Below are 144,179 nucleotides of genomic sequence, written 5' to 3'. Positions count from 1 at the left end.
ATGCACTCACCACAACTCCGGATATGGCAGCTGCGTTCAGCAGGGTGCAGGGTACAACACAGACCAGGCCCAAGCACCAGGAACAGGTGTTAGAAATACTGCAGCATCCGCCATTTCCTTCCAATTTTGTGGTTGTGGACCTGCCACCGACGTTTCTGGACCTCAGTGAGGATGATGAGACACAGTTGCCATCAGGGAAAGCTGTGGTCATGTGCGGTTTGCAGTAAGGGGACAGTGCGCAATTGGAAGAGGAGTTGGTGGATGACAAGGCCACCGACCCCACATGGACAGGGGTGATGTCTAGGGGCTAAAGCAGTGTAGATGTGGAGGGAGGCTAAATCAACAAAAAACCTGGGTAGAAGCAGAGGCATAAACTGGGGTGATGTTTAGGGGCGAAAGCAGTGTAGATGTGGAGGGAAGCTAAGCAGCAAAAACAGTGGGTAGAGGCAAAGGCATGCAAAACTCTACTCTGTTGGAAGACTTATTCCTAGGTCTGGGACAAGTTAATGCCCCCCCTGGACAAATTACTGCCACTCAGGGGCCTAGTGTCACCAGGAGGGACAAGTATAGGAGCATGTTGTGGGAGTACCTGGCCGACCCCAGCTCTGTCCTCTCCAATCCCTCTGTGCCCTACACTTATTTTCTCATAAGTTTTTCTGCAATACACATGTCCTGTGAGGTTCCCTTGGGATCTCAGAGGAGTTGGCCTCAGTGCTGTTCATCTGAGTTCCCTTGGCAATTAGCTGTAAGAGAACCCTGGACCAACCTACTCTAGGCAGCTAGCATAGCATCCAGCATGGCCTGCACCATCATGCACCTCTTCCCAGCCACTCCCCATCTCCCTGGCATTTCATTGCAGGCAGAAGTACAGCGCAAGCCACCCACATGCCCAAGCCTTTAGCGGCCTCATCTCAAAACTGCTGGCCCTGGAGATGTTGGCGTTTAGGCTTCTGGATACCCAGGTCTTCCATCACCAGATGGCAGCTAGGGCACCTCCCTATGCTGGGCCTAGCCCTTACTACTTCTCTTGGTGTGCTGTCCCTGCCTTGCACCTGCATGTGTCCCATAACATCAGTCGGGCCCAGAGCTCTGCGCTTTGCTGCAAGGTCCACTTGACCACCGACACATGGATAGGGGCCTGTGGTCAGGGATGCTGCTTATCTTGAATGACAGACAGGGTGAATGTAGTGGAGTCTGCTCCCGGGGTGCAAACTGGGGTGGCCTATCTCCTCTCCCAGACCAAAATTCATGGCAGGAGTTCACTGAAAGCCTACTATGCTGCAACCTCCACCTTAGCTACTAGCGGCAAACGCTGTAACACTGGCGTGGGGAGATGTCAGCAGGACGTGCTGAAGCTCATCAGCTTGGGGGACAGACAGCACACTGCCTCCGAGGTCAGGGATGCCATCCTGGCTGAGATGGCAATGTTTCTTTCCCTGCTACACTTGGGGCCTGGCATTTTTGCACATGTGATAATGGCCAGAACCTGGAAGCAGATCTGGAGCTTGCCAGACTCAAACACGGTCCACGCATGGCCCACGTTTTCAACTTGTTGGTGCAATGGTTCTTTGAAACCTACACCATTGTGCATGATATACAGGTCAAAGTGGGGCCATTTTCGTAAGTGAGAAGTAGCCTCTGCTAGGCAGAAAACATTCAGAGCACACTCCTCTCATCTTCGCACCTTTGGCTGGCGGAGGAAGACGAGGGGGATGGAGTGGCATCTGATGTACCTGTCCCACACGAGGCTAGAGGGTGCACTTCAGTGCATCCCATTGCTTCACCACAAATGGTGTGAAGGGGAGTGGAAAATAGAGGAAATGGAGAGTGACCCTTACAGTTGGGGCCAGCAAAGGCATGCCAAGTAAAACACTGGCACACATGGCTGACTTGTTGGGTTGCTTTTCAAGAGTCAAATGCATACTTCACATCATGGAGAGCAAATAATACTGGACTTTTGCAAGCCTCGAACCCCGGTATAGGTCTAATGTCTGTTCCTTTGTTATATTAGGGGAGAGGGAAAAAAAAATTGCTAAAATGATGGGTTTAGTGTACATAGACTGACTATTAATGTGTATCCCACTTAGTGTTGTTGGGGTTACACACCGTCACAACCTGGCTAAAGCTTCTATAGCTGTTAATAAAGTCAACATAACTTTACAGTATCCAAAAAGACAGCTGGTACCGACCGAGAGCAAGAAAAATGTCAACCAAAGCTGTGAGCTCTGAACACCCACAGTGACTTTGGCGTCATCATCATTATAAGGGAGCGGGTGGTAATAAATAACTTGGCAGTGCCTAAAACCCAAAAAGCTTATACAACTATATTTACATTAAGATACACAAATGACACTTTTTAGTAGCATGTCATGAGACAAGCTGATAAGATCTTCCTTTGTGCAGTGCTATTTGAAAGTTAATAGCTGCCTTCATTTTAGTTAAGAACAAGGTGCAGACAGATTAGAACTAGAGATGAGCGAACAGTGTTCTATCGAACTCATGTTCGATCGGATATTAGGCTGTTCGGCATGTTCGAATCGAATCGAACACCGCGTGGTAAAGTGCGCCATTACTCGATTCCCCTCCCACCTTCCCTGGCGCCTTTTTTGCTCCAATAACAGCGCAGGGTAGGTGGGACAGGAACTACGACACCGGTGACGTTGAAAAAAGTAGGCAAAACCCATTGGCTGCCGAAAACATGTGACCTCTAATTTAAAAGAACAGCGCCGCCCAGGTTCGCGTCATTCTGAGCTTGCAATTCACCGAGGACGGAGGTTTCCGTCCAGCTAGCTAGGGCTTAGATTCTGGGTAGGCAGGGACAGGCTAGGATAGGAAGGAGAAGACAACCAACAGCTCTTATAAGAGCTAAATTCCAGGGAGAAGCTTGTCAGTGTAACGTGGCACTGACGGGCTCAATCGCCGCAACCCAGCTTTCCCAGGATCCTGAATGGAATACACTGTCAGTGTATTCCCGTATACCCGATATATACCCCGATACCCGTTCCAACGGTGTGCCCCCCCACCTTCACCCCAGAAATACCCTGCAAGTCCCCTAGCAATAGAATTGGGGCTATATACACCCACAATTTTTACTACTGGTATACAGTGCCATTGTCTGACTGGGAATTCAAAGAGTATATTGGGAATACAAATACCCTCATTTCTTGCTACTGCCATATAGTGCCAGTTTCTGACTGGGAATTCAAAGAATATATTGGGGTTACGTGCACCCACAATTTTTACTACTGGTATACAGTGCCATTGTCTGACTGGGAATTCAAAGAATATATTGGGGTTATAAATACCCTCATTTCTTGCTACTGCCATATAGTGCCAGTTTCTGACTGGGAATTCAAAGAATATATTGGGGTTACGTGCACCCACAATTTTTACTACTGGTATACAGTGCCATTGTCTGACTGGGAATTCAAAGAGTATATTGGGAATACAAATACCCTCATTTCTTGCTACTGCCATATAGTGCCAGTTTCTGACTGGGAATTCAAAGAATATATTGGGGTTACGTGCACCCACAATTTTTACTACTGGTATACAGTGCCATTGTCTGACTGGGAATTCAAAGAGTATATTGGGAATACAAATACCCTCATTTCTTGCTACTGCCATATAGTGCCAGTTTCTGACTGGTAATTCAAAGAATATATTGGGGTTACGTGCACCCACAATTTTTACTACTGGTATACAGTGCCATTGTCTGACTGGGAATTCAAAGAATATATTGGGGTTATAAATACCCTCATTTCTTGCTACTGCCATATAGTGCCAGTTTCTGACTGGTAATTCAAAGAATATATTGGGGTTACGTGCACCCACAATTTTTACTACTGGTATACAGTGCCATTGTCTGACTGGGAATTCAAAGAGTATATTGGGAATACAAATACCCTCATTTCTTGCTACTGCCATATAGTGCCAGTTTCTGACTGGTAATTCAAAGAATATATTGGGGTTACGTGCACCCACAATTTTTACTACTGGTATACAGTGCCATTGTCTGACTGGGAATTCAAAGAATATATTGGGGTTATAAATACCCTCATTTCTTGCTACTGCCATATAGTGCCAGTGTCTGACTGGGAATTCAAAGAATATATTGGGGTTACGTGCACCCACAATTTTTACTACTGGTATACAGTGCCAATTTCTAACTAGGAATTCAAAATGCGCAAGGCTCCCGGAAAGGGACGTGGACGAGGCCGTGGGCGAGGTCGGGGGAATGGTTCTGGGGAGCAAGGTAGCAGTGAAGCCACAGGGCGTCCCGTGCCTACTCCTGTGGGGCAGCAAGCATTGCGCCACTCCACAGTGCCAGGGTTGCTTGCCACATTAACTAAACTGCAGGGTACAAACCTTAGTAGGCCCGAGAACCAGGAACAGGTCTTGCAATGGCTGTCAGAGAACGCTTACAGCACATTGTCCAGCAGCCAGTCAGACTCTGCCTCCTCTCCTCCTATTACCCAACAGTCTTGTCTTCCTTCCTCCCAAAATTCCGAAGCTTTACAGAACAATAACCCAAACTGTCCCTGCTCCCCAGAGCTGTTCTCCGCTCCTTTCATTGTCCCTCAACCTGCCTCTCCACGTCACGATTCCACGAACCTAACAGAGGAGCATCTGTGTCCAGATGCTCAAACACTAGAGTCTCCTCCATCTCCGTTCGATTTGGTGGTGGATGACCAGCAACCCACCCTCATCGACGATGATGTGACGCAGTTGCCGTCAGGGCATCCAGTTGACCGGCGCATTGTGCGGGAGGAGGAGATGAGACAGGAGTTGGAAGAGGAAGTGGTGGATGATGAGGACACTGACCCGACCTGGACAGGGGGGATGTCAAGCGGGGAAAGTAGTGTGGATGTTGAGGCAGGTGCAGCACCAAAAAGGGTAGCTAGAGGCAGAGGCAGAGGTCAGCAGCTTAGGCGAAGCCAGGCCACACCCGGAATCTCCCAAGATGTTCCAGTTCGTACCCAGCCCCGAAAAACTCCCACCTCGAGGGCACGTTTCTCGAAGGTGTGGAGTTTTTTCAAGGAATGCGCCGAGGACAGATATAGTGTTGTCTGCACAATTTGCCTCTCGAAATTGATTAGGGGCTCTGAGAAGAGCAACCTGTCCACCACTTCAATGCGCCGTCATTTGGAATCCAAGCACTGGAATCAGTGGCAGGCAGCAACGGCAGGACAAAGGCCGCCTGCCGTTCACGCCACTGCCACTGCCTCTGCCACTGCCTCTGCCTCTGCCACTGCCACTGCTGACTGTGCTGGCGATGCACTCCAGAGGACGAGCCAGGACACCACTTCATCTGCCTCCGCCACTTTGTTGACTTCTACCTCATCCTCCCCTGGTCCTGTCTTATCTCCTTCTCCTGCACCATCAAAGGCACCATCAGGCGTTTCTTTACAACAACCCACCATCTCTCAGACATTGGAGCGGCGGCAGAAATACACTGCTAACCACCCACACGCGCAAGCCTTGAACGCCAACATCGCTAAACTGCTGGCCCAGGAGATGTTGGCGTTCCGGCTTGTTGAAACTCCCGCCTTCCTGGACCTGATGGCAACTGCGGCACCTCGCTATGCCGTCCCTAGCCGTCACTACTTCTCCCGGTGTGCCGTCCCCGCCTTGCACCAGCACGTGTCACTCAACATCAGGCGGGCCCTTAGTTCCGCGCTTTGCACAAAGGTCCACTTGACCACCGACGCGTGGACAAGTGCATGCGGACAGGGACGCTACATTTCACTGACGGCACACTGGGTGAATGTAGTTGAGGCTGGGACTGCTTCCCAAACTGGCCCGGTGTACCTCGTCTCCCCGCCTAACATTCCTGGCAGGGACACGAGAAGAACACCCCCCTCCTCCTCCTCCTCTACCGCCTCCTCCTCCGCCACCGCCTCCTCCTCCGCCACCGCCTCCTCCTCCGCTGTTAGATTGACCCCAGCTACGAGTTGGAAACGTTGCAGCACTGGCGTTGGTAGACGTCAGCAGGCTGTGCTGAAGCTGATCAGCTTGGGGGACAGACAGCACACTGCCTCTGAGGTGAGGGATGCCCTCCTCGATGAGACGGCAATATGGTTTGAGCCGCTGCACCTGGGCCCAGGCATGGTCGTTTGTGATAACGGCCGGAACCTGGTAGCAGCTCTGGAGCTTGCCGGACTCCAACATGTTCCATGCCTGGCCCACGTCTTCAACCTAGTGGTGCAACGTTTCCTAAAGAGCTACCCCAATGTTCCAGAGCTACTGGTGAAAGTGCGGCGCATGTGCGCCCACTTTCGCAAGTCGACAGTAGCCGCTGCTAGCTTAAAATCTCTCCAGCAACGCCTGCATGTGCCACAACACCGGCTTTTGTGCGACGTCCCCACACGCTGGAACTCAACGTTTCAGATGTTGAATAGAGTGGTTGAGCAGCAGAGACCTTTGATGGAATACCAGCTACAAAACCCTAGGGTGCCACAAAGTCAGCTGCCTCAGTTTCACATCCATGAGTGGCCATGGATGAGAGACCTTTGTGACATCCTACGGGTCTTTGAGGAGTCCACAAGGAGGGTGAGCTCTGAGGATGCGATGGTGAGCCTTACAATCCCGCTCTTGTGTGTTCTGAGAGAATCCCTGATTGACATCAGGGATAACTCAGATCACACAGAGGAGTTAGGGATAGCATCCGATCCGTCACAGCTGGAGAGTAGGTCCACACATCTGTCCGCTTCACTGCGTTTAATGGAGGAGGAGGAGGAGGAGGAGGAGGAAGAAGAGTTGTCCGATGATGTGATGGTGATACAGGAGGCTTCCGGGCAACTTCGAATCGTCCCATTGTTGCAGCGCGGATGGGTAGACATGGAGGATGAGGAGGAAATGGAGATTGAACTTTCCGGTGGGGCCAGAGGAGTCATGCCAACTAACACTGTGGCAGACATGGCTGAGTTCATGTTGGGGTGCTTTACAACCGACAAGCGTATTGTCAAAATCATGGAGGACAACCAGTACTGGATCTTTGCTATCCTTGACCCCCGGTATAAAAACAACATCTCGTCTTTTATTCCGGTAGAGGGGAGGGCCAATCGCATCAATGCTTGCCACAGGCAATTGGTGCAGAATATGATGGAGATGTTTCCAGCATGTGACGTTGGCGGCAGGGAGGGCAGTTCCTCCAGTAGGCAACCAAGTTCTCACCGGTCCACACAAACGAGGGGCACACTGTCTAAGGTCTGGGACACCTTGATGGCACCCTCTCGCCAAAGTGCCGCCACGGAGGGTCCTAGTGTCACCAGGCGTGAGAAGTATAGGCGCATGTTGCGGGAATACCTTTCCGACCACAGCCCTGTCCTCTCCGACCCCTCTGCGCCCTACACGTATTGGGTGTCGAAGTTGGACCTGTGGCTTGAACTTGCCCTATATGCCTTGGAGGTGCTGTCCTGTCCTGCCGCCAGCGTCCTATCTGAGAGGGTGTTCAGTGCAGCCGGTGGCATCATCACTGACAAGCGCACCCGTCTGTCAGCTGAGAGTGCCGACCGGCTCACTTTGATAAAAATGAACCACTACTGGATAGAGCCTTCATTTTTGTGCCCACCTGTGTAAAGCACCCCAACATGAAACTCCATGTCTGTACTCAACCTCTCCAATTCCTCCGCATCCTCATACTCATCCACCATAAGCGTTGCACAATTCTGCTAATACTAGGCTCCCTCCAACATGATTTCCCCCAACTCTGCTGGTTAGAGGCTCCCTCCACCCTGATTTCCACCAACTCTGCTGGTTAGAGGCTCCCTCCACCCTGCTTTCCCACAACTCTGCTGGTTAGAGGCTCCTTCCACCATGAATTTGCCCAAACTGGGCTGTTTAGAGGCTCCCTCCACCATGAATTGGTCCAAACTGGGCTGGTTAGAGGCTCCCTCCACCATTAATTGGTCCAAACTGGGCTGGTTAGAGGCTCCCTCCACCATGAATTTGCCCAAACTGGGCTGTTTAGAGGCTCCCTCCACCATGAATTTGCCCAAACTGGGCTGCTTAGAGGCTCCCTCCACCATGAATTGGTCCAAACTGGGTTTTTTAGAGGCTCCCTCCACCATGAATTGGTCCAAACTGGGCTGGTTAGAGGCTCCCTCCACCATGAATTGGTCCAAACTGGGGTGGTTAGAGGCTCCCTCCACCATTAATTGGTCCAAACTGGGCTGGTTAGAGGCTCCCTCCACCATTAATTGGTCCAAACTGGGCTGGTTAGAGGCTCCCTCCACCATTAATTGGTCCAAACTGGGCTGGTTAGAGGCTCCCTCCACCATGAATTTGCCCAAACTGGGCTGTTTAGAGGCTCCCTCCACCATGAATTTGCCCAAACTGGGCTGGTTAGAGGCTCCCTCCACCATGAATTGGTCCAAACTGGGGTTTTTAGAGGCTCCCTCCACCATGAATTGGTCCAAACTTGGCTGTTTAGAGGCTCCCTCCACCATGAATTGGTCCAAACTGGGGTGGTTAGAGGCTCCCTCCACCATTAATTGGTCCAAACTGGGCTGGTTAGAGGCTCCCTCCACCATTAATTGGTCCAAACTGGGCTGGTTAGAGGCTCCCTCCACCATGAATTTGCCCAAACTGGGCTGTTTAGAGGCTCCCTCCACCATGAATTTGCACAAACTGGGCTGGTTAGAGGCTCCCTCCACCATGAATTGGTCCAAACGGGTTTTTAGAGGCTCCCTTCACCATGAATTGGTCCAAACTGGGCTGTTTAGAGGCTCCCTCCACCATGAATTGGTCCAAACTGGGGTGGTTAGAGGCTCCCTCCACCATTAATTGGTCCAAACTGGGCTGGTTAGAGGCTCCCTCCACCATTAATTGGTCCAAACTGGGCTGGTTAGAGGCTCCCTCCACCATGAATTGGTCCAAACTGGGGTTTTTAGAGGCTCCCTCCACCATGAATTGGTCCAAACTTGGCTGTTTAGAGGCTCCCTCCACCATTAATTGGTCCAAACTGGGCTGGTTAGAGGCTCCCTCCACCATGAATTGGTCCAAACTGGGCTGTTTAGAGGCTCCCTCCACCATGAATTGGTCCAAACTGGGTTTTTTAGAGGCTCCCTCCACCATGAATTGGTCCAAACTGGGCTGGTTAGAGGCTCCCTCCACCATGAATTGGTCCAAACTGGGGTGGTTAGAGGCTCCCTCCACCATTAATTGGTCCAAACTGGGCTGGTTAGAGGCTCCCTCCACCATTAATTGGTCCAAACTGGGCTGGTTAGAGGCTCCCTCCACCATTAATTGGTCCAAACTGGGCTGGTTAGAGGCTCCCTCCACCATTAATTGGTCCAAACTGGGCTGGTTAGAGGCTCCCTCCACCATTAATTGGTCCAAACTGGGCTGGTTAGAGGCTCCCTCCACCATGAATTTGCCCAAACTGGGCTGTTTAGAGGCTCCCTCCACCATGAATTTGCCCAAACTGGGCTGGTTAGAGGCTCCCTCCACCATGAATTGGTCCAAACTGGGGTTTTTAGAGGCTCCCTCCACCATGAATTGGTCCAAACTTGGCTGTTTAGAGGCTCCCTCCACCATTAATTGGTCCAAACTGGGCTGGTTAGAGGCTCCCTCCACCATTAATTGGTCCAAACTGGGCTGGTTAGAGGCTCCCTCCACCATGAATTGGTCCAAACTGGGGTGGTTAGAGGCTCCCTCCACCATTAATTGGTCCAAACTGGGCTGGTTAGAGGCTCCCTCCACCATTAATTGGTCCAAACTGGGCTGGTTAGAGGCTCCCTCCACCATGAATTGGTCCAAACTGGGGTTTTTAGAGGCTCCCTCCACCATGAATTGGTCCAAACTTGGCTGTTTAGAGGCTCCCTCCACCATTAATTGGTCCAAACTGGGCTGGTTAGAGGCTCCCTCCACCATGAATTGGTCCAAACTGGGTTTTTTAGAGGCTCCCTCCACCATGAATTTGCCCAAACTGGGCTGTTTAGAGGCTCCCTCCACCATGAATTGGTCCAAACTGGGTTTTTTAGAGGCTCCCTCCACCATGAATTGGTCCAAACTGGGCTGGTTAGAGGCTCCCTCCACCATGAATTGGTCCAAACTGGGGTGGTTAGAGGCTCCCTCCACCATTAATTGGTCCAAACTGGGCTGGTTAGAGGCTCCCTCCACCATTAATTGGTCCAAACTGGGCTGGTTAGAGGCTCCCTCCACCATTAATTGGTCCAAACTGGGCTGGTTAGAGGCTCCCTCCACCATGAATTGGTCCAAACTGGGGTGGTTAGAGGCTCCCTCCACCATTAATTGGTCCAAACTGGGCTGGTTAGAGGCTCCCTCCACCATTAATTGGTCCAAACTGGGCTGGTTAGAGGCTCCCTCCACCATTAATTGGTCCAAACTGGGCTGGTTAGAGGCTCCCTCCACCATGAATTTGCCCAAACTGGGCTGTTTAGAGGCTCCCTCCACCATGAATTTGCCCAAACTGGGCTGGTTAGAGGCTCCCTCCACCATGAATTGGTCCAAACTGGGGTTTTTAGAGGCTCCCTTCACCATGAATTGGTCCAAACTTGGCTGTTTAGAGGCTCCCTCCACCATGAATTGGTCCAAACTGGGGTGGTTAGAGGCTCCCTCCACCATTAATTGGTCCAAACTGGGCTGGTTAGAGGCTCCCTCCACCATTAATTGGTCCAAACTGGGCTGGTTAGAGGCTCCCTCCACCATGAATTGGTCCAAACTGGGTTTTTTAGAGGCTCCCTCCACCATGAATTTGCCCAAACTGGGCTGTTTAGAGGCTCCCTCCACCATGAATTGGTCCAAACTGGGCTGGTTAGAGGCTCCCTCCACCATGAATTTCCCAAAACTTGGCTGTTTAGAGGCTCCCTCCACCATTAATTGGTCCAAACTGGGCTGGTTAGAGGCTCCCTCCACCATGAATTGGTCCAAACTGGGGTTTTTAGAGGCTCCCTCCACCATGAATTGGTCCAAATTTGGCTGTTTAGAGGCTCCCTCCACCATGAATTGGTCCAAACTGGGGTGGTTAGAGGCTCCCTCCACCATTAATTGGTCCAAACTGGGCTGGTTAGAGGCTCCCTCCACCATTAATTGGTCCAAACTGGGCTGGTTAGAGGCTCCCTCCACCATGAATTTGCCCAAACTGGGCTGTTTAGAGGCTCCCTCCACCATGAATTTGCCCAAACTGGGCTGGTTAGAGGCTCCCTCCACCATGAATTGGTCCAAACGGGTTTTTAGAGGCTCCCTTCACCATGAATTGGTCCAAACTTGGCTGTTTAGAGGCTCCCTCCACCATGAATTGGTCCAAACTGGGTTTTTTAGAGGCTCCCTCCACCATGAATTTGCCCAAACTGGGCTGTTTAGAGGCTCCCTCCACCATGAATTTGCCCAAACTGGGCTGGTTAGAGGCTCCCTCCACCATGAATTGGTCCAAACTGGGGTTTTTAGAGGCTCCCTCCACCATGAATTGGTCCAAACTTGGCTGTTTAGAGGCTCCCTCCACCATGAATTGGTCCAAACTGGGGTGGTTAGAGGCTCCCTCCACCATTAATTGGTCCAAACTGGGCTGGTTAGAGGCTCCCTCCACCATTAATTGGTCCAAACTGGGCTGGTTAGAGGCTCCCTCCACCATGAATTGGTCCAAACTGGGTTTTTTAGAGGCTCCCTCCACCATGAATTTGCCCAAACTGGGCTGTTTAGAGGCTCCCTCCACCATGAATTGGTCCAAACTGGGCTGGTTAGAGGCTCCCTCCACCATGAATTTCCCAAAACTTGGCTGTTTAGAGGCTCCCTCCACCATTAATTAGTCCAAACTGGGCTGGTTAGAGGCTCCCTCCACCATGAATTGGTCCAAACTGGGGTTTTTAGAGGCTCCCTCCACCATGAATTGGTCCAAACTTGGCTGTTTAGAGGCTCCCTCCACCATGAATTGGTCCAAACTGGGGTGGTTAGAGGCTCCCTCCACCATTAATTGGTCCAAACTGGGCTGGTTAGAGGCTCCCTCCACCATTAATTGGTCCAAACTGGGCTGGTTAGAGGCTCCCTCCACCATGAATTTGCCCAAACTGGGCTGGTTAGAGGCTCCCTCCACCATGAATTGGTCCAAACTGGGTTTTTTAGAGGCTCCCTCCACCATGAATTTGCCCAAACTCTGCTGGTTAGAGGCTCAATCCACCCTGATTTTCAAAACAAATGTTGGTGCCAACCTCAACTTACTACAAGGGCCAAATTCACTGCTGGTGACAAGCTCTCCTCACTGCAAGTGCCAAATACACATGTTTCAAGGTGTTTTCCTACTGTCAGAGAGGTGGTATTGAGTGTGTGTAAAGTGTGTAGTTGTTAGGCTGTGATGTTGGGGTAATAGAGGGTCTTTGGTGTGTTAGATGCCCCCAGACATGCTTCCCCTGCTGTCCCAGTGTCATTCCAGAGGTGTTGGCATCATTTCCTGGGGTGTCATAGTGGACTTGGTGACCCTCCAGACACGGATTTGGGTTTCCCCCTTAACGAGTATCTGTTCCCCATAGACTATAATGGGGTTCGAAACCTGTTCGAACACACGAACATTGAGCGGCTGTTCGAATCGAATTTCGAACCTCGAACATTTTAGTGTTCGCTCATCTCTAATTAGAACATGTCATCTTCATTGTCAGAATCCTTTATATAGGTAATGGTTTTTTTATGCCCGAGCTGTCCGGGAACGAGCTGCTGCAGCACTGACAACCTGGGTGAATATGGCAAGAGCCTGAGATGTAGGGTGAATGTATCCCCAAATTATTTTAGGAATTAACACTCAGAACCTGGCACTATATGCCAATAGCAAGAATTGAGGGTGGTACGAAGGCCCCAAATAATTTGGGGATTTAAGACTGACAACCCAGGTGAATATTCCAGTGTATACAAGTTAGGTGCGGGGGGGGGGGGGGGCACACTGTCATACCCTATATACCCTTAATCCACATTCTATGGGCTGAGCATTTCACTGTATACCAGTTAGCTACGGGGGGTGGGGGGGGGGGCACACTGTTAGAACGTGGAATGAGGGTATATGGGATGAGCATTTCAGTTTATGCCAGTTAGTTCCGGGGGGTACACTATTAGGACGTGGAGTAAGGGTATATAGAGTATGTGGGAATACACTTTCAGTGTATCCCACTTAGTATTATCCCCACCACGGAGAGCTGTGTAGCGCTGATGCAGCCTGTGAATCCCACGTTAGCGTTAGTGGGTAGACACTGTGACATTCTTTTTTTGATTCTCCCTTCAATGTAGCTCTTAAAAGAGCTGTTGGTTTTCTTCTCCTCTCCCATCCTATCCTATCCCTGCCTAGCAGAATCTAATCCCTATCTAAATTGACAGAGACCTCCGTCCCTGACAAAGTGCAAGCTCTGACTGACTCGAAGTTGGCCGCCGCTGTTCTTAGGAATCAGAGGTCACATGTTTTCGGCAGCCAATGGGTTTTTAGTATTTTTTTCAATGTCCCTGTTGTCGTAGTTCCTGTCCCACCTCACCTGCGCTGTTATTGGTGCAAAAAAGGCGCCAGGGAAGGTGGGAGGGGAATCGAGTTTTTAGTCAGTTTACCACGTGATGTTCGATTCGATTCGAACATGGCGAATAGCGTGATATCCGATCGAACATGTGTTCGATAGAACACTGTTCGCTCATCTCTAATATAGACCACAAACCCGAGAATCATACATTGATCTATCATTCTGAGCAAAATCTACAAAAATGTCCTTTATTATACATACAGAGCTCTACATCTGCCGCATCTCCTACAATCTGAACACTACAATGTCTTCTTCCTTATGTGAGATGCCAGATGTTTTACAAGTTCTGGCCTCTGGGCATAGCATTTCCCACATATTGGACATGAATATGGCTTCTCTCCTGTGTGAGTTCTTACATGATCCATAAGAGTTCTCTTTTGGATAAAACATTTTCCGCAGTCTGTACATGAATATGGCTTCTCTCCTGTGTGAATTCTTACATGATTCATAAGAGCTCTCCTTTCGCTAAAACATTTTCCGCATTCTGTACATGAATATGGCTTCTCTCCTGTGTGAGTTCTTACATGATTCATAAGAGTTCTCCTTTGGATAAAAGATTTTCCACATTCTGCACATGAATGTGGCCTCTCTCCTGTGTGAGTTCTTACATGATTCCTAAGAATTCTCTTTTGGTTAAAAGATTTTCCGCATTCTGTACATGAATATGGCTTCTCTCCTGTGTGAGTTCTCATGTGATCCAAAAGAGTTGATCTCTGGGTAAAACATTTCCCACATACTGAACATAAATGTAGCTTCTCCCCTGTGTGAATTCTCTGATGAATCACAAGACGTGATTTTGCAATAAAAGATTTCTCACATTCTGAACAAGCAAATGGCCTCTCCCCTGTGTGAATTCTCTGATGAGTAACAAGACTAGATTTTTTACTATAACTTTTTTCACATTCTGAACATGAGTATGGCCCTTTATCAATGGGAATTCTCTTGGGCTCGTATTCTGGACAAGGAAAATCTCTACACAGTTGATGACCAGGACTGCTTTTACTAATTTGGGATTTATTATCGTCTACATCATAAGAGGCCGATGAGAGAAGGTGTCCGGGAGAGCCGCGCATCCGGTCTTTGCCTAGAAAAAGAAACATTTTGTGAAAAATTCGTACAATGAGAAAGACGTACCTCCAACCTCGAACATAATCTTCAGGGCAGAGACATGGTCACTAAAAACTAATGTAACTATTCTTTATTTTTTTATGTACCTCAATAAAGTGTGAGTTCTCCAGTTATAGCCCTTATTGTACATCTGGGTATGAATTATGGACTACACAAGTGTTCACACTGCAGCTTCTTTTGCCTGCTCTCATTCGGACAGTGGGAGGGGTATGAGGCAGGCTCCCTTTCCCGCCTTGTCTTGGCTACTAGGCCCCATTTGATGACTAGGCCTCAAGGCATATGTCAGGCTACACTACAATTTGTCGCTGGAGCAGTCACTACAGCAGGACCTGTCAGGTGCTCACTCCGAACAGGAAGAGAGAGGAGGAAGGGGATTAGTGAAACACTGCCTGAAGTGCTCAAGATGGCACCATCCAATTTTTATATGAACTACCCTCCGACATGAGCAGCCTCGTAGCTACAGTCCAGAATTTGCCAAGTTTGATAGGAGTCCTAGACATCGCACCCATTTTTACTGGGAATCTCCGGGTTTTCTTGCCATCTCACCGACTTTCACCGAGCACTTCATTAGTATTCACAGCATAATGAGGTCTGCGACCGAGCAATGAATACTAATACAGATGTGTTTTATTTATTTTTTTGGAGGGGGTATTTCTGGTCTATTAAAATCAATAGTATTTATGTTTTCATAAAACATAGGACCTTGTGCACAAGAGTTAGGCATCTAATAGTTCAGCCAGACACTTGGCTATTCTCATTGAGAGGACTTTCTTTGACCAAAAGCTTAAATCATACTCTTCTTTATATGCATAATGTATTGGTGTGTGTGTGTATATATATATATATATATATATATATATATATATATATATAAATAACACCCAATGAGCTGGTCTATAAAGCTCTCCCTATATCAGGGCATTATGCAGATAAAGCAGAAATATACCACTGATGTGGCTTCTCTCCCGTGTGAATTCTCTGATGGGTCACCAGACTTGATCTATAGATAAAGCATTTCCCACATTCTGGACATGAGTGTGGCTTCTCTCCTGAGTGAGTTCTCAGATGTTGCACAAAATTTGATTTATAGTTAAAATATTTCTCACATTCTAGACATAAATGTGGCTTCTCTCCTGTGTGAGTTCTCAGATGTTGCGTAAGATTTGATTTGAAGCTGAAACATTTCCCACATTCGGAGCATATAAATGGCTTCTCCCCCGTGTGACTTTTTTGATGTTTCACGTGATCTCTTTTATGGTAGAAACATTTCCCACATTCTAAACATGAATATGGCCGCTCTCCTGAGTGAACTCTCTGATGTTCCACAAAACTTGATATGTTGGTAAAACCTTTCCCACATTCTGAACAAGAAAATGGCTTCTCCCCTGTGTGATTCCTCTGATGTAGCACAAGACGGGATTTGTTAGTAAAACATTTTCCACATTCTGAACAGGAAAACCTCTTCTCTCCTGTGTGAGTTCTCAGATGAGTAACAAGATTCGATCTTTGATTAAAACATCTCCCACATTCTGAACATGAATATGGCTTCTCACCCATGTGGATTCTCTCGTGCGCAGAAAGGTGAGATTTACGTTTGAAACGTTTCCCACATTCTGAACATGAAAATTTTTTACCTTGCCGATGATCAGAACTTTTTGTGCCACTTCCTAACTGATCATTGTCTACTTCACAAGGGGCAGATGAAAGTAGATGTTCATGGGGGACGATCATCCCGCCTTCACCTGGAAAAAAGAACAAAAATATTGTATGGGAAAAATCCACACAATGATCAGGATATGTATCATAATATCAACATATAAAGTTCTCTACATACAAGAAGCTCAAGAGAACCAAACAGAGGAGTCAAAAATATCAGACTTGGTGGTAATTTCCTCTGTTTGTACACAATTTGTCTGACTGTGGATTGGTGGCATCCAAACTCTTTTGAGATAGTTTTGTAACTTTTTCCAGCATGATGAGCATCAACCCTTCTCCTGAGGTCCTCAGAAATCTCCTTTGTTAGTGCCATGATACACTTACACAAACAGATTGTGAAAATCCAGCATCGATAGATCTCTGTTCTTTAACTCATTCCAGGACACAGACATCAGGTCTCCACTGTATTGTACAGCAGAGATCCGACGCTAATGCCCGCGATCAGTGTCTGGGCATTAACCTCCAAAACAACTAGGTCATAACTGACTGAGGCTCGGTTCACATCTCTGTCCGATCTCCGTATAGGGATTCCGGTCCCCTTTCGACATGAAAAATGTGGAGAGAAAATCACTTTTTAATGCTGATTAGGTTTCCATTTGGATACTCCCCAAGTAGATTTGCTGAATGGGGTGGGGTTAAATAAGACAAGTCACCCCCTCACACCAGATTGTCATCCCATTGACTAAAAACTCTAATTTCACTTTTATATTATCTCCTAATCCTAAAGGTTCACATACTTTTGTGAAATTGGATCATTTTCTTTTAGATATAAATGACCAGGTCTGACATTTTTACTCCATTGTTCTCTTTGTATGAATATTGTATGTAGTTTTAGGTCAAGTCCATGCAGAAAATTCTGAAAAGTTCGCACATTAAAGGGATTCTACCATTAAAATACTTTTTTTTCTAGTTAACACGTCGAAATAGCCTTAAGAAAGGCCATTTTGTGAAGCTCCTGTAGTTCTATGGAGAACAGGAGTGGACTGCGCATGTGCGGGTAAGTGGCCTTCAGAAAATGGCCTCAGCTCTTGCCTGCGTCCCCATGGCATGGCCGACTGCGCAGGCACCGGAGTGTGACCCCAGCCGGAAGAAGACGGCAGAAGGGGCGGTTCCTGTTGAAGATGGAGGCGTCCCTGGAAAGAGTTCTTTGGCAGCATTGGGCCCGCCTCCAGTGCTGCGAGATAACTCATTTGCATACCAACAAAAAATGGATTTTTGACCAAACAGCGGGCTGGAGGCGACTTATAAAGGTAGGAGACGAATAGACTTTCTTAAGGCTATTCCGACGTGTTAACTAGAAAAAAAATAGAATTTTAATGGTAGAATCCCTGTAATGGGGTTGTCCAGGGAAAAATTATTTTCTTTGGAGGTCGGGGAAGATGAAAAAACAACCCCCCCCCTGTCCCCGCTGCTCCGGTGTCCCAGGCCACTGTTTGGTCCCATAGTACCCTGGGGCTCTCCTGATGGAAGTCCCTGCTACACGTGACCACTGAGGCCAGTCAGCGGCCCAAAGGAAGGGAATCGGGATGTCACATGTGATATACGAGGGGAGTCTGAAAAGTTTCCAACTTATCAAAGAAATAAGACATTTTTTCTTCAAATTTCTATTTTTTCTTCCCCATAATCTCCCTGTACTTGTACACACTTCTCCCATCTCTTTAACCCGTCCAAAAAAAAGTTGGTATCTTTCTCTTCAAAATAGTTGTTCATGAAAGTGATGGCTTCTTCATTTGATGAAAATGTCTGCCCTCCGAGCTCAACTTTTAGCCTTGGGGCTCGATCTGGTGAGTAAGGAGGGGGTCAAGCACTTCTTACTGCAGTTCATGGATTTTGGCCATGGCACCCGCTGAGGTGTGAGCTGGCGCATTGTCCTGGTGAAACAGAATTTTCTTCTTCTGCACATGGGGCGTTGTTCCTCCATTTCCACTTTCAGCAGTTTCATCCGCAGTCATTAATCAGCGCCAAAACTCTGATTTGTTTCTTCTAAACTGCGCCAACAGAACTTTGCAAATGTTCATCCAAACACATTTTTGGTCCAGAGTGACCAATCGCGGCGCGCCGTCAGCTTTCTCAGCCCTAAATTTTCAACCAATATGTGGCAAACACTTTCTTTTGATCTGCCCACAGCCTCTGCTATCTCCCGAACCTTCATTTGACGCTTCTCTAGCACCATTTTGTGAACTTGGGCAATGTTTTCTTTCGTGGTTGCAGTTTTTGGCCGTCCTGCACGTTCATCAGCAGCCAAGCTGATACGGCCATGTTTAAATTCAGCTGCCCAAAATGGTATGTAGAGTCCCCGTACACAGCGTCCAAATCGTCTGTAATTTGCGAAGGCGTATTGCCTTTCAAAAACAAATATCTAATGACATCCACTGTAACCCCTGCACTGTATTAGCAGACGGGCCCCGTGGACGAGGAATTCAGTAACAGATCAGTAGGTGTCTATGTGATCTCCATCTCCTCCACTGGAAAGCAGGTCCAAAGGGTTAAACAAAGGGCAGATATAAGCACAAGATGTAAGACATGTATGTATGTATGCATGTATGACAGGTTCTTACCGTCCACCGACACTGATGTGGGCGCTTCCAGTTCATACGTCGTGCCAATATTTTCCTGCAAAGATCCACATTAAGGAGGTGAGTATACAAGAAGAGGAGCCGCAGATTATCATATATCCAGGTGTACGCCAAGACAACCCTAAAAGGTGTACTGGTACTGGTGCACTGTAGTATATGGTGTTACTAGGGGGTATTATCTATGGTGCACTGTAGTATATGGTGTACTAGGGGGTATTATCAGTGGTGCACTGTAGTATATGGTGTTACTAGGGGTATTATCAGTGGTGCACTGTAGTATATGGTGTTACTAGGGGTATTATCTATACATAGCATTTAGGCAAATATGGAAAAGTCTCGTATATATAGAGAGGAGCGCAAAACATCAAAGAAGACCACCCTGTTTCCCCCTCTGTGGCTTTATCTGCACAAATACCGCCATGTTAGTCCATATATATTGTTATGTCAGTCCAGGTAGCTGCAACGGGGCTAAGGGATAGCAGTAGGGAATCTCGCCCTGCACTACTCCCACTAGCTATCCCGGTCCCTGCCTCACGGGTGTAGGTCGGCTGTACTCAGGCTAAGCCTGACCCCGACAGCTCCTCTCTCACTGACACCGTAGGCCTAGAGGGAAGTGGGAGAAGGAATGCCCTATAAGACCTCTAGGGACTGGAGACTAAAGGGGGTCACCCCTAACGAACAAGTGAAGCTGCTACTGACAGGGACTGACAAGGGTGTGCGCTGACTAACAACACAAGCAGCACACAGGAAACGTGGGAAAGAATTCCCCCAAACCAATATGGGAAGGAACCATACACTAGGAAACAAACACAGGGAAACTGAGTAGAAATCAAAGGATAAGGCAATTCACTCACACAGTCAATTATACACAGAGGGAGGATTGGTGAACACAGAAGGGAAAACACACAAACCAACTCGTTCACCCAAACCTCCCAAAAACCAACCACGGAACTTCCTCTATCCCAGAACACCACCTACTCCTCCTGCTAAGGCCTAGCTCTGTAAAAGCGACACTCAGCACAGAACCATGGGAGGCAAGGGTTTAAATACAGAGTAGAGACCACTCCTCCCAGGAGCAAATGGGAGGACAGACTAATCAACCAGGAGATAAAGCTGCCAACCAGCAGTGCGCGCGTGCAAGTCAGAAGGTGTGCACCAATACCCACGACAGGACAACCCCGCAGCGCCAGGATGCCACCCCAGACACCGCGCAGCCAAAAACTCCCCAGGTAAGAAAAATAGAAATTAAAGAACCTAAATACTCCTAACAACCCGTCACAGAGAAACCGTATTCAGTATCTCACAGCGCTGAGCACAGAAACCCCGTGACAACAATCTCAGAATGAAGACGTAAGAATCTCCAGAGTGCTGGTCAGACTACAAGAGGAGAAGGACTAAGAGGTCCAGGCAGGGCGGGAACCAAATGCAGCCGAAGCCCCAACCACCCCCAGACCCGATGGCCGCACTGAGAACCAGAACACCATTGCTTTGCCATTGGATTTTGCAGGTGAGCAGAGATTTAGTGGCAGGTGGTCGCCATGATGAGTGCGCCCAATAGGAACAGAGGTTTAAGGAAGAGCTCTCGGCCCCAGAAGGGCAAGTGACCCGGAGGAACTCATTAAAAGAATCTCTAATTATAGAAGAAGTTTCATTACATCAATGTAGGGAAGATCTGCAGAAAACTTGGCTTCATCTACCTGATGGTCAGCGGGGATACTTGGCTCTTCTTCTTTACACTCCTGGGGATATGGAGGACGGGGACATCTCTGTGGTGGCTCTGTGTGACTGGCTCCATCTATAGGGAATATACACAGTGACTGAATACATTGTCTATATGTGATGAGCAGGTGATGGGGGAATCTCGGGGACCTCATACCTGGTCTCCTCTATCAGGAAGGTCTCCTCTTACCCGGCGGTGATGTGAGGGGCTGCTGATCCTCCATCATGGCCTCCTTGTACAGATCCTTGTGTCCTTCTAAATACTCCCACTCCTCCATGGAGAAATAGACAGTGACGTCCTGACACCTTATAGGAACCTGACAACACAATGACACAGTCATCCCCAGAGCCCTCCTTGGTGTTCTTGTAGAAGGTCCCACCATTCCCAGCAGCGCTCACCTCTCCGCTCAGCAGCTCAGTGATCCTGCTGGTAAGTTCTAGGATCTTCTGCTCATGTCTCAGTGAATGTGGTGGAGACTCGGTGATGGGGCTCGGGGTCCTGCTCCATCCTCCTGATACACGGGGTGTCACACACTCACCAGACGACTTCTTCACTACTGTGTAATCCTGTGTATGGTGAGACACTACAGGTCACTACAGAGAGTCTAAGAATCCTTCACCTGTCCAGTCATTCACCTGCTTTATTCCTAGAGAGAAGAGCCATGTCCTGGGAGACTCTCACCTCTCCAGTGATCCAGTAGATCATCTCCAGGGTGAGGTCTAGTATCCTGGCCGCCATGTGGCTTCTCTCCATCTCCATCCTCGGTGGCTCATTGATGGAAAGGACCATGGTCTTCCAAAAGAATCTTTAGCTGTGAGAGTCCTGGACCTAAAGAACCTGAGGAACAAACAAGGAGGGCGGAGAGTGAAATCACATCTAGAAGAAGCGTCAGGGATTATAAAGGAGAGGACACTCACAGTATATATATATATATATACACTATGGAGGAGACGTCATGTTATTACTAGCTCTGATACACTCAATGATAAAAAACACTGTAACTGGCAGATCCCCTATAGGTATAATGGGAACAGCGTCCAAAGAGGAAACCTTGGCAGACTTTCTGTGGAATGAGCGGTGGGGAAATAACGGGAGGTGTTGTGGTATTTCCTGCAGCTCTTTGGGGCCTTAGTCTAAAAAGGTTTTTAGAGGCTTCTCTTGGGTAGTGTACATGATGGGATCTGACGACTGTTGGGTTGATGGAGGTCTCGTGGTGATTACTTCAATCCTGCCTTTGCTCTGGGGTGACATGCTGCCCCCTGCTGGTGTGGTGATGTGGGGGCCCTCACATAGGACAGTCGGTCACCCCTAGTAGTGATGTGAGGACACTGACAGCTCAGTAATATCTACAAGACAAGACGTGTTATCTCTCATAGCAGGGTGGAGAACGGGCACCAGCAGGATAATACTCACACAAATGGGTGTGTCCCATAGTGGCCCCTGCACACAGTATTATATCCCATAGTGACCCCTGCACACAGTATTATGTCCCATAGTGGCCCCTGCACACAGTATTATGTCCCATAGTGGCCCCTGCACACAGTATTATGTCCCATAGTGGCCCCTGCACACAGTATTATCCCCCGTAGTGACCCCTGCACACAGTATTATGTCCCATAGTGGCCCCTGTACACAGTATTATGTCCCATAGTGGCCCCTGCACACAGTATTATGTCCCATAGTGGCCCCTGCACACAGTATTATGTCCCATAGTGACCCCTGCACACAGTATTATGTCCCATAGTGGCCTCTGCACACAGTATTATGTCCCATAGTGGCCCCTGCACACAGTATTATGTCCCATAGTGGCCCCTGCACACAGTATTATGTCCCATAGTGACCCCTGCACAAAGTATTATGTCCCATAGTGACCCCTGCACAAAGTATTATGTCCCATAGTGACCCCTGCACAAAGTATTATGTCCCATAGTGACCCCTGCACAAAGTATTATGTCCCATAGTGGCCCCTGCACACAGTATTATGTCCCATAGTGGCCCCTGCACACAGTATTATGTCCCATAGTGGCCCCTGCACACAGTATTATGTCCCATAGTGGCCCCTGCACACAGTATTATGTCCCATAGTGGCCCCTGCACACAGTATTATCCCCCATAGAGGCCCCTGCACACAGTATTATGTCCCATAGTGGCCCCTGCACACAGTATTATGTCCCATAGTGGCCCCTGCACACAGTATTATGTCCCATAGTGGCCCCTGCACACAGTATTATGTCCCATAGTGGCCCCTGCACACAGTATTATGTCCCATAGTGGCCCCTGCACACAGTATTATGTCCCATAGTGACCCCTGCACACAGTATTATCCCCCATATTGACCCCTGCACACAGTATTATGCCCCATAGTGGCCCCTGCACACAGTATTATGTCCCATAGTGACCCCTGCACACAGTATTATCCTCCATAGTGACCCCTGCACACAGTATTATCCCCCATAGTGTTCCCTGCACACAGTATTATCCCCCATAGTGGCCCCTGCACACAGTATTATGTCCCATAGTGACCCCTGCACACAGTATTATGTCCCATAGTGGCCCCTGCACACAGTATTATGCCCATAGTGGCCCCTGCACACAGTATTATGTCCCATAGTGGCCCCTGCACACAGTATTATGTCCCATAGTGGCCCCTGCACGCAGTATTATGTCCCATAGTGGCCCCTGCACACAGTATTATGTCCCATAGTGGCCCCTACACACAGTATTATGTCCCATAGTGGCCCCTGCACACAGTATTATGTCCCATAGTGGCCCCTGCACACAGTATTATCCCCCATAGTGGCCCCTGCACACAGTATTATGTCCCATAGTGGCCCCTGCACACAGTATTATGCCCCATAGTGGCCCCTGCACACAGTATTATGCCCATAGTGGACACCCATGAACAATTATTATACTCTGGAGTCTTTTCAGATCCCAGAGTATAATAATCGGAGATCGAGGAAGGATACCAAGTGAAAAAACACTGTCACTTATCTATCCCCCGCTCCGCTGCAGTCCTCGGTGGTGTCGGCCATCTTCAGGGACGTCACACAACTAGGTCCGAAGCCTGTCTGGAGCACGGAGAGGTAAGTAACACTATTTTTTATGTTCCCTTACCTCTCCCGGGCCTCCGATCATTATACTCAGGGGTCTGTAAAGACCCTTGTGTATGTAGAGATGTAGCAGAGTTGTGTATGTAGAGATGTAGCAGAGCCGTGTATGTAGAGATGTAGCAGAGCCGTGTATGTAGAGATGTAGCAGAGCCGTGTATGTAGAGATGTAGCAGAGCCGTGTATGTAGAGATGTAGCAGAGCCGTGTATGTAGAGATGTAACAGAGCCGTGTATGTAGAGATGTAGCAGAGCCGTGTATGTAGAGATGTAGCAGAGCCTTGTATGTAGAGATGTAGCAGAGCCGTGTATGTAGACATGTAGCAGAGCCGTGTATGTAGACATGTAGCAGAGCCGTGTATGTAGAGATGTAGCAGAGCTGTGTATGCAGAGATGTAGCAGAGCCGTGTATGTAGAGATGTAGCAGAGCCGTGTATGTAGACATGTAGCAGAGCCGTGTATGTAGAGATGTAGCAGAGCCGTGTATGTAGAGATGTAGCAGAGCCGTGTATGTAGAGATGTAGCAGAGCTGTGTATGCAGAGATGTAACAGAGCCGTGTATGTAGAGATGTAGCAGGGCTTTTCTCCAGGTGATGGCAGGTTTCTCAATGATATCCATACTGAGATACACGTGATCACATGATGATTATGGAAACACATGAAATCTCCCTGTACACAGCCGGGTCCTCCTGCCTAGTAGGTTACACATCCTCCTCCTCCTCCTACCGTACAGTCAGTCATACTCTCATCCTCCCCCCTGGACATTAGGAGTAGTAGTTGTCCCTATCACTGCTCTGCCCGCAGGACGTCTCTCTCCTCTGTCTCCCATTATCCTCCACTTTCTCTCCTTCCAGTCCTGCAGCCTCTTACAATGGAGTGACCCAGAGACTGATGGAATAGCCGGCAGTGTGTGCTTACCTCTGCTCTCCAGCCCTGCTGCCGCCTGTCTCTGCTTCCTCCAGCTATTTACAATCCACAGAGATCCAGTGGGTGGGAATCATTGCAAGGATCTGCCCGCCCCTCTGTGCTGCTGTGAGCACTAATACACATCAGAATACAGGGGCCTTCACTGCACCAGCCACAATAGCAATCCCCAGGTCTGAGCCAACATACAAGTGTGTAATGCTGCAGAGCTGGATCCAGCAGACGGAGAGCCAGGAATAGAGGAAATACATCACACATAGCAGGGGGAGGAGAGAGCCACAATGACGTCACCCCAGGAAGAGGAAACCAAGCAGGCGGCCAACCAGGAAGAGAGCAAGAGGAATCTGAACTATAGGGAATGGACTGTAACCAGGAGGAGTGCAAGAGGAATCTGAACTATAGGGAATGGACTGTAACCAGGAGGAGTGCAAGAGGAATCTGAAGAGTAGGGAATGGACTGTAACCAGGAGGAGTGCAAGAGGAATCTGAAGAGTAGGGAATGGACTGTAACCAGGAGGAGTGCAAGAGGAATCTGAAGAGTAGGGAATGGACTGTAACCAGGAGGAGTGCAAGAGGAATCTGAACTACAGGGAATGGACTGTAACCAGGAGGAGTGCAAGAGGAATCTGAACTACAGGGAATGGACTGTAACCAGGAGGAGTGCAAGAGGAATCTGAACTATAGGGAATGGACTGTAACCAGGAGGAGTGCAAGAGGAATCTGAAGAGTAGGGAATGGACTGTAACCAGGAGGAGTGCAAGAGGAATCTGAAGAGTAGGGAATGGACTGTAACCAGGAGGAGTGCAAGAGGAATCTGAAGAGTAGGGAATGGACTGTAACCAGGAGGAGAGCAAGAGGAATCTGAAGAGTAGGGAACGGACTGTAACCAGGAGGAGTGCAAGAGGAATCTGAACTACAGGGAATGGACTGTAACCAGGAGGAGTGCAAGAGGAATCTGAACTACAGGGAATGGACTGTAACCAGGAGGAGTGCAAGAGGAATCCGAACTACAGGGAATGGACTGTAACCAGGAAGAGTGCAAGAGGAATCCGAACTACAGGGAATGGACTGTAACCAGGAGGAGTGCAAGAGGAATCCGAACTACAGGGAATGGACTGTAACCAGGAAGAGTGCAAGAGGAATCTGAACTATAGGGAATGGACTGTAACCAGGAGGAGTGCAAGAGGAATCTGAACTACAGGGAATGGACTGTAACCAGGAGGAGTGCAAGAGGAATCCGAACTACAGGGAATGGACTGTAACCAGGAAGAGTGCAAGAGGAATCCGAACTACAGGGAATGGACTGTAACCAGGAGGAGTGCAAGAGGAATCCGAACTACAGGGAATGGACTGTAACCAGGAAGAGTGCAAGAGGAATCTGAACTATAGGGAATGGACTGTAACCAGGAGGAGAGCAAGAGGAATCTGAAGAGTAGGGAATGGACTGTAACCAGGAAGAGAGCAAGAGGAATCTGAACTACAGGGAATGGACTGTAACCAGGAGGAGAGCAAGAGGAATCCGAAGAGTAGGGAATGGATTGTAACCAGGTGGAGAGCAAGAGGAATCTGAACTACAGGGAATGGACTGTAACCAGGAGGAGAGCAAGAGGAATCCGAAGAGTAGGGAATGGATTGTAACCAGGTGGAGAGCAAGAGGAATCCGAACTACAGGGAATGGACTGTAACCAGGAAGAGTGCAAGAGGAATCTGAACTATAGGGAATGGACTGTAACCAGGAGGAGAGCAAGAGGAATCTGAAGAGTAGGGAATGGACTGTAACCAGGAAGAGAGCAAGAGGAATCTGAACTACAGGGAATGGACTGTAACCAGGAGGAGTGCAAGAGGAATCCGAACTACAGGGAATGGACTGTAACCAGGAGGAGTGCAAGAGGAATCCAAACTACAGGGAATGGACTGTAACCAGGAGGAGTGCAAGAGGAATCCAAACTACAGGGAATGGACTGTAACCAGGAGGAGTGCAAGAGGAATCCAAACTACAGGGAATGGACTGTAACCAGGAAGAGTGCAAGAGGAATCCAAACTACAGGGAATGGACTGTAACCAGGAAGAGTGCAAGAGGAATCCAAACTATAGGGAATGGACTGTAACCAGGAGGAGTGCAAGAGGAATCCGAACTACAGGGAATGGACTGTAACCAGGAGGAGAGCAAGAGGAATCTGAACTACAGGGAATGGACTGTAACCAGGAGGAGTGCAAGAGGAATCTGAACTACAGGGAATGGAGTGTAACCAGGAGGAGTGCAAGAGGAATCTGAACTACAGGGAATGGACTGTAACCAGGAGGAGTGCAAGAGGAATCTGAACTACAGGGAATGGACTGTAACCAGGAGGAGTGCAAGAGGAATCTGAACTACAGGGAATGGACTGTAACCAGGAGGAGTGCAAGAGGAATCTGAAGAGTAGGGAATGGACTGTAACCAGGAAGAGAGCAAGAGGAATCCGAACTACAGGGAATGGACTGTAACCAGGAGGAGCGCAAGAGGAATCTGAACTACAGGGAATGGACTGTAACCAGGAGGAGTGCAAGAGGAATCTGTACTACAGGGAATGGAGTGTAACCAGGAGGAGTGCAAGAGGAATCCAAACTACAGGGAATGGACTGTAACCAGGAGGAGTGCAAGAGGAATCCGAACTACAGGGAATGGACTGTAACCAGGAGGAGTGCAAGAGGAATCTGTACTACAGGGAATGGAGTGTAACCAGGAGGAGTGCAAGAGGAATCTGTACTACAGGGAATGGACTGTAACCAGGAGGAGTGCAAGAGGAATCTGAACTACAGGGAATGGACTGTAACCAGGAGGAGTGCAAGAGGAATCTGTACTACAGGGAATGGAGTGTAACCAGGAGGAGTGCAAGAGGAATCTGAACTACAGGGAATGGACTGTAACCAGGAGGAGTGCAAGAGGAATCTGAACTACAGTGAATGGACTGTAACCAGGAGGAGTGCAAGAGGAATCTGAACTACAGGGAATGGAGTGTAACCAGGAGGAATGCAAGAGGAATCTGAACTACAGGGAATGGACTGTAACCAGGAGGAGTGCAAGAGGAATCTGTACTACAGGGAATGGAGTGTAACCAGGAGGAGTGCAAGAGGAATCTGAACTACAGTGAATGGACTGTAACCAGGAGGAGTGCAAGAGGAATCTGAACTACAGTGAATGGACTGTAACCAGGAAGAGAGCAAGAGGAATCTGAACTACAGGGAATGGACTGTAACCAGGAGGAGTGCAAGAGGAATCTGTACTACAGGGAATGGAGTGTAACCAGGAGGAGTGCAAGAGGAATCTGAACTACAGTGAATGGACTGTAACCAGGAGGAGTGCAAGAGGAATCTGTACTACAGGGAATGGACTGTAACCAGGAGGAGTGCAAGAGGAATCTGAACTACAGTGAATGGACTGTAACCAGGAGGAGTGCAAGAGGAATCTGAACTACAGTGAATGGACTGTAACCTGGAGGAGTGCAAGAGGAATCTGTACTACAGGGAATGGAGTGTAACCAGGAGGAGTGCAAGAGGAATCTGTACTACAGGGAATGGAGTGTAACCAGGAGGAGTGCAAGAGGAATCTGAACTACAGGGAATGGACTGTAACCAGGAGGAGTGCAAGAGGAATCCGAACTACAGGGCTATAAGCAGGGGACATACTAAAAAGAATGAAGAAAACGAATGAACATTATTACCAATGGGGAAAGATGTAAAATAAATATTTAATGAGCTTTCTAGGTTTAATAAACCAGGAATGAACAGGATATATCTGTGGTGTATAATGAGCGAATATTCCATAGAAACTGATGTACAATACTTCTCCTGTTCTATTCCAGGTCTATCTAGCACAGGAATAGTATTATACATCTGTTTCTATGGAATATTCGCTCATTATTCACTACAGATATATCCTGTTCATTGCTGGTCTATTACACTTAGAAAACTCATGAAATCTTTATTTTCCATCTGTCCCCATTGCTAATAATGTTCATTCTTTTTCTTCATTCTCTTTAGTATGTCCCTATAAGGAGCAGCAGGGGAAGGAACTACAAGTCCCATCAACCCTAGGGAACAGAAACAGGAAGTGGGCGGAGCTAGAGGTGGTGGGGTAAAAGAGGGAACAGGAAGTGGGCGGAGCTAGAGGTGGTGAGGTAAAAGAGGGAACAGAAACAGGAAGTGGGCGGAGCTAGAGGTGGTGAGGTAAAAGAGGGAACAGACCAGTGAGGATGTCAGTCCTGTCAGGAGGATTGTGAGGGAGAGAAGGGAATGTCTTATGGCCGGTCAGACCAGACCTCGTATCATGTGAGGTAACCCTGAGAGCCCAAGCCTGCTGTGTTATATCTGAGGAGGACGGAGAGACTCCGCCATTGTATCTGAGGTCCACTGAGTGACAGGAGATCCTTCACATAATCTGAGGGAGATTAAAACAAACGACAAGGAAAAAAATATTAGGAACAGCGACGAGAGGTAATAACAGTGCGATGTCAGTCATCTGGATTGTCCGTAGATGAATATACAGTCAGATCTGGTAACCAGAAGAATGTGTCACTGCCATCATTTACTGTGAGAAATACTTCACTTTCTGGAACAATATCAGGGGCCATGACTGTATACATAATGCTTATGTCCATATGTATAGACTAGTCAGGAGATGGCGGTGTATTCGCCCATAGGGAAATAAGATGAGGCGACTGTCCCCTAGTAATGTGGATATGGTGGAGCAGAAAAGGGTTAAACATGTTAAGGTCATGCTAAGCTTTGGCCAATATCTCACAGTGACTTCTCTCCACATGTAATTGAGTTCTCACCCCTGTGTCGGTCATCTAGTGCTCTTCATAGTGAGTCACAAAGCTTAGTATATGTCAGGGATATTCTATAGGTATATACATTATACCGTTATATACATTATACCGTTATATACCTGCCTGATATGGTATCACAATTCTGTCTGTACTGTATAGCCTGATACTATAGATAAACGGATACTGTGGGGTCAGGCTGGAGACTTCACGCATGCGCCACGCATACTGTATGCTACTTGTATAACATGCATACACCACACATACACCATGCATACCCCACTCGTATGCCACACATACACCACGCACACAACGTATACACCACGCATAACACATCATGAGTGCCTATCTTTCATTCGGATGATCTATACCTACCTCAGTGTATATAAGAATTCTCACGGACAATGAGTTGGGATCCTAATGAAATTCTACCGTAACAATGTCTACTCTATAAGAACAGCTTGTGCGGTGCCACATCCTCTTTTAGGCGTTTACCATGATTATACTGATATTCATAGTATGATAAATCGGTACCTACAAACTGCGATTTTCAATGTAATTCCTCCATTTGTAGAGCTGTGTGATTGTAGGAACCCAACTTAAGACCGGGGCCCCACTGGGCGGAATCGCCGCGATTTGGCCGCAGCGGAGACACTGCAGGAAAAATTGCGGCGTTTTACAGTGCAAGCAAAGGGGATGGGATTTATGCCCACTTTGTGGAAGAAATTGCAGCGTGTCCGTTGCGGTTTTGAAAATCACAGCATGTCAAAACTGCGGAGAAAAACTCTGTGACCTTTCTGTTGAAATCGCTGCGGAAAGAACTGCAATGCGTTCACGCCACAGTTCTTTCGCTTTAGCACTGCATTTCCGTCCAGTGGGGCCTTAGCCTAACTATCTTATATGGGCGAGTTCCGGATCTCTCCTGACAGATAATACAGAAATTTCCTTTGATTTCATAGGAGGTTTCTAGCGGTAGACAAGTCCCCTGAGTTCACTTTATATTCAGTGATACATACAGAGAAGTCAAAATACTTTAACCCTTTCCTGCCCGCCATACTACTACAGGCTCCGCCGTATCGCACACCATGTTTCTTCTCATCACTGACCCCAGAACCAGAGGCCGCACTGCATTTTTTTCCTGAAAAGTAAAGATTGTCCTTTTATCCTTCGTGAGGAGTATTTTAATACCTCGGCAAAAATTAAACATTTTGAAAAAGAAAAAAAATTCTTTGAGGCCCCATGTGGTAACTTTTATTTCAGTGTAAGGTGTTTTTCTTGAGAGACAAGATGTGGTTTTTATTAATACTATTTTGGGGAACATCCGATATTTTGTTCACTTTTTATTAAATTTTTTTTCTAATAAACCTATTAACCTGCAACAATTAAATTGCTTATCCCATAGCAGCGGAGTCCTGGCGGTTAAGGCGCCCCTCTGTGCTTGTGAGGGGGCTCTACATGTAACGTGCTGACATAATAATTCGGCGGATGTCAGTGAGCGATTTTAAGCTCGGGAAATGGGTGGAGCAGAATTTACATTTTTAAAATTTCCTCGAAAAGTCTTGTGCTTATTAATGGTCCTGAGACTTCTTTCAATGCGTAATAATGCGTCAGGGGTCTATGATGTGTGTACCGGCGTTATTCTAAGCAACATATATAAGAGAAAAAGAGACTTGGCCCACAAACCCCAGAATCATACATTGATCTATCATTCTGAGCAAAATCTACAAAAATGTTCTTTATTATACATACGGAGCTCCACATCTGCCGCATCTCCTACAATCTGAACATTACAATGTCTTCTTCCTTGTGTGAGATGTCAGATGTTTTACAAGTCCTGGCCTCTGGGCATAGCATTTCCCACACATGAATATAGCTTCTCTCCTGTGTGAATTCTTACATGATTCATAAGATTTTTCTTTTCGTTAAAAGATTTTCCGCATTCTGTACATAAATATGGCTTCTCTCCTGTGTGAATTCTTACATGATTCATAAGATTGCTCCTTTGGATAAAACATTTTCCGCATTCTGTACATGAATATGGCTTCTCTCCTGTGTGAGTTCTTACATGACTCATAAGATTTTTCTTTTGGTTAAAAGATTTTCCACATTCTGTACATGAATATGGCTTCTCTCCTGTGTGAGTTCTTACATGACTCATAAGATATTTCTTTTGGTTAAAAGATTTTCCGCATTCTGTACATGAATATGGCTTCTCTCCTGTGTGAGTTCTTACATGACTCATAAGATTTTTCTTTTGGTTAAAAGATTTTCCGCATTCTGTACATGAATATGGCTTGTCTCCTGTGTGAGTTCTCATATGACCCAAAAGAGTTGATCTCTGTGTAAAATATTTCCCACATACTGAACATAAATTTCGCTTCTCCCCTGTGTGAATTCTCTGATGATTCACAAGACGTGATTTTTTAATAAAAGATTTCCCACATTCTGAACAAGCGAATGGCTTCTCCCCCGTGTGAATTCTCTGATGATCTATAAAACTTGACTTCCTAGTAAAAGACTCCCCACATTCTGGACAGGAAAACGGCCTCTCCCCTGTGTGAATTCTCTGATGAGTAACAAGATTAGATTTTCGACTAAAACTTTTTGCACATTCTGAACATGAATACGGCCCTTTATCAGCGTGAATTCTCTTGGGATCGTAATGATTAGATTGATGGTTAAAATGTTTCCCAGATTCCAGACAAGGCAAATCTTTACCCAGTTGATGACCAGGACTGCTTTTACCAATTTGGGATTTCTTAACGTCTACATCATAAGAGGCCGATGAGAGAAGGTGTCCGGGAGAGCCGCGGATCCGGTCTTCGCCTAGAAAAAGAAAAAATTTTGAAACTCACATAATGAGAAAGACATATAGTACTGTGCAAAAAACTTTAGGTGGGTGTAGAACAGAAGTAAGAAGCTTTCAGATATAGAAGGGGTATTTGTAATTCTTTTTCTTTATAGAAATAAACTAATTAGCTAATTCTAAATCTCATCAATATTTGGTGTGACCTTTAACCTTTGCCTTCCATCACTTCATCTCAGAACTTGCAGACAGATCTTCTGAGGATGTAGGGTTGCTCCAATCCGTCTGTCGTTTCATTTAATCCCAGACAGACTGGGTGATTATTTTATTTTTTGACACCTGACAAACTTTTGCACAGTCCTGAGCACTACAGAAGTATTAGTGACATCCCATTCTAGATCCGGAGGCGTTAACATGGAGTTGATTGTTCCTTTGCAGGTATAATGGCTTCCACTCTTCTGAGAAGACTTTCTATAAGATTTCATAGCTCTTCTGTAGGATTTTTTGTTCATTCATTCACTGCAGTATTTGTAAGGTCAGGCACGGATGTTGGACATTGCAAGGGTCAAACTTGTTCATCCCTTGTTGGATGGGGTTGAGGTCGAGTTCTTTCACATCAGTACCCCCCGGCCATACCTTTATGCACCTTGCTTTGTGCATTGGGGCACCGTCATGCTTGGACAGAAAAGACGACTCCCCCAAACTGTTCCTACAAAGTTGGAAATGTCTCGGCCTGCTGAAGCATTAAGATTTCCCTTCACTAGAGCTAAGAGGCCTAGGTCTACCTGTAAGACAGACCAAATAGTATTATTACCAATATGTACCGCCTGGCAGGTCACATTCACCAATCCCAGACTGGCCCATCAGACTCCCAGATAGATGGCCATTTTCAGAGTCCAGTGGCCGCATTGTGCGTTACACCGCCCCATATCTCTGTGTGCCTATATTAGCACGCAGGGGCTGCGCCTTGGTGTAATGAAAAATCACAAGCAAGCGTGGGGAAGCCATTTTGTCTCAACATATGGGGTCAAGTCAGGCAGCTTCAAGTGGAGTAAACAAGTACTATATTATATCATCAGCAAATACTATCAAGCCACAGCTGTTATCGCCTCTATTCAGAGCAGTGGGCTCCTTCTTGGCAGTCTTCCCATGGGGATGGCCACTCTGTGGAGGGATTTCCAAGAAAGGTGATGAATAGCTCGCAACTAGCATATGCGAATTGCGTGCGGTCCAGGAATAATCCGCCCACAGGTTATAAAGTCGATGGCAAACATCAGCCTTGAGTGTTCACTCATTCGGTGGGGGGGGACGCCTGCATCATCAAAGTCCACCGATTGGAACTGTCACTGAAGGCTCGATGGGAACCGATCGGCATCGATGAGGTTGTGACAGTAAGTAATCCTAGCTAATCTACATAATAAATTATGTTAACCTGCTAGTATGTATCTGGCCTGTCTTTTTCTTTGTTCTATCACGGAATCTAAAAGAACCTCAGCAATCTTACAGGAATCCAGAGATCCCTGTCAATTTTGCAATACATTTTTGGCGTAGTCGGCAGGATTCCAAAAATAGAATAAGAAAAATTGTATGATTACAATGTGTAAGTGTAAGCCACAGGCCAGTTCTGAGACATCTGTTGATAAAACCCCCGGGTGGGAACAAACTTTGGCATTAGCACAGGAATGGGTTAAAATGACAGGATTAGGTGATAATTGGAAAGAACAATTAAAAGGAAATAGCCCATCAGAAGTAATTAATTGCTTAAGCGAAGGGTTAATAAGCAAAGGGAATGAGTATGTAGCGATATGTAAAAGGGAATGGGTAATATCAGTTTACAAACAGAAGTTATTCCCATTACAAGCCAAGGAAACTATGGAGAAGTGCCAGCAGCAGCTGCTCGCTGACAAAAATATAGTAGAGAATGCATTAGACAGGATCGTGCAATTCAAGTTTAAGAAAAAGGAGAAGAAAGTAGAAAGAAATGTGTTTATAGCCAGGGTGTCTTGTAAGGAACAGTATGATGACGCTATAGCCCCTCCTTCGTCCAGATACACAAATCTGTTCGAGGAAGAGAGATCACTGTTAGGTGATCACAAGGCAAGGGAGAGGGGGGGGGAACGCTCAGTGGAGATTCCCTCCGAGAGAAGAGTAATTGATAGATCAGCCAAGCCCGCTGTGTAGATGCCCGACCCCATGTAAATTTAGAAATTGAATGGAGATATAAAATGTACAAAATGTAATAGCATTAGTGGATACGGGGGCGGAGGCTACACTTATTTATGGCAACTTAAACAAGCATTGCGGGCAAAAAGTTACTATCACAGGACTTGGGGGTCAGCAAATTATGGGTACTTACTTATAGCAAAGTATATTATGGTGTATAGTGGTAATATTTGCATAAAGCTTCTCATAAAGATGATTTATGCAAATAAACAAAACTTTGGTTAAAAATAGGAAATCTCCCTGTCAGACAGTACAGTGTAATTGTTGTCCCAGTATCTGAATATATCATAGGTATAAATGTTTTAAAGGGAATGCAATTACATTTACCGGATGGTAAATACTCTTTTGGAGTCAAAGCTGTAAAAATTAACCCAGTTCTGATAGGGAAATTAAAAATGGAATCTGTCCAGATTCCTATAGCTACAAAAATAGTCCATGTAAAACAATACCGTATTCCAGGAGGAACTCGGGAAATAACAGACCATACAAGAGTATGTGGAGGCAGGGGTATTAACCCTTACTACCACTGAGGTAAATAACCCAATCTTCCCGATTTGCAAAAGTAATGGTACCTATAGAATAACCATGGACTATAGAGAGTTAAATAAATATACTTCCCCGCTGACCCTGCAGTACCTGATACTATCACAATCATTGAAAACATACCAGCCCATGAGGGAACATGGTATGCAACAATAGATCTCGCTAACTGCAATCTTTACAATCCTGATTGGTCCTGAGTCATGGAATCAATTTGCTTTCACCTGGAATGGGCGGCAGTATACATTTACGCGCCTACCTCAGGGATGGAAGCATTCACCTACTATCTGTCACAGGATAGTTGCAGAGCATCTAGATCAGTGGGAGCACCTGGAGGCCTACAGGTTTCCCATTATATAGATGACAGAATGATTCAGGGAACTGATCAAGGGATGGTGGAGGCGCAGATGCAGAGATTAATTACCCACATGGAGGATCAAGGGTGGGAAATTAACCCATATAAAATCCAGGGTTCAGCCCAGAGTGTTAAGTTTCTGGGTATTAATTGGAACAAGGGGCATAGAGAGATCACAGAGAAAGCTAGACAAAAGATTCTAGATTTTGCCCCACCTAAAACTAAGCAGCAGACACAACAATTCATAGGTCTGTTTGGATTTTGGAGGCAGCATATACCTCATTTGGGGCAAATCTTGGCCCCATTGTACAAAGTAACAAGGAAAAAACATGACTTCTCCTGGGACCAGGAGCAAAGTGATGCTTTTGAATTGGTAAAAGAGGCCATCCAGCAGGCCATTGAATTATGGCCTGTGAGGGATGGATTGTTTCAGCTAAATGTCTCATGTGAACAAAATTATGCAGTCTGGAGTTTGTGGCAGAAGCAGGACGGGAAAATGGTCCCGTTAGGTTTCTGGTCCAGAAAAAATGCCAGACGCTGTAGGGAATTAGATTCCCTTTGAAAAACAGCTTTTAGCTTGTTACTGGGCGCTGATAGACACCGAGAGTATTACACAGGATAGGGAAGTACAAATACGCCCTGAAATCCCTATCATGAATTGGGTACAAAGTACCCCTCGTAGTCATCGGATTGGTCATGCACAGGAAGCCTTAGTGATCAAGTGAAAATGGTACATTCAGGATAGGGTTAAAATCGGTCTAAAAGGGGTAGCAGTGTTGCATGAAAAAGTAGCAAAAGCCCCTAGTTGTGGAGTAACTATCCCTGAAAAGCCTGTACCCAAGAAATCTCCAGTAAAGTGGGGAGTTCCTTATGCCGACCTGACTGAGGAGCAAAAGCCATACGCTTGGTTTACTGATGGTTCAGCTCGGTATAAGGGAAATCTCCGAGTATGGAAAGCAGAGGGTTATAACCCATATCATGAAAGGTGGAGTATGATAAAAGGTGGGGGAAGGAGTAGTCAGTATACTGAACTGTATGCAGTCTATCAGATTCTCCGAACTCAGGAAGGAGAAGCCCCATCTATACTGATTACCGTTTTTCATGTTGATGCACATACTAATGTGGATTCTCTTGACAGATTGTACAACAGCATAGCCGACGAACAATCAAAAATTGCCGAGGTGCAAATCAGTGAAAAAGAGGCTGAGTATTCCCAGGAATTGGGATTGGCCAAATGGGCTCACCAAAAGTGTGGACATCTGGGAGAAAAAGACACCTTCGGGGGGGCCAAACGAGGTGTTCGCCTCAGGTTAGAGGTTGTAAAAACTGTAATCAAACAGTGTCCTGTGTGCCAACATTCACAGCACAGGGTGGTACCCAGGGTAGTGAAAGGACATATCTTGCGAGGCACTTTGCCAGGTCAGATCTGGCAAATGGACTTTGTTGGACCCTTAACCGAGTCAATGGGATGTCGGTATGCCTGCACTGCAGTAGATACCTATTCAAGTGTGCTGATGGTGCATCCATGTAAATTTGCTAATGCTAATTCAACCATCCGCATGTTGGAAAACATAGTCTTATACTATGGCATACCCTTGCAGGTCCAATCAGACAATGGCAGTCATTTCAAAAACAATAGAGTTCAGCAATTTGCCCAGGAGCACAACATTGAGTGGATATTTCATATCCCTTATTACCCTCAAGCAGCAGGCTTGATTGAACGCATGAATGGGATGTTAAAGCAACAATTGAAAAGTTAACTGATGGGGCCTGGGGAAATTGGAGAAAGGTGTTAAATGAGGCTGTAATGATATTGAACAATAGGCCCGTAGTTGAGCAAGAAACTCCTTTGATGCGAATGATTACTCCCAACCTGTAGGTAATGTCCTTGAAAGCAGGACTAAATTAACGGACAGTAACTTACTGGAAAATGACTGAGGTAGCTAAACTTCCTCTGCAGGTTACACCACAATCAGTAGGATTAGATTTGTATTGTGTCCAAACTGAATCCATTATGCCCGGAAAAACCAAAACCCTTGGCACAGGCCTGGGTATAATGTTTCCTCCGGAACATTTTGGGTTGGTTCTGGGTCAATCCAAACTAAGTTTGCGTGGTGTACAGGTGAACAATCAGGTAATTGAACCTGATTATCAAGGTGAAATCCAGGTGATACTGCACAATGCTGGAACTGAAGCATTGCAAAGGCAGAAAGGGAGAAAAACTAGCACACTTGTTGGTTCTCTCGTACCCACTGATCACATTAGCCGGAAGGGAGGCTCTCAATCAGCTGACTGTGCAAGGCCTAAGTGCTTTTGGACATTCAGATGGAGCAAAGGTGTGGAATAAACAACCACAAGGTCCTCCCATACCGGCTGAGGTGATTGCAAAAGGTTCTGACAATGTGCTAATCACAATGACACCTGGAACAACTAAGTATCAGTATACACCTGCCACAAATGTGTATTTACGTGATTGATTTCTTGATTCTCCTCAGATTTGGGTCTTGATGATTCTCAGTGGATGTTATGAATCTGCTGCGAGCTTTATTTAACCCCCGAGTTATCCGAGACCAGACCAAATCGAGAAGCAAGAGAACTAGAGAAAGAACTGTGGAAGACCAAAGAGAATCTGTGGCTATTTCTAGCTCGAGTACTGAACATGACAACCTTTTGCCCAAGACATGCATTTTCGTATAATGTCCTGGAAATCTGTTTGGTCGCTGTACCAACTCCTGTTGCAACGCGGATTCAATTATCGAAAATTGAAATAAATGACACTTCTTTGGAGGAAGCTGATTTACTTTCACAAGGAGACTGGATAAGCCCCTATTATGCCTATTTGAACTGTCCTACCTGTGCAGAGTTACAAGATAATATGATTAGGATAGCAACTGGGGCTGTGACTGAGGCAGGGTTATGCTTAGAATTTACATGAAATAAAGATTTCATTCCTGGTCGTAACGAAAATTCAGGCATATACCTGCCCAGCCCCCGGTGCAACTACCAGAGCCTAATGAGGAGAAACAGGTAGCAGGGTATGAGCCAGCCGAACAAAATGTAACTATGCAAGAACAAACCAATGAACTTAATAGAAAATGGAGGGGACATCTGGAAAGTGTACAGAACAGAGCTGCTATAGATCATCTATTACTCAAACATGGTTTTGGGTAAGATAGCTTTGAAGGAATGTGTTGTTTCAATTTGTCTGACCACTCTCAGGATGTTCATGATAAATCGAAGCAATTACATGAAATGGTTAATCACAAGTTAAGCAACATGTGAACCAAGGGTGGTGGGATTGGCTGTTAGCATTCCTACCTAACATAAGATATCTTCAACAAATTGTGGGAATCATTATTTGTTTCGTATGGGTTTTTTTTAAATCACAAGTTGTTGTTTTATTCAATGTATTCCATCTTTATACATAATGTTCAAACCAAGTAGGCACCCAAAAATAAAGGTGGCTTATGGTGCTTACAAGGTTGCCTGACTTGCCCAGGGTGGAATGTAATGAAAATTCACAAGCAAGCGTGGGGAAGCCATTTTGTCTCAACATATGGGGTCAAGTCAGGCAGCTTCAAGTGGAGTAAACAAGTACTATATTATATCATCAGCAAATACTATCAAGCCACAGCTGTTATCGCCTCTATTCAGAGCAGTGGGCTCCTTCTTGGCAGTCTTCCCATGGGGATGGCCACTCTGTGGAGGGATTTCCAAGAAAGGTGATGAATAGCTCGCAACTAGCATATGCGAATTGCGTGCTGTCCAGGAATAATCCGCCCACAGGTTATAAAGTTGATGGCAAACATCAGCCTTGAGTGTTCACTCATTCTGTGTGGGGGGGGGGGGGGGGGGACGCCTGCATCATCAAAGTCCACCGATTGGATCTGTCACTGAAGGCTCGATGGGAACCGATCGGCATCGATGAGGTTGTGACAGTAAGTAATCCTAGATAATCTACATAATAAATTATGTTAACCTGCTAGTATGTGTCTGGCCTGTCTTTTTCTTTGTTCTATCACGGAATCCAAAAGAACCTCAGCAATCTTACAGGAATCCAGAGATCCCTGTCAATTTTGCAATACACTTGGGTATATCAAACCTATATCTGAAGTATTCCATATATAGAGACAATGGGCATCTATAGGGTATAAATGACCGACAAACATAGGAGGCCTACTAGAAGCACATGGCAGATGTGCACAGAGGGGTCGGGGACCTGTAACATAACCTTCAGGGCAGAGACATGGTGACTTAAAGCTAATGTAAGTATTCTGTATTTTATATTTACTACATGTTATAGCCCATATATTACATCTGGGTATGAATTATGGACTACACACTTGTTTACCCTGCAGCTTCTTTTGCCTGCTTTTATTCGGACAGTAGTAGGGGTAAGAGGCAGGCTCCCTTCTCTCCCGTGTCTTGGCTACCTTGCCCCACTCATTGACTAAGCCTCAATGCATGTCAGGCTACACACTATGCCGGATTGTGCCTGAAGTGCTCAAGATGGTACCATCCAATTTTTTTTATGAAATACCCTCCGACATGAGCAGCCTTGTAGCTAGAGTCCAGAATTTGCCAAGTTTGATAGGAGTCCTAGACATCGCACCCAGTCAGTATTGACTTTCACCGAGCGCTTCATTAGTATACACAGCATAATAATGTCCACAAAAGAGCAATGACTACTAATTCAGATATGTTTTATTATGATTATTATTATTATTATTTTATTTTTATTTTTTTATTTTTTATTTTTTTTTTTTTTGGGGGGGGGGGTATCTCTGGTCTATCAAAATTGATAGTATTTATTTTTTCATTAAACATAGGACCTTTAGGCATCTAATAGTTGAGCCAGAGACCTAGATATTCCCATTGAGAGGATTTTCTTTGACCAAAAGCTTCAAGGGGATATTGTCACTCCTTGGGGAGAGACCACCATATAGGTGTGTGGAGTCTTAGTAAGCCTTTAGCACTCCACTTTGCAAGGAACTATGGGAAGAATATGCAATTCTGCCTTCCATGATGTAATTAGGAAGACAGTTGCTGCCTCAGTATTGCAAACCAATAGAGGGCGCTCACTGGAATGTGCAAGCCTGTCTTATGACAGGATTCCAATGAAATAACCCAATAAAGCCTGCTCCCTTTAGCATCATGCCCGACCTTCCAAGAGGCCTTTGTTTTGCAATGACGCTGGGATTATTACCAGGTATAGTCTCTCAACCGAGGACAGCTGTTTCGATCTACTTGGATATAATATATATATATATATATATATATATATATATATATGTAGCACACAATGGTCAGGTCTATAAAGCTCTCTCTATATCAGGGCATTATACTGTACATGTAAAGCAGTAATATACCATTGAGGCTTTTGGACAGAGGAAATCCTGCCAATGACAACAATCAAGTCTGTGGCTCAACCATGAAAGTATCCGACGCCCACAGGGTTTGATGTCCAGATCAGAGCTAGTGATAAACGTGACTCGCACAAAGCTGTAAGTGAAATACAGACGCCATCCGCCATCTATATAAGGATTTAGTAATTCTAAAACAATTCTAAACTTCAACATAAGAAAGTAAATTAATAAGCTGATTTGAGTAGCGGACTTTATTACAATGACCATCATAAGATATTCGGTATCGCTGTAACCGTTACGATCCACACGATACAATACAATATTTATAGTGATTAGTAAATGGTAGGGTTGAGCCGATCTTGAGATTTCAGAAACGATTTTAAAATTCAATTTCCGATCATTTTCCAGCTGATCCCGTTCGTGAAATTTGCTCGATCACCAATCGGAATCCGATCTTTTCCGAACCCGATCGCTCAACCCTAGTCAATGCTTCTCTATGGGAAAAGTCAGTTTTAGGGTTGAGCCGATCTTGAGATTTCAAAATCCGATTTCCGATCATTTTCCAGTCGATCCCGATCGTGAAATTTGCTCTATCGCTGGGGATCCAATCTTTTCCGAACCCAATCACTCAACCCTACTAAATGGCATTGGAAAAGGTGCCGTTGTGTCTTTAAATTAACTGGTAGAAATCTGGGGTCGGATGTTATTCTATGGGATCTGACTATATATAGCTGTGCCCTTTTATAAAGGCCACGGTCCATAGAAGATCCCGCCCACTTCTGCTGTGGTCTGCCATTCGCAAATATTCATGACAATGGGGGAATTCATGAAGACTAGCATACAAAGTGGCAGTCTCCAGAGGTGCAGCTAGATGGGGGCAAGAGGGCAGTGTCCTCCTGCCCACTGACATGATTAGATGCCCCCCGCCACTAAGTGACCACTTTAAAATGCAGCAGGACACGGACGCAGGCAAAACTTACAGTTGAGCAGGAAGTCATTGGCTTCAGTTCCTGCCCTACCATTCTCCAACAAGATGCCGGGACCACAAACAGGACATCTACACTCACCGGCCACTTTATTAGGTACACCTGTCCAACTGCTCGTTAACACTTAATTTCTAATCAGCCAATCACATGGCGGCAACTCAGTGCATTTAGGCATGTAGACATGGTCAAGAAAATCTCCTGCAGTTCAAACCGAGCATCAGTATGGGGAAGAAAGGTGATTTGAGTGCCTTTGAACGTGGCATGGTTGTTGGTGCCAGAAGGGCTGGTCTGAATATTTCCGAAACTGCTGATCTACTGGGATTTTCACGCACAACCATCTCTAGGGTTTACGGAGAATGGTCCGAAAAAGAAAAAACATCCAGTGAGCGGCAGTTCTGTGGGCGGAAATGCGTTGTTGATGCCAGAGGTCAGAGGAGAATGGCCAGACTGGTTCGAGCTGATAGAAAGGCAACAGTGACTCAAATAGCCACCCGTTACAACCAAGGTAGCCAGAAGAGCATCTCTGAACGCCGCACAGTACGTCGAACTTTGAGGCAGATGGGCTACAGCAGCAGAAGACCACACCGGGTGCCACTCCTTTCAGCTAAGAACAGGAAACTGAGGCTACAATTTGCACAAGCTCATCGAAATTGGACAATTGAAGATTGGAAAAACGTTGCTTGGTCTGATGAGTCTCGATTTCTGCTGCGACATTCGGATGGTAGGGTCAGAATTTGGCGTCAACATGAAAGCATGGATCCATCCTGCCTTGTATCGGTAACGGTTCAGGCTGGTGGTGGTGGTGTCATGGTGTGGGGAATATTTTCTTGGCACTCTTTGGGCCCCTTGGTACCAATTGAGCATCGTTGCAACGCCAAAGCCTACCTGAGTATTGTTGCTGACCATGTCCATCCCTTTATGACCACAATGTACCCAACATCTGATGGCTACTTTCAGCAGGATAATGCAATGCCATGTCATAAAGCTGGAATCATCTCAGACTGGTTTCTTGAACATGACAATGAGTTCACTGTACTCCAATGGCCTCCACAGTCACCAGATCTCAATCCAATAGAGGAGCATCTTTGGGATGTGGTGGAACGGGAGATTCGCATCATGGATGTGCAGCCGACAAATCTGCGACTGCAACTGTGTGATGCCATCATGTCAATATGGACCAAAATCTCTGAGGAATGCTTCCAGCACCTTGTTGTATCTATGCCACGAAGAATTGAGGCAGTTCTGAAGGCAAAAGGGGGTCCAACCCGTTACTAGCATGGTGTACCTAATAAAGTGGCCGGTGAGTGTATGTCTTGGCATGATGAGGTCCCTTACAGTAGTTCAGGCATCCTGTAGGCTGCAGACGTAAATTACTTGTGGCCTATAAGTCTTACAATGGAAGTCAATGAAAGAAGAGGCAGAATTGGAGGCTCAGGGTCAGGTGAGTATCACTTTTATTGTTTTTCCTTGTACACTCATAGGGTACATAGGGACATTTTTATTACAATGGCTTCTCTCCAGTGTGAGTTCTCTGATGCTTTAAAAGATGTGTACTCTGGCTAAAGCATTTTCCACATATTGTACACAAATGTGGCTTCTCTCCTGTGTGAATTCTCTGATGGGTTACCAGACTCGATCTATAGTTAAAACATTTTCCACATTCTGAACATAAATGTGGCTTCTCTCCCGTGTGAATTCTCTGATGGGTCACAAGGCTTGAGCTATAGATAAAGCATTTCCCACATTCTGGACATGAGTGTGGCTTCTCTCCTGAGTGAGTTCTCAGATGTTGCACAAAATGTGATTTATAGTTAAAAGATTTCCCACATTCTAGACATAAATGTGGCTTCTCTCCTGTGTGAGTTCTCAGATGTTGCGTAAGATTTGATTTGAAGCTGAAACATTTCCCACATTCGGAGCATATAAATGGCTTCTCCCCCATGTGACTTTTTTGATGTTTCACGTGATCTCTTTTATGGTAGAAACATTTCCCACATTCTAAACATGAATATGGCCGCTCTCCTGAGTGAACTCTCTGGTGTTCCACAAAACTTGATTTGTTGGTAAAACCTTTCCCACATTCCGAACAAGAAAATGGCCTCTCCCCTGTGTGATTCCTCTGATGTAGCACAAGACGGGATTTGTTAGTAAAACATTTTCCACATTCTGAACAGGAAAACCTCTTCTCTCCTGTGTGAGTTCTCAGATGAGTAACAAGATTCGATCTTTGATTAAAACATCTCCCACATTCTGAACATGAATATGGCTTCTCACCCATGTGGATTCTCTTGTGCGCGGAAAGGTGAGATTTACGTTTGAAATGTTTCCCACATTCTGAACATGAAAATTTTTTACCCTGCCGATGATCAGAACTTTTTGTGCCACCGCCTAACTGATCATTGTCTACTTCACAAGGGGCAGATGAAAGTAGATGTTCATGAGGGACGATCATCCCGTCTTCACCTGGAAAAAAGAACAACATTTTTGTATGGGAAAAATCCACACAATAATCAGGATATGTATCACAATATCAACATAAAAAGTTCTCTACATAAAAGAATATCAAGAGAACCAAACAAAGGAGTCAAAAATATCAGACTTGGTCATTTATAGCAGCAAATGATCCAGTACGACAGATCTCTGAGTGGTGGAAGTATGTGAACCCTGTTATGTTGGTGGTTTCCTCCCCCATGAACTGCTCACTTCAGGTCTTCCCACATTTCTATTAGGTTATGGTCCGGACTGTGACTTGGCCATTCCAAAAATGTAACGTCCTCCTTTATTACCCGTTCTTTGGTAGACCTTTGTTCTTAGGGTCGTTGTCTTGCTGCATGGAGATGGACTGCAGTCCTGCCATGTACACCATTACTATTCAGTGTCCTCCTGATGGTGGTCTCATGGACATTAGCTAATGTGAATAGGGGCTTTAGTTGCTTAGAGGTTATCTTGGGTTCCTTTATGTCCTCACAGACTATTCTGCTCTTGGCGTGATCTTGGTGTGTTGGCCACTCCTGTGGAAGGAAATAATGATGCTGAATTTCCTCTGTTTGTACACAATCTGTCTGACTGTAGATTGGTGGCGTCCAAACTCTTTCGAGATAGTTTTGTAACCTTTTCCAGCATGATGAGCATTGTCAACTTTTCTCCTGAGGTCCTCAGAAATCTCCTTTGTTAGTGCCATGATACGCTTACACAAACGTGTTGTGAAGATCCAGCATCGATAGATCTCTGTTCTGTAACCCATTCCAGGACACAAGCAACAGGTCTCCACTGTATTGTACAGCAGAGAGCCGACACTAATGCCCATGATCAGTGCCTGGGCATTAGCCTACAAAACAACTTGGTCATAACTGGGAATCTGTTCCCCTCTACACACGAAAAAGGCGAGATAAAAGTGATTTTTTTATGTGGATTAGGTTTCCGTTCGGGGGCCTCTCCAAGCGGATTTCCTGAACAAAAGCCCGAGCGCAGATGTGAACCTTAGGTGCCATTTTTGAGGTTTATTGCAGCCTGTAATAGAACTGCAGGTAATTTAAAATGTGTTAGCATTGTAATACATGCATTAGTCAACACCTTTAGGATCCATTCACACGGAGGAATATGGCGTGGACTTTGACTCAACCAATATGTGGCAAACACTTTCTTTCGATCTGCTCACAGTCTCTGCTATCTCCCGAACCTTCATTCCATGCTTCTCTAGCATCATTTGGTGAACTTGGGCAATGTTTTCTTTCGTGGTTGCAGTTTTTGGCCGTCCTGCACGTTCATCAGCAACCAAGCTGATACGGCCATGTTTAAATTCAGCTGCCCAAAATGGTATGTAGAGTCCCCGTACACAGCGTCCAACTCGTCTGTAATTTGCGAAGGCGTATTGCCTTTCAAAAACAAATATCTAATGACATCCACTGTAACCCCTGCACTGTATTAGCAGACGGGCCCCGTGGACGAGGAATTCAGTAACAGATCAGTAGGTGTCTATGTGATCTCCATCTCCTCCACTGGAAAGCAGGTCCAAAGGGTTAAACAAAGGGCAGATATAAGCACAAGATGTAAGACATGTATGTATGTATGTATGTATGTATGACAAGTTCTTACCGTCCACCGACACTGATGTAGACGCTTCCAGTTCATACGTCGTGCCACCAATGTTTTCCTGCAAAGATCCACATTAAGGAGGTGAGTATACAAGAAGAGGAGCCGCAGATTATCATATATCCAGGTGTACGCCAAGACAACCCTAAAAGGTGTACTGGTACTGGTGCACTGTAGTATATGGTGTTACTAGGGGGTATTATCTATGGTGCACTGTAGTATATGGTGTTACTAGGGGTATTATCTATACATAGCATTTAGGCAAATATGGAAAAGTCTCGTATATATAGAGAGGAGCGCAAAACATCAAAGAAGACCACCCTGTTTCCCCCTCTGTGGCTTTATCTGCACAAATACCGCCATGTTAGTCCATATATATTGTTATGTCAGTCCAGGTAGCTGCAACGGGGCTAAGGGATAGCAGTAGGGAATCTCGCCCTGCACTACTCCCACTAGCTATCCCGGTCCCTGCCTCACGGGTGTGGGTCGGCTGTACTCAGGCTAAGCCTGACCCCGACAGCTCCTCTCTCACTGATTCCGTAGGCCTAGAGGGAAGTGGGAGAAGGAATGCCCTATAAGACCTCTAGGGACTGGAGACTAAAGGGGGTCACCCCTAACGAACAAGTGAAGCTGCTACTGACAGGGACTGACAAGGGTGTGCGCTGACTAACAACACAAGCAGCACACAGGAAAAATGTGGGAAAGGATTCCACCAAACCAATATGGGAAGGAACCTTACACTAGGAAACAAACACAGGGAAACTGAGTAGAAATCAAAGGATAAGGCAATTCACTCACACAGTCAATTATACACAGAGGGAGGATTGGTGAACACAGAAGGGAAAACACACAAACCAACTCGTTCACCCAAACCTCCCAAAAACCAACCACGGAACTTCCTCTATCCCAGAACACCACCTACTCCTCCTGCTAAGGCCTAGCTCTGTAAAAGCGACACTCAGCACAGAACCATGGGAGGCATGGGTTTAAATACAGAGTAGAGACCATTCCTCCCAGGTGCAAATGGGAGGACAGACTAATCAACCAGGAAATAAAGCTGCCTACCATCAGTGCGCACGTGCAAGTCAGAAGGTGTGCACCAATACCCACGACAGGACAACCCCGCAGCGCCAGGATGCCACCCCAGACACCGCGCAGCCAAAAACTCCCCAGGTAAGAAAAATAGAAATTAAAGAACCTAAATACTCCTAACAACCCGTCACAGAGAAACCGTATTCAGTATCTCACAGCGCTGAGCACAGAAACCCCGTGACAACAATCTCAGAATGAAGACGTAAGAATCTCCAGAGTGCTGGTCAGACTACAAGAGGAGAAGGACTAAGAGGTCCAGGCAGGGCGGGAACCAAATGCAGCCGAAGCCCCAACCACCCCCAGACCCGATGGCCGCACTGAGAACCAGAACACCATTGCTTTGCCATTGGATTTTGCAGGTGAGCAGAGATTTAGTGGCAGGTGGTCGCCATGATGAGTGCGCCCAATAGGAACAGAGGTTTAAGGAAGAGCTCTCGGCCCCAGAAGGGCAAGTGACCCGGAGGAACTCATTAAAAGAATCTCTAATTATAGAAGAAGTTTCATTACATCAATGTAGGGAAGATCTGCAGAAAACTTGGCTTCATCTACCTGATGGTCAGCGGGGATACTTGGCTCTTCTTCTTTACACTCCTGGGGATATGGAGGACGGGGACATCTCTGTGGTGGCTCTGTGTGACTGGCTCCATCTATAGGGAATATACACAGTGACTGAATACATTGTCTATATGTGATGAGCAGGTGATGGGGGAATCTCGGGGACCTCATACCTGGTCTCCTCTATCAGGAAGGTCTCCTCTTACCCGGCGGTGATGTGAGGGGCTGCTGATCCTCCATCATGGCCTCCTTGTACAGATCCTTGTGTCCTTCTAAATACTCCCACTCCTCCATGGAGAAATAGACAGTGACGTCCTGACACCTTATAGGAACCTGACAACACAATGACACAGTCATCCCCAGAGCCCTCCTTGGTGTTCTTGTAGAAGGTCCCACCATTCCCAGCAGCGCTCACCTCTCCGCTCAGCAGCTCAGTGATCCTGCTGGTAAGTTCTAGGATCTTCTGCTCATGTCTCAGTGAATGTGGTGGAGACTCGGTGATGGGGCTCGGGGTCCTGCTCCCTCCTCCTGACACACGGGGTGTCACACACTCACCAGACGACTTCTTCACTACTGTGTAATCCTGTGTATGGTGAGACACTACAGGTCACTACAGAGAGTCTAAGAATCCTTCACCTGTCCAGTCATTCACCTGCTTTATTCCTAGAGATAAGAGCCATGTCCTGGGAGACTCTCACCTCTCCAGTGATCCAGTAGATCATCTCCAGGGTGAGGTCTAGTATCCTGGCCGCCATGTGGCTTCTCTCCATCTCCATCCTCGGTGGCTCATTGATGGAAAGGACCATGGTCTTCCAAAAGAATCTTTAGCTGTGAGAGTCCTGGACCTAAAGAACCTGAGGAGCAAACAAGGAGGGCGGAGAGTGAAATCACATCTAGAAGAAGCGTCAGGGATTATAAAGGAGAGGACACTCACAGTATATATATATACACTATGGAGGAGACGTCATGTTATTACTAGCTCTGATACACTCAATGATAAAAAACACTGTAACTGGCAGATCCCCTATAGGTATAATGGGAACAGCGTCCAAAGAGGAAACCTTGGCAGACTTTCTGTGGAATGAGCGGTGGGGAAATAACGGGAGGTGTTGTGGTATTTCCTGCAGCTCTTTGGGGCCTTAGTCTAAAAAGGTTTTTAGAGGCTTCTCTTGGGTAGTGTACATGATGGGATCTGACGACTGTTGGGTTGATGGAGGTCTCGTGGTGATTACTTCAATCCTGCCTTTGCTCTGGGGTGACATGCTGCCCCCTGCTGGTGTGGTGATGTGGGGGCCCTCACATAGGACAGTCGGTCACCCCTAGTAGTGATGTGAGGACACTGACAGCTCAGTAATATCTACAAGACAAGACGTGTTATCTCTCATAGCAGGGTGGAGAACGGGCACCAGCAGGATAATACACAAACGGGTGTGTCCCATAGTGGCCCCTGCACACAGTATTATGTCCCATAGTGGCCCCTGCACACAGTATTATGTCCCATAGTGGCCCCTGCACACAGTATTATGTCCCATAGTGGCCCCTGCACACAGTATTATGTCCCATAGTGGCCCCTGCACACAGTATTATGTCCCATAGTGGCCCCTGCACACAGTATTATGTCCCATAGTGGCCCCTGCACACAGTATTATATCCCATAGTGGCCCCTGCACACAGTATTATGTCCCATAGTGGCCCCTGCACACAGTATTATGTCCCATAGTGGCCCCTGCACACAGTATTATGTCCCATAGTGGCCCCTGCACACAGTATTATGTCCCATAGTGGCCCCTGCACACAGTATTATGTCCCATAGTGGCCCCTGCACACAGTATTATATCCCATAGTGGCCCCTGCACACAGTATTATGTCCCATAGTGGCCCCTGCACACAGTATTATGTCCCATAGTGGCCCCTGCACACAGTATTATGTCCCATAGTGGCCCCTGCACACAGTATTATGTCCCATAGTGACTCCTGCACACAGTATTATCCCCCATAGTGGTCCCTGCACACAGTATTATGTCCCATAGTGACCCCTGCACACAGTATTATACCCCATAGTGGCCCCTGCACACAGTATTATCCCCCATAGTGGCCCCTGCACACAGTATTATGTCCCATAGTGGCCCCTGCACACAGTATTATACCCCATAGTGGCCCCTGCACACAGTATTATGTCCCATAGTGGCCCCTGCACACAGTATTATGTCCCATAGTGGCCCCTGCACACAGTATTATATCCCATAGTGGCCCCTGCACACAGTATTATGTCCCATAGTGGCCCCTGCACACAGTATTATGTCCCATAGTGGCCCCTGCACACAGTATTATGTCCCATAGTGGCCCCTGCACACAGTATTATGTCCCATAGTGACTCCTGCACACAGTATTATCCCCCATAGTGGTCCCTGCACACAGTATTATGTCCCATAGTGACCCCTGCACACAGTATTATACCCCATAGTGGCCCCTGCACACAGTATTATCCCCCATAGTGGCCCCTGCACACAGTATTATGTCCCATAGTGGCCCCTGCACACAGTATTATGTCCCATAGTGGCCCCTGCACACAGTATTATGTCCCATAGTGGCCCCTGCACACAGTATTATCCCCCATAGTGGCCCCTGCACACAGTATTATGTCCCATAGTGGCCCCTGCACACAGTATTATGTCCCATAGTGACCCATGCACACAGTATTATGTCCCATAGTGGCCCCTGCACACAGTATTATCCCCCATAGTGGCCCCTGCACACAGTATTATGTCCCATAGTGGCCCCTGCACACAGTATTATGTCCCATAGTGACCCATGCACACAGTATTATGTCCCATAGTGGCCCCTGCACACAGTATTATGTCCCATAGTGGCCCCTGCACACAGTATTATCCCCCATAGTGGCCCCTGCACACAGTATTATGTCCCATAGTGGCCCCTGCACACAGTATTATGTCCCATAGTGACCCATGCACACAGTATTATCCCCCATAGTGGCCCCTGCACACAGTATTATGTCCCATAGTGGCCCCTGCACACAGTATTATGTCCCATAGTGGCCCCTGCACAAAGTATTATGTCCCATAGTGGCCCCTGCACACAGTATTATGTCCCATAGTGGCCCCTGCACACAGTATTATCCCCCATAGTGGCCCCTGCACACAGTATTATGTCCCATAGTGGCCCCTGCACACAGTATTATGTCCCATAGTGACCCATGCACACAGTATTATGTCCCATAGTGACCCCTGCACACAGTATTATGTCCCATAGTGGCCCCTGCACACAGTATTATGTCCCATAGTGGCCCCTGCACACAGTATTATGTCCCATAGTGGCCCCTGCACAAAGTATTATGTCCCATAGTGGCCCCTGCACACAGTATTATGTCCCATAGTGGCCCCTGCACACAGTATTATGTCCCATAGTGGCCCCTGCACACAGTATTATGTCCCATAGTGACCCCTGCACACAGTATTATGTCCCATAGTGACCCCTGCACACAGTATTATGTCCCATAGTGGCCCCTGCACACAGTATTATGTCCCATAGTGGCCCCTGCACACAGTATTATGTCCCATAGTGGCCCCTGCACACAGTATTATGTCCCATAGTGGCCCCTGCACACAGTATTATGTCCCATAGTGGCCCCTGCACACAGTATTATGTCCCATAGTGACCCCTGCACACAGTATTATGTCCCATAGTGACCCCTGCACAAAGTATTATGTCCCATAGTGGCCCCTGCACACAGTATTATGTCCCATAGTGGCCCCTGCACACAGTATTATGTCCCATAGTGGCCCCTGCACACAGTATTATGTCCCTCAGTGGCCTCTGCACACAGTATTATGTCCCATAGTGGCCCCTGCACACAGTATTATGTCCCATAGTGGCCCCTGCACACAGTATTATGTCCCATAGTGGCCCCTGCACACAGTATTATGTCCCATAGTGGCCCCTGCACACAGTATTATGTACCATAGTGGCTCCTGCACACAGTATTATGTCCCATAGTGGCTCCTGCACACAGTATTATGTCCCCATAGTGGCCCCTGCACACAGTATTATGTCCCATAGTGGCCCCTGCACACAGTATTATGTCCCATAGTGGCCCCTACACAGTATTATGTCCCATAGTGGCCCCTACACAGTATTATGTCCCATAGTGGCCCCTGCACACAGTATTATGTCCCATAGTGACCCCTGCACAAAGTATTATGTCCCATAGTGACCCCTGCACAAAGTATTATGTCCCATAGTGACCCCTGCACAAAGTATTATGTCCCATAGTGACCCCTGCACAAAGTATTATGTCCCATAGTGACCCCTGCACAAAGTATTATGTCCCATAGTGACCCCTGCACAAAGTTTTATGTCCCATAGTGACCCCTGCACAAAGTTTTATGTCCCATAGTGACCCCTGCACAAAGTATTATGTCCCATAGTGGCCCCTGCACACAGTATTATGTCCCATAGTGGCCCCTGCACACAGTATTATGTCCCATAGTGGCCCCTGCACACAGTATTATGTCCCATAGTGGCCCCTGCACACAGTATTATCCCCCATAGTGGCCCCTGCACACAGTATTATCCCCCATAGTGGCCCCTGCACACAGTATTATGTCCCATAGTGGCCCCTGCACACAGTATTATGTCCCATAGTGGCCCCTGCACACAGTATTATGTCCCATAGTGGCCCCTGCACACAGTATTATGTCCCATAGTGGCCCCTGCACACAGTATTATGTCCCATAGTGGCCCCTGCACACAGTATTATGTCCCATAGTGACCCCTGCACACAGTATTATCCCCCATATTGACCCCTGCACACAGTATTATGCCCCATAGTGGCCCCTGCACACAGTATTAAGTCCCATAGTGACCCCTGCACACAGTATTATCCTCCATAGTGACCCCTGCACACAGTATTATCCCCCATAGTGTTCCCTGCACACAGTATTATCCCCCATAGTGGCCCCTGCACACAGTATTATGTCCCATAGTGACCCCTGCACACAGTATTATGCCCATAGTGGCCCCTGCACACAGTATTATGTCCCATAGTGGCCCCTGCACACAGTATTATGTCCCATAGTGGCCCCTGCACGCAGTATTATGTCCCATAGTGGCCCCTGCACACAGTATTATGTCCCATAGTGGCCCCTGCACACAGTATTATGTCCCATAGTGGCCCCTGCACACAGTATTATGTCCCATAGTGGCTCCTGCACACAGTATTATCCCCCATAGTGGCTCCTGCACACAGTATTATGCCCATAGTGGCCCCTGCACACAGTATTATGCCCCATAGTGGCCCCTGCACACAGTATTATGTCCCATAGTGGCTCCTGCACACAGTATTATGTCCCATAGTGGCCCCTGCACACAGTATTATGCCCCATAGTGGCCCCTGCACACAGTATTATGTCCCATAGTGGCCCCTGCACACAGTATTATGTCCCATAGTGGCCCCTGCACACAGTATTATGTCCCATAGTGGCCCCTGCACACAGTATTATGCCCATAGTGGACACCCATGAACAATTATTATACTCTGGAGTCTTTTCAGATCCCAGAGTATAATAATCGGAGATCGAGGAAGGATACCAAGTGAAAAAACACTGTCACTTATCTATCCCCCGCTCCGCTGCAGTCCTCGGTGGTGTCGGCCATCTTCAGGGACGTCACACAACTAGGTCCGAAGCCTGTCTGGAGCACGGAGAGGTAAGTAACACTATTTTTTATGTTCCCTTACCTCTCCCGGGCCTCCGATCATTATACTCAGGGGTCTGTAAAGACCCTTGTGTATGTAGAGATGTAGCAGAGCTGTGTATGTAGAGATGTAGCAGAGTTGTGTATGTAGAGATGTAGCAGAGCCGTGTATGTAGAGATGTAGCAGAGCCGTGTATGTAGAGATGTAGCAGAGCCGTGTATGTAGAGATGTAGCAGAGCCGTGTATGTAGAGATGTAGCAGAGCCGTGTATGTAGAGATGTAGCAGAGCCATGTATGTAGAGATGTAGCAGAGCCGTGTATGTAGACATGTAGCAGAGCCGTGTATGTAGAGATGTAGCAGAGCCGTGTATGTAGAGATGTAGCAGAGCCGTGTATGTAGAGATGTAGCAGAGCCGTGTATGTAGAGATGTAGCAGAGCCATGTATGTAGAGATGTAGCAGAGCCGTGTATGTAGACATGTAGCAGAGCCGTGTATGTAGACATGTAGCAGAGCCGTGTATGTAGAGATGTAGCAGAGCTGTGTATGCAGAGATGTAGCAGAGCCGTGTATGTAGAGATGTAGCAGAGCCGTGTATGTAGAGATGTAGCAGAGCCGTGTATGTAGAGATGTAGCAGAGCCGTGTATGTAGAGATGTAGCAGAGCTGTGTATGCAGAGATGTAGCAGGGCTTTTCTCCAGGTGACATCTCATGGCAGGTTTCTCAATGATATCCATACTGAGATACACGTGATCACATGATGATTATGGAAACACATGAAATCTCCCTGTACACAGCCGGGTCCTCCTGCCTAGTAGGTTACACATCCTCCTCCTCCTCCTACCGTACAGTCAGTCATACTCTCATCCTCCCCCCTGGACATTAGGAGTAGTAGTTGTCCCTATCACTGCTCTGCCCGCAGGACGTCTCTCTCCTCCGTCTCCCATTATCCTCCACTTTCTCTCCTTCCAGTCCTGCAGCCTCTTACAATGGAGTGACCCAGAGACTGATGGAATAGCCGGCAGTGTGTGCTTACCTCTGCTCTCCAGCCCTGCTGCCGCCTGTCTCTGCTTCCTCCAGCTATTTACAATCCACAGAGATCCAGTGGGTGGGAATCATTGCAAGGATCTGCCCGCCCCTCTGTGCTGCTGTGAGCACTAATACACATCAGAATACAGGGGCCTTCACTGCACCAGCCACAATAGCAATCCCCAGGTCTGAGCCAACATACAAGTGTGTAATGCTGCAGAGCTGGATCCAGCAGACGGAGAGCCAGGAATAGAGGAAATACATCACAGATAGCAGGGGGAGGAGAGAGCCACAATGATGTCACCCCAGGAAGAGGAAACCAAGCAGGCGGCCAACCAGGAAGAGAGCAAGAGGAATCTGAAGAGTAGGGAACGGACTGTAACCAGGAAGAGAGCAAGAGGAATCCGAAGAGTAGGGAATGGACTGTAACCAGGAGGAGTGCAAGAGGAATCTGAACTACAGGGAATGGACTGTAACCAGGAGGAGTGCAAGAGGAATCCGAACTACAGGGAATGGACTGTAACCAGGAGGAGTGCAAGAGGAATCCAAACTACAGGGAATGGACTGTAACCAGGAAGAGTGCAAGAGGAATCCAAACTATAGTGAATGGACTGTAACCAGGAGGAGTGCAAGAGGAATCCGAACTACAGGGAATGGACTGTAACCAGGAGGAGAGCAAGAGGAATCTGAACTACAGGGAATGGACTGTAACCAGGAGGAGTGCAAGAGGAATCTGAAGAGTAGGGAATGGACTGTAACCAGGAAGAGAGCAAGAGGAATCCGAACTACAGGGAATGGACTGTAACCAGGAGGAGTGCAAGAGGAATCCGAACTACAGGGAATGGGCTGTAACCAGGAGGAGTGCAAGAGGAATCCGAACTACAGGGAATGGACTGTAACCAGGAGGAGTGCAAGAGGAATCTGAACTACAGGGAATGGACTGTAACCAGGAGGAGTGCAAGAGGAATCTGAACTACAGGGAATGGACTGTAACCAGGAGGAGTGCAAGAGGAATCTGAAGAGTAGGGAATGGACTGTAACCAGGAAGAGAGCAAGAGGAATCCGAACTACAGGGAATGGACTGTAACCAGGAGGAGCGCAAGAGGAATCTGAACTACAGGGAATGGACTGTAACCAGGAGGAGTGCAAGAGGAATCTGTACTACAGGGAATGGAGTGTAACCAGGAGGAGTGCAAGAGGAATCCAAACTACAGGGAATGGACTGTAACCAGGAGGAGTGCAAGAGGAATCCGAACTACAGGGAATGGACTGTAACCAGGAGGAGTGCAAGAGGAATCCAAACTACAGGGAATGGACTGTAACCAGGAGGAGTGCAAGAGGAATCTGTACTACAGGGAATGGACTGTAACCAGGAGGAGTGCAAGAGGAATCTGTACTACAGGGAATGGAGTGTAACCAGGAGGAGTGCAAGAGGAATCTGAACTACAGGGAATGGACTGTAACCAGGAGGAGTGCAAGAGGAATCTGTACTACAGGGAATGGAGTGTAACCAGGAGGAGTGCAAGAGGAATCTGAACTACAGGGAATGGACTGTAACCAGGAGGAGTGCAAGAGGAATCTGAACTACAGTGAATGGACTGTAACCAGGAGGAGTGCAAGAGGAATCTGAACTACAGGGAATGGAGTGTAACCAGGAGGAGTGCAAGAGGAATCTGAACTACAGGGAATGGACTGTAACCAGGAGGAGTGCAAGAGGAATCTGTACTACAGGGAATGGAGTGTAACCAGGAGGAGTGCAAGAGGAATCTGAACTACAGTGAATGGACTGTAACCAGGAGGAGTGCAAGAGGAATCTGAACTACAGTGAATGGACTGTAACCAGGAAGAGAGCAAGAGGAATCTGAACTACAGGGAATGGACTGTAACCAGGAGGAGTGCAAGAGGAATCTGTACTACAGGGAATGGAGTGTAACCAGGAGGAGTGCAAGAGGAATCTGAACTACAGTGAATGGACTGTAACCAGGAGGAGTGCAAGAGGAATCTGTACTACAGGGAATGGACTGTAACCAGGAGGAGTGCAAGAGGAATCTGAACTACAGTGAATGGACTGTAACCAGGAGGAGTGCAAGAGGAATCTGAACTACAGTGAATGGACTGTAACCTGGAGGAGTGCAAGAGGAATCTGTACTACAGGGAATGGAGTGTAACCAGGAGGAGTGCAAGAGGAATCTGAACTACAGGGAATGGACTGTAACCAGGAGGAGTGCAAGAGGAATCCGAACTACAGGGAATGGACTGTAACCAGGAGGAGTGCAAGAGGAATCCAAACTACAGGGAATGGAGTGTAACCAGGAGGAGTGCAAGAGGAATCTGTACTACAGGGAATGGACTGTAACCAGGAGGAGTGCAAGAGGAATCTGTACTACAGGGAATGGAGTGTAACCAGGAGGAGTGCAAGAGGAATCCAAACTACAGGGAATGGACTGTAACCAGGAGGAGTGCAAGAGGAATCCGAACTACAGGGAATGGACTGTAACCAGGAGGAGTGCAAGAGGAATCCAAACTACAGGGAATGGAGTGTAACCAGGAGGAGTGCAAGAGGAATCTGTACTACAGGGAATGGACTGTAACCAGGAGGAGTGCAAGAGGAATCTGTACTACAGGGAATGGACTGTAACCAGGAGGAGTGCAAGAGGAATCTGTACTACAGGGAATGGAGTGTAACCAGGAGGAGTGCAAGAGGAATCTGAACTACAGGGAATGGACTGTAACCAGGAGGAGTGCAAGAGGAATCTGTACTACAGGGAATGGACTGTAACCAGGAGGAGTGCAAGAGGAATCTGAACTACAGTGAATGGACTGTAACCAGGAGGAGTGCAAGAGGAATCTGAACTACAGGGAATGGAGTGTAACCAGGAGGAGTGCAAGAGGAATCTGAACTACAGGGAATGGACTGTAACCAGGAGGAGTGCAAGAGGAATCTGTACTACAGGGAATGGAGTGTAACCAGGAGGAGTGCAAGAGGAATCTGAACTACAGTGAATGGACTGTAACCAGGAGGAGTGCAAGAGGAATCTGAACTACAGTGAATGGACTGTAACCAGGAAGAGAGCAAGAGGAATCTGAACTACAGGGAATGGACTGTAACCAGGAGGAGTGCAAGAGGAATCTGTACTACAGGGAATGGAGTGTAACCAGGAGGAGTGCAAGAGGAATCTGAACTACAGTGAATGGACTGTAACCAGGAGGAGTGCAAGAGGAATCTGTACTACAGGGAATGGACTGTAACCAGGAGGAGTGCAAGAGGAATCTGAACTACAGTGAATGGACTGTAACCAGGAGGAGTGCAAGAGGAATCTGAACTACAGTGAATGGACTGTAACCTGGAGGAGTGCAAGAGGAATCTGTACTACAGGGAATGGAGTGTAACCAGGAGGAGTGCAAGAGGAATCTGAACTACAGGGAATGGACTGTAACCAGGAGGAGTGCAAGAGGAATCTGAACTACAGGGAATGGACTGTAACCAGGAGGAGTGCAAGAGGAATCTGAACTACAGTGAATGGACTGTAACCAGGAGGAGTGCAAGAGGAATCTGAACTACAGGGAATGGAGTGTAACCAGGAGGAGTGCAAGAGGAATCTGAACTACAGGGAATGGACTGTAACCAGGAGGAGTGCAAGAGGAATCTGTACTACAGGGAATGGAGTGTAACCAGGAGGAGTGCAAGAGGAATCTGAACTACAGTGAATGGACTGTAACCAGGAGGAGTGCAAGAGGAATCTGAACTACAGTGAATGGACTGTAACCAGGAAGAGAGCAAGAGGAATCTGAACTACAGGGAATGGACTGTAACCAGGAGGAGTGCAAGAGGAATCTGTACTACAGGGAATGGAGTGTAACCAGGAGGAGTGCAAGAGGAATCTGAACTACAGTGAATGGACTGTAACCAGGAGGAGTGCAAGAGGAATCTGTACTACAGGGAATGGACTGTAACCAGGAGGAGTGCAAGAGGAATCTGAACTACAGTGAATGGACTGTAACCAGGAGGAGTGCAAGAGGAATCTGAACTACAGTGAATGGACTGTAACCTGGAGGAGTGCAAGAGGAATCTGTACTACAGGGAATGGAGTGTAACCAGGAGGAGTGCAAGAGGAATCTGAACTACAGGGAATGGACTGTAACCAGGAGGAGTGCAAGAGGAATCCGAACTACAGGGAATGGACTGTAACCAGGAGGAGTGCAAGAGGAATCCAAACTACAGGGAATGGAGTGTAACCAGGAGGAGTGCAAGAGGAATCTGTACTACAGGGAATGGACTGTAACCAGGAGGAGTGCAAGAGGAATCTGTACTACAGGGAATGGAGTGTAACCAGGAGGAGTGCAAGAGGAATCCAAACTACAGGGAATGGACTGTAACCAGGAGGAGTGCAAGAGGAATCCGAACTACAGGGAATGGACTGTAACCAGGAGGAGTGCAAGAGGAATCCAAACTACAGGGAATGGAGTGTAACCAGGAGGAGTGCAAGAGGAATCTGTACTACAGGGAATGGACTGTAACCAGGAGGAGTGCAAGAGGAATCTGTACTACAGGGAATGGAGTGTAACCAGGAGGAGTGCAAGAGGAATCTGAACTACAGGGAATGGACTGTAACCAGGAGGAGTGCAAGAGGAATCTGTACTACAGGGAATGGACTGTAACCAGGAGGAGTGCAAGAGGAATCTGAACTACAGTGAATGGACTGTAACCAGGAGGAGTGCAAGAGGAATCTGAACTACAGGGAATGGAGTGTAACCAGGAGGAGTGCAAGAGGAATCTGAACTACAGGGAATGGACTGTAACCAGGAGGAGTGCAAGAGGAATCTGTACTACAGGGAATGGAGTGTAACCAGGAGGAGTGCAAGAGGAATCTGAACTACAGTGAATGGACTGTAACCAGGAGGAGTGCAAGAGGAATCTGAACTACAGTGAATGGACTGTAACCAGGAAGAGAGCAAGAGGAATCTGAACTACAGGGAATGGACTGTAACCAGGAGGAGTGCAAGAGGAATCTGAACTACAGGGAATGGACTGTAACCAGGAGGAGTGCAAGAGGAATCCGAACTACAGGGCTATAAGCAGGGGACATACTAAAAAGAATGAAGAAAACGAATGAACATTATTACCAATGGGGAAAGATGTAAAATAAATATTTAATGAGCTTTCTAGGTTTAATAAACCAGGAATGAACAGGATATATCTGTGGTGTATAATGAGCGAATATTCCATAGAAACTGATGTACAATACTTCTCCTGTTCTATTCCAGGTCTATCTAGCACAGGAATAGTATTATACATCTGTTTCTATGGAATATTCGCTCATTATTCACTACAGATATATCCTGTTCATTGCTGGTCTATTACACTTAGAAAACTCATGAAATCTTTATTTTCCATCTGTCCCCATTGCTAATAATGTTCATTCTTTTTCTTCATTCTCTTTAGTATGTCCCTATAAGGAGCAGCAGGGGAAGGAACTACAAGTCCCATCAACCCTAGGGAACAGAAACAGGAAGTGGGCGGAGCTAGAGGTGGTGGGGTAAAAGAGGGAACAGGAAGTGGGCGGAGCTAGAGGTGGTGAGGTAAAAGAGGGAACAGAAACAGGAAGTGGGCGGAGCTAGAGGTGGTGAGGTAAAAGAGGGAACAGACCAGTGAGGATGTCAGTCCTGTCAGGAGGATTGTGAGGGAGAGAAGGGAATGTCTTATGGCCGGTCAGACCAGACCTCGTATCATGTGAGGTAACCCTGAGAGCCCAAGCCTGCTGTGTTATATCTGAGGAGGACGGAGAGACTCCGCCATTGTATCTGAGGTCCACTGAGTGACAGGAGATCCTTCACATAATCTGAGGGAGATTAAAACAAACGACAAGGAAAAAAATATTAGGAACAGCGACGAGAGGTAATAACAGTGCGATGTCAGTCATCTGGATTGTCCGTAGATGAATATACAGTCAGATCTGGTAACCAGAAGAATGTGTCACTGCCATCATTTACTGTGAGAAATACTTCACTTTCTGGAACAATATCAGGGGCCATGACTGTATACATAATGCTTATGTCCATATGTATAGACTAGTCAGGAGATGGCGGTGTATTCGCCCATAGGGAAATAAGATGAGGCGACTGTCCCCTAGTAATGTGGATATGGTGGAGCAGAAAAGGGTTAAACATGTTAAGGTCATGCTAAGCTTTGGCCAATATCTCACAGTGACTTCTCTCCACATGTAATTGAGTTCTCACCCCTGTGTCGGTCATCTAGTGCTCTTCATAGTGAGTCACAAAGCTTAGTATATGTCAGGGATATTCTATAGGTATATACATTATACCGTTATATACATTATACCGTTATATACCTGCCTGATATGGTATCACAATTCTGTCTGTACTGTATAGCCTGATACTATAGATAAACGGATACTGTGGGGTCAGGCTGGAGACTTCACGCATGCGCCACGCATACTGTATGCTACTTGTATAACATGCATACACCACACATACACCATGCATACCCCACTCGTATGCCACACATACACCACGCACACAACGTATACACCACGCATAACACATCATGAGTGCCTATCTTTCATTCGGATGATCTATACCTACCTCAGTGTATATAAGAATTCTCACGGACAATGAGTTGGGATCCTAATGAAATTCTACCGTAACAATGTCTACTCTATAAGAACAGCTTGTGCGGTGCCACATCCTCTTTTAGGCGTTTACCATGATTATACTGATATTCATAGTATGATAAATCGGTACCTACAAACTGCGATTTTCAATGTTACTGTAATTCCTCCATTTGTAGAGCTGTGTGATTGTAGGAACCCAACTTAAGACCGGGGCCCCACTGGGCGGAATCGCCGCGATTTGGCCGCAGCGGAGACACTGCAGGAAAAATTGCGGCGTTTTACAGTGCAAGCAAAGGGGATGGGATTTATGCCCACTTTGTGGAAGAAATTGCAGCGTGTCTGTTGCGGTTTTGAAAATCACAGCATGTCAAAACTGTGGAGAAAAACTCTGTGAACTTTCTGTTGAAATCGCTGCGGAAAGAACTGCAATGCGTTCACGCCACAGTTCTTTCGCTTTAGCACTGCATTTCCGTCCAGTGGGGCCTTAGCCTAACTATCTTATATGGGCGAGTTCCGGATCTCTCCTGACAGATAATACAGAAATTTCCTTTGATTTCATAGGAGGTTTCTAGCGGTAGACAAGTCCCCTGAGTTCACTTTATATTCAGTGATACATACAGAGAAGTCAAAATACTTTAACCCTTTCCTGCCCGCCATACTACTACAGGCTCCGCCGTATCGCACACCATGTTTCTTCTCATCACTGACCCCAGAACCAGAGGCCGCACTGCATTTTTTTCCTGAAAAGTAAAGATTGTCCTTTTATCCTTCGTGAGGAGTATTTTAATACCTCGGCAAAAATTAAACATTTTGAAAAAGAAAAAAAATTCTTTGAGGCCCCATGTGGTAACTTTTATTTCAGTGTAAGGTGTTTTTCTTGAGAGACAAGATGTGGTTTTTATTAATACTATTTTGGGGAACATCCGATATTTTGTTCACTTTTTATTAAATTTTTTTTCTAATAAACCTATTAACCTGCAACAATTAAATTGCTTATCCCATAGCAGCGGAGTCCTGGCGGTTAAGGCGCCCCTCTGTGCTTGTGAGGGGGCTCTACATGTAACGTGCTGACATAATAATTCGGCGGATGTCAGTGAGCGATTTTAAGCTCGGGAAATGGGTGGAGCAGAATTTACATTTTTAAAATTTCCTCGAAAAGTCTTGTGCTTATTAATGGTCCTGAGACTTCTTTCAATGCGTAATAATGCGTCAGGGGTCTATGATGTGTGTACCGGCGTTATTCTAAGCAACATATATAAGAGAAAAAGAGACTTGGCCCACAAACCCCAGAATCATACATTGATCTATCATTCTGAGCAAAATCTACAAAAATGTTCTTTATTATACATACGGAGCTCCACATCTGCCGCATCTCCTACAATCTGAACATTACAATGTCTTCTTCCTTGTGTGAGATGTCAGATGTTTTACAAGTCCTGGCCTCTGGGCATAGCATTTCCCACACATGAATATAGCTTCTCTCCTGTGTGAATTCTTACATGATTCATAAGATTTTTCTTTTCGTTAAAAGATTTTCCGCATTCTGTACATAAATATGGCTTCTCTCCTGTGTGAATTCTTACATGATTCATAAGATTGCTCCTTTGGATAAAACATTTTCCGCATTCTGTACATGAATATGGCTTCTCTCCTGTGTGAGTTCTTACATGACTCATAAGATTTTTCTTTTGGTTAAAAGATTTTCCACATTCTGTACATGAATATGGCTTCTCTCCTGTGTGAGTTCTTACATGACTCATAAGATATTTCTTTTGGTTAAAAGATTTTCCGCATTCTGTACATGAATATGGCTTCTCTCCTGTGTGAGTTCTTACATGACTCATAAGATTTTTCTTTTGGTTAAAAGATTTTCCGCATTCTGTACATGAATATGGCTTGTCTCCTGTGTGAGTTCTCATATGACCCAAAAGAGTTGATCTCTGTGTAAAATATTTCCCACATACTGAACATAAATTTCGCTTCTCCCCTGTGTGAATTCTCTGATGATTCACAAGACGTGATTTTTTAATAAAAGATTTCCCACATTCTGAACAAGCGAATGGCTTCTCCCCCGTGTGAATTCTCTGATGATCTATAAAACTTGACTTCCTAGTAAAAGACTCCCCACATTCTGGACAGGAAAACGGCCTCTCCCCTGTGTGAATTCTCTGATGAGTAACAAGATTAGATTTTCGACTAAAACTTTTTGCACATTCTGAACATGAATACGGCCCTTTATCAGCGTGAATTCTCTTGGGATCGTAATGATTAGATTGATGGTTAAAATGTTTCCCAGATTCCAGACAAGGCAAATCTTTACCCAGTTGATGACCAGGACTGCTTTTACCAATTTGGGATTTCTTAACGTCTACATCATAAGAGGCCGATGAGAGAAGGTGTCCGGGAGAGCCGCGGATCCGGTCTTCGCCTAGAAAAAGAAAAAATTTTGAAACTCACATAATGAGAAAGACATATAGTACTGTGCAAAAAACTTTAGGTGGGTGTAGAACAGAAGTAAGAAGCTTTCAGATATAGAAGGGGTATTTGTAATTCTTTTTCTTTATAGAAATAAACTAATTAGCTAATTCTAAATCTCATCAATATTTGGTGTGACCTTTAACCTTTGCCTTCCATCACTTCATCTCAGAACTTGCAGACAGATCTTCTGAGGATGTAGGGTTGCTCCAATCCGTCTGTCGTTTCATTTAATCCCAGACAGACTGGGTGATTATTTTATTTTTTGACACCTGACAAACTTTTGCACAGTCCTGAGCACTACAGAAGTATTAGTGACATCCCATTCTAGATCCGGAGGCGTTAACATGGAGTTGATTGTTCCTTTGCAGGTATAATGGCTTCCACTCTTCTGAGAAGACTTTCTATAAGATTTCATAGCTCTTCTGTAGGATTTTTTGTTCATTCATTCACTGCAGTATTTGTAAGGTCAGGCACGGATGTTGGACATTGCAAGGGTCAAACTTGTTCATCCCTTGTTGGATGGGGTTGAGGTCGAGTTCTTTCACATCAGTACCCCCCGGCCATACCTTTATGCACCTTGCTTTGTGCATTGGGGCACCGTCATGCTTGGACAGAAAAGACGACTCCCCCAAACTGTTCCTACAAAGTTGGAAATGTCTCGGCCTGCTGAAGCATTAAGATTTCCCTTCACTAGAGCTAAGAGGCCTAGGTCTACCTGTAAGACAGACCAAATAGTATTATTACCAATATGTACCGCCTGGCAGGTCACATTCACCAATCCCAGACTGGCCCATCAGACTCCCAGATAGATGGCCATTTTCAGAGTCCAGTGGCCGCATTGTGCGTTACACCGCCCCATATCTCTGTGTGCCTATATTAGCACGCAGGGGCTGCGCCTTGGTGTAATGAAAAATCACAAGCAAGCGTGGGGAAGCCATTTTGTCTCAACATATGGGGTCAAGTCAGGCAGCTTCAAGTGGAGTAAACAAGTACTATATTATATCATCAGCAAATACTATCAAGCCACAGCTGTTATCGCCTCTATTCAGAGCAGTGGGCTCCTTCTTGGCAGTCTTCCCATGGGGATGGCCACTCTGTGGAGGGATTTCCAAGAAAGGTGATGAATAGCTCGCAACTAGCATATGCGAATTGCGTGCGGTCCAGGAATAATCCGCCCACAGGTTATAAAGTCGATGGCAAACATCAGCCTTGAGTGTTCACTCATTCGGTGGGGGGGGACGCCTGCATCATCAAAGTCCACCGATTGGAACTGTCACTGAAGGCTCGATGGGAACCGATCGGCATCGATGAGGTTGTGACAGTAAGTAATCCTAGCTAATCTACATAATAAATTATGTTAACCTGCTAGTATGTATCTGGCCTGTCTTTTTCTTTGTTCTATCACGGAATCTAAAAGAACCTCAGCAATCTTACAGGAATCCAGAGATCCCTGTCAATTTTGCAATACATTTTTGGCGTAGTCGGCAGGATTCCAAAAATAGAATAAGAAAAATTGTATGATTACAATGTGTAAGTGTAAGCCACAGGCCAGTTCTGAGACATCTGTTGATAAAACCCCCGGGTGGGAACAAACTTTGGCATTAGCACAGGAATGGGTTAAAATGACAGGATTAGGTGATAATTGGAAAGAACAATTAAAAGGAAATAGCCCATCAGAAGTAATTAATTGCTTAAGCGAAGGGTTAATAAGCAAAGGGAATGAGTATGTAGCGATATGTAAAAGGGAATGGGTAATATCAGTTTACAAACAGAAGTTATTCCCATTACAAGCCAAGGAAACTATGGAGAAGTGCCAGCAGCAGCTGCTCGCTGACAAAAATATAGTAGAGAATGCATTAGACAGGATCGTGCAATTCAAGTTTAAGAAAAAGGAGAAGAAAGTAGAAAGAAATGTGTTTATAGCCAGGGTGTCTTGTAAGGAACAGTATGATGACGCTATAGCCCCTCCTTCGTCCAGATACACAAATCTGTTCGAGGAAGAGAGATCACTGTTAGGTGATCACAAGGCAAGGGAGAGGGGGGGGGAACGCTCAGTGGAGATTCCCTCCGAGAGAAGAGTAATTGATAGATCAGCCAAGCCCGCTGTGTAGATGCCCGACCCCATGTAAATTTAGAAATTGAATGGAGATATAAAATGTACAAAATGTAATAGCATTAGTGGATACGGGGGCGGAGGCTACACTTATTTATGGCAACTTAAACAAGCATTGCGGGCAAAAAGTTACTATCACAGGACTTGGGGGTCAGCAAATTATGGGTACTTACTTATAGCAAAGTATATTATGGTGTATAGTGGTAATATTTGCATAAAGCTTCTCATAAAGATGATTTATGCAAATAAACAAAACTTTGGTTAAAAATAGGAAATCTCCCTGTCAGACAGTACAGTGTAATTGTTGTCCCAGTATCTGAATATATCATAGGTATAAATGTTTTAAAGGGAATGCAATTACATTTACCGGATGGTAAATACTCTTTTGGAGTCAAAGCTGTAAAAATTAACCCAGTTCTGATAGGGAAATTAAAAATGGAATCTGTCCAGATTCCTATAGCTACAAAAATAGTCCATGTAAAACAATACCGTATTCCAGGAGGAACTCGGGAAATAACAGACCATACAAGAGTATGTGGAGGCAGGGGTATTAACCCTTACTACCACTGAGGTAAATAACCCAATCTTCCCGATTTGCAAAAGTAATGGTACCTATAGAATAACCATGGACTATAGAGAGTTAAATAAATATACTTCCCCGCTGACCCTGCAGTACCTGATACTATCACAATCATTGAAAACATACCAGCCCATGAGGGAACATGGTATGCAACAATAGATCTCGCTAACTGCAATCTTTACAATCCTGATTGGTCCTGAGTCATGGAATCAATTTGCTTTCACCTGGAATGGGCGGCAGTATACATTTACGCGCCTACCTCAGGGATGGAAGCATTCACCTACTATCTGTCACAGGATAGTTGCAGAGCATCTAGATCAGTGGGAGCACCTGGAGGCCTACAGGTTTCCCATTATATAGATGACAGAATGATTCAGGGAACTGATCAAGGGATGGTGGAGGCGCAGATGCAGAGATTAATTACCCACATGGAGGATCAAGGGTGGGAAATTAACCCATATAAAATCCAGGGTTCAGCCCAGAGTGTTAAGTTTCTGGGTATTAATTGGAACAAGGGGCATAGAGAGATCACAGAGAAAGCTAGACAAAAGATTCTAGATTTTGCCCCACCTAAAACTAAGCAGCAGACACAACAATTCATAGGTCTGTTTGGATTTTGGAGGCAGCATATACCTCATTTGGGGCAAATCTTGGCCCCATTGTACAAAGTAACAAGGAAAAAACATGACTTCTCCTGGGACCAGGAGCAAAGTGATGCTTTTGAATTGGTAAAAGAGGCCATCCAGCAGGCCATTGAATTATGGCCTGTGAGGGATGGATTGTTTCAGCTAAATGTCTCATGTGAACAAAATTATGCAGTCTGGAGTTTGTGGCAGAAGCAGGACGGGAAAATGGTCCCGTTAGGTTTCTGGTCCAGAAAAAATGCCAGACGCTGTAGGGAATTAGATTCCCTTTGAAAAACAGCTTTTAGCTTGTTACTGGGCGCTGATAGACACCGAGAGTATTACACAGGATAGGGAAGTACAAATACGCCCTGAAATCCCTATCATGAATTGGGTACAAAGTACCCCTCGTAGTCATCGGATTGGTCATGCACAGGAAGCCTTAGTGATCAAGTGAAAATGGTACATTCAGGATAGGGTTAAAATCGGTCTAAAAGGGGTAGCAGTGTTGCATGAAAAAGTAGCAAAAGCCCCTAGTTGTGGAGTAACTATCCCTGAAAAGCCTGTACCCAAGAAATCTCCAGTAAAGTGGGGAGTTCCTTATGCCGACCTGACTGAGGAGCAAAAGCCATACGCTTGGTTTACTGATGGTTCAGCTCGGTATAAGGGAAATCTCCGAGTATGGAAAGCAGAGGGTTATAACCCATATCATGAAAGGTGGAGTATGATAAAAGGTGGGGGAAGGAGTAGTCAGTATACTGAACTGTATGCAGTCTATCAGATTCTCCGAACTCAGGAAGGAGAAGCCCCATCTATACTGATTACCGTTTTTCATGTTGATGCACATACTAATGTGGATTCTCTTGACAGATTGTACAACAGCATAGCCGACGAACAATCAAAAATTGCCGAGGTGCAAATCAGTGAAAAAGAGGCTGAGTATTCCCAGGAATTGGGATTGGCCAAATGGGCTCACCAAAAGTGTGGACATCTGGGAGAAAAAGACACCTTCGGGGGGGCCAAACGAGGTGTTCGCCTCAGGTTAGAGGTTGTAAAAACTGTAATCAAACAGTGTCCTGTGTGCCAACATTCACAGCACAGGGTGGTACCCAGGGTAGTGAAAGGACATATCTTGCGAGGCACTTTGCCAGGTCAGATCTGGCAAATGGACTTTGTTGGACCCTTAACCGAGTCAATGGGATGTCGGTATGCCTGCACTGCAGTAGATACCTATTCAAGTGTGCTGATGGTGCATCCATGTAAATTTGCTAATGCTAATTCAACCATCCGCATGTTGGAAAACATAGTCTTATACTATGGCATACCCTTGCAGGTCCAATCAGACAATGGCAGTCATTTCAAAAACAATAGAGTTCAGCAATTTGCCCAGGAGCACAACATTGAGTGGATATTTCATATCCCTTATTACCCTCAAGCAGCAGGCTTGATTGAACGCATGAATGGGATGTTAAAGCAACAATTGAAAAGTTAACTGATGGGGCCTGGGGAAATTGGAGAAAGGTGTTAAATGAGGCTGTAATGATATTGAACAATAGGCCCGTAGTTGAGCAAGAAACTCCTTTGATGCGAATGATTACTCCCAACCTGTAGGTAATGTCCTTGAAAGCAGGACTAAATTAACGGACAGTAACTTACTGGAAAATGACTGAGGTAGCTAAACTTCCTCTGCAGGTTACACCACAATCAGTAGGATTAGATTTGTATTGTGTCCAAACTGAATCCATTATGCCCGGAAAAACCAAAACCCTTGGCACAGGCCTGGGTATAATGTTTCCTCCGGAACATTTTGGGTTGGTTCTGGGTCAATCCAAACTAAGTTTGCGTGGTGTACAGGTGAACAATCAGGTAATTGAACCTGATTATCAAGGTGAAATCCAGGTGATACTGCACAATGCTGGAACTGAAGCATTGCAAAGGCAGAAAGGGAGAAAAACTAGCACACTTGTTGGTTCTCTCGTACCCACTGATCACATTAGCCGGAAGGGAGGCTCTCAATCAGCTGACTGTGCAAGGCCTAAGTGCTTTTGGACATTCAGATGGAGCAAAGGTGTGGAATAAACAACCACAAGGTCCTCCCATACCGGCTGAGGTGATTGCAAAAGGTTCTGACAATGTGCTAATCACAATGACACCTGGAACAACTAAGTATCAGTATACACCTGCCACAAATGTGTATTTACGTGATTGATTTCTTGATTCTCCTCAGATTTGGGTCTTGATGATTCTCAGTGGATGTTATGAATCTGCTGCGAGCTTTATTTAACCCCCGAGTTATCCGAGACCAGACCAAATCGAGAAGCAAGAGAACTAGAGAAAGAACTGTGGAAGACCAAAGAGAATCTGTGGCTATTTCTAGCTCGAGTACTGAACATGACAACCTTTTGCCCAAGACATGCATTTTCGTATAATGTCCTGGAAATCTGTTTGGTCGCTGTACCAACTCCTGTTGCAACGCGGATTCAATTATCGAAAATTGAAATAAATGACACTTCTTTGGAGGAAGCTGATTTACTTTCACAAGGAGACTGGATAAGCCCCTATTATGCCTATTTGAACTGTCCTACCTGTGCAGAGTTACAAGATAATATGATTAGGATAGCAACTGGGGCTGTGACTGAGGCAGGGTTATGCTTAGAATTTACATGAAATAAAGATTTCATTCCTGGTCGTAACGAAAATTCAGGCATATACCTGCCCAGCCCCCGGTGCAACTACCAGAGCCTAATGAGGAGAAACAGGTAGCAGGGTATGAGCCAGCCGAACAAAATGTAACTATGCAAGAACAAACCAATGAACTTAATAGAAAATGGAGGGGACATCTGGAAAGTGTACAGAACAGAGCTGCTATAGATCATCTATTACTCAAACATGGTTTTGGGTAAGATAGCTTTGAAGGAATGTGTTGTTTCAATTTGTCTGACCACTCTCAGGATGTTCATGATAAATCGAAGCAATTACATGAAATGGTTAATCACAAGTTAAGCAACATGTGAACCAAGGGTGGTGGGATTGGCTGTTAGCATTCCTACCTAACATAAGATATCTTCAACAAATTGTGGGAATCATTATTTGTTTCGTATGGGTTTTTTTTAAATCACAAGTTGTTGTTTTATTCAATGTATTCCATCTTTATACATAATGTTCAAACCAAGTAGGCACCCAAAAATAAAGGTGGCTTATGGTGCTTACAAGGTTGCCTGACTTGCCCAGGGTGGAATGTAATGAAAATTCACAAGCAAGCGTGGGGAAGCCATTTTGTCTCAACATATGGGGTCAAGTCAGGCAGCTTCAAGTGGAGTAAACAAGTACTATATTATATCATCAGCAAATACTATCAAGCCACAGCTGTTATCGCCTCTATTCAGAGCAGTGGGCTCCTTCTTGGCAGTCTTCCCATGGGGATGGCCACTCTGTGGAGGGATTTCCAAGAAAGGTGATGAATAGCTCGCAACTAGCATATGCGAATTGCGTGCTGTCCAGGAATAATCCGCCCACAGGTTATAAAGTTGATGGCAAACATCAGCCTTGAGTGTTCACTCATTCGGTGGGGGGACGCCTGCATCATCAAAGTCCACCGATTGGATCTGTCACTGAAGGCTCGATGGGAACCGATCGGCATCGATGAGGTTGTGACAGTAAGTAATCCTAGATAATCTACATAATAAATTATGTTAACCTGCTAGTATGTGTCTGGCCTGTCTTTTTCTTTGTTCTATCACGGAATCCAAAAGAACCTCAGCAATCTTACAGGAATCCAGAGATCCCTGTCAATTTTGCAATACATTTGGGTATATCAAACCTATATCTGAAGTATTCCATATATAGAGACAATGGGCATCTATAGGGTATAAATGACCGACAAACATAGGAGGCTTACTAGAAGCACATGGCAGACGCGCACAGAGGGGTCGGGGACCTGTAACATAACCTTCAGGGCAGAGACATGGTGACTTAAAGCTAATGTAAGTATTCTGTATTTTATATTTACTACCTGTTATAGCCCATATATTACATCTGGGTATGAATTATGGACTACACACTTGTTTACACTGCAGCTTCTTTTGCCTGCTTTCATTCGGACAGTAGTAGGGGTAAGAGGCAGGCTCCCTTCTCTCCCTTGTCTTGGCTACCTTGCCCCACTCATTGACTAAGCCTCAATGCATGTCAGGCTACACACTACTATGCCGGATTGTGCCTGAAGTGCTCAAGATGGCACCATCCAATTTTTTTTATGAAATACCCTCCGACATGAGCAGCCTCGTAGCTAGAGTCCAGAATTTGCCAAGTTTGATAGGAGTCCTAGACATCGCACCCAGTCAGTATTGACTTTCACCGAGCGCTTCATTAGTATACACAGCATAATAATGTCCACAAAAGAGCAATGACTACTAATTCAGATATGTTTTATTATGATTATTATTATTATTATTTTATTTATTTTTTTTTTTTTTTTGGGGGGGGTATTTCTGGTCTATTAAAATTGATAGTATTTATTTTTTCATTAAACATAGGACCTTTAGGCATCTAATAGTTGAGCCAGAGACCTAGATATTCCCATTGAGAGGATTTTCTTTGACCAAAAGCTTCAAGGGGATATTGTCACTCCTTGGGGAGAGACCACCATATAGGTGTGTGGAGTCTTAGTAAGCCTTTAGCACTCCACTTTGCAAGGAACTATGGGAAGAATATGCAATTCTGCCTTCCATGATGTAATTAGGAAGACAGTTGCTGCCTCAGTATTGCAAACCAATAGAGGGCGCTCACTGGAATGTGCAAGCCTGTCTTATGACAGGATTCCAATGAAATAACCCAATAAAGCCTGCTCCCTTTAGCATCATGCCCGACCTTCCAAGAGGCCTTTGTTTTGCAATGACGCTGGGATTATTACCAGGTATAGTCTCTCAACCGAGGACGGCTGTTTCGATCTACTTGGATATATTATATATATATATATATATATATATATATATATATATATATATATATATATATTATATATATATATATATATATATATATATATATATGTAGCACACAATGGTCAGGTCTATAAAGCTCTCTCTATATCAGGGCATTATACTGTACATGTAAAGCAGTAATATACCATTGAGGCTTTTGGACAGAGGAAATCCTGCCAATGACAACAATCAAGTCTGTGGCTCAACCATGAAAGTATCCGACGCCCACAGGGTTTGATGTCCAGATCAGAGCTAGTGATAAACGTGACTCGCACAAAGCTGTAAGTGAAATACAGACGCCATCCGCCATCTATATAAGGATTTAGTAATTCTAAAACAATTCTAAACTTCAACATAAGAAAGTAAATTAATAAGCTGATTTGAGTAGCGGACTTTATTACAATGACCATCATAAGATATTCGGTATCGCTGTAACCGTTACGATCCACACGATACAATACAATATTTATAGTGATTAGTAAATGGTAGGGTTGAGCCGATCTTGAGATTTCAGAAACGATTTTAAAATTCAATTTCCGATCATTTTCCAGCTGATCCCGTTCGTGAAATTTGCTCGATCACCAATCGGAATCCGATCTTTTCCGAACCCGATCGCTCAACCCTAGTCAATGCTTCTCTATGGGAAAAGTCAGTTTTAGGGTTGAGCCGATCTTGAGATTTCAAAATCCGATTTCCGATCATTTTCCAGTCGATCCCGATCGTGAAATTTGCTCTATCGCTGGGGATCCAATCTTTTCCGAACCCAATCACTCAACCCTACTAAATGGCATTGGAAAAGGTGCCGTTGTGTCTTTAAATTAACTGGTAGAAATCTGGGGTCGGATGTTATTCTATGGGATCTGACTATATATAGCTGTGCCCTTTTATAAAGGCCACGGTCCATAGAAGATCCCGCCCACTTCTGCTGTGGTCTGCCATTCGCAAATATTCATGACAATGGGGGAATTCATGAAGACTAGCATACAAAGTGGCAGTCTCCAGAGGTGCAGCTAGATGGGGGCAAGAGGGCAGTGTCCTCCTGCCCACTGACATGATTAGATGCCCCCCGCCACTAAGTGACCACTTTAAAATGCAGCAGGACACGGACGCAGGCAAAACTTACAGTTGAGCAGGAAGTCATTGGCTTCAGTTCCTGCCCTACCATTCTCCAACAAGATGCCGGGACCACAAACAGGACATCTACACTCACCGGCCACTTTATTAGGTACACCTGTCCAACTGCTCGTTAACACTTAATTTCTAATCAGCCAATCACATGGCGGCAACTCAGTGCATTTAGGCATGTAGACATGGTCAAGAAAATCTCCTGCAGTTCAAACCGAGCATCAGTATGGGGAAGAAAGGTGATTTGAGTGCCTTTGAACGTGGCATGGTTGTTGGTGCCAGAAGGGCTGGTCTGAATATTTCCGAAACTGCTGATCTACTGGGATTTTCACGCACAACCATCTCTAGGGTTTACGGAGAATGGTCCGAAAAAGAAAAAACATCCAGTGAGCGGCAGTTCTGTGGGCGGAAATGCGTTGTTGATGCCAGAGGTCAGAGGAGAATGGCCAGACTGGTTCGAGCTGATAGAAAGGCAACAGTGACTCAAATAGCCACCCGTTACACCCAAGGTAGCCAGAAGAGCATCTCTGAACGCCGCACAGTACGTCGAACTTTGAGGCAGATGGGCTACAGCAGCAGAAGACCACACCGGGTGCCACTCCTTTCAGCTAAGAACAGGAAACTGAGGCTACAATTTGCACAAGCTCATCGAAATTGGACAATTGAAGATTGGAAAAACGTTGCTTGGTCTGATGAGTCTCGATTTCTGCTGCGACATTCGGATGGTAGGGTCAGAATTTGGCGTCAACATGAAAGCATGGATCCATCCTGCCTTGTATCGGTAACGGTTCAGGCTGGTGGTGGTGGTGTCATGGTGTGGGGAATATTTTCTTGGCACTCTTTGGGCCCCTTGGTACCAATTGAGCATGGTTGCAACGCCAAAGCCTACCTGAGTATTGTTGCTGACCATGTCCATCCCTTTATGACCACAATGTACCCAACATCTGATGGCTACTTTCAGCAGGATAATGCAATGCCATGTCATAAAGCTGGAATCATCTCAGACTGGTTTCTTGAACATGACAATGAGTTCACTGTACTCCAATGGCCTCCACAGTCACCAGATCTCAATCCAATAGAGGAGCATCTTTGGGATGTGGTGGAACGGGAGATTCGCATCATGGATGTGCAGCCGACAAATCTGCGACTGCAACTGTGTGATGCCATCATGTCAATATGGACCAAAATCTCTGAGGAATGCTTCCAGCACCTTGTTGTATCTATGCCACGAAGAATTGAGGCAGTTCTGAAGGCAAAAGGGGGTCCAACCCGTTACTAGCATGGTGTACCTAATAAAGTGGCCGGTGAGTGTATGTCTTGGCATGATGAGGTCCCTTACAGTAGTTCAGGCATCCTGTAGGCTGCAGACGTAAATTACTTGTGGCCTATAAGTCTTACAATGGAAGTCAATGAAAGAAGAGGCAGAATTGGAGGCTCAGGGTCAGGTGAGTATCACTTTTATTGTTTTTCCTTGTACACTCATAGGGTACATAGGGACATTTTTATTACAATGGCTTCTCTCCAGTGTGAGTTCTCTGATGCTTTAAAAGATGCGTACTCTGGCTAAAGCATTTTCCACATATTGTACACAAATGTGGCTTCTCTCCTGTGTGAATTCTCTGATGGGTTACCAGACTCGATCTATAGTTAAAACATTTTCCACATTCTGAACATAAATGTGGCTTCTCTCCCGTGTGAATTCTCTGATGGGTCACAAGGCTTGAGCTATAGATAAAGCATTTCCCACATTCTGGACATGAGTGTGGCTTCTCTCCTGAGTGAGTTCTCAGATGTTGCACAAAATGTGATTTATAGTTAAAAGATTTCCCACATTCTAGACATAAATGTGGCTTCTCTCCTGTGTGAGTTCTCAGATGTTGCGTAAGATTTGATTTGAAGCTGAAACATTTCCCACATTCGGAGCATATAAATGGCTTCTCCCCCATGTGACTTTTTTGATGTTTCACGTGATCTCTTTTATGGTAGAAACATTTCCCACATTCTAAACATGAATATGGCCGCTCTCCTGAGTGAACTCTCTGGTGTTCCACAAAACTTGATTTGTTGGTAAAACCTTTCCCACATTCCGAACAAGAAAATGGCCTCTCCCCTGTGTGATTCCTCTGATGTAGCACAAGACGGGATTTGTTAGTAAAACATTTTCCACATTCTGAACAGGAAAACCTCTTCTCTCCTGTGTGAGTTCTCAGATGAGTAACAAGATTCGATCTTTGATTAAAACATCTCCCACATTCTGAACATGAATATGGCTTCTCACCCATGTGGATTCTCTTGTGCGCGGAAAGGTGAGATTTACGTTTGAAATGTTTCCCACATTCTGAACATGAAAATTTTTTACCCTGCCGATGATCAGAACTTTTTGTGCCACCGCCTAACTGATCATTGTCTACTTCACAAGGGGCAGATGAAAGTAGATGTTCATGAGGGACGATCATCCCGTCTTCACCTGGAAAAAAGAACAACATTTTTGTATGGGAAAAATCCACACAATAATCAGGATATGTATCACAATATCAACATAAAAAGTTCTCTACATAAAAGAATATCAAGAGAACCAAACAAAGGAGTCAAAAATATCAGACTTGGTCATTTATAGCAGCAAATGATCCAGTACGACAGATCTCTGAGTGGTGGAAGTATGTGAACCCTGTTATGTTGGTGGTTTCCTCCCCCATGAACTGCTCACTTCAGGTCTTCCCACATTTCTATTAGGTTATGGTCCGGACTGTGACTTGGCCATTCCAAAAATGTAACGTCCTCCTTTATTACCCGTTCTTTGGTAGACCTTTGTTCTTAGGGTCGTTGTCTTGCTGCATGGAGATGGACTGCAGTCCTGCCATGTACACCATTACTATTCAGTGTCCTCCTGATGGTGGTCTCATGGACATTAGCTAATGTGAATAGGGGCTTTAGTTGCTTAGAGGTTATCTTGGGTTCCTTTATGTCCTCACAGACTATTCTGCTCTTGGCGTGATCTTGGTGTGTTGGCCACTCCTGTGGAAGGAAATAATGATGCTGAATTTCCTCTGTTTGTACACAATCTGTCTGACTGTAGATTGGTGGCGTCCAAACTCTTTCGAGATAGTTTTGTAACCTTTTCCAGCATGATGAGCATTGTCAACTTTTCTCCTGAGGTCCTCAGAAATCTCCTTTGTTAGTGCCATGATACGCTTACACAAACGTGTTGTGAAGATCCAGCATCGATAGATCTCTGTTCTGTAACCCATTCCAGGACACAAGCAACAGGTCTCCACTGTATTGTACAGCAGAGAGCCGACACTAATGCCCATGATCAGTGCCTGGGCATTAGCCTACAAAACAACTTGGTCATAACTGGGAATCTGTTCCCCTCTACACACGAAAAAGGCGAGATAAAAGTGATTTTTTTATGTGGATTAGGTTTCCGTTCGGGGGCCTCTCCAAGCGGATTTCCTGAACAAAAGCCCGAGCGCAGATGTGAACCTTAGGTGCCATTTTTGAGGTTTATTGCAGCCTGTAATAGAACTGCAGGTAATTTAAAATGTGTTAGCATTGTAATACATGCATTAGTCAACACCTTTAGGATCCATTCACACGGAGGAATATGGCGTGGACTTTGACTCAACCAATATGTGGCAAACACTTTCTTTCGATCTGCTCACAGTCTCTGCTATCTCCCGAACCTTCATTCCATGCTTCTCTAGCATCATTTGGTGAACTTGGGCAATGTTTTCTTTCGTGGTTGCAGTTTTTGGCCGTCCTGCACGTTCATCAGCAACCAAGCTGATACGGCCATGTTTAAATTCAGCTGCCCAAAATGGTATGTAGAGTCCCCGTACACAGCGTCCAACTCGTCTGTAATTTGCGAAGGCGTATTGCCTTTCAAAAACAAATATCTAATGACATCCACTGTAACCCCTGCACTGTATTAGCAGACGGGCCCCGTGGACGAGGAATTCAGTAACAGATCAGTAGGTGTCTATGTGATCTCCATCTCCTCCACTGGAAAGCAGGTCCAAAGGGTTAAACAAAGGGCAGATATAAGCACAAGATGTAAGACATGTATGTATGTATGCATGTATGACAGGTTCTTACCGTCCACCGACACTGATGTAGACGCTTCCAGTTCATACGTCGTGCCACCAATGTTTTCCTGCAAAGATCCACATTAAGGAGGTGAGTATACAAGAAGAGGAGCCGCAGATTATCATATATCCAGGTGTACGCCAAGACAACCCTAAAAGGTGTACTGGTACTGGTGCACTGTAGTATATGGTGTTACTAGGGGGTATTATCTATGGTGCACTGTAGTATATGGTGTTACTAGGGGTATTATCTATACATAGCATTTAGGCAAATATGGAAAAGTCTCGTATATATAGAGAGGAGCGCAAAACATCAAAGAAGACCACCCTGTTTCCCCCTCTGTGGCTTTATCTGCACAAATACCGCCATGTTAGTCCATATATATTGTTATGTCAGTCCAGGTAGCTGCAACGGGGCTAAGGGATAGCAGTAGGGAATCTCGCCCTGCACTACTCCCACTAGCTATCCCGGTCCCTGCCTCACGGGTGTGGGTCGGCTGTACTCAGGCTAAGCCTGACCCCGACAGCTCCTCTCTCACTGATTCCGTAGGCCTAGAGGGAAGTGGGAGAAGGAATGCCCTATAAGACCTCTAGGGACTGGAGACTAAAGGGGGTCACCCCTAACGAACAAGTGAAGCTGCTACTGACAGGGACTGACAAGGGTGTGCGCTGACTAACAACACAAGCAGCACACAGGAAAAATGTGGGAAAGGATTCCACCAAACCAATATGGGAAGGAACCTTACACTAGGAAACAAACACAGGGAAACTGAGTAGAAATCAAAGGATAAGGCAATTCACTCACACAGTCAATTATACACAGAGGGAGGATTGGTGAACACAGAAGGGAAAACACACAAACCAACTCGTTCACCCAAACCTCCCAAAAACCAACCACGGAACTTCCTCTATCCCAGAACACCACCTACTCCTCCTGCTAAGGCCTAGCTCTGTAAAAGCGACACTCAGCACAGAACCATGGGAGGCAAGGGTTTAAATACAGAGTAGAGACCACTCCTCCCAGGTGCAAATGGGAGGACAGACTAATCCACCAGGAAATAAAGCTGCCAACCAGCAGTGCGCACGTGCAAGTCAGAAGGTGTGCACCAATACCCACGACAGGACAACCCCGCAGCGCCAGGATGCCACCCCAGACACCGCGCAGCCAAAAACTCCCCAGGTAAGAAAAATAGAAATTAAAGAACCTAAATACTCCTAACAACCCGTCACAGAGAAACCGTATTCAGTATCTCACAGCGCTGAGCACAGAAACCCCGTGACAACAATCTCAGAATGAAGACGTAAGAATCTCCAGAGTGCTGGTCAGACTACAAGAGGAGAAGGACTAAGAGGTCCAGGCAGGGCGGGAACCAAATGCAGCCGAAGCCCCAACCACCCCCAGACCCGATGGCCGCACTGAGAACCAGAACACCATTGCTTTGCCATTGGATTTTGCAGGTGAGCAGAGATTTAGTGGCAGGTGGTCGCCATGATGAGTGCGCCCAATAGGAACAGAGGTTTAAGGAAGAGCTCTCGGCCCCAGAAGGGCAAGTGACCCGGAGGAACTCATTAAAAGAATCTCTAATTATAGAAGAAGTTTCATTACATCAATGTAGGGAAGATCTGCAGAAAACTTGGCTTCATCTACCTGATGGTCAGCGGGGATACTTGGCTCTTCTTCTTTACACTCCTGGGGATATGGAGGACGGGGACATCTCTGTGGTGGCTCTGTGTGACTGGCTCCATCTATAGGGAATATACACAGTGACTGAATACATTGTCTATATGTGATGAGCAGGTGATGGGGGAATCTCGGGGACCTCATACCTGGTCTCCTCTATCAGGAAGGTCTCCTCTTACCCAGCGGTGATGTGAGGGGCTGCTGATCCTCCATCATGGCCTCCTTGTACAGATCCTTGTGTCCTTCTAAATACTCCCACTCCTCCATGGAGAAATAGACAGTGACGTCCTGACACCTTATAGGAACCTGACAACACAATGACACAGTCATCCCCAGAGCCCTCCTTGGTGTTCTTGTAGAAGGTCCCACCATTCCCAGCAGCGCTCACCTCTCCGCTCAGCAGCTCAGTGATCCTGCTGGTAAGTTCTAGGATCTTCTGCTCATGTCTCAGTGAATGTGGTGGAGACTCGGTGATGGGGCTCGGGGTCCTGCTCCCTCCTCCTGACACACGGGGTGTCACACACTCACCAGACGACTTCTTCACTACTGTGTAATCCTGTGTATGGTGAGACACTACAGGTCACTACAGAGAGTCTAAGAATCCTTCACCTGTCCAGTCATTCACCTGCTTTATTCCTAGAGATAAGAGCCATGTCCTGGGAGACTCTCACCTCTCCAGTGATCCAGTAGATCATCTCCAGGGTGAGGTCTAGTATCCTGGCCGCCATGTGGCTTCTCTCCATCTCCATCCTCGGTGGCTCATTGATGGAAAGGACCATGGTCTTCCAAAAGAATCTTTAGCTGTGAGAGTCCTGGACCTAAAGAACCTGAGGAGCAAACAAGGAGGGCGGAGAGTGAAATCACATCTAGAAGAAGCGTCAGGGATTATAAAGGAGAGGACACTCACAGTATATATATATACACTATGGAGGAGACGTCATGTTATTACTAGCTCTGATACACTCAATGATAAAAAACACTGTAACTGGCAGATCCCCTATAGGTATAATGGGAACAGCGTCCAAAGAGGAAACCTTGGCAGACTTTCTGTGGAATGAGCGGTGGGGAAATAATGGGAGGTGTTGTGGTATTTCCTGCAGCTCTTTGGGGCCTTAGTCTAAAAAGGTTTTTAGAGGCTTCTCTTGGGTAGTGTACATGATGGGATCTGACGACTGTTGGGTTGATGGAGGTCTCGTGGTGATTACTTCAATCCTGCCTTTGCTCTGGGGTGACATGCTGCCCCCTGCTGGTGTGGTGATGTGGGGGCCCTCACATAGGACAGTCGGTCACCCCTAGTAGTGATGTGAGGACACTGACAGCTCAGTAATATCTACAAGACAAGACGTGTTATCTCTCATAGCAGGGTGGAGAACGGGCACCAGCAGGATAATACACAAACGGGTGTGTCCCATAGTGGCCCCTGCACACAGTATTATGTCCCATAGTGGCCCCTGCACACAGTATTATGTCCCATAGTGGCCCCTGCACACAGTATTATATCCCATAGTGGCCCCTGCACACAGTATTATGTCCCATAGTGGCCCCTGCACACAGTATTATGTCCCATAGTGGCCCCTGCACACAGTATTATGTCCCATAGTGGCCCCTGCACACAGTATTATGTCCCATAGTGGCCCCTGCACACAGTATTATGTCCCATAGTGGCCCCTGCACACAGTATTATATCCCATAGTGGCCCCTGCACACAGTATTATATCCCATAGTGGCCCCTGCACACAGTATTATCCCCCATAGTGACCCCTGCACACAGTATTATGTCCCATAGTGGCCCCTGCACACAGTATTATGTCCCATAGTGGCCCCTGCACACAGTATTATATCCCATAGTGGCCCCTGCACACAGTATTATGTCCCATAGTGGCCCCTGCACACAGTATTATGTCCCATAGTGGCCCCTGCACACAGTATTATGTCCCATAGTGGCCCCTGCACACAGTATTATGTCCCATAGTGACTCCTGCACACAGTATTATCCCCCATAGTGGTCCCTGCACACAGTATTATGTCCTATAGTGACCCCTGCACACAGTATTATACCCCATAGTGGCCCCTGCACACAGTATTATCCCCCATAGTGGCCCCTGCACACAGTATTATGTCCCATAGTGGCCCCTGCACACAGTATTATACCCCATAGTGGCCCCTGCACACAGTATTATGTCCCATAGTGGCCCCTGCACACAGTATTATGTCCCATAGTGGCCCCTGCACACAGTATTATATCCCATAGTGGCCCCTGCACACAGTATTATGTCCCATAGTGGCCCCTGCACACAGTATTATGTCCCATAGTGGCCCCTGCACACAGTATTATGTCCCATAGTGACTCCTGCACACAGTATTATCCCCCATAGTGGTCCCTGCACACAGTATTATGTCCCATAGTGACCCCTGCACACAGTATTATACCCCATAGTGGCCCCTGCACACAGTATTATCCCCCATAGTGGCCCCTGCACACAGTATTATGTCCCATAGTGGCCCCTGCACACAGTATTATGTCCCATAGTGGCCCCTGCACACAGTATTATGTCCCATAGTGGCCCCTGCACACAGTATTATCCCCCATAGTGGCCCCTGCACACAGTATTATGTCCCATAGTGGCCCCTGCACACAGTATTATGTCCCATAGTGACCCATGCACACAGTATTATGTCCCATAGTGGCCCCTGCACACAGTATTATCCCCCATAGTGGCCCCTGCACACAGTATTATGCCCCATAGTGACCCCTGCACACAGTATTATGTCCCATAGTGGCCCCTGCACACAGTATTATGTCCCATAGTGGCCCCTGCACACAGTATTATGTCCCATAGTGACCCATGCACACAGTATTATGTCCCATAGTGGCCCCTGCACACAGTATTATGTCCCATAGTGGCCCCTGCACACAGTATTATCCCCCATAGTGGCCCCTGCACACAGTATTATGTCCCATAGTGGCCCCTGCACACAGTATTATGTCCCATAGTGACCCATGCACACAGTATTATCCCCCATAGTGGCCCCTGCACACAGTATTATGTCCCATAGTGGCCCCTGCACACAGTATTATGTCCCATAGTGGCCCCTGCACAAAGTATTATGTCCCATAGTGGCCCCTGCACACAGTATTATGTCCCATAGTGGCCCCTGCACACAGTATTATCCCCCATAGTGGCCCCTGCACACAGTATTATGTCCCATAGTGGCCCCTGCACACAGTATTATGTCCCATAGTGACCCATGCACACAGTATTATGTCCCATAGTGACCCCTGCACACAGTATTATGTCCCATAGTGGCCCCTGCACACAGTATTATGTCCCATAGTGGCCCCTGCACACAGTATTATGTCCCATAGTGGCCCCTGCACAAAGTATTATGTCCCATAGTGGCCCCTGCACACAGTATTATGTCCCATAGTGGCCCCTGCACACAGTATTATGTCCCATAGTGGCCCCTGCACACAGTATTATGTCCCATAGTGACCCCTGCACACAGTATTATGTCCCATAGTGGCCCCTGCACACAGTATTATGTCCCATAGTGGCCCCTGCACACAGTATTATGTCCCATAGTGGCCCCTGCACACAGTATTATGTCCCATAGTGGCCCCTGCACACAGTATTATGTCCCATAGTGGCCCCTGCACACAGTATTATGTCCCATAGTGACCCCTGCACACAGTATTATGTCCCATAGTGACCCCTGCACAAAGTATTATGTCCCATAGTGGCCCCTGCACACAGTATTATGTCCCATAGTGGCCCCTGCACACAGTATTATGTCCCATAGTGGCCCCTGCACACAGTATTATGTCCCTCAGTGGCCCCTGCACACAGTATTATGTCCCATAGTGGCCCCTGCACACAGTATTATGTCCCATAGTGGCCCCTGCACACAGTATTATGTCCCATAGTGGCCCCTGCACACAGTATTATGTCCCATAGTGGCCCCTGCACACAGTATTATGTACCATAGTGGCTCCTGCACACAGTATTATGTCCCATAGTGGCTCCTGCACACAGTATTATGTCCCATAGTGGCTCCTGCACACAGTATTATGTCCCATAGTGGCCCCTGCACACAGTATTATGTCCCCATAGTGGCCCCTGCACACAGTATTATGTCCCATAGTGGCCCCTGCACACAGTATTATGTCCCATAGTGGCCCCTACACAGTATTATGTCCCATAGTGGCCCCTACACAGTATTATGTCCCATAGTGGCCCCTGCACACAGTATTATGTCCCATAGTGACCCCTGCACAAAGTATTATGTCCCATAGTGACCCCTGCACAAAGTATTATGTCCCATAGTGACCCCTGCACAAAGTATTATGTCCCATAGTGACCCCTGCACAAAGTATTATGTCCCATAGTGACCCCTGCACAAAGTATTATGTCCCATAGTGACCCCTGCACAAAGTTTTATGTCCCATAGTGACCCCTGCACAAAGTTTTATGTCCCATAGTGACCCCTGCACAAAGTATTATGTCCCATAGTGGCCCCTGCACACAGTATTATGTCCCATAGTGGCCCCTGCACACAGTATTATGTCCCATAGTGGCCCCTGCACACAGTATTATGTCCCATAGTGGCCCCTGCACACAGTATTATCCCCCATAGTGGCCCCTGCACACAGTATTATCCCCCATAGTGGCCCCTGCACACAGTATTATGTCCCATAGTGGCCCCTGCACACAGTATTATGTCCCATAGTGGCCCCTGCACACAGTATTATGTCCCATAGTGGCCCCTGCACACAGTATTATGTCCCATAGTGGCCCCTGCACACAGTATTATGTCCCATAGTGGCCCCTGCACACAGTATTATGTCCCATAGTGACCCCTGCACACAGTATTATCCCCCATATTGACCCCTGCACACAGTATTATGCCCCATAGTGGCCCCTGCACACAGTATTAAGTCCCATAGTGACCCCTGCACACAGTATTATCCTCCATAGTGACCCCTGCACACAGTATTATCCCCCATAGTGTTCCCTGCACACAGTATTATCCCCCATAGTGGCCCCTGCACACAGTATTATGTCCCATAGTGACCCCTGCACACAGTATTATGCCCATAGTGGCCCCTGCACACAGTATTATGTCCCATAGTGGCCCCTGCACACAGTATTATGTCCCATAGTGGCCCCTGCACGCAGTATTATGTCCCATAGTGGCCCCTGCACACAGTATTATGTCCCATAGTGGCCCCTGCACACAGTATTATGTCCCATAGTGGCCCCTGCACACAGTATTATGTCCCATAGTGGCTCCTGCACACAGTATTATCCCCCATAGTGGCTCCTGCACACAGTATTATGCCCATAGTGGCCCCTGCACACAGTATTATGCCCCATAGTGGCCCCTGCACACAGTATTATGTCCCATAGTGGCCCCTGCACACAGTATTATGTCCCATAGTGGCCCCTGCACACAGTATTATGTCCCATAGTGGCCCCTGCACACAGTATTATGCCCATAGTGGACACCCATGAACAATTATTATACTCTGGAGTCTTTTCAGATCCCAGAGTATAATAATCGGAGATCGAGGAAGGATACCAAGTGAAAAAACACTGTCACTTATCTATCCCCCGCTCCGCTGCAGTCCTCGGTGGTGTCGGCCATCTTCAGGGACGTCACACAACTAGGCCCGAAGCCTGTCTGGAGCACGGAGAGGTAAGTAACACTATTTTTTATGTTCCCTTACCTCTCCCGGGCCTCCGATCATTATACTCAGGGGTCTGTAAAGACCCTTGTGTATGTAGAGATGTAGCAGAGCCGTGTATGTAGAGATGTAGCAGAGTTGTGTATGTAGAGATGTAGCAGAGCCGTGTATGTAGAGATGTAGCAGAGCCGTGTATGTAGAGATGTAGCAGAGCTGTGTATGTAGAGATGTAGCAGAGTTGTGTATGTAGAGATGTAGCAGAGCCGTGTATGTAGAGATGTAGCAGAGCCGTGTATGTAGAGATGTAGCAGAGCCGTGTATGTAGAGATGTAGCAGAGCCGTGTATGTAGAGATGTAGCAGAGCCGTGTATGTAGAGATGTAGCAGAGCCATGTATGTAGAGATGTAGCAGAGCCGTGTATGTAGACATGTAGCAGAGCCGTGTATGTAGAGATGTAGCAGAGCCGTGTATGTAGAGATGTAGCAGAGCCGTGTATGTAGAGATGTAGCAGAGCCGTGTATGTAGAGATGTAGCAGAGCCATGTATGTAGAGATGTAGCAGAGCCGTGTATGTAGACATGTAGCAGAGCCGTGTATGTAGAGATGTAGCAGAGCTGTGTATGCAGAGATGTAGCAGAGCCGTGTATGTAGAGATGTAGCAGAGCCGTGTATGTAGACATGTAGCAGAGCCGTGTATGTAGAGATGTAGCAGAGCCGTGTATGTAGAGATGTAGCAGAGCTGTGTATGCAGAGATGTAGCAGGGCTTTTCTCCAGGTGACATCTCATGGCAGGTTTCTCAATGATATCCATACTGAGATACACGTGATCACATGATGATTATGGAAACACATGAAATCTCCCTGTACACAGCCGGGTCCTCCTGCCTAGTAGGTTACACATCCTCCTCCTCCTCCTACCGTACAGTCAGTCATACTCTCATCCTCCCCCCTGGACATTAGGAGTAGTAGTTGTCCCTATCACTGCTCTGCCCGCAGGACGTCTCTCTCCTCCGTCTCCCATTATCCTCCACTTTCTCTCCTTCCAGTCCTGCAGCCTCTTACAATGGAGTGACCCAGAGACTGATGGAATAGCCGGCAGTGTGTGCTTACCTCTGCTCTCCAGCCCTGCTGCCGCCTGTCTCTGCTTCCTCCAGCTATTTACAATCCACAGAGATCCAGTGGGTGGGAATCATTGCAGGGATCTGCCCGCCCCTCTGTGCTGCTGTGAGCACTAATACACATCAGAATACAGGGGCCTTCACTGCACCAGCCACAATAGCAATCCCCAGGTCTGAGCCAACATACAAGTGTGTAATGCTGCAGAGCTGGATCCAGCAGACGGAGAGCCAGGAATAGAGGAAATACATCACACATAGCAGGGGGAGGAGAGAGCCACAATGACGTCACCCCAGGAAGAGGAAACCAAGCAGGCGGCCAACCAGGAAGAGAGCAAGAGGAATCTGAAGAGTAGGGAACGGACTGTAACCAGGAAGAGAGCAAGAGGAATCCGAAGAGTAGGGAATGGACTGTAACCAGGAGGAGTGCAAGAGGAATCTGAACTACAGGGAATGGACTGTAACCAGGAGGAGTGCAAGAGGAATCCGAACTACAGGGAATGGGCTGTAACCAGGAGGAGTGCAAGAGGAATCCGAACTACAGGGAATGGACTGTAACCAGGAGGAGTGCAAGAGGAATCTGAACTACAGGGAATGGACTGTAACCAGGAGGAGTGCAAGAGGAATCTGAACTACAGGGAATGGACTGTAACCAGGAGGAGTGCAAGAGGAATCTGAAGAGTAGGGAATGGACTGTAACCAGGAAGAGAGCAAGAGGAATCCGAACTACAGGGAATGGACTGTAACCAGGAGGAGCGCAAGAGGAATCTGAACTACAGGGAATGGACTGTAACCAGGAGGAGTGCAAGAGGAATCTGTACTACAGGGAATGGAGTGTAACCAGGAGGAGTGCAAGAGGAATCCAAACTACAGGGAATGGACTGTAACCAGGAGGAGTGCAAGAGGAATCCGAACTACAGGGAATGGACTGTAACCAGGAGGAGTGCAAGAGGAATCCAAACTACAGGGAATGGACTGTAACCAGGAGGAGTGCAAGAGGAATCTGTACTACAGGGAATGGACTGTAACCAGGAGGAGTGCAAGAGGAATCTGTACTACAGGGAATGGAGTGTAACCAGGAGGAGTGCAAGAGGAATCTGAACTACAGGGAATGGACTGTAACCAGGAGGAGTGCAAGAGGAATCTGTACTACAGGGAATGGAGTGTAACCAGGAGGAGTGCAAGAGGAATCTGAACTACAGGGAATGGACTGTAACCAGGAGGAGTGCAAGAGGAATCTGAACTACAGTGAATGGACTGTAACCAGGAGGAGTGCAAGAGGAATCTGAACTACAGGGAATGGAGTGTAACCAGGAGGAGTGCAAGAGGAATCTGAACTACAGGGAATGGACTGTAACCAGGAGGAGTGCAAGAGGAATCTGTACTACAGGGAATGGAGTGTAACCAGGAGGAGTGCAAGAGGAATCTGAACTACAGTGAATGGACTGTAACCAGGAGGAGTGCAAGAGGAATCTGAACTACAGTGAATGGACTGTAACCAGGAAGAGAGCAAGAGGAATCTGAACTACAGGGAATGGACTGTAACCAGGAGGAGTGCAAGAGGAATCTGTACTACAGGGAATGGAGTGTAACCAGGAGGAGTGCAAGAGGAATCTGAACTACAGTGAATGGACTGTAACCAGGAGGAGTGCAAGAGGAATCTGTACTACAGGGAATGGACTGTAACCAGGAGGAGTGCAAGAGGAATCTGAACTACAGTGAATGGACTGTAACCAGGAGGAGTGCAAGAGGAATCTGAACTACAGTGAATGGACTGTAACCTGGAGGAGTGCAAGAGGAATCTGTACTACAGGGAATGGAGTGTAACCAGGAGGAGTGCAAGAGGAATCTGAACTACAGGGAATGGACTGTAACCAGGAGGAGTGCAAGAGGAATCCGAACTACAGGGAATGGACTGTAACCAGGAGGAGTGCAAGAGGAATCCAAACTACAGGGAATGGAGTGTAACCAGGAGGAGTGCAAGAGGAATCTGTACTACAGGGAATGGACTGTAACCAGGAGGAGTGCAAGAGGAATCTGTACTACAGGGAATGGAGTGTAACCAGGAGGAGTGCAAGAGGAATCCAAACTACAGGGAATGGACTGTAACCAGGAGGAGTGCAAGAGGAATCCGAACTACAGGGAATGGACTGTAACCAGGAGGAGTGCAAGAGGAATCCAAACTACAGGGAATGGAGTGTAACCAGGAGGAGTGCAAGAGGAATCTGTACTACAGGGAATGGACTGTAACCAGGAGGAGTGCAAGAGGAATCTGTACTACAGGGAATGGACTGTAACCAGGAGGAGTGCAAGAGGAATCTGTACTACAGGGAATGGAGTGTAACCAGGAGGAGTGCAAGAGGAATCTGAACTACAGGGAATGGACTGTAACCAGGAGGAGTGCAAGAGGAATCTGTACTACAGGGAATGGACTGTAACCAGGAGGAGTGCAAGAGGAATCTGAACTACAGTGAATGGACTGTAACCAGGAGGAGTGCAAGAGGAATCTGAACTACAGGGAATGGAGTGTAACCAGGAGGAGTGCAAGAGGAATCTGAACTACAGGGAATGGACTGTAACCAGGAGGAGTGCAAGAGGAATCTGTACTACAGGGAATGGAGTGTAACCAGGAGGAGTGCAAGAGGAATCTGAACTACAGTGAATGGACTGTAACCAGGAGGAGTGCAAGAGGAATCTGAACTACAGTGAATGGACTGTAACCAGGAAGAGAGCAAGAGGAATCTGAACTACAGGGAATGGACTGTAACCAGGAGGAGTGCAAGAGGAATCTGAACTACAGGGAATGGACTGTAACCAGGAGGAGTGCAAGAGGAATCCGAACTACAGGGCTATAAGCAGGGGACATACTAAAAAGAATGAAGAAAACGAATGAACATTATTACCAATGGGGAAAGATGTAAAATAAATATTTAATGAGCTTTCTAGGTTTAATAAACCAGGAATGAACAGGATATATCTGTGGTGTATAATGAGCGAATATTCCATAGAAACTGATGTACAATACTTCTCCTGTTCTATTCCAGGTCTATCTAGCACAGGAATAGTATTATACATCTGTTTCTATGGAATATTCGCTCATTATTCACTACAGATATATCCTGTTCATTGCTGGTCTATTACACTTAGAAAACTCATGAAATCTTTATTTTCCATCTGTCCCCATTGCTAATAATGTTCATTCTTTTTCTTCATTCTCTTTAGTATGTCCCTATAAGGAGCAGCAGGGGAAGGAACTACAAGTCCCATCAACCCTAGGGAACAGAAACAGGAAGTGGGCGGAGCTAGAGGTGGTGGGGTAAAAGAGGGAACAGGAAGTGGGCGGAGCTAGAGGTGGTGAGGTAAAAGAGGGAACAGAAACAGGAAGTGGGCGGAGCTAGAGGTGGTGAGGTAAAAGAGGAAACAGAAACAGGAAGTGGGCGGAGCTAGAGGTGGTGAGGTAAAAGAGGGAACAGACCAGTGAGGATGTCAGTCCTGTCAGGAGGATTGTGAGGGAGAGAAGGGAATGTCTTATGGCCGGTCAGACCAGACCTCGTATCATGTGAGGTAACCCTGAGAGCCCAAGCCTGCTGTGTTATATCTGAGGAGGACGGAGAGACTCCGCCATTGTATCTGAGGTCCACTGAGTGACAGGAGATCCTTCACATAATCTGAGGGAGATTAAAACAAACGACAAGGAAAAAAATATTAGGAACAGCGACGAGAGGTAATAACAGTGCGATGTCAGTCATCTGGATTGTCCGTAGATGAATATACAGTCAGATCTGGTAACCAGAAGAATGTGTCACTGCCATCATTTACTGTGAGAAATACTTCACTTTCTGGAACAATATCAGGGGCCATGACTGTATACATAATGCTTATGTCCATATGTATAGACTAGTCAGGAGATGGCGGTGTATTCGCCCATAGGGAAATAAGATGAGGCGACTGTCCCCTAGTAATGTGGATATGGTGGAGCAGAAAAGGGTTAAACATGTTAAGGTCATGCTAAGCTTTGGCCAATATCTCACAGTGACTTCTCTCCACATGTAATTGAGTTCTCACCCCTGTGTCGGTCATCTAGTGCTCTTCATAGTGAGTCACAAAGCTTAGTATATGTCAGGGATATTCTATAGGTATATACATTATACCGTTATATACATTATACCGTTATATACCTGCCTGATATGGTATCACAATTCTGTCTGTACTGTATAGCCTGATACTATAGATAAACGGATACTGTGGGGTCAGGCTGGAGACTTCACGCATGCGCCACGCATACTGTATGCTACTTGTATAACATGCATACACCACACATACACCATGCATACCCCACTCGTATGCCACACATACACCACGCACACAACGTATACACCACGCATAACACATCATGAGTGCCTATCTTTCATTCGGATGATCTATACCTACCTCAGTGTATATAAGAATTCTCACGGACAATGAGTTGGGATCCTAATGAAATTCTACCGTAACAATGTCTACTCTATAAGAACAGCTTGTGCGGTGCCACATCCTCTTTTAGGCGTTTACCATGATTATACTGATATTCATAGTATGATAAATCGGTACCTACAAACTGCGATTTTCAATGTAATTCCTCCATTTGTAGAGCTGTGTGATTGTAGGAACCCAACTTAAGACCGGGGCCCCACTGGGCGGAATCGCCGCGATTTGGCCGCAGCGGAGACACTGCAGGAAAAATTGCGGCGTTTTACAGTGCAAGCAAAGGGGATGGGATTTATGCCCACTTTGTGGAAGAAATTGCAGCGTGTCTGTTGCGGTTTTGAAAATCACAGCATGTCAAAACTGTGGAGAAAAACTCTGTGAACTTTCTGTTGAAATCGCTGCGGAAAGAACTGCAATGCGTTCACGCCACAGTTCTTTCGCTTTAGCACTGCATTTCCATCCAGTGGGGCCTTAGCCTAACTATCTTATATGGGCGAGTTCCGGATCTCTCCTGACAGATAATACAGAAATTTCCTTTGATTTCATAGGAGGTTTCTAGCGGTAGACAAGTCCCCTGAGTTCACTTTATATTCAGTGATACATAGAGAGAAGTCGAAATACTTTAACCCTTTCCTGCCCGCCATACTACTACAGGCTCCGCCGTATCGCACACCATGTTTCTTCTCATCACTGACCCCAGAACCAGAGGCCGCACTGCATTTTTTTCCTGAAAAGTAAAGATTGTCCTTTTATCCTTCGTGAGGAGTATTTTAATACCTTGGCAAAAATTTTACATTTTGAAAAAGAAAAAAAATTCTTTGAGGCCCCATGTGGTAACTTTTATTTCAGTGTAAGGTGTTTTTCTTGAGAGACAAGATGTGGTTTTTATTAATACTACTTTGGGGAACATCCGATATTTTGTTCACTTTTTATTAAAATTTTTTTCTAATAAACCTATTAACCTGCAACAATTAAATTGCTTATCCCATACCAGCGGAGTCCTGGCGGTTAAGGCGCCCCTCTGTGCTTGTGAGGGGGCTCTACATGTAACGTGCTGACATAATAATTCGGCGGATGTCAGTGAGCGATTTTAAGCTTGGGAAATGGGTGGAGCAGAATTTACATTTTTAAAATTTCTCAAAAAGTCTTGTGCTTATTAATGGTCCTGAGACTTCTTTCAATGCGTAATAATGCGTCAGGGGTCTATGATGTGTGTACAGGCGTTATTCTAAGCAACATATATAAGAGAAAAAGAGACTTGGCCCACAAACCCCAGAATCATACATTGATCTATCATTCTGAGCAAAATCTACAAAAATGTTCTTTATTATACATACGGAGCGCCACATCTGCCGCATCCTACAATCTGACCATTACAATGTCTTCTTCCTTGTGTGAGATGTCAGATGTTTTACAAGTCCTGGCCTCTGGGCATAGCATTTCCCACACATGAATATAGCTTCTCTCCTGTGTGAATTCTTACATGATTCATAAGATTTTTCTTTTGGTTAAAAGATTTTCCGCATTCTGTACATAAATATGGCTTCTCTCCTGTGTGAATTCTTACATGATTCATAAGATTGCTCCTTTGGATAAAACATTTTCCGCATTCTGTACATGAATATGGCTTCTCTCCTGTGTGAGTTCTTACATGACTCATAAGATTTTTCTTTTGGTTAAAAGATTTTCCACATTCTGTACATGAATATGGCTTCTCTCCTGTGTGAGTTCTTACATGACTCATAAGATATTTCTTTTGGTTAAAAGATTTTCCGCATTCTGTACATGAATATGGCTTCTCTCCTGTGTGAGTTCTTACATGACTCATAAGATTTTTCTTTTGGTTAAAAGATTTTCCGCATTCTGTACATGAATATGGCTTGTCTCCTGTGTGAGTTCTCATATGACCCAAAAGAGTTGATCTCTGTGTAAAATATTTCCCACATACTGAACATAAATTTCGCTTCTCCCCTGTGTGAATTCTCTGATGATTCACAAGACGTGATTTTTTAATAAAAGATTTCCCACATTCTGAACAAGCGAATGGCTTCTCCCCCGTGTGAATTCTCTGATGATCTATAAAACTTGACTTCCTAGTAAAAGACTCCCCACATTCTGGACAGGAAAACGGCCTCTCCCCTGTGTGAATCCTCTGATGAGTAACAAGAGTAGATTTTCGACTAAAACTTTTTGCACATTCTGAACATGAATACGGCCCTTTATCAGCGTGAATTCTCTTGGGATCGTAATGATTAGATTGATGGTTAAAATGTTTCCCAGATTCCGGACAAGGCAAATCTTTACCCAGTTGATGACCAGGACTGCTTTTACCAATTTGGGATTTGTTAACGTCTACATCATAAGAGGCCGATGAGAGAAGGTGTCCGTGAGAGCCGCGCATCCAGTCTTCGCCTAGAAAAAGAAAATTTTTTTGAAATTCACATAATGAGAAAGACATATAGTACTGTGCAAAAACTTTAGGTGGGTATAGAACAGAAGTAAGAAGCTTTCAGATATAGAAGGGGTATTTGTAATTTTTTTTCTTTATAGAAATAAACTAATTAGCTAATTCTAAATCTCATCAATATTTGGTGTGACCTTTGCCTTCCATCACTTCATCTCAGAACTTGCAGACAGATCTTCTGAGGATGTAGGGTTGCTCCAATCCGTCTGTCGTTTCATTTAATCCCAGACAGACTGGGTGATTATTTTTTTTTTGACACCTGACAAACTTTTACACAGTACTGAGCACTACAGAAGTATTAATGACATCCCATTCTAGATCCGGAGGCGTTAACATGGAGTTGGATTGTTCCTTTGCAGGTATAATGGCTTCCACTCTTCTGAGAAGACTTTCTATAAGATTTCACAGCTCTTCTGTAGGATTTTTTGCTCATTCATTCACTGCAGTGTAAGGGTGTGATGTAGTAAACTGTCAGGAACTAACTTTGGTCAGTAGGTGGCAGCAAATTAATAAATGCCCATAGGGAATTAATGCAATTAATTCTTCAGAATGTAAATATTGTTCGAGGTTGCAAACTCTGATTACAGATAATTACTGGGACATTTTGGACTCCTACAAGCCTGGCAGTGTGCTGGGATTGCAGTTTTGATACCTTGCACTGGAGATAGTCATTTGCATCATCCATTACCAGGAAACAGGAAGTAGAGTTCTGTGGAGAGAAGGGTCCTGGCTGGAGGTGATGTGCTGAGGGGACAGTGGAGACCTGACATGCTGGAAGGCAGCCTGTGCTCTGCTGGATGGAAGAACTGCCATGCTGGCTGTGGACTGAGTCTGGAGACACAGAGTCTGTGGTGCTACTTTTGGGACTGAGTCTGGAAAGCTCTGAAGCTCAGAAGGTAAAGGAGACCACATGAGAGGAAGGCCTCAAGGACTTGTAAGTACGGCTTGGCCGCGTCCACGTGGTGAAATATAAGGGACTCTTACGCTGACACCTTATCATCTGGGAAATTGGCCTGTCTGTTAAGTGGAGAGCTGGAGCATAGGATATAACTGTACTTTTATGTGAAGACCCCATTTCACTGTGGATTACAAATAGTATTGCGCAATACTTAGGGTGCACCCCAACGAGGGACCGATCCAGGAGAACCGTGTTCTTAAAGGACTTGTATCTGGTACCTGTTAAGTAACTGTGGGAACTAGGAGTATAGTGTTAGTTTGCTGCAATATTCTGTTGCATATTAGTTTGTATTTCTTCTCTGTTTATACCGTGTTACATGTTTTCCCAGATCGCTATTCTGTGACTTATTCAGTAAACTTTGTCCTGGGGATTAAAACACTGTGTGCGTCTGTGTGGCATCGTGTACCTGCTGAACCTGTGGGCCCAGCCCTTGGTCCTCTTTCATTTGGCGCTGCGAGCAGGGTACATTGATCGCCATGCAGAACGCTTCAGAGTCCGGGGAAGCTCCACCTGAGGCCCCAGTCAACCCTCCTGCCATGGCAGCAGCTCCGATTATGTGTCTGCCTGCAGGGGCGATCTTGAGTCAATTAGTACGATATGATGGTCAGAATAGGCCACTAGAAGACTGGGTTGCACATCTTAAAAGCACCCTCCGGTTATATAATTTGGCTCCTGATCTGCAATCAGATGTGGCGCTGAATGCCTTGGAAGGAGATGCCCGACGCACTGTAATGCTGCGCCCTGAGGAAGAAAGGAAGACACTGGAATCTATAATCTCGATCCTCGAGTCCATTTATGGAGAAACATCCAGTACCGGTAGCCTTAGATCCCGCTTCTTCACTCGCTTCCAGCGTGAAGATGAGACCATCCCCCAATTTGCCAATGCCCTCCAGGAGATTTGGTCACATGTACGAAAGAGAGAGGCCAGGGGTGCTAATGACCTTGGAAATGGAGATGAAATCCTCCGGGATCAGTTCATCCTCGGTTTGCGAAGCCCTCCTCTGCGCCAGGTGCTCAAGGACCGTATCCGGGTGGATGCTACTTTACAGTTTCAGAGGATACAAGCAGAAGCAGTGGCTCGAGATAAAGAAGAAGAGTATGGAGTGTACAACGTGAGAATGCAGTCTGCAGCAAGTCAGAGAACTCCTTCCAATGAAGAAGATTTGCGAGAGTTGGTGAAGGTACTTAGCACATCGGTGGGAGAAATTCAGAGACAGTTGGAACGGTTACAGGCCCCAGTTCCGCCTGAACACTGGGAAAGGGGTGCTGCTCTGATGGCTACTGCACCATGTCAAGCTCCTCTGGAGGAGGGAACAAGAAACTTCACCATGCATCACCCCAGTCCGTATCCACCTACACCTGGACAGACTTGGGGTTCTGCAAGTTATTCGAGGGCAAGGGGCCCTCAGTGTTGGATATGCCAAGAAAGAGGACATATCGCCCGGCAATGCCCGAGGAACCACGCAAACCCAGAATGTCTTCCGTTAAACGGGAACTCCCTGTGGCAGCGGGGCATGCCGCGGGGGAAGTAAAGTGCCAGGACGCCCCTGAAGACCCTCGGGACCTTGTGGCCGAAAGCCCTTACTTGGAAGTGCTGATTGAAGGACAATGGGTGAGATGTCTTATAGACACAGGATCAGAAGTAACCACGATGCCTTTGAAATTCTTTGAGAGAAACTTCGGCCATCTGATGAAACCTGAGAAGGACACTTTGATTAAGTTAACGGCTGTGAACCAGACTGCTATACCTGTGTTCGGAGTAGCTTGGATGAGAATAGAGCTATGCGGACAAGACGTTGGCAAGAAGGGAGTGGTGCTGGTGGAGAAGCCAGCTCGAGATGAAGCCCCAGTCGTACTGGGAATGAATATCCTGCGAGAACTAGATCAAGTCATGTTTTCAAAAGAGGGCCCTGGTTATTGGAAGAAAGCAACTTCCCATAAGCCCACCCGGAGAGCATTCCAGCGCTTGATCAGAGCATGCGGTATCTGTAAAAGCACCCCTGTGGGTAAACCCATTGGAACAGTATATGCTCCATATGGGACTACTTGCACCGTACCCCCACGTCAGGAGAAGATAATACGTATGCCGATTGGAGGAAACCGGAAGCTGAATGGCATAGATGTGCTAATTGAACCCCTGGGCTTGTCAGAAGCTAGCCGAAGTCTAGTGATCGCCAGAACAATTGTATCAGTTGCAGATGGACAAGTGCTAGTCCGGTGTATCAACGTACATGATTATGAAGTTACATTTCATGCAGGAGAGAAAGTGGCTGAATTGCATGTGCTCCAAGCAGAGACACTCACAGGTAGACAGTTAGCCCTACGGGTAGTGAAAGGTGATGCTTGGACTTTGGCAGTGGACCAGAATTTTGAAGAGAAGCCCACACCTGAGTGGAATGGCCAGCGAATTTTGGAGCAAATGGAAATTGATGCAAGCCAATTCACCTCTGATCAAATGGAAAGAATTGAAGCCGTACTGTGGGAGTTTCAATCTGCTTTCTCTCGGAGTGAGGAAGACTTTGGGTGCACAACGGCCATTGAGCACGAAATATCCACTGGGGATACTCCCCCAATACGAGAAAGATACCGGCAGATCCCACCTACTCTCTACCAAGAGGTGAAGACCATGCTGTCTCAGATGATAGACAGTGGGATAGTGAAGGAAAGCCAAAGCCCATGGGCTGCGCCGGTGGTTTTGGTGCGGAAAAAAGATGGGTCCTTGAGGTTCTGTGTGGACTATCGAAAATTGAATGCAGCCACAGTAAAGGATGCCTTTCCTCTGCCAAGGATAGAAGAGTCATTGACGGCTTTGCAGCGTGCCAAGTATTTCTCAACCCTAGATCTGGCAAGCGGCTACTGGCAGGTACCTGTTGCAGAAAAGGATAGGCAGAAAACTGCCTTTATTCTACCGATGGGGCTGTACGAATTCAACAGAATGCCATTTGGGCTGACGAATGCTCCGGGTACCTTCCAACGTCTGATGGAACACTGCCTGGGTGAATTGAACTTCGAGTCGATACTGATATACCTGGATGACGTGATAGTCCATGCACCCACATTTGAAGAACATTTGAGGAGATTGCGGCAAGTGCTCAGTAGGCTCCGCGCTCATGGCCTTAAAATCAAACCAAGAAAGTGCCATCTCTTTCAAACCAGCATAGAGTATCTGGGACATGAGGTATCTGCTGAAGGAGTTCGTCCTGCAGATAGTAAGGTGGAGGCCGTGAGCAAGTGGCCTCAGCCCAAGACACTTCGGGAAGTGAGAGCGTTTTTGGGACTGGCCGGTTACTACCGAAGATTTATAAAAGGGTTTGCGAAAATCGCTGGTCCACTACATGAACTCTTGAGAGGGACTTCCCAGGGTCCGAAGACACGCCCTATCTCATGGGGGCCGCCTCAGCAACAAGCATTTGATGAACTAAAGAAGGCCCTGACTAGCGCTCCCATCCTGGCATTTGCTCAATTTGACAGGCCATTCATCCTGTATACCGATGGAAGCCTGCACGGATTAGGAGCAGTGTTAGCTCAAGAACAGGAAGGCCAAGAACGAGTCATCGCATATGCTAGTCGATCCCTACGGGACTCTGAGCGGAATCCGGATAACTACAGCTCCTTCAGGCTCGAGTTGTTGGCGTTGGTTTGGGCGATGACCGAGAAATTCTCAGGGTACCTGACCGGGGCCCATGTACTAGTACGAACAGACAATAATCCATTGGCCCACCTGCAGAATGCAAAGCTTGGTGCTCTAGAACAGAGGTGGATGGCTAGACTAGCGAAGTATAACTATACCATCAAATATCGTGCTGGCAAAGACAATACCAATGCTGATGCACTATCTAGAGTCACCTGGGAGGTGCCAGTCAGAGAGGTCGATGAAGAAAATGAAGGAACTGAAATACCTGATCTCAGTCGAGTGCCCCGACGGTCACCCTTGGCAAGCTCAAGTGGGGTGGCTACTGGTGGCACGGTGCTATTAGGGAAGACTGAAGAAGAATGGGCACAGGTGCAGGATGATGATTCGGACTTACGGAAAATAAAATACTGGGTTAAAATGGAAACCTGGCCTAATCTTGACATGCGAAGTCATTTGTCTTCAGACGGATGGAAACTGTTACAACAATGGGACCGGCTAATAATTCAAAATGAGGTCATGTATCGGAGAGTGTTCCTGCCGACAGATCTTGAAGAGAGGTGGCAAATAGTGATCCCAGGTGTCTTGGCCCGAAGAGTAGCCCTTGAGGGACATGAGAAGGGTGCCCACTTTGGAGCAGAGAAAACGTACAGGTGGGTGCAGAGATTCGTATACTGTCCCCGGCTGGAGCAAATTGTCAGGGAAGTGTGCCAAAAATGCCGAGTTTGTGAGCTGGCGAAACCTCCAGAGCAGCGGGCCCCCATTCAAGTGATTCATACATCCGCACCACTAGAAATTCTGATGATTGACTACATCTTAATCGGACAATCAGTGAGTGGGCATCAGTATTGCCTTGTGATGACGGATCACTTCACAAAGTTCTCTGTGGCAGTACCAACCCGTGACCAGACGGCAGAGTCAGCCGCCCGTGCAGTGTGCAGACACTTCATCCAGGTGTATGGATGCCCGAAACGAATTCATTCTGACCAAGGAGCTTGCTTTCAAGGGAAACTGATGGAAGAGCTATGTCGACTGTATGGGATGGAGAAGTCAAGAACAACTCCGTACCACCCGCAGGGCAATGGAGCCTGTGAGAGGTTCAACAAAACACTTCTACAGATACTCCGTACTCTGGAAACAGATCGTAAAAGGCGCTGGCCTGAATATTTGCCCGAGCTGCTCTGGGCATACAATAATCGTGTTCATAACACTACTGGCTATACCCCGTACATGCTGCTGTTTGGTCGTCCTGGACAGGAAATCACGGAAATGAATCTCAACCCACCTTCTGAAGAGATAACTAGAACCGCTGACTCTTGGGTGCAGGAACACCGAGACAAACTGAGAACCATCCAACGGGTGGTCAATGAGAGATTGCAAAAGCAAGTCCCTAGAGATCATCAACCGGTGCAAACAGTACCATTGTTACCAGGTGAAAGAGTACTGGTTCGTGAAAAGCGGCCCACTAACAAATTGGATCACCGCTGGGAATCACAGCCCTACATTGTGAAACGACAAGTGTTTTCAGAAGGTCCAGTCTATGATGTCCAAGCAGAAAACTCTGATGGGCCAACTCGGAGGTTACACCGTAACATGCTGAGACCATGTCTTTCTGAGGGACGGTCCTTGCTTGAAAATACTGGAGAAGTTGAGCAAAGACGTCCAGACCCAGTGCGTTCAAGAGACACCGAGTGGTGGCTGGTCACTATGCCGCCTGTACAGACGAATGAAGTGCCTACTCCTGAATGTCCTGTGACAAATGATACCCCAGAAACTGCAGTACTACCCCGAGAGGAGTTGAATACAGTTCCTACACCAGTGACACCAAACCCAGGCATTCGCAGGTCGGAGCGCTCCACGGCAGGTATCCCCCCTCAGCGCTATGCAGCTGATGATTTTATTTGGTAGAGTTGTCGGGACGCCAACATTTTAGTGGGGTGGCATGTAAGGGTGTGATGTAGTAAACTGTCAGGAACTAACTTTGGTCAGTAGGTGGCAGCAAATTAATAAATGCCCATAGGGAATTAATGCAATTAATTCTTCAGAATGTAAATATTGTTCGAGGTTGCAAACTCTGATTACAGATAATTACTGGGACATTTTGGACTCCTACAAGCCTGGCAGTGTGCTGGGATTGCAGTTTTGATACCTTGCACTGGAGATAGTCATTTGCATCATCCATTACCAGGAAACAGGAAGTAGAGTTCTGTGGAGAGAAGGGTCCTGGCTGGAGGTGATGTGCTGAGGGGACAGTGGAGACCTGACATGCTGGAAGGCAGCCTGTGCTCTGCTGGATGGAAGAACTGCCATGCTGGCTGTGGACTGAGTCTGGAGACACAGAGTCTGTGGTGCTACTTTTGGGACTGAGTCTGGAAAGCTCTGAAGCTCAGAAGGTAAAGGAGACCACATGAGAGGAAGGCCTCAAGGACTTGTAAGTACGGCTTGGCCGCGTCCACGTGGTGAAATATAAGGGACTCTTACGCTGACACCTTATCATCTGGGAAATTGGCCTGTCTGTTAAGTGGAGAGCTGGAGCATAGGATATAACTGTACTTTTATGTGAAGACCCCATTTCACTGTGGATTACAAATAGTATTGCGCAATACTTAGGGTGCACCCCAACGAGGGACCGATCCAGGAGAACCGTGTTCTTAAAGGACTTGTATCTGGTACCTGTTAAGTAACTGTGGGAACTAGGAGTATAGTGTTAGTTTGCTGCAATATTCTGTTGCATATTAGTTTGTATTTCTTCTCTGTTTATACCGTGTTACATGTTTTCCCAGATCGCTATTCTGTGACTTATTCAGTAAACTTTGTCCTGGGGATTAAAACACTGTGTGCGTCTGTGTGGCATCGTGTACCTGCTGAACCTGTGGGCCCAGCCCTTGGTCCTCTTTCAGCAGTATTTGTGAGGTCAGACACGGATGTTGGACATTGCGAGGGTCAAACTTGCAATCTCTGTTTTAGTTCATCCCTTGTTGGATGGGGTTGAAGTCAAGTTACTCCACATCAGTCCCCCCCCCAGCCATACCTTTATGCACCTTGCTTTGTGCATTGGGGCACCGTCATGCTTGGACAGAAAAGACGACTCCCCCAAACTGTTCCTACAAAGTTGGAAATGTCTCGGCCTGCTGAAGCATTAAGATTTCCCTTCACTAGAGCTAAGAGGCCTAGGTCTACCTGTAAGACAGACCCCATAACATTACTACCAATATGTACCGCCTGGCAGGTCACATTCACCAATCCCAGACTGGCCCATCAGACTCCCAGATAGACGGCCATTTTCAGAGTCCAGTGGCTGCATTGTGCTTTACACCGCCCCATATCTCTGTGTGCCTATATTAGCACGCAGGGGCTGCGCCTTGGGTATATCAAACCTATATCTGAAGTATTCCATATATAGAGACAATGGGCATCTATAGGGTATATATCAACACCGACAAACATAGGAGGCCTACTAGAAACACATGGCAGACGTGCACAGAGGGGTCGGGGACCTGTAACATAACCTTCAGGGCAGAGACATGGTGACTTAAAGCTAATGTAACTATTCTGTATTTTATATTTACTACCTGATATAGCCCATATATTACATCTGGGTATGAATTATGGACTACACACTTGTTTACACTGCAGCTTCTTTTGCCTGCTTTCATTCGGACAGTAGTAGGGGTAAGAGGCAGGCTCCCTTCTCTCCCGTGTCTTGGCTACCTTGCCCCACTCGTTGACTAGGCCTCAATGCATGTCAGGCTAAACACTATGCCGGATTGTGCCTGAAGTGCTCAAGATGGTACCATCCAATTTTTTTTATGAAATACCCTCCGACATGAGCAGCCTCGTAGCTACAGTCCAGAATTTGCCAAGTTTGATAGGAGTCCTAGACATCGCACCCAGTCAGTATTGACTTTCACCGAGCGCTTCATTAGTATACACAGCATAACAATGTCCACAAAAGAGCAATGAATACTAATACAGATGTGTTTTATTTTTTGGGAGGGGGGGAGGGGGGTATCTCTGGTCTATTAAAATTGATAGTATTTATTTTTTCATTAAACATAGGACCTTTAGGCATCTAATAGCTGAGCCAGAGACCTAGATATTCCCATTGAGAGGATTTTCTTTGACCAAAAGCTTCAATTGTATTTTTCTTTACATGAATAATGTATTGGTGTGTGTGTGTGTGTGTATATATATATATATATATATATATATATATATATTAGAGGTCAGGTCTATAAAGCTCTCTCTATATCAGGGCATTATGTATATAAAGCAGAAATATACCATTGAGACTTTTGGACAGAGAAAATCCTGCCAATGACAACAATCAAGTCTGTGGCTCAGCCATTAAAGTATCCGACCCCCACAGGGTTTGATATCCAGATCAGAGATAGTGATAAACATGACTAGCACAAAGCTATCTTCCATGATGTAATTTGGTCTCTCCCCAAGGAGTGACGATATCCCCCTAACCCTGTCTAAGCCTCTCACCTCTACCAGGTTATTCTTCTCTACATCAGGCTGACGAGATGCAATAACATCGAAACAGCCGTCCTCGGTTGAGAGACTATACCTGGTAATAATCCCAGCGTCATTGCAAAACAAAGGCCTCTTGGAAGGTCGAGCATGATGTTAAAGGGAGCAGCCTCTATTGGGCTATATCACTGAGATTCTGTCTTCCTAATTACATCAGGGAAGACAGACTTGCACATTCCAGTGAGCACCCTCTATTGGTTTGCAATACTAAGGCACCTGACTTCCAAATTACATCATGGAAGACAGATTTGCATATTCTTCCCATGGTCCCTTGCACAGTGGAGTGCTAAAGGCTTACTAAGACTCCACACACCTACATGGTGGTCTCTCCCCAAGGAGTGACGATATCCCCCTAGCACAAAACTGTAAGTGAAATACAGACGCCATCCGTCATCTATTAAAAGATTTAGTAATTCTAAAACAATTCTAAACTTCAACATAAGAAAGTAAATTAATAAGCTGTTTTGAGTAGCGGACAAAAATGACCTGTGGCCTATAAGACTTATGATGGAAGTCAGTGAAAGACAAGGCAGAATTGGGGACTCAGGGTCAGGTGAGTATCAGTTTTATTGTTTTTCCTTGTGCACTCATAGGGTACATAGTGATGTTTTTATTACAATGGCTTCTCTCCAGTGTGAGTTCTCTGATTCTTTAAAAGATGCGTACCCTGGCTAGAACATTTCCCACATATTGTACACGAATGTGGCTTCTCTCCCATGTGAATTCTCTGATGGCCTATCATCTGACCATTACAATGTCTTCTTCCTTGTGTGAGATGCCAGATGTTTTACAAGTCCTGGCCTCTGGGCATAGCATTTCCCACACATTGGACATGAATATGGCTTCTCTCCTGTGTGAATTCTTACATGATTCATAAGAGTTCTCCTTTGGATAAAACATTTTCCGCATTCTGTACATGAATATGGCTTCTCTCCTGTGTGAGTTCTTACATGACTCATAAGATTTTTCTTTTGGTTAAAAGATTTTCCGCATTCTGTACATGAATATGGCTTCTCTTCTGTGTGAGTTCTCATATGACTCAAAAGATGTGATCTCTGTGTAAAATATTTCCCACATACTGAACATAAATTTCGCTTCTCCCCTGTGTGAATTCTCTGATGATTCACAAGACGTGATTTTGTAATAAAAGATTTCCCACATTCTGAACAAGCGAATGGCTTCTCCCCCGTGTGAATTCTCTGATGATCTATAAAACTTGATTTCCTAGTAAAAGACTCCCCACATTCTGGACAGGAAAACGGCCTCTCCCCTGTGTGAATCCTCTGATGAGTAACAAGAGTAGATTTTCGACTAAAACTTTTTGCACATTCTGAACATGAATACGGCCCTTTATCAGCGTGAATTCTCTTGGGATCGTAATGATTAGATTGATGGTTAAAATGTTTCCCAGATTCCGGACAAGGCAAATCTTTACCCAGTTGATGACCAGGACTGCTTTTACCAATTTGGGATTTGTTAACATCTACATCATAAGAGGCCGATGAGAGAAGGTGTCCGGGAGAGCCACGCATCCAGTCTTCGCCTAGAAAAAGAAAAAATTTTGAAACTCACATAATGAGAAAGACATATAGTACTGTGCAAAAACTTTAGGTGGGTATAGAACAGAAGTAAGAAGCTTTCAGATATAGAAGGGGTATTTATAATTCTTTTTCTTTATAGAAATAAACTAATTAGCTAATTATAAATTTCATCAATATTTGGTGTGACCTTTGACTTCCATCATTTCATCTCAGAACTTGCAGACAGATCTTCTGAGGATGTAGGGTTGCTCCAATCCGTCTGTCGTTTCAGTTAATCCCAGAAAGACTGGGTGATTTATTTATTTTTTGACACCTGACAAACTTTTGCACAGTCCTGAGCACTACAGAAGTATTAGTGACATCCCATTCTAGATCCGGAGGCGTTAACATGGAGTTGATTGTTCCTTTGCAGGTATAATGGCTTCCACTCTTCTGAGAAGACTTTCTATAAGATTTCATAGCTCTTCTGTAGGATTTTTTGCTCATTCATTCACTGCAGTATTTGTGAGGTCAGACACGGATGTTGGACATTGCAAGGGTCAAACTTGTTCATCCCTTGTTGGATGGGGTTGAGGTCGAGTTCTTTCACATCAGTACCCCCCAGCCATACCTTTATGCACCTTGCTTTGTGCATTGGGGCACCGTCATGCTTGGACAGAAAAGAAGACTCCCCCAAACTGTTCCTACAAAGTTGGAAATGTCTCGGCCTGCTGAAGCATTAAGATTTCCCTTCACTAGAGCTAAGAGGCCTAGGTCTACCTGTAAGACAGACCCCATAACATTACTACCAATATGTACCGCCTGGCAGGTCACATTCACCAATCCCAGACTGGCCCATCAGACTCCCAGATAGACGGCCATTTTCAGAGTCCAGTGGGCGCATTGTGCTTTACACCGCCCCATATCTCTGTGTGCCTATATTAGCACGCAGGGGCTGCGCCTTGGGTATATCAAACCTATATCTGAAGTATTCCATATATAGAGACAATGGGCATCTATAGAGTATATATCAACACCGACAAACATAGGAGGCCTACTAGAAACACATGGCAGACGTGCACAGAGGGGTCGGGGACCTGTAACAACATTCAGGGCAGAGACATGGTGACTTAAAGCTAATGTAAGTATTCTGTATTTTATATTTACTACCTGTTATAGCCCATATATTACATCTGGGTATGAATTATGGACTACACACTTGTTTACACTGCAGCTTCTTTTGCCTGCTTTCATTCGGACAGTAGTAGGGGTAAGAGGCAGGCTCCCTTCTCTCCCTTGTCTTGGCTACCTTGCCCCACTCGTTGACTAGGCCTCAATGCATGTCAGGCTACACACTACTATGCCGGATTGTGCCTGAAGGGCTCAAGATGGTACCATCCAATTTTTTTTATGAAATACCCTCCGACATGAGCAGCCTCGTAGCTAGAGTCCAGAATTTGCCAAGATTGACATCGCACCCAGTCAGTATTGACTTTCACCGAGCGCTTCATTAGTATACACAGCATAACAATGTCCACAAAAGAGCAATTTTTTTTGGAGGGGGGGAGGGGGGTATCTCTGGTCTATTAAAAATGATAGTATTTATTTTTTCATAAAACATAGGACCTTTAGGCATCTAATAGCTGAGCCAGAGACCTAGATATTCCCATTGAGAGGATTTTCTTTGACCAAAAGCTTCAATTGTATTCCTCTTTACATGCATAATGTATTGATGGGTGTGTATATATATATATATATATATATATATATATATATATATATATATATATATATATATATACACTCACCGGCCACTTTATTAGGTACACCTGTCCAACTGCTCGTTAACACTTAATTTCTAATCAGCCAATCACATGGCGGCAACTCAGTGCATTTAGGCATGTAGACATGGTCAAGACAATCTCCTGCAGTTCAAACCGAGCATCAGTATGGGGGGGAAGAAAGGTGATTTGAGTGCCTTTGAACGTGGCATGGTTGTTGGTGCCAGAAGGGCTGGTCTGAATATTTCAGAAACTGCTGATCTACTGGGATTTTCACGCACAACCATCTCTAGGGTTTACAGAGAATGGTCCGAAAAAGAAAAAACATCCAGTGAGCGGCAGTTCTGTGGGCGGAAATGCATTGTTGATGCCAGAGGTCAGAGGAGAATGGCCAGACTGGTTCGAGCTGATAGAAAGGCAACAGTGACTCAAATAGCCACCCGTTACACCCAAGGTAGCCAGAAGAGCATCTCTGAACGCCGCACAGTACGTCCAACTTTGAGGCTACACATGGGCTACAGCAGCAGAAGACCACACCGGGTGCCACTCCTTTCAGCTAAGAACAGGAAACTGAGGCTACAATTTGCACAAGCTCATCGAAATTGGACAATTGAAGATTGGAAAAACGTTGCCTGGTCTGATGAGTCTCGATTTCTGCTGCGACATTCGGATGGTAGGGTCAGAATTTGGCGTCAACAACATGAAAGCATGGATCCATCCTGCCTTGTATCGGTAACGGTTCAGGCTGCTGGTGGTGGTGTCATGGTGTGGGGAATATTTTCTTGGCACTCTTTGGGCCCCTTGGTACCAATTGAGCATCGTTGCAACGCCAAAGCCTACCTGAGTATTGTTGCTGACCATGTCCATCCCTTTATGACCACAATGTACCCAACATCTGATGGCTACTTTCAGCAGGATAATGCAATGCCATGTCATAAAGCTGGAATCATCTCAGACTGGTTTCTTGAACATGACAATGAGTTCACTGTACTCCAATGGCCTCCACAGTCACCAGATCTCAATCCAATAGAGGAGCATCTTTGGGATGTGGTGGAACGGGAGATTCGCATCATGGATGTGCAGCCGACAAATCTGCGACTGCAACTGTGTGATGCCATCATGTCAATATGGACCAAAATCTCTGAGGAATGCTTCCAGCACCTTGTTGAATCTATGCCACGAAGAATTGAGGCAGTTCTGAAGGCAAAAGGGGGTCCAACCCGTTACTAGCATGGTGTACCTAATAAAGTGGCCGGTGAGTGTATATATAAAAGCACACAATGATCAGGTCTATAAAGCTCTCTCTATATCAGGGCATTATGTATATAAAGCAGTAATATACCATTGAGGCTTTTGGACAGAGGAAATCCTGCCAATGACAACAATCAAGTCTGTGGCTCAGCCATTAAAGTATCCGACCCCCACAGGGTTTGATGTCCAGATCAGAGCTAGTGATAAACGTGACTCGCACAAAGCTGTAAGTGAAATACAGACGCCATCCGCCATCTATATAAGGATTTAGTAATTCTAAAACAATTCTAAACTTCAACATAAGAAAGTAAATTAATAAGCTGATTTGAGTAGCGGACTTTATTACAATGACCATCATAAGATATTCGGTATCGCTGTAACCGTTACGATCCACACGATACAATAAAATATTTATAGTGATTAGTAAATGGTAGGGTTGAGCCGATCTTGAGATTTCAGAATCGATTTTAACCGGTTAAGGACCAGGCCCAGAAGTACATTAAGGACCGGGCCTCTTTTTTCAAAACTGACATGTGTCACTTTAAATGGCAATAACTTTGAGACGCTTTAACTTACACAAGTGATTTTGAGATTGTTTTTTCGTAACACATTATACTTCATGTTAGTGGTAAACACTAATCAATATTTTTGTATTTATTTATAAAAAAACTAGCAAATTTGATGGAAATTTGGAAAAAATTGCAATTTTCAAAATGTGAAATTCTCTGCTTTTCAGGCAGATAGTCATACCACCCAAATACATGAATAAATATTATCTCCCATATCTCTGCTTTATATCGGCATCATCTTTTGATTGTCTTTTAATTTATTTAGGCTGTTACAAGGCTTACAAGTGTAACAGAGATTTTCCAGATTTACAAGAAAATTCCTCAAATTAATTTTTTAGGGAACACCAGTTCTGAAAGGAATTATAAAGGCCTATATAATAGAAACCCCCATAAATCACCCCATTTTCAAAACTACACCCCTCAAATTATTCAAAACAGCATTTGGGATGTTTGTTAACCCTTTAAGCATTTCATAAGAATAAAAATAATATGGAGGTCAAATTTAGACATTTCATTTTTTTTCACTAATACATTCATTTAGACCTAAAATTAACACATTCACAAAGGGTTAAAGGAGAAAATGCATCTCACATTTTGTTATGCAATTTCTCCCGTGCACAGAAATACCCCACATGTGGGTGTAAACTGATTTTTGGGCACATGGCAGTGCACGAAAGGGAAGGAGCGACACGGTGTTTGAACAGCATATTTTGCTGGAATAATTTTCAGGCACCATGTCGCATTTGCAGAGCCCTTAGCGTACCAAAACAATGGAAACCCCCCAAAAGTGACCCCATTTTAGAATCTACACCCCTCACAGAATTCATCAAGGGGTATAGTGAGTATTTAGACCGTACAGTTGTTTCACAGATTTTACTAACATTGGAATGTGTAAAAGAAAAATTACTAAAATGTCACTTTATCCCCAAAGTTTTCATTTTCACAAAGGGTTAAAGGAGTAAAATCCCCCCAAAGTTTGTTAAACAATTTATCCTGAACATGGCAATACCCCATATGTGGCCATATTCTGCTGTATGGGAACATGGCGGGGCTCAGAATGGAAGGAGCGCTATTTGGCTTTTGGATGGCAGATTTTGCTGGAATAATTTTTAGGTGCCATGTCGCATTAGCAGAGCCCCTAGAGTACCAATACAGTGGAAACCCCCTAAAAGTGATCCCATTTTGGAAACTACACCCCCCACAGAACATATCAAAGGGTAGAGTGAGTATTTTGACCCTACAGCTGTTTCACAGATTTTATTAACATTGGGACATGAAAATGAAAATTTACTTTTTTTCCAACAAACTGTCAATTTAGCCCCAAATTTTTCATTTTCACAAGAGGATAAAGGAGAAAAAGCTCCCTAAAGTTCGTTAAACAATTTCTCCTGAACACGGAAATGCCCCATATGTGGCCATAATCTACTGTATGGGAACATGGTGGGGCTCAGAATGGAAAGAACGCTGTTCGGCTTTTGAAGGGCAGATTTTGCTGGAATATTTTTCAGGTCCCATGTTGCATTTGCAGAGCCCCTAGTGTACCAATAAAGTGGAAACCCCCTAAAAGTGACCCCATTTTGGAAACTACACCCCTCATAGAATTTATCTAGGGGTTTGGTGAGCATTTTGGCCTCACAGCTGATTCACAGATTTTATTAACAATGGGACGTAAAAATAAAAAATTACTTTTTTTTCCAATTAATCGTCCATTTAGCGCCATATTTTTAATTTTGCAAGTAGCTGAAGAATTAAAAGCATCCCAGAGTTTGTTACACAATTTCTTCTTAACACGGCAATACCCCATATGTGGCCATAATCTGCTGTATGGGTACATGGTGGGGCTCAGAGCGCTGTTTGGCTTTTAGAAAGCAGATGTGGCTGGAATAGTTCTCAGGTGCCATGTCGCATTAGCTGAGCCCCTAAGGTATCAATACAATGGAAACCCCCCATTGTGACCCCATTTTAGAAACTACACAGGTGACAGTAAACTGGAATTCACCAAGAAGTGACCCCATTTTGTAGGGACAATTTTAGGGCCTCTGCAAATGTGACGTGGTGTCCAAAAACAAAGAATCTAAATCTGCACTCCAAAAGCACATATCGCTCCTTCACATCTGCGCCCTGCTGTGTACCCAAATAGCTGTGTATGCCCACATGTATGACACTGGTGTACCCCGGATAACGTACTTAATGCCATATGTGGGTAGAAATGGCTGTTTGGGCACAGCCGGGCACAGAATGGAAGGAGCACTATTTTGGTTTTTGGAGCACAATTTGGTTTTTGGAAGTCATGCCACTTTTGCAAAGCCCCTGAATTGCCAATAAAGTGGAATCCGCAGACATGTCACCCCATTTTGGACACTAGCCCACTCATGGGATTTATCAAGTGGTGTAGCGAGCATTTTTAACCCCTGAGTGTTGCATTTATTTAGTTTCCAGAAATGAAATCACAGCTGATAATGAAGTTAAAAATGAAAATTTTCCAGAGATTCGCCATTTTAGTGCCTGATATGTTGTGCCCAACTTATGTCAGCAGAGACACTCCAAAAACTGGTAAGCGGGTATCCCGGGCACAACAGCTTTCAGAGCGTTCATCTCTGATACAAGATGGGGACAACATGTTACGCACAGAAATGACGGATTCCTGGAAAAATTGTCATTTTCACCTCTCACAATCAGCTTCGTATTCATTTATGGATAATAAGTTATAGCAACACTTGGGGGTTAAAAATGCTCTCTGTACCCCTGGATGAATCCTTCAGGGGTGTAGTTTCCAAAATAAGGTCTCATATCAGGGGATTCCACTTTACTGGTGTTTCAGCTCTGCAAAAGTGTCATGGCATCCAAAAACCAAACCGTCTGTGCTCCAAAAACCCAATAACCCTTCTTCCCTTCTGTGCGCGGCTGTGCCCTAGTATCAGTTTATACCCACATATGACATTACGTCCGATATAACGGGTACACCAGTGTCATACATGTGGCATAAACTGCAGTTTGGGCACACAGCAGGGCGCAGAAGGGAAGGAGCGCTATGCGGCTTTTGGAGTACAGAGTCAGATGTTTGGTATCTGGACGCCATGTCATGTTTGTAGAGCTTGTAAGGTACCAGAAAAGTGGATTCCCCAAAGGAGTGACCCCATTTTGAAAACTGCACCCCTCAAAGAATTTATCAGGGGGTGTAGTGAGTATTAGTATCCCGGACTTCACTGCACAGCGGATGGCGAAGAGGGAATATATAAGCAGTGCGGAGGACATTGCAGACACCAAATTCCCTACTATGTCCCAGTAGCTCCTATGATTGGGGGAGTCACTCTGGGGGTCACTTCTGGTGTTTTTTCGCTCATAAGCTGTAAATTTGGGGTGTCCCCTGATATTCGCTCGCACAGCTTATATATTCCCTATCTGCCGCAGCCAGTTGTGTTCTAATAATTTGGCGATTTTTGGGGGGTTTTGCTTTGACATTGCTAGATGCTATATTTTCTTTATTCTTCTGGTGACGTGGCCATATAAGGGCTTGTTGTTTGCGGGATGAGATGCATTTTGTAATGACACCATTTTTGGGTGCCTACAACTTACTGATTACATTTTATTAACTCTTTCTTGCTGGATTAAAAAAAAAAAAAAAAAAAAATCAATCCTGCATTGAGTTTTACATTTAAAATTTTTCGCCATGCAGCGTACAGTATAAGTAACATGTGTCCTTTATTCTGCGGGTCGGTACGGTTACGGCGATACCTCATGATTATGTTATTTTTTTATGCGATACTAAGTCTGCAGTAGTATATTTTGTAGGATGAGATGGCAAAAAATCATTACTTCCGGCGAGTTTTTTCCGTTTTTTTTCCCGACGTTCACCGTGTACATTAAATATTATTTCAGTTTTATTGTACAGGTTGTTACGGACGTGGCGATACCAAATATGCATTGCTTTTTTTAATTTTTAGTGCTTTTTTTTATATAATTCATTTTGTATAGAAAAAAGGGATTTTTGGACTTTAGAACTTTATTACTTTTTTCATACTTTTTTTTTTTTTTTAACCTTTTTTTTTTACTTTTTCATGTGTCCCTTTAGGACACTTGAATCAGTTGATGCTTTGATGAAAGCATCAACTGATTCTGCACAATAGCAGACAGGACACGAGCAGGACATGAACCTGCTCGTGTCCTGTAAGCTGCAGAGGAAGTGAGCTGCATCTCTCACTTCCTCCATCGCCCGGGCAGAAGCAGCAGGTATGTGGGGGCTCCGGTAGTCTGGGGTCACTGGCCAGACCCCAGACTACCTTTTACTGACATTGGCACCCCCCGATCTCGCCGCGGGGGGTGCCGATCACTTTCAATTATCGGCGGATCCCTTTCGATCGCGCCGTGATGTTTGACGGCGCGATCGAAAGGGTTAACACGTCCAGTCGGACTCAGTTCCGACTGGACGTTATGGAGGAAGGGGTTAGGTGTTAGTAACACCTAACCCCTGTCCCCCCCGCACCCCTCCCCCCGCCAGAAAGGTACCTAAAGGCCGGACGTATTTCGGCAATAGTCCGGTCTTTAGGTACCAGCACATGAGGCCGTAAATTTACGTACGGCGGTCCTCATGTGGTTAAAATCCGATTTCCGATCATTTTCCAGCCGATCCCAATCGTGAAATTTGCTTTATCGCTGATCGGGATCCAATCTTTTCCGAACCCAATCACTCAACCCTACTAAATGGCATTGAAAAAGGTGCCGTTGTGTCTTTAAATTAACTGGTAGAATTCTGGGGTCGGATGTTATTCTATGGGATCTGACTATATATAGCTGTGCCCTTTTATAAAGGCCATGGTCCAAGCTGTCCTGGACTGGCTTAGCAACGAGTGGTGGTTTGGGGAGGCCACTGGAGCAGCGCTGCTCCAGCAGACTCCCCTCACGCTCAGGCAGAGAGCAGGTCATCTCCGTGCCTGCTCTCTGTCTGCGAACAGCGCTAAGGCCCGCCCCCTTCACTCGACCACGTCCCTTCGCTCCGCCCCCTCCTCCCGGGGGGTGGGGCGGCTTTCTGTAGTTCGCCTCGGGCAGCGAAAGGGGTAGGTTCACCCCTGAGGTCCTCAGAAATCTCCTTTGTTAGTGCCATGATACGCTTACACAAACGTATTGTGAAGATCCAGCATCGATAGATCTCTGTTCTGTAACCCATTCCAGGACACAAACAACAGGTCTCCACTGTATTGTACAGCAGAGAGCCGACACTAATGCCCATGATCAGTGCCTGGGCATTAGCCTACAAAACAACTTGGTCATAACTGGGAATCTGTTCCCCTCTACACATGAAAAAGGCGGAGAGAAAAGTGATTTTTTTATGTGGATTAGGTTTCCGTTCGGGGGCCTCTCCAAGCGGATTTCCTGAACAAAAGCCCGAGCGCAGATGTGAACCTTAGGTGCCATTTTTGAGGTTTATTGCAGCCTGTAATAGAACTGCAGGTAATTTAAAATGTGTTAGCATTGTAATACATGCATTAGTCAACACCTTTAGGATCCATTCACACGGAGGAATATGGCGTGGACTTTGACTCAACCAATATGTGGCAAACACTTTCTTTCGATCTGCTCACAGTCTCTGCTATCTCCCGAACCTTCATTCCACGCTTCTCTAGCATCATTTGGTGAACTTGGGCAATGTTTTCTTTCGTGGTTGCAGTTTTTGGCCGTCCTGCACGTTCATCAGCAGCCAAGCTGATACGGCCATGTTTAAATTCAGCTGCCCAAAATGGTATGTAGAGTCCCCGTACACAGCGTCCAACTCGTCTGTAATTTGCGAAGGCGTATTGCCTTTCAAAAACAAATATCTAATGACATCCACTGTAACCCCTGCACTGTATTAGCAGACGGGCCCCGTGGACGAGGAATTCAGTAACAGATCAGTAGGTGTCTATGTGATCTCCATCTCCTCCACTGGAAAGCAGGTCCAAAGGGTTAAACAAAGGGCAGATATAAGCACAAGATGTAAGACATGTATGTATGTATGTATGTATGTATGTATGACAAGTTCTTACCGTCCACCGACACTGATGTAGACGCTTCCAGTTCATACGTCGTGCCACCAATGTTTTCCTGCAAAGATCCACATTAAGGAGGTGAGTATACAAGAAGAGGAGCCGCAGATTATCATCTATCCAGGTGTACGCCAAGACAACCCTAAAAGGTGTACTGGTACTGGTGCACTGTAGTATATGGTGTTACTAGGGGTATTATCTATGCATATATTATCTATACATAGCATTTAGGCAAATATGGAAAAGTCTCGTATATATAGAGAGGAGCACAAAACATCAAAGAAGACCACCCTGTTTCCCCCTCCGTGGCTTTATCTGCACAAATACCGCCATGTTAGTCAGTATATAACCCGTCACAGAGAAACCGTATTCAGTATCTCACAGCGCTGAGCACAGAAACCCTGTGACAACAATCTCAGAATGAAGACGTAAGAATCTCCAGAGTGCTGGTCAGACTACAAGAGGAGAAGGACTAAGAGGTCCAGGCAGGGCGGGAACCAAATGCAGCCGAAGCCCCAACCACCCCCAGACCCGATGGCCGCACTGAGAACCAGAACACCATTGCTTTGCCATTGGATTTTGCAGGTGAGCAGAGATTTAGTGGCAGGTGGTCGCCATGATGAGTGCACCCAATAGGAACAGAGGTTTAAGGAAGAGCTCTCGGCCCCAGAAGGGCAAGTGACCCGGAGGAACTCATTAAAAGAATCTCTAATTATAGAAGAAGTTTCATTACATCAATGTAGGGAAGATCTGCAGAAAACTCGGCTTCATCTACCTGATGGTCAGCGGGGAGACTTGGCTGCTCTTCTTCTTTACACTCCGGGGGATATGGAGGACGGGGACATCTCTGTGGTGGCTCTGTGTGACTGGATCCATCTATAGGGAATATACACAGGGACTGAATACATTGTCTATATGTGATGAGCAGGTGATGGGGGAATCTCGGGGACCTCATACCTGGTCTCCTCTATCAGGAAGGTCTCCTCTTACCTGCTGATGTGAGGGGCTGCTGATCCTCCATCATGGCCTCCTTGTACAGATCCTTGTGTCCTTCTAAATACTCCCACTCCTCCATGGAGAAATAGACAGTGACGTCCTGACACCTTATAGGAACCTGACAACACAATGACACAGTCACCCCCAGAGCCCTCCTTGGTGTTCTTGTAGAAGGTCCCACCATTCCCAGCAGCGCTCACCTCTCCGCTCAGCAGCTCAGTGATCCTGCTGGTAAGTTCTAGGATCTTCTGCTCATGTCTCAGTGAATGTGGTGGAGACTCGGTGATGGGGCTCGGGGTCCTGCTCCCTCCTCCTGACACACGGGGTGTCACACACTCACCAGACGACTTCTTCACTACTGTGTAATCCTGTGTATGGTGAGACACTACAGGTCACTACAGAGAGTCTAAGAATCCTTCACCTGTCCAGTCATTCACCTGCTTTATTCCTAGAGATAAGAGCCATGTCCTGGGAGACTCTCACCTCTCCAGTGATCCAGTAGATCATCTCCAGGGCGAGGTCTAGTATCCTGGCCGCCATGTGGCTTCTCTCCATCTCCATCCTCGGTGGGTCCTTGATGGAAAGGACCATTATCTTCCAAAAAAGTCTTCAGCTGTGAGAGTCCTGGACCTAAAGAACCTGAGGAACAAACAAGGAGGGCGGAGAGTGAAATCACATCTAGAAGAAGCGTCAGGGATTATAAAGGAGAGGACACTCACAGTATATATCTACAGTTAGGGCCAGAAATATTTGGACAGTGACACAATTTTCGCGAGTTGGGCTCTGCATGCCACCACATTGGTTTTGAAATGAAACCTCTACAACAGAATTCAAGTGCAGATTGTAACGTTTAATTTGAAGGGTTGAACAAAAATATCTGATAGAAAATGTAGGAATTGTAGACATTTCTTTACAAACACTCCACATTTTAGGAGCTCAAAAGTAATTGGACAAATAAACATAACCCAAACAAAATATATTTATTTTCAATATTTTGTTGCGAATCCTTTGGAGGCAATCACTGCCTTAAGTCTGGGACCCATGGACATCACCAAACGCTGGGTTTCCTCCTTCTTAATGCTTTGCCAGGTCTTTACAGCCGCAGCCTTCAGGTCTTGCTTGTTTGTGGGTCTTTCCGCCTTAAGGGTGCATGCACACTACGTAACGCCGGGCGTGTATGAGAGCCGTACACGCCGGCATTACAGCAGACTGCCGAACACTTCCCATTCACTTCAATGGGAGCGCTCGTAACAGCGGCGTTTACGAGCGCTCCCATTGAAGTGAATGGGAAGTGTTCGGCAGCCCTGCTGTAACGCCAGCGTGTACGGCTCTCATACACGCCCGGCGTTACGTAGTGTGCATGCACCCTCAGTCTGGATTTGAGCATGTGAAATGCATGCTCAGTTGGGTTAAGATCTGGTGATTGACTTGGCCATTGCAGAATGTTCCACCTTTTTGCACTCATGAACTCCTGGGTAGCTTTGGCTGTATGCTTGGGGTCATTGTCCATCTGTACTATGAAGCGCCGTCCGATCAACTTGGCAGCATTTGGCTGAATCTGGGCTGAAAGTATATCCCGATACACTTCAGAATTCATCCGGCTACTCTTGTCTGCTGTTATGTCATCAATAAACACAAGTGACCCAGTGCCGCCATTGAAAGCCATACATGCCCATGCCATCACGTGGCCTCCACCATGTTTTACAGAGGATGTGCTGTGCCTTGGATCATGTGCCGTTCCCTTTCTTCTCCAAACTTTTTTCTTCCCATCATTCTGGTACAGGTTGATCTTTGTCTCATCTGTCCATAGAATACTTTTCCAGAACTGAGCTGGCTTCTGGAGGTGTTTTTCAGCAAATGTAACTCTGGCCTGTCTATTTTTGGAATTGATGAATGGTTTGCATCTAGATGTGAACCCTTTGTATTTACTTTCATGGAGTCTCCTCTTTACTGTTGACTTAGAGACAGATACACCTACTTCACTGAGAGTGTTCTGGACTTCAGTTGATGTTGTGAACGGGTTCTTCTTGACCAAAGAAAGTATGCGGCGATCATCCACCACTGTTGTCATCCGTGGACGCCCAGGCCTTTTTGAGTTCCCAAGCTCACCAGTCAATTCCTTTTTTCTTAGAATGTACCTAACTGTTGATTTTGCTACTCCAAGCATGTCTGCTATCTCTATGATGGATTTTTTTATTTTTTTTCAGCCTCAGGATGTTCTGCTTCACCTCAATTGAGAGTTCCTTTGACCGCATGTTGTCTGGTCACAGCAACAGCTTCCAAATGCAAAACCACACACCTGGAATCAACCCCAGACCTTTTAACTACTTCATTGATTACAGGTTTACGAGGGAGACGCCTTCAGAGTTAATTGCAGCCCTTAGAGTCCATTGTCCAATTACTTTTGGTCCCTTGAAAAAGAGGAGGCTATGCATTACAGAGCTATGATTCCTAAACCCTTTCTCCGATTTGGATGTGGAAACTCTCATATTGCAGCTGGGAGTGTGCACTTTCAGCCCATATTATATATATCATTGTATTTCTGAACATGTTTTAGTAAACAGCTAAAATAACAAAACTTGTGTCACTGTCCAAATATTTCTGGCCCTAACTGTATATACTATGGAGCAGACGTCATGTTATTACTAGGTCTGATACACTCAATGATAAGAAAAGAAACCAAATAAGTCACTATGGGAAAAAAACCGGATGTGTTCTAGTTTTTCCTGCAGCTCGTTTTTGTTGTGGCCGACTACATGGGGTCTTTGTCTAAAAAGGTTTTTAGAGGCTTCTCTTGGGTAGTGTACATGATGGGATCTGACGAATGTTGGGTTGATGGAGGTCTCATGGTGAGCAGATTATGACACTTCATGGTCCTGCCGTATCTCATCTTGTATCCAGACTACAGGTGTAACATCTGTGGTAAATGTACTGCTATATACCATACACAGCCTGTGTATGTAGAGATGTAGCAGAGCCGTGTATGTAGAGATGTAGCAGAGCCGTGTATGTAGAGATGTAGCAGAGCCGTGTATGTAGAGATGTAGCAGAGCCGTGTATGCAGAGATGTAGCAGAGCCGTGTATGCAGAGATGTAGCAGAGCCGTGTATGCAGAGATGTAGCAGAGCCGTGTATGCAGAGATGTAGCAGAGCCGTGTATGCAGAGATGTAGCAGAGCCGTGTATGTAGAGATGAAGCAGAGCCGTGTATGTACAGATGTAGCAGAGCCGTGTATGTAGACATGTAGCAGAGCCGTGTATGTAGACATGTAGCAGAGCCGTGTATGTAGACATGTAGCAGAGCCGTGTATGCAGACATGTAGCAGAGCCGTGTATGCAGAGATGTAGCAGAGCCGTGTATGCAGAGATGTAGCAGAGCCGTGTATGCAGAGATGTAGCAGAGCCGTGTATGCAGAGATGTAGCAGAGCCGTGTATGCAGAGATGTAGCAGAGCTTTTCTCCAGGTGACATCTCATGGCAGGTTTCTCAATGATATCCATACTGAGATACACGTGATCACATGATGATTATGGAAACACATGAAATCTCCCTGTACACAGCCGGGTCCTCCTGCCTAGTAGGTTACACATCCTCCTCCTCCTCCTACCGTACAGTCAGTCATACTCTCATCCTCCCCCTGGACATTAGGAGTAGTAGTTGTCCCTATCACTGCTCTGCCCGCAGGACGTCTCTCTCCTCCGTCTCCCATTATCCTCCACTTTCTCTCCTTCCAGTCCTGCAGCCTCTTACAATGGAGTGACCCAGAGACTGATGGAATAGCCGGCAGTGTGTGCTTACCTCTGCTCTCCAGCCCTGCTGCCGCCTGTCTCTGCTTCCTCCAGCTATTTACAATCCACAGAGATCCAGTGGGTGGGAATCATTGCAAGGATCTGCCCGCCCCTCTGTGCTGCTGTGAGCACTAATACACATCAGAATACAGGGGCCTTCACTGCACCAGCCACAATAGCAATCCCCAGGTCTGAGCCAACATACAAGTGTGTAATGCTGCAGAGCTGGATCCAGCAGACGGAGAGCCAGGAATAGAGGAAATACATCACACATAGCAGGGGGAGGAGAGAGCCACAATGATGTCACCCCAGGAAGAGGAAACCAAGCAGGCGGCCAACCAGGAAGAGAGCAAGAGGAATCTGAAGAGTAGGGAACGGACTGTAACCAGGAGGAGTGCAAGAGGAATCCGAACTACAGGGAATGGACTGTAACCAGGAGGAGTGCAAGAGGAATCTGAAGAGTAGGGAACGGACTGTAACCAGGAGGAGTGCAAGAGGAATCCAAGCTACAGGGAATGGACTGTAACCAGGAGGAGTGCAAGAGGAATCCGAAGAGTAGGGAATGGACTGTAACCAGGAGGAGTGCAAGAGGAATCCAAGCTACAGGGAATGGACTGTAACCAGGAGGAGTGCAAGAGGAATCCGAACTACAGGGAATGGACTGTAACCAGGAGGAGTGCAAGAGGAATCCGAAGAGTAGGGAATGGACTGTAACCAGGAGGAGTGCAAGAGGAATCCAAGCTACAGGGAATGGACTGTAACCAGGAGGAGTGCGAGAGGAATCCGAACTACAGGGAATGGACTGTAACCAGGAAGAGTGCAAGAGGAATCCGAACTACAGGGAATGGACTGTAACCAGGAGGAGTGCGAGAGGAATCTGTACTACAGGGAATGGACTGTAACCAGGAGGAGTGCAAGAGGAATCTGAAAAACAGGGAATGGACTGTAACCAGGAGGAGCGCAAGAGGAATCCGAACTACAGGGAATGGACTGTAACCAGGAGGAGTGCAAGAGGAATCTGAAGAGTAGGGAATGGACTGTAACCAGGAAGAGTGCAAGAGGAATCTAAACTACAGGGAATGGACCGTAACCAGGAGGAGTGCAAGAGGAATCTGAAAAACAGGGAATGGACTGTAACCAGGAGGAGCGCAAGAGGAATCCGAACTACAGGGAATGGACTGTAACCAGGAGGAGTGCAAGAGGAATCCGAACTACAGGGAATGGACTGTAACCAGGAGGAGTGCAAGAGGAATCCGAACTATAGGGAATGGACTGTAACCAGGAAGAGTGCAAGAGGAATCTGAACTACAGGGAATGGACTGTAACCAGGAAGAGTGCAAGAGGAATCTGAACTACAGGGAATGGACTGTAACCAGGAAGAGTGCAAGAGGAATCCGAACTATAGGGAATGGACTGTAACCAGGAGGAGTGCAAGAGGAATCCGAACTACAGGGAATGGACTGTAACCAGGAGGAGTGCAAGAGGAATCCGAAGAGTAGGGAATGGACTGTAACCAGGAGGAGTGCAAGAGGAATCCAAGCTACAGGGAATGGACTGTAACCAGGAGGAGTGCGAGAGGAATCCGAACTACAGGGAATGGACTGTAACCAGGAAGAGTGCAAGAGGAATCCGAACTACAGGGAATGGACTGTAACCAGGAGGAGTGCGAGAGGAATCTGTACTACAGGGAATGGACTGTAACCAGGAGGAGTGCAAGAGGAATCTGAAAAACAGGGAATGGACTGTAACCAGGAGGAGCGCAAGAGGAATCCGAACTACAGGGAATGGACTGTGACCAGGAGGAGTGCAAGAGGAATCTGAAGAGTAGGGAATGGACTGTAACCAGGAAGAGTGCAAGAGGAATCTAAACTACAGGGAATGGACCGTAACCAGGAGGAGTGCAAGAGGAATCTGAAAAACAGGGAATGGACTGTAACCAGGAGGAGCGCAAGAGGAATCCGAACTACAGGGAATGGACTGTAACCAGGAGGAGTGCAAGAGGAATCCGAACTACAGGGAATGGACTGTAACCAGGAGGAGTGCAAGAGGAATCCGAACTATAGGGAATGGACTGTAACCAGGAAGAGTGCAAGAGGAATCCAAACTACAGGGAATGGACTGTAACCAGGAAGAGTGCAAGAGGAATCTGAACTACAGGGAATGGACTGTAACCAGGAAGAGTGCAAGAGGAATCCGAACTATAGGGAATGGACTGTAACCAGGAGGAGTGCAAGAGGAATCCGAACTACAGGGAATGGACTGTAACCAGGAGGAGTGCAAGAGGAATCCGAACTATAGGGAATGGACTGTAACCAGGAGGAGTGCAAGAGGAATCCGAACTACAGGGAATGGACTGTAACCAGGAAGAGTGCAAGAGGAATCTGAACTACAGGGAATGGAGTGTAACCAGGAGGAGTGCAAGAGGAATCCGAACTACAGGGAATAAATCTGAACTACAGGGAATGGACTATAACCAGGAAGAGTGCAAGAGGAATCTGAACTACAGGGAATGGAGTGTAACCAGGAGGAGTGCAAGAGGAATCTGAACTACAGGGAATGGACTGTAACCAGGAGGAGTGCAAGAGGAATCTGAAGAGTAGGGAATGGACTGTAACCAGGAAGAGTGCAAGAGGAATCCGAACTACAGGGAATAAACTGTAACCAGGAGGAGTGCAAGAGGAATCTGAACTACAGGGAATAAACTGTAACCAGGAGGAGTGCAAGAGGAATCTGAACTACAGGGAATGGACTATAACCAGGAAGAGTGCAAGAGGAATCTGAACTACAGGGAATGGAGTGTAACCAGGAGGAGTGCAAGAGGAATCTGAACTACAGGGAATGGACTGTAACCAGGAAGAGAGAAAGAGGAATCCGAACTACAGGGAATGGGCTGTAACCAGGAGGAGTGCAAGAGGAATCCGAACTACAGGGCTATAAGCAGGGGACATACTAAAAAGAATGAAGAAAACGAATGAACATTATTACCAATGGGGAAAGATGTAAAATAAATATTTAATGAGCTTTCTAGGTTTAATAAACCAGGAATGAACAGGATATATCTGTGGTGTATAATGAGCGAATATTCCATAGAAACTGTTGTATAATACTTCTCCTGTTCTACTCCAGGTCTATCTAGCACAGGAATAGTATTATACATCTGTTTCTATGGAATATTCGCTCATTATTCACTACAGATATATCCTGTTCATTGCTGGTCTATTACACTTAGAAAACTCATGAAATCTTTATTTTCCATCTGTCCCCATTGCTAATAATGTTCATTCTTTTTCTTCATTCTCTTTAGTGTGTCCCTATAAGGAGCAGCAGGGGAAGGAACTACAAGTCCCATCAACCCTAGGGAACAGAAACAGGAAGTGGGCGGAGCTAGAGGTGGTGAGGTAAAAGAGGGAACAGAAACAGGAAGTGGGCGGAGCTAGAGGTGGTGAGGTAAAAGAGGGAACAGGAAGTGGGCGGAGCTAGAGGTGGTGAGGTAAAAGAGGGAACAGGAAGTGGGCGGAGCTAGAGGTGGTGAGGTAAAAGAGGGAACAGACCAGTGAGGATGTCAGTCCTGTCAGGAGGATTGTGAGGGAGAGAAGGGAATGTCTTATGGCCGGTCAGACCAGACCTCGTATCATGTGAGGTAACCCTGAGAGCCCAAGCCTGCTGTGTTATATCTGAGGAGGACGGAGAGACTCCGCCATTGTATCTGAGGTCCACTGAGTGACAGGAGATCCTTCACATAATCTGAGGGAGATTAAAACAAACGACAAGGAAAAAAATATTAGGAACAGCGACGAGAGGTAATAACAGTGCGATGTCAGTCATCTGGATTGTCCGTAGATGAATATACAGTCAGATCTGGTAACCAGAAGAATGTGTCACTGCCATCATTTACTGTGAGAAATACTTCACTTTCTGGAACAATATCAGGGGCCATGACTGTATACATAATGCTTATGTCCATATGTATAGACTAGTCAGGAGATGGCGGTGTATTCGCCCATAGGGAAATAAGATGAGGCGACTGTCCCCTAGTAATGTGGATATGGTGGAGCAGAAAAGGGTTAAACATGTTAAGGTCATGCTAAGCTTTGGCCAATATCTCACAGTGACTTCTCTCCACATGTAATTGAGTTCTCACCCCTGTGTCGGTCATCTAGTGCTCTTCATAGTGAGTCACAAAGCTTAGTATATGTCAGGGATATTCTATAGGTATATACATTATACCGTTATATACATTATACCGTTATATACCTGCCTGATATGGTATCACAATTCTGTCTGTACTGTATAGCCTGATACTATAGATAAACGGATACTGTGGGGTCAGGCTGGAGACTTCACGCATGCGCCACGCATACTGTATGCTACTTGTATAACATGCATACACCACACATACACCATGCATACCCCACTCGTATGCCACACATACACCACGCACACAACGTATACACCACGCATAACACATCATGAGTGCCTATCTTTCATTCGGATGATCTATACCTACCTCAGTGTATATAAGAATTCTCACGGACAATGAGTTGGGATCCTAATGAAATTCTACCGTAACAATGTCTACTCTATAAGAACAGCTTGTGCGGTGCCACATCCTCTTTTAGGCGTTTACCATGATTATACTGATATTCATAGTATGATAAATCGGTACCTACAAACTGCGATTTTCAATGTAATTCCTCCATTTGTAGAGCTGTGTGATTGTAGGAACCCAACTTAAGACCGGGGCCCCACTGGGCGGAATCGCCGCGATTTGGCCGCAGCGGAGACACTGCAGGAAAAATTGCGGCGTTTTACAGTGCAAGCAAAGGGGATGGGATTTATGCCCACTTTGTGGAAGAAATTGCAGCGTGTCCGTTGCGGTTTTGAAAATCACAGCATGTCAAAACTGCGGAGAAAAACTCTGTGACCTTTCTGTTGAAATCGCTGCGGAAAGAACTGCAATGCGTTCACGCCACAGTTCTTTCGCTTTAGCACTGCATTTCCGTCCAGTGGGGCCTTAGCCTAACTATCTTATATGGGCGAGTTCCGGATCTCTCCTGACAGATAATACAGAAATTTCCTTTGATTTCATAGGAGGTTTCTAGCGGTAGACAAGTCCCCTGAGTTCACTTTATATTCAGTGATACATACAGAGAAGTCAAAATACTTTAACCCTTTCCTGCCCGCCATACTACTACAGGCTCCGCCGTATCGCACACCATGTTTCTTCTCATCACTGACCCCAGAACCAGAGGCCGCACTGCATTTTTTTCCTGAAAAGTAAAGATTGTCCTTTTATCCTTCGTGAGGAGTATTTTAATACCTCGGCAAAAATTAAACATTTTGAAAAAGAAAAAAAAATTTTTTGAGGCCCCATGTGGTAACTTTTATTTCAGTGTAAGGTGTTTTTCTTGAGAGACAAGATGTGGTTTTTATTAATACTATTTTGGGGAACATCCGATATTTTGTTCACTTTTTATTAAATTTTTTTTCTAATAAACCTATTAACCTGCAACAATTAAATTGCTTATCCCATAGCAGCGGAGTCCTGGCGGTTAAGGCGCCCCTCTGTGCTTGTGAGGGGGCTCTACATGTAACGTGCTGACATAATAATTCGGCGGATGTCAGTGAGCGATTTTAAGCTCGGGAAATGGGTGGAGCAGAATTTACATTTTTAAAATTTCCTCGAAAAGTCTTGTGCTTATTAATGGTCCTGAGACTTCTTTCAATGCGTAATAATGCGTCAGGGGTCTATGATGTGTGTACCGGCGTTATTCTAAGCAACATATATAAGAGAAAAAGAGACTTGGCCCACAAACCCCAGAATCATACATTGATCTATCATTCTGAGCAAAATCTACAAAAATGTTCTTTATTATACATACGGAGCTCCACATCTGCCGCATCTCCTACAATCTGAACATTACAATGTCTTCTTCCTTGTGTGAGATGTCAGATGTTTTACAAGTCCTGGCCTCTGGGCATAGCATTTCCCACACATGAATATAGCTTCTCTCCTGTGTGAATTCTTACATGATTCATAAGATTTTTCTTTTCGTTAAAAGATTTTCCGCATTCTGTACATAAATATGGCTTCTCTCCTGTGTGAATTCTTACATGATTCATAAGATTGCTCCTTTGGATAAAACATTTTCCGCATTCTGTACATGAATATGGCTTCTCTCCTGTGTGAGTTCTTACATGACTCATAAGATTTTTCTTTTGGTTAAAAGATTTTCCACATTCTGTACATGAATATGGCTTCTCTCCTGTGTGAGTTCTTACATGACTCATAAGATATTTCTTTTGGTTAAAAGATTTTCCGCATTCTGTACATGAATATGGCTTCTCTCCTGTGTGAGTTCTTACATGACTCATAAGATTTTTCTTTTGGTTAAAAGATTTTCCGCATTCTGTACATGAATATGGCTTGTCTCCTGTGTGAGTTCTCATATGACCCAAAAGAGTTGATCTCTGTGTAAAATATTTCCCACATACTGAACATAAATTTCGCTTCTCCCCTGTGTGAATTCTCTGATGATTCACAAGACGTGATTTTTTAATAAAAGATTTCCCACATTCTGAACAAGCGAATGGCTTCTCCCCCGTGTGAATTCTCTGATGATCTATAAAACTTGACTTCCTAGTAAAAGACTCCCCACATTCTGGACAGGAAAACGGCCTCTCCCCTGTGTGAATTCTCTGATGAGTAACAAGATTAGATTTTCGACTAAAACTTTTTGCACATTCTGAACATGAATACGGCCCTTTATCAGCGTGAATTCTCTTGGGATCGTAATGATTAGATTGATGGTTAAAATGTTTCCCAGATTCCAGACAAGGCAAATCTTTACCCAGTTGATGACCAGGACTGCTTTTACCAATTTGGGATTTCTTAACGTCTACATCATAAGAGGCCGATGAGAGAAGGTGTCCGGGAGAGCCGCGGATCCGGTCTTCGCCTAGAAAAAGAAAAAATTTTGAAACTCACATAATGAGAAAGACATATAGTACTGTGCAAAAAACTTTAGGTGGGTGTAGAACAGAAGTAAGAAGCTTTCAGATATAGAAGGGGTATTTGTAATTCTTTTTCTTTATAGAAATAAACTAATTAGCTAATTCTAAATCTCATCAATATTTGGTGTGACCTTTAACCTTTGCCTTCCATCACTTCATCTCAGAACTTGCAGACAGATCTTCTGAGGATGTAGGGTTGCTCCAATCCGTCTGTCGTTTCATTTAATCCCAGACAGACTGGGTGATTATTTTATTTTTTGACACCTGACAAACTTTTGCACAGTCCTGAGCACTACAGAAGTATTAGTGACATCCCATTCTAGATCCGGAGGCGTTAACATGGAGTTGATTGTTCCTTTGCAGGTATAATGGCTTCCACTCTTCTGAGAAGACTTTCTATAAGATTTCATAGCTCTTCTGTAGGATTTTTTGTTCATTCATTCACTGCAGTATTTGTAAGGTCAGGCACGGATGTTGGACATTGCAAGGGTCAAACTTGTTCATCCCTTGTTGGATGGGGTTGAGGTCGAGTTCTTTCACATCAGTACCCCCCGGCCATACCTTTATGCACCTTGCTTTGTGCATTGGGGCACCGTCATGCTTGGACAGAAAAGACGACTCCCCCAAACTGTTCCTACAAAGTTGGAAATGTCTCGGCCTGCTGAAGCATTAAGATTTCCCTTCACTAGAGCTAAGAGGCCTAGGTCTACCTGTAAGACAGACCAAATAGTATTATTACCAATATGTACCGCCTGGCAGGTCACATTCACCAATCCCAGACTGGCCCATCAGACTCCCAGATAGATGGCCATTTTCAGAGTCCAGTGGCCGCATTGTGCGTTACACCGCCCCATATCTCTGTGTGCCTATATTAGCACGCAGGGGCTGCGCCTTGGTGTAATGAAAAATCACAAGCAAGCGTGGGGAAGCCATTTTGTCTCAACATATGGGGTCAAGTCAGGCAGCTTCAAGTGGAGTAAACAAGTACTATATTATATCATCAGCAAATACTATCAAGCCACAGCTGTTATCGCCTCTATTCAGAGCAGTGGGCTCCTTCTTGGCAGTCTTCCCATGGGGATGGCCACTCTGTGGAGGGATTTCCAAGAAAGGTGATGAATAGCTCGCAACTAGCATATGCGAATTGCGTGCGGTCCAGGAATAATCCGCCCACAGGTTATAAAGTCGATGGCAAACATCAGCCTTGAGTGTTCACTCATTCGGTGGGGGGGGACGCCTGCATCATCAAAGTCCACCGATTGGATCTGTCACTGAAGGCTCGATGGGAACCGATCGGCATCGATGAGGTTGTGACAGTAAGTAATCCTAGATAATCTACATAATAAATTATGTTAACCTGCTAGTATGTGTCTGGCCTGTCTTTTTCTTTGTTCTATCACGGAATCCAAAAGAACCTCAGCAATCTTACAGGAATCCAGAGATCCCTGTCAATTTTGCAATACACTTGGGTATATCAAACCTATATCTGAAGTATTCCATATATAGAGACAATGGGCATCTATAGGGTATAAATGACCGACAAACATAGGAGGCCTACTAGAAGCACATGGCAGATGTGCACAGAGGGGTCGGGGACCTGTAACATAACCTTCAGGGCAGAGACATGGTGACTTAAAGCTAATGTAAGTATTCTGTATTTTATATTTACTACCTGTTATAGCCCATATATTACATCTGGGTATGAATTATGGACTACACACTTGTTTACCCTGCAGCTTCTTTTGCCTGCTTTTATTCGGACAGTAGTAGGGGTAAGAGGCAGGCTCCCTTCTCTCCCGTGTCTTGGCTACCTTGCCCCACTCATTGACTAAGCCTCAATGCATGTCAGGCTACACACTATGCCGGATTGTGCCTGAAGTGCTCAAGATGGTACCATCCAATTTTTTTTATGAAATACCCTCCGACATGAGCAGCCTCGTAGCTAGAGTCCAGAATTTGCCAAGTTTGATAGGAGTCCTAGACATCGCACCCAGTCAGTATTGACTTTCACCGAGCGCTTCATTAGTATACACAGCATAATAATGTCCACAAAAGAGCAATGACTACTAATTCAGATATGTTTTATTATGATTATTATTATTATTATTTTATTTTTATTTTTTTATTTTTTATTTTTTTTTTTTGGGGGGGGGGGGTATCTCTGGTCTATCAAAATTGATAGTATTTATTTTTTCATTAAACATAGGACCTTTAGGCATCTAATAGTTGAGCCAGAGACCTAGATATTCCCATTGAGAGGATTTTCTTTGACCAAAAGCTTCAAGGGGATATTGTCACTCCTTGGGGAGAGACCACCATATAGGTGTGTGGAGTCTTAGTAAGCCTTTAGCACTCCACTTTGCAAGGAACTATGGGAAGAATATGCAATTCTGCCTTCCATGATGTAATTAGGAAGACAGTTGCTGCCTCAGTATTGCAAACCAATAGAGGGCGCTCACTGGAATGTGCAAGCCTGTCTTATGACAGGATTCCAATGAAATAACCCAATAAAGCCTGCTCCCTTTAGCATCATGCCCGACCTTCCAAGAGGCCTTTGTTTTGCAATGACGCTGGGATTATTACCAGGTATAGTCTCTCAACCGAGGACAGCTGTTTCGATCTACTTGGATATAATATATATATATATATATATATATATATATATATATATATATATATGTAGCACACAATGATCAGGTCTATAAAGCTCTCTCTATATCAGGGCATTATACTGTACATGTAAAGCAGTAATATACCATTGAGGCTTTTGGACAGAGGAAATCCTGCCAATGACAACAATCAAGTCTGTGGCTCAACCATGAAAGTATCCGACGCCCACAGGGTTTGATGTCCAGATCAGAGCTAGTGATAAACGTGACTCGCACAAAGCTGTAAGTGAAATACAGACGCCATCCGCCATCTATATAAGGATTTAGTAATTCTAAAACAATTCTAAACTTCAACATAAGAAAGTAAATTAATAAGCTGATTTGAGTAGCGGACTTTATTACAATGACCATCATAAGATATTCGGTATCGCTGTAACCGTTACGATCCACACGATACAATACAATATTTATAGTGATTAGTAAATGGTAGGGTTGAGCCGATCTTGAGATTTCAGAAACGATTTTAAAATTCAATTTCCGATCATTTTCCAGCTGATCCCGTTCGTGAAATTTGCTCGATCACCAATCGGAATCCGATCTTTTCCGAACCCGATCGCTCAACCCTAGTCAATGCTTCTCTATGGGAAAAGTCAGTTTTAGGGTTGAGCCGATCTTGAGATTTCAAAATCCGATTTCCGATCATTTTCCAGTCGATCCCGATCGTGAAATTTGCTCTATCGCTGGGGATCCAATCTTTTCCGAACCCAATCACTCAACCCTACTAAATGGCATTGGAAAAGGTGCCGTTGTGTCTTTAAATTAACTGGTAGAAATCTGGGGTCGGATGTTATTCTATGGGATCTGACTATATATAGCTGTGCCCTTTTATAAAGGCCACGGTCCATAGAAGATCCCGCCCACTTCTGCTGTGGTCTGCCATTCGCGAATATTCATGACAATGGGGGAATTCATGAAGACTAGCATACAAAGTGGCAGTCTCCAGAGGTGCAGCTAGATGGGGGCAAGAGGGCAGTGTCCTCCTGCCCACTGACATGATTAGATGCCCCCCGCCACTAAGTGACCACTTTAAAATGCAGCAGGACACGGACGCAGGCAAAACTTACAGTTGAGCAGGAAGTCATTGGCTTCAGTTCCTGCCCTACTATTCTCCAACAAGATGCCGGGACCACAAACAGGACATCTACACTCACCGGCCACTTTATTAGGTACACCTGTCCAACTGCTCGTTAACACTTAATTTCTAATCAGCCAATCACATGGCGGCAACTCAGTGCATTTAGGCATGTAGACATGGTCAAGAAAATCTCCTGCAGTTCAAACCGAGCATCAGTATGGGGAAGAAAGGTGATTTGAGTGCCTTTGAACGTGGCATGGTTGTTGGTGCCAGAAGGGCTGGTCTGAATATTTCCGAAACTGCTGATCTACTGGGATTTTCACGCACAACCATCTCTAGGGTTTACGGAGAATGGTCCGAAAAAGAAAAAACATCCAGTGAGCGGCAGTTCTGTGGGCGGAAATGCGTTGTTGATGCCAGAGGTCAGAGGAGAATGGCCAGACTGGTTCGAGCTGATAGAAAGGCAACAGTGACTCAAATAGCCACCCGTTACAACCAAGGTAGCCAGAAGAGCATCTCTGAACGCCGCACAGTACGTCGAACTTTGAGGCAGATGGGCTACAGCAGCAGAAGACCACACCGGGTGCCACTCCTTTCAGCTAAGAACAGGAAACTGAGGCTACAATTTGCACAAGCTCATCGAAATTGGACAATTGAAGATTGGAAAAACGTTGCTTGGTCTGATGAGTCTCGATTTCTGCTGCGACATTCGGATGGTAGGGTCAGAATTTGGCGTCAACATGAAAGCATGGATCCATCCTGCCTTGTATCGGTAACGGTTCAGGCTGGTGGTGGTGGTGTCATGGTGTGGGGAATATTTTCTTGGCACTCTTTGGGCCCCTTGGTACCAATTGAGCATCGTTGCAACGCCAAAGCCTACCTGAGTATTGTTGCTGACCATGTCCATCCCTTTATGACCACAATGTACCCAACATCTGATGGCTACTTTCAGCAGGATAATGCAATGCCATGTCATAAAGCTGGAATCATCTCAGACTGGTTTCTTGAACATGACAATGAGTTCACTGTACTCCAATGGCCTCCACAGTCACCAGATCTCAATCCAATAGAGGAGCATCTTTGGGATGTGGTGGAACGGGAGATTCGCATCATGGATGTGCAGCCGACAAATCTGCGACTGCAACTGTGTGATGCCATCATGTCAATATGGACCAAAATCTCTGAGGAATGCTTCCAGCACCTTGTTGTATCTATGCCACGAAGAATTGAGGCAGTTCTGAAGGCAAAAGGGGGTCCAACCCGTTACTAGCATGGTGTACCTAATAAAGTGGCCGGTGAGTGTATGTCTTGGCATGATGAGGTCCCTTACAGTAGTTCAGGCATCCTGTAGGCTGCAGACGTAAATTACTTGTGGCCTATAAGTCTTACAATGGAAGTCAATGAAAGAAGAGGCAGAATTGGAGGCTCAGGGTCAGGTGAGTATCACTTTTATTGTTTTTCCTTGTACACTCATAGGGTACATAGGGACATTTTTATTACAATGGCTTCTCTCCAGTGTGAGTTCTCTGATGCTTTAAAAGATGCGTACTCTGGCTAAAGCATTTTCCACATATTGTACACAAATGTGGCTTCTCTCCTGTGTGAATTCTCTGATGGGTTACCAGACTCGATCTATAGTTAAAACATTTTCCACATTCTGAACATAAATGTGGCTTCTCTCCCGTGTGAATTCTCTGATGGGTCACAAGGCTTGAGCTATAGATAAAGCATTTCCCACATTCTGGACATGAGTGTGGCTTCTCTCCTGAGTGAGTTCTCAGATGTTGCACAAAATGTGATTTATAGTTAAAAGATTTCCCACATTCTAGACATAAATGTGGCTTCTCTCCTGTGTGAGTTCTCAGATGTTGCGTAAGATTTGATTTGAAGCTGAAACATTTCCCACATTCGGAGCATATAAATGGCTTCTCCCCCATGTGACTTTTTTGATGTTTCACGTGATCTCTTTTATGGTAGAAACATTTCCCACATTCTAAACATGAATATGGCCGCTCTCCTGAGTGAACTCTCTGGTGTTCCACAAAACTTGATTTGTTGGTAAAACCTTTCCCACATTCCGAACAAGAAAATGGCCTCTCCCCTGTGTGATTCCTCTGATGTAGCACAAGACGGGATTTGTTAGTAAAACATTTTCCACATTCTGAACAGGAAAACCTCTTCTCTCCTGTGTGAGTTCTCAGATGAGTAACAAGATTCGATCTTTGATTAAAACATCTCCCACATTCTGAACATGAATATGGCTTCTCACCCATGTGGATTCTCTTGTGCGCGGAAAGGTGAGATTTACGTTTGAAATGTTTCCCACATTCTGAACATGAAAATTTTTTACCCTGCCGATGATCAGAACTTTTTGTGCCACCGCCTAACTGATCATTGTCTACTTCACAAGGGGCAGATGAAAGTAGATGTTCATGAGGGACGATCATCCCGTCTTCACCTGGAAAAAAGAACAACATTTTTGTATGGGAAAAATCCACACAATAATCAGGATATGTATCACAATATCAACATAAAAAGTTCTCTACATAAAAGAATATCAAGAGAACCAAACAGAGGAGTCAAAAATATCAGACTTGGTCATTTATAGCAGCAAATGATCCAGTACGACAGATCTCTGAGTGGTGGAAGTATGTGAACCCTGTTATGTTGGTGGTTTCCTCCCCCATGAACTGCTCACTTCAGGTCTTCCCACATTTCTATTAGGTTATGGTCCGGACTGTGACTTGGCCATTCCAAAAATGTAACGTCCTCCTTTATTACCCATTCTTTGGTAGACCTTTGTTCTTAGGGTCATTGTCTTGCTGCATGGAGATGGACTGCAGTCCTGCCATGTACACCATTACTATTCAGTGTCCTCCTGATGGTGGTCTCATGGACATTAGCTAATGTGAATAGGGGCTTTAGTTGCTTAGAGGTTATCTTGGGTTCCTTTATGTCCTCACAGACTATTCTGCTCTTGGCGTGATCTTGGTGTGTTGGCCACTCCTGTGGAAGGAAATAATGATGCTGAATTTCCTCTGTTTGTACACAATCTGTCTGACTGTAGATTGGTGGCGTCCAAACTCTTTCGAGATAGTTTTGTAACCTTTTCCAGCATGATGAGCATTGTCAACTTTTCTCCTGAGGTCCTCAGAAATCTCCTTTGTTAGTGCCATGATACGCTTACACAAACGTGTTGTGAAGATCCAGCATCGATAGATCTCTGTTCTGTAACCCATTCCAGGACACAAGCAACAGGTCTCCACTGTATTGTACAGCAGAGAGCCGACACTAATGCCCATGATCAGTGCCTGGGCATTAGCCTACAAAACAACTTGGTCATAACTGGGAATCTGTTCCCCTCTACACACGAAAAAGGCGAGATAAAAGTGATTTTTTTATGTGGATTAGGTTTCCGTTCGGGGGCCTCTCCAAGCGGATTTCCTGAACAAAAGCCCGAGCGCAGATGTGAACCTTAGGTGCCATTTTTGAGGTTTATTGCAGCCTGTAATAGAACTGCAGGTAATTTAAAATGTGTTAGCATTGTAATACATGCATTAGTCAACACCTTTAGGATCCATTCACACGGAGGAATATGGCGTGGACTTTGACTCAACCAATATGTGGCAAACACTTTCTTTCGATCTGCTCACAGTCTCTGCTATCTCCCGAACCTTCATTCCATGCTTCTCTAGCATCATTTGGTGAACTTGGGCAATGTTTTCTTTCGTGGTTGCAGTTTTTGGCCGTCCTGCACGTTCATCAGCAACCAAGCTGATACGGCCATGTTTAAATTCAGCTGCCCAAAATGGTATGTAGAGTCCCCGTACACAGCGTCCAACTCGTCTGTAATTTGCGAAGGCGTATTGCCTTTCAAAAACAAATATCTAATGACATCCACTGTAACCCCTGCACTGTATTAGCAGACGGGCCCCGTGGACGAGGAATTCAGTAACAGATCAGTAGGTGTCTATGTGATCTCCATCTCCTCCACTGGAAAGCAGGTCCAAAGGGTTAAACAAAGGGCAGATATAAGCACAAGATGTAAGACATGTATGTATGTATGCATGTATGACAGGTTCTTACCGTCCACCGACACTGATGTAGACGCTTCCAGTTCATACGTCGTGCCACCAATGTTTTCCTGCAAAGATCCACATTAAGGAGGTGAGTATACAAGAAGAGGAGCCGCAGATTATCATATATCCAGGTGTACGCCAAGACAACCCTAAAAGGTGTACTGGTACTGGTGCACTGTAGTATATGGTGTTACTAGGGGGTATTATCTATGGTGCACTGTAGTATATGGTGTTACTAGGGGTATTATCTATGGTGCACTGTAGTACATGGTGTTACTAGGGGGTATTATCTATGGTGCACTGTAGTATATGGTGTTACTAGGGGTATTATCTATGGTGCACTGTAGTACATGGTGTTACTAGGGGGTATTATCAGTGGTGCACTGTAGTATATGGTGTTACTAGGGGGTATTATCAGTGGTGCACTGTAGTATATGGTGTTACTAGGGGTATTATCTATGCATATATTATCTATACATAGCATTTAGGCAAATATGGAAAAGTCTCGTATATATAGAGAGGAGCACAAAACATCAAAGAAGACCACCCTGTTTCCCCCTCTGTGGCTTTATCTGCACAAATACCGCCATGTTAGTCCATATATAACCCGTCACAGAGAAACCGTATTCAGTATCTCACAGCGCTGAGCACAGAAACCCTGTGACAACAATCTCAGAATGAAGACGTAAGAATCTCCAGAGTGCTGGTCAGACTACAAGAGGAGAAGGACTAAGAGGTCCAGGCAGGGCGGGAACCAAATGCAGCCGAAGCCCCAACCACCCCCAGACCCGATGGCCGCACTGAGAACCAGAACACCATTGCTTTGCCATTGGATTTTGCAGGTGAGCAGAGATTTAGTGGCAGGTGGTCGCCATGATGAGTGCGCCCAATAGGAACAGAGGTTTAAGGAAGAGCTCTCGGCCCCAGAAGGGCAAGTGACCCGGAGGAACTCATTAAAAGAATCTCTAATTATAGAAGAAGTTTCATTACATCAATGTAGGGAAGATCTGCAGAAAACTCGGCTTCATCTACCTGATGGTCAGCGGGGAGACTTGGCTGCTCTTCTTCTTTACACTCCGGGGGATATGGAGGACGGGGACATCTCTGTGGTGGCTCTGTGTGACTGGCTCCATCTATAGGGAATATACACAGGGACTGAATACATTGTCTATATGTGATGAGCAGGTGATGGGGGAATCTCGGGGACCTCATACCTGGTCTCCTCTATCAGGAAGGTCTCCTCTTACCCAGCGGTGATGTGAGGGGCTGCTGATCCTCCATCATGGCCTCCTTGTACAGATCCTTGTGTCCTTCTAAATACTCCCACTCCTCCATGGAGAAATAGACAGTGACGTCCTGACACCTTATAGGAACCTGACAACACAATGACACAGTCACCCCCAGAGCCCTCCTTGGTGTTCTTGTAGAAGGTCCCACCATTCCCAGCAGCGCTCACCTCTCCGCTCAGCAGCTCAGTGATCCTGCTGGTAAGTTCTAGGATCTTCTGCTCATGTCTCAGTGAATGTGGTGGAGACTCGGTGATGGGGCTCGGGGTCCTGCTCCATCCTCCTGACACACGGGGTGTCACACACTCACCAGACGACTTCTTCACTACTGTGTAATCCTGTGTATGGTGAGACACTACAGGTCACTACAGAGAGTCTAAGAATCCTTCACCTGTCCAGTCATTCACCTGCTTTATTCCTAGAGATAAGAGCCATGTCCTGGGAGACTCTCACCTCTCCAGTGATCCAGTAGATCATCTCCAGGGTGAGGTCTAGTATCCTGGCCGCCATGTGGCTTCTCTCCATCTCCATCCTCGGTGGCTCATTGATGGAAAGGACCATGGTCTTCCAAAAGAATCTTTAGCTGTGAGAGTCCTGGACCTAAAGAACCTGAGGAACAAACAAGGAGGGCGGAGAGTGAAATCACATCTAGAAGAAGCGTCAGGGATTATATAGGAGAGGACACTCACAGTATATATATATACACTATGGAGGAGACGTCATGTTATTACTAGCTCTGATACACTCAATGATAAAAAACACTGTAACTGGCAGATCCCCTATAGGTATAATGGGAACAGCGTCCAAAGAGGAAACCTTGGTAGACTTTCTGTGGAATGAGCGGTGGGGAAATAATGGGAGGTGTTGTGGTATTTCCTGCAGCTCTTTGGGGCCTTAGTCTAAAAAGGTTTTTAGAGGCTTCTCTTGGGTAGTGTACATGATGGGATCTGACGACTGTTGGGTTGATGGAGGTCTCGTGGTGATTACTTCAATCCTGCCTTTGCTCTGGGGTGACATGCTGCCCCCTGCTGGTGTGGTGATGTGGGGGCCCTCACATAGGACAGTCGGTCACCCCTAGTAGTGATGTGAGGACACTGACAGCTCAGTAATATCTACAAGACAACACGTGTTATCTCTAATGGCAGGGTGGAGAACGGGCACCAGCAGGACAATACTCACACAAACGGATGTGTCCCATAGTGGCCCCTGCACACAGTATTATGTCCCATAGTGGCCCCTGCACACAGTATTATACCCCATAGTGGCCCCTGCACACAGTATTATACCCCATAGTGGCCCCTGCACACAGTATTATGTCCCATAGTGGCCCCTGCACACAGTATTATGTCCCATAGGGGCCCCTGCACACAGTATTATGTCCCATAGTGACCCCTGCACACAGTATTATACCCCATAGTGGCCCCTGCACACAGTATTATATCCCATAGTGGCCCCTGCACACAGTATTATGTCCCATAGTGGCCCCTGCACACAGTATTATGTCCCATAGTGGCCCCTGCACACAGTATTATGTCCCATAGTGGCCCCTGCACACAGTATTATGTCCCATAGTGGCCCCTGCACACAGTATTATGTCCCATAGTGACCCCTGCACACAGTATTATGTCCCATAGTGACCCCTGCACACAGTATTATACCCCATAGTGGCCCCTGCACACAGTATTATCCCCCATAGTGACCCCTGCACACAGTATTATGTCCCATAGGGGCCCCTGCACACAGTATTATACCCCATAGTGACCCCTGCACACAGTATTATATCCCATAGTGGCCCCTGCACACAGTATTATGTCCCATAGTGGCCCCTGCACACAGTATTATGTCCCATAGTGGCCCCTGCACACAGTATTATGTCCCATAGTGGCCCCTGCACACAGTATTATGTCCCATAGTGACCCCTGCACACAGTATTATGTCCCATAGTGGCCCCTGCACACAGTATTATGTCCCATAGTGACCCCTGCACACAGTATTATGTCCCATAGTGACCCCTGCACACAGTATTATCCCCCATAGTGGCCCCTGCACACAGTATTATCCCCCATAGTGGCCCCTGCACACAGTATTATCCCCCATAGTGGCCCCTGCACACAGTATTATCCCCCATAGTGGCCCCTGCACACAGTATTATGCCCCATAGTGGCCCCTGCACACAGTATTATCCCCCATAGTGGCCCCTGCACACAGTATTATGTCCCATAGTGGCCCCTGCACACAGTATTATGTCCCATAGTGACCCCTGCACACAGTATTATGTCCCATAGTGACCCCTGCACACAGTATTATACCCCATAGTGGCCCCTGCACACAGTATTATCCCCCATAGTGACCCCTGCACACAGTATTATGTCCCATAGGGGCCCCTGCACACAGTATTATACCCCATAGTGACCCCTGCACACAGTATTATATCCCATAGTGGCCCCTGCACACAGTATTATGTCCCATAGTGGCCCCTGCACACAGTATTATGTCCCATAGTGGCCCCTGCACACAGTATTATGTCCCATAGTGACCCCTGCACACAGTATTATGTCCCATAGTGGCCCCTGCACACAGTATTATGTCCCATAGTGGCCCCTGCACACAGTATTATGTCCCATAGTGGCCCCTGCACACAGTATTATCCCCCATAGTGACCCCTGCACACAGTATTATGTCCCATAGGGGCCCCTGCACACAGTATTATGTCCCATAGTGGCCCCTGCACACAGTATTATGTCCCATAGTGGCCCCTGCACACAGTATTATGTCCCATAGTGGCCCCTGCACACAGTATTATGTCCCATAGTGGCCCCTGCACACAGTATTATCCCCCATAGTGGCCCCTGCACACAGTATTATGCCCCATAGTGGCCCCTGCACACAGTATTATCCCCCATAGTGGCCCCTGCACACAGTATTATGTCCCATAGTGGCCCCTGCACACAGTATTATGTCCCATAGTGACCCCTGCACACAGTATTATGTCCCATAGTGACCCCTGCACACAGTATTATACCCCATAGTGGCCCCTGCACACAGTATTATCCCCCATAGTGACCCCTGCACACAGTATTATGTCCCATAGGGGCCCCTGCACACAGTATTATACCCCATAGTGACCCCTGCACACAGTATTATATCCCATAGTGGCCCCTGCACACAGTATTATGTCCCATAGTGGCCCCTGCACACAGTATTATGTCCCATAGTGGCCCCTGCACACAGTATTATGTCCCATAGTGACCCCTGCACACAGTATTATGTCCCATAGTGACCCCTGCACACAGTATTATGTCCCATAGTGGCCCCTGCACACAGTATTATGTCCCATAGTGGCCCCTGCACACAGTATTATGTCCCATAGTGACCCCTGCACACAGTATTATCCCCCATAGTGGCCCCTGCACACAGTATTATGCCCCATAGTGGCCCCTGCACACAGTATTATCCCCCATAGTGGCCCCTGCACACAGTATTATGTCCCATAGTGGCCCCTGCACACAGTATTATGTCCCATAGTGGCCCCTGCACACAGTATTATGTCCCATAGTGGCCCCTGCACACAGTATTATGTCCCATAGTGGCCCCTGCACACAGTATTATCCCCCATAGTGACCCCTGCACACAGTATTATGTCCCATAGGGGCCCCTGCACACAGTATTATGTCCCATAGTGGCCCCTGCACACAGTATTATGTCCCATAGTGGCCCCTGCACACAGTATTATGTCCCATAGTGGCCCCTGCACACAGTATTATGTCCCATAGTGGCCCCTGCACACAGTATTATCCCCCATAGTGGCCCCTGCACACAGTATTATGCCCCATAGTGGCCCCTGCACACAGTATTATCCCCCATAGTGGCCCCTGCACACAGTATTATGTCCCATAGTGGCCCCTGCACACAGTATTATGTCCCATAGTGACCCCTGCACACAGTATTATGTCCCATAGTGACCCCTGCACACAGTATTATGTCCCATAGGGGCCCCTGCACACAGTATTATACCCCATAGTGACCCCTGCACACAGTATTATATCCCATAGTGGCCCCTGCACACAGTATTATGTCCCATAGTGGCCCCTGCACACAGTATTATGTCCCATAGTGGCCCCTGCACACAGTATTATGTCCCATAGTGACCCCTGCACACAGTATTATGTCCCATAGTGACCCCTGCACACAGTATTATGTCCCATAGTGACCCCTGCACACAGTATTATGTCCCATAGGGGCCCCTGCACACAGTATTATACCCCATAGTGACCCCTGCACACAGTATTATATCCCATAGTGGCCCCTGCACACAGTATTATGTCCCATAGTGGCCCCTGCACACAGTATTATGTCCCATAGTGGCCCCTGCACACAGTATTATGTCCCATAGTGACCCCTGCACACAGTATTATGTCCCATAGTGACCCCTGCACACAGTATTATGTCCCATAGTGGCCCCTGCACACAGTATTATGTCCCATAGTGGCCCCTGCACACAGTATTATGTCCCATAGTGACCCCTGCACACAGTATTATCCCCCATAGTGGCCCCTGCACACAGTATTATGCCCCATAGTGGCCCCTGCACACAGTATTATCCCCCATAGTGGCCCCTGCACACAGTATTATGTCCCATAGTGGCCCCTGCACACAGTATTATGTCCCATAGTGGCCCCTGCACACAGTATTATGTCCCATAGTGGCCCCTGCACACAGTATTATGTCCCATAGTGGCCCCTGCACACAGTATTATCCCCCATAGTGACCCCTGCACACAGTATTATGTCCCATAGGGGCCCCTGCACACAGTATTATGTCCCATAGTGGCCCCTGCACACAGTATTATGTCCCATAGTGGCCCCTGCACACAGTATTATGTCCCATAGTGGCCCCTGCACACAGTATTATGTCCCATAGTGGCCCCTGCACACAGTATTATCCCCCATAGTGGCCCCTGCACACAGTATTATGCCCCATAGTGGCCCCTGCACACAGTATTATCCCCCATAGTGGCCCCTGCACACAGTATTATGTCCCATAGTGGCCCCTGCACACAGTATTATGTCCCATAGTGACCCCTGCACACAGTATTATGTCCCATAGTGACCCCTGCACACAGTATTATCCCCCATAGTGGCCCCTGCACACAGTATTATGCCCCATAGTGGCCCCTGCACACAGTATTATCCCCCATAGTGGCCCCTGCACACAGTATTATGTCCCATAGTGGCCCCTGCACACAGTATTATGTCCCATAGTGGCCCCTGCACACAGTATTATGTCCCATAGTGGCCCCTGCACACAGTATTATGTCCCATAGTGGCCCCTGCACACAGTATTATCCCCCATAGTGACCCCTGCACACAGTATTATGTCCCATAGGGGCCCCTGCACACAGTATTATGTCCCATAGTGGCCCCTGCACACAGTATTATCCCCCATAGTGGCCCCTGCACACAGTATTATGTCCCATAGTGGCTCCTGCACACAGTATTATGCCCCATAGTGGCCCCTGCACACAGTATTATGTCCCATAGTGGCCCCCGCACACAGTATTATGTCCCATAGTGGCCCCTGCACACAGTATTATGTCCCATAGTGGCCCCTGCACACAGTATTATGCCCATAGTGGCCCCTGCACACAGTATTATGCCCATAGTGGACACCCATGAACAATTATTATACTCTGGAGTCTTTTCAGATCCCAGAGTATAATAATCGGAGATCGAGGAAGGATACCAAGTGAAAAAACACTGTCACTTATCTATCCCCCGCTCCGCTGCAGTCCTCGGTGGTGTCGGCCATCTTCAGGGACGTCACACAACTAGGCCCGAAGCCTGTCTGGAGCACGGAGAGGTAAGTAACACTATTTTTTATGTTCCCTTACCTCTCCCGGGCCTCCGATCATTATACTCAGGGGTCTGTAAAGACCCTTGTGTATGTAGAGATGTAGCAGAGCCGTGTATGTAGAGATGTAGCAGAGCTGTGTATGTAGAGATGTAGCAGAGTTGTGTATGTAGAGATATAGCAGAGCTGTGTATGTAGAGATGTAGCAGAGCCGTGTATGCAGAGATGTAGCAGAGCCGTGTATGCAGAGATGTAGCAGAGCCGTGTATGTAGACATGTAGCAGAGCCGTGTATGTAGAGATGTAGCAGAGCCGTGTATGTAGAGATGTAGCAGAGCCGTGTATGTAGACATGTAGCAGAGCCGTGTATGTAGACATGTAGCAGAGCCGTGTATGTAGACATGTAGCAGAGCCGTGTATGTAGAGATGTAGCAGAGTTGTGTATGTAGAGATGTAGCAGAGTTGTGTATGTAGACATGTAGCAGAGCCGTGTATGTAGAGATGTAGCAGAGTTGTGTATGTAGAGATGTAGCAGAGCCGTGTATGTAGAGATGTAGCAGAGCCGTGTATGTAGAGATGTAGCAGAGCCGTGTATGCAGAGATGTAGCAGAGCTTTTCTCCAGGTGATGGCAGGTTTTTCAATGATATCCATACTGAGATACACGTGATCACATGATGATTATGGAAACACATGACATCTCCCTGTACACAGCCGGGTCCTCCTGCCTAGTAGGTTACACATCCTCCTCCTCCTCCTACCGTACAGTCAGTCATACTCTCATCCTCCCCCTGGACATTAGGAGTAGTAGTTGTCCCTATCACTGCTCTGCCCGCAGGACGTCTCTCTCCTCCGTCTCCCATTATCCTCCACTTTCTCTCCTTCCAGTCCTGCAGCCTCTTACAATGGAGTGACCCAGAGACTGATGGAATAGCCGGCAGTGTGTGCTTACCTCTGCTCTCCAGCCCTGCTGCCGCCTGTCTCTGCTTCCTCCAGCTATTTACAATCCACAGAGATCCAGTGGGTGGGAATCATTGCAAGGATCTGCCCGCCCCTCTGTGCTGCTGTGAGCACTAATACACAACAGAATACAGGGGCCTTCACAGCACCAGCCACAATAGCAATCCCCAGGTCTGAGCCAACATACAAGTGTGTAATGCGTGAGTGTGTAATCCAGCAGACGGAGAGCCAGGAATAGAGGAAATACATCACACATAGCAGGGGAAGGAGAGAGCCACAATGATGTCACCCCAGGAAGAGGAAACCAAGCAGGCGGCCAACCAGGAAGAGAGCAAGAGGAATCTGAACTATAGGGAATGGACTGTAACCAGGAGGAGTGCAAGAGGAATCTGAAGAGTAGGGAATGGACTGTAACCAGGAGGAGTGCAAGAGGAATCTGAACTACAGGGAACGGACTGTAACCAGGAGGAGTGCAAGAGGAATCTGAACTACAGGGAACGGACTGTAACCAGGAGGAGTGCAAGAGGAATCCGAACTACAGGGAACGGACTGTAACCAGGAGGAGTGCAAAAGGAATCTGTACTACAGGGAATGGACTGTAACCAGGAGGAGTGCAAGAGGAATCCGAACTACAGGGAATGGACTGTAACCAGGAGGAGTGCAAGAGGAATCCGAACTATAGGGAATGGACTGTAACCAGGAGGAGTGCAAGAGGAATCCGAAGAGTAGGGAATGGACTGTAACCAGGAAGAGTGCAAGAGGAATCCGAACTACAGGGAATGGACTGTAACCAGGAGGAGCGCAAGAGGAATCTGAACTATAGGGAATGGACTGTAACCAGGAGGAGTGCAAGAGGAATCCGAACTATAGGGAATGGAGTGTAACCAGGAGGAGTGCAAGAGGAATCCGAAGAGTAGGGAATGGACTGTAACCAGGAGGAGTGCAAGAGGAATCCGAACTATAGGGAATGGGCTGTAACCAGGAGGAGAGCAAGAGGAATCTGAACTACAGGGAATGGACTGTAACCAGGAGGAGTGCAAGAGGAATCTGAACTACAGGGAATGGACTGTAACCAGGAAGAGTGCAAGAGGAATCTGAACTATAGGGAATGGAGTGTAACCAGGAGGAGTGCAAGAGGAATCCAAACTACAGGGAATGGACTGTAACCAGGAAGAGTGCAAGAGGAACCCGAACTACAGGGAATGGACTGTAACCAGGAAGAGTGCAAGAGGAACCCGAACTACAGGGAATGGACTGTAACCAGGAAGAGTGCAAGAGGAACCCGAACTACAGGGAATGGACTGTAACCAGGAAGAGTGCAGGAGGAATCCAAACTACCGGGAATGGACTGTAACCAGGAAGAGTGCAAGAGGAATCCGAACTACAGGGAATGGACTGTAACCAGGAGGAGTGGAAGAGGAATCTGTACTACAGGGAATGGACTGTAACCAGGAAGAGTGCAAGAGGAATCCGAACTATAGGGAATGGACTGTAACCAGGAGGAGTGCAAGAGGAATCCGAACTATAGGGAATGGGCTGTAACCAGGAGGAGAGCAAGAGGAATCTGAACTACAGGGAATGGACTGTAACCAGGAGGAGAGCAAGAGGAATCCGAACTATAGGGAATGGGCTGTAACCAGGAGGAGAGCAAGAGGAATCTGAACTACAGGGAATGGACTGTAACCAGGAGGAGTGCAAGAGGAATCTGAACTACAGGGAATGGACTGTAACCAGGAGGAGTGCAAGAGGAATCCAAACTATAGGGAATGGAGTGTAACCAGGAGGAGTGCAAGAGGAATCCAAACTACAGGGAATGGACTGTAACCAGGAAGAGTGCAAGAGGAACCCGAACTACAGGGAATGGACTGTAACCAGGAAGAGTGCAAGAGGAACCCGAACTACAGGGAATGGACTGTAACCAGGAAGAGTGCAGGAGGAATCCAAACTACCGGGAATGGACTGTAACCAGGAAGAGTGCAAGAGGAATCCGAACTACAGGGAATGGACTGTAACCAGGAGGAGTGGAAGAGGAATCCGAACTACAGGGAATGGACTGTAACCAGGAAGAGTGCAAGAGGAATCCGAACTATAGGGAATGGACTGTAACCAGGAGGAGTGGAAGAGGAATCCGAACTACAGGGAATGGACTGTAACCAGGAAGAGTGCAAGAGGAATCCGAACTACAGGGAATGGACTGTAACCAGGAGGAGTGCGAGAGGAATCCGAAGAGTAGGGAATGGACTGTAACCAGGAGGAGTGCAAGAGGAATCCGAACTATAGGGAATGGACTGTAACCAGGAGGAGTGCAAGAGGAATCCAAACTGTTATCGGAACCCCAAACTGGGTCCATCATTCTGTTTGTCAAGTGGTGCCAAATTATGTATAGTTTGAGATATATATATATATATATATATATATATATATTTATATATAATATTTCTAATGAACTCATATAGAAATCATCTAACCTGACACACACACAATTACACACAATTGGTGATATCAGCAAGTTCCCCTTTTATTGTACATCGCATGAGATTTTATACAGTAAAATAAATGGTCGTGTCCAGTATAATAAAACATGCCGAACAATTTGTGATTACGATTTATCATTGGCGGGACGAGTTCTTTGACCCTCCTCTTTTAATCATCTCTATATCTCTATAAGCGATCATTAGGATATTCCTTATAGGACCTTAACCTCAACAGTTTCCGTTAGTCCTAAAAATAATCAGAGCGAAGATCATTTGTAAGCTTATGTTAGGTTTCACCGTTGGCCTAGATATCAAGATTCAGACGACTTTCCCTTGCCCCCCCCCTCCCCCCCCTGTCCTGGGTCAGATATGCTGCACAAGGTGTCTGACACTTCAATAGCTAGAATGGAAAGAGGAAGCAGAGAGAGGTAAGAAATCATATGGTGTAATGCAAGCAGCTCTTTCTGCAAATCTTTATATTTTTAGAATAAGCCAAGCTGGATATAACATATTCTCCATATCCATATATTCTGCATATCGATCACAGAACTACAACGGATGGACTCCATTAACTCTAAAATCACAGATTGGGACTGTTCACATTCAGAGACTAATTTTTGCTGCGGTCTCTGTTGATGCAATTTACACTCAATGTCACGGTTGTGTTTATGACCAAACAACTGGATACTGAATGCAGTGTGCACCTCTAAGGGAATGGGGTAGGAAACGCTCCCTGGTGCTACAACAGCTGACTAGGCCCTGCCTGCGGGTGATGGTCGGCTGTTCCCAAGCTAAGCTTGGCCCTGACAACTTCTGGCTCACTAAACACAAAGACCTATTGGATAGGTAGGGAGAGAGCTGCAAGAGGCTAGGGACTGGGGATACTAAAGGTGGTCACCCCTAGCGAAGAACAGGAGCAGCTGCAAACAGAAACAACTAGGACGGGACATGCTGGAAAACAAACACGCAGCACAACATACACACACAACAGGAGTATGAGGAGAGGAACAGCGGAGTAGTGAGGAAAGGGTTACACAGGACAGGGGCAAAATAAACCTGGAACCCTAAACAAAACCTCACTAACACCCAGACCGTGTCAGGAAACCAGAAAATGGAGGACAGGGTACAGTAAAAGTATAGAGAGAAAAGCAGACTCTCATACAAGGTAACACTCACACTCAGGGCCGGCTCCAGGTTTTTATGGGCCCTTGGGCAACAGAGCCTCAGTGGGCCCCCTTGTAAAGGAGGCGGGGGAGTCGAGACACTGTGCGTCGCAGATGAAGCGAGTGACGTCACGCAGGAGTGTGGCGTCACTGCGCGCCGCAGCAAATTTGGCTCCACCCACTTTTATGTTGACTCCGCCCATTCTCATTCATTTATCATGTGCTCCCACACAGTATAATCCTCTTACAGTCACCTGTAAATTATATGCCTCCCCTCCATCTCTCCTCCAGT

The 144,179-nt window shown here is 46.0% G+C and overlaps 2 protein-coding genes, 2 long non-coding RNA genes and 2 pseudogenes across 4 annotated transcripts; 2 read left to right on the top strand and 4 right to left on the bottom strand.

Moving 5' to 3' along the window:
- Window positions 1–13,721: 13,721 nt before the first annotated feature.
- Window positions 13,722–25,010, bottom strand: LOC142194259 (uncharacterized; annotated as a pseudogene).
- Window positions 25,011–31,209: 6,199 nt separating this feature from the next.
- LOC142193532 (uncharacterized) lies at window positions 31,210–85,420 on the bottom strand (annotated as a pseudogene).
- Window positions 33,591–39,233, top strand: LOC142194260 (uncharacterized). The gene is made up of 3 exons (XR_012715016.1): window positions 33,591–33,686; window positions 36,552–36,722; window positions 37,909–39,233. It is a non-coding gene; the product is annotated as an uncharacterized LOC142194260 (long non-coding RNA).
- LOC142194261 (uncharacterized) lies at window positions 64,580–70,366 on the top strand. The gene is made up of 3 exons (XR_012715017.1): window positions 64,580–64,675; window positions 67,541–67,711; window positions 68,898–70,366. It is a non-coding gene; the product is annotated as an uncharacterized LOC142194261 (long non-coding RNA).
- LOC142194257 (uncharacterized) lies at window positions 74,111–77,089 on the bottom strand. The gene is made up of 2 exons (XM_075263278.1): window positions 76,870–77,089; window positions 74,111–75,241 (listed from the first exon to the last, which is right to left on the bottom strand). The coding sequence occupies exon 2, from the start codon at window positions 75,228–75,230 to the stop codon at window positions 74,280–74,282; it is 951 nt and encodes a 316-aa protein (XP_075119379.1). The 5' UTR covers window positions 75,231–75,241; window positions 76,870–77,089; the 3' UTR covers window positions 74,111–74,279.
- Window positions 85,421–91,193: 5,773 nt separating the features above from the next.
- Window positions 91,194–140,362, bottom strand: LOC142193531 (uncharacterized). The gene is given in 18 exon segments (XM_075262503.1): window positions 91,194–92,219; window positions 102,063–102,138; window positions 102,188–102,939; window positions 103,558–103,696; window positions 112,097–112,242; window positions 112,538–112,595; window positions 113,271–113,413; window positions 114,017–114,172; window positions 117,331–117,374; window positions 123,283–124,279; window positions 124,906–125,044; window positions 127,346–127,445; window positions 129,579–130,536; window positions 132,165–132,222; window positions 133,190–133,531; window positions 133,614–133,781; window positions 133,897–134,052; window positions 140,243–140,362. Coding segments are annotated over 17 exon segments (5,385 nt in total). The 5' UTR covers window positions 134,005–134,052; window positions 140,243–140,362; the 3' UTR covers window positions 91,194–91,218.
- Between the last annotated feature and the right edge of the window lie 3,817 nt (window positions 140,363–144,179).

The sequence above is a fragment of the Leptodactylus fuscus genome, chromosome 2 (genome assembly GCF_031893055.1).
Source record: "Leptodactylus fuscus isolate aLepFus1 chromosome 2, aLepFus1.hap2, whole genome shotgun sequence".
Lineage (NCBI taxonomy): Eukaryota > Metazoa > Chordata > Amphibia > Anura > Leptodactylidae > Leptodactylus > Leptodactylus fuscus.
This window is presented reverse-complemented; position numbering and strand designations above follow the sequence as displayed.

Excerpts from the sequence above, each read along its gene's own strand:
- LOC142194257 (XM_075263278.1), bottom strand. The coding sequence starts at position 75,230 with ATGATCGTCCCTCATGAACATCTACTTTCATCTGCCCCTTGTGAAGTA.